The following is a 110,322-nucleotide window of genomic DNA, read 5'->3' on the forward strand; positions in this document are numbered from 1 at the left end:
TAAATTGCTCCCTAATGTCCCCACTTCTCTGCTATGCCAAACAGAAGCTCAAATCTGACCTAAAGTTAGCAGTTATGATAGTAGAGGTATTTTAGCATACAAATGGAGCTGGTTGTTTTTGTGAGGATTCCTTCCAACTGGGAACTGGGCTAATGCCACCCAATTAATTTCAAACAACAGACCCACCACTATAACAACAGGACCTGGCAGCATGGATAGACTCATAAACAGTATTAAGTGAAAATACAGTGCATATTGCTTAGTGACCACATAGCATGTTCTGTATCACAAACAGTGGCACTATGTCTACACTGGCGCATTCTCATGCATCTACACTAGCATGTGCTTTTGTGCAAGAGATGTGCTTTTGCGCAAGAGCATCCATACCAGTGTAGACGCTCTCGTGCAAGAAAGCTCTGACGGCCATTTTAACCACAGGGCTTTCTTGCGCAAGAAATTCATGTTGCCTGTCTACACTGGCCTCTTCCGGAAGAGCTCTTGCGCAAGAGGGCTTATTCCTGAGCAGGAGCATCATAGTTCTTGCGCAAGAAGCCCTGATGACGTACAGTAGAACGTCAGTTTACTTGCGCAAGAACACATGGCCCGTGTAGACAGGCAGCAAGTATTTGCACAAGATCGCGCCAGTGTAGACACAGCCTGGCTGTTGCCCAATTGGGAATCTTATTAACTGTCATGGGTTTTCAGGGTTTTTTGTGACTGCACCAAAGAGATCAATTTCACCACCATGCCCTGCATCCATATGCTCTCCTTGCACCATGTAGTCATGCGATTTGTTGCTTGGGGCCTACACCGCAGGTATGTGACAAAGAGAGTGGGTGGTGCAGACCCAACTCCCCAAATACGAGTGTGTGCAGTGGGCAGCAGGTGCTGGGCTGCCAGTCGCACCTGCCCCATGGACCTACTGGGGATACTCAGTAGCCCGCGATAATGGCTGCGGGTAGCGCCATCCTACTGATAGAAGCGCTTCGCTGGGCGACTCTGGGCTGCTCTCTCACTGGAAAGCCAAACCCGCAGGAGCAAGGCGCTGAGGCGCGGCTCTCCCTCCTCCACACCCACCCGAACGTCCGTCTCTTCCAGAGGCCAATGGGCAATCCACTCAGCGGGCAGCAAGTTGACTAGCCAATCATTGAGGCGAAATGCTGTGGCCAATCAGAGCGCTTCCCGGCCTGGGCCTGCCCTGCCCGCGCGTGTTGGCGGTTGGAAAGCACGCGCTAGGTAGCGCGAGCCCGACTGGGGGACCCTGGTCGCTCACTGGGCCCCGCCGTTGCCATGTCTGACTGGGAAACGGACAGCGACGAGGAGTCCCGCGCCGGGAGCCGGCCGTCAGGCCCTCCGCTGCCGGAGTGGCAGCCGACAATGGCCCCCTCCTGGGGCCGGAGAAGCCCGGCGCCCGCGGTGGGCGGCATAGGGCGAAGCGGAGGCGGCGGGCCGTGGGCCGAGGGCCAGAAGGGGCCGGTTCGGAGGGGCGGCGGCTGCAGGAGGCTGGAGGATTCGCGGCAAGTCCAGCTCCACACACCGCGGGATCCCTGGCTGTCGGGTCCCCTGGAATATCGGCCCCGCGGCCCCCCTAGGGACCGGGGCTCGGGGGTGCCGCTCTGCTTCCACTTGGACAACGCCGTGATCGGGGCCCTCATAGGTAACTGCCGGGCCCTGCCCTAGTGCCTGCCTGTGGCGCTGGTAGCCCGCGCTCTTCCCGCCTTCCGGGCAGGGCGGCTGTGAGGCGTGCCCGGGGGCTGGCCGATGTCTGTATGGGGGGTCAGAGGCAAGGTGGGGGAGTGTGTCGCTCTCATGTTCCCCTCCCCTGATCTCTGCCTTCCATGTAGCATAGAGGCTTTCACACTGGGATGTGCCTCCCACAGGGGCATTGGGTAACATTTTAGAGGGAACCGAGTAGACAATGATGCTGACAGTCAATTTGGGCCAGCTTCATGCAGTAGGGTTTGCAAGAGAGTGTCACTTCCTGACTCAGCTCCCTGAGACCTGCTGTGCTGGCTGGCCCAGTGTACCTGCATACACACACTCACACCAGCATGGTAAATGCAAGGCAGAAATCTGCAGGGGACATATGACTATGCATACCCACCTGTGCGTAGCCTCTGGTTTGGGGGGGGGAGCAACACTCCCCAGGCCCTCCTAATCTCTACCCCTGCCAGAGGATGTCAAGGCACATGATGGGTTGTTGAGGTGGAGCATGTTGATGTGGGCCAGCTGTGGTACCTGCCTGGCCCCTGCTGATGGGGTTATGTACTCTCTGTAGTACCCATCTCCTCAACAAATGCATGCTAACCTAAGGAGACCAGTCTGTGTGCTTGACTGGCTGCTTGCCTAATTTCCCATTTGGTCACCCTGAGGAGGTGATGACTTGGCTGGCTTGCTTGCTTGCTTGCTTGCTTGCTTGCTTGGTGGGCAAGATGGGAGAGATTCATCACAAAATGCTTGCTCAGCCTTTATTGACCAGCCCCAGTGGATGTGTGAACTTTACTTTAAGCTAGAAGAGGGGGAGATAGACAAAGCCCTTGCTGGCCAGAGAAGGAATCTGAAGCATGTCTCTGGGACCATATTTCTCTGTGGGTCCTGCCCCCCACCCCCATTAATTTTTTTCTGTCTGGTTTTTTGTTTTGCATTTTCAAGCTATGATTACTTGTTAAATGATCTGCCCTTTTTGAAGAAAGCAAAGACTCTATTTGGTGACAGTAAATAGTAGCAAAGTAATGTTTGATAGTGGTATATTTCCAACTCTTGGCACAAGTTGGTCTGTGTTCAGTATTTATATAATGTCTACAGTGCATTTCGTAACAGGTCGGGCTGGAACTAAAATAAGAGAACTTGAGGATTCTTCAGGTTCTAAAATACAGGTAAAGTGCACTACATTTTGTCAGAGCTTATTGCTCAGAACTCTCTCCAGGACTTGCCACTTCTACTTCTATACATTCTGTACATTCCAGTGATTGCTGCTCTGTGATATGAGAGATTGTCATATCACAGAGCCAGCCACCCTCCCTGTGTTCTGTGGCTGGGAATGTGCACCTTCCTTCCTCCCCAAGCTCTGAGGCCGCCAGGGAGGCTGGGGCCGCGCACTCTCACTGGGGCCATGTGCAGTCTGGGGATGTTGGGGCCACCCACCTCATGATCTGAGGTGGGGACGTGCACCCTCCTTCCTCCCCATGTTCTGGGGCTGGGGACAGGTGCCCTCCTTCCTCCCTGTGCCCCAGGACCATGAAGTCTGGGGGCATGTGTGTTCCTTCCTCCCCATACTCTGGGACTATGGTGTGGAGCAGGGAGGCAGCTTGGCTCCTGTGGGGGTGGAGGTGGGGGCTTGCCTTCACCAGCTGCCCATACTCACTTGGCACTTATATTTTCAATGGAAAAGTTCTTGGTACCTATATTTTAGGGTTTGAACACGTATACTGCAGCCCCCCTTGAGATGCCTCAATGCCTGTCTCCTACCTAACTCCCAGATAGGCATTCAGGTAGCCTAAAGTGCATGCAAGGCCATATCTGGTAGGTATGAGCAGAGGCTGCCTCAATCTACTGGACCAGTTTCCACTCAAAATCTGTTGGTGAGCTGCCCTCCTTATAACTTTTGCCCACCTCTGCATTAGGCTATAATTTTTGCTAGGGGGCCATTCCAAGATTTTGGAAACTGCTCAAGGGCTGCACATTTCCATGATGTTAAGGTGGAAGAGGGTGGGGTGAAGGAGGCAGATGTGACTCGGGGGCACTGGACTAGAGTGCAGGAGGGGATGCAGGGATTTAGGTTGTGACCTGGGGCAATGAATTGGAGTGCAGGGGGTTGGATTGTGACCTAGGGCAGTGGATTGGGGTGCAGGGATTTAGGTTGTGACCTAGCATAGGAAGGGGTGTTGTCGTGGGGCAGGCAATTGGGGTGCAGGATTTTGGAGGGGGTATGGGTTCAGGAGTAGGGCAGAAGTTGTGGGTTATTTGCGGTATGGGGAGGGAGGGGCTGAGGTGCCAGAGGCAGGCTCTGACTGGGAGACTTACCTGCACAACTCCTAGCAAGCAGCCCAGCATGTTTCTCAGGCATCTTCTCTGCCTGTCCTTCCCCCACACAGGTTGCAGGGGCCATGAGGGTCTGTGAGCAAGAGCCAGAGGGGAGGGGGAAGAGGTGCTTCGCCCGCTGCCTGTTATTCAGACAGGCAGCTTCCATTGGCCAGAAACCAGCCAATGGGATTGTGCTGGGGGCAGGGCCAGACTCATATCTGTGAAAGAAAAATGGCCTGGCAGACGACTTTCTCAGTAGCGTTGGACAGGGGGGCAAGCAGGGAGCTTCCTTGCTGCATCCGTGGGCCAGATCTGGTGGCTTGGTGGTCTGGATTCAGCCCATAGTTTGTATTTTGCCCAACCCTGGCTTAATGGTTAGAGCACTTGCCTGGAATGTGGAAGGCAACCTGTCAGAGGAGTGTTCTAACCACTGAGCTGTGGGATCTTCTGATGTGGGCTTCCTGGAGTTGTTTGACTATGGATAAATAACAAAAGTGGAGCAAGGGGCCTGGAGTCAGGATCCTCTACCTCCCAGGTGTATACTTTAACCATCGGACTACAGAGTCATTCCCTCTTTCTTGCCCAGTAATTGTCCTGCTGTAGATAAAAAGTTAAACAGACCTTGGGTCAGAGATTTACAGTGACTCTGTAGACACATGGTTAGGGAACCAACTTGGGAGAAGGGAGACACTCAGAGGTGAAGGTAAGATAGTGCATCTTGGTGCACCATTTTGACAAGAGTTGCCTGGGGTGTTCTGTTGTAGGCACACACAGAGTGGCTTGCCATACACTCTTTCAGAGGGGCTCCTGGTGCTGGCAGCCCCAAACGTGTAGCCCATGTGAGGCAGGCAGATGTGAAAGGAGCCAGCCAAGGGTGTGCTGTAAGGGAGATGTGCTCAATCCCAGTCAGCGTCAGGTGCATCCTGGTGTGCCCGCGCCTTCCCTGCTGCTCGCCGGATGCCAAGCAGTATACATGCAGTCTAGTGTGCACTGCTGCTGGTGGCCCCTGGGCCAGCCCACAGCTCCCTTGTGGCAGCACAGCAAACAGGAAGGGACCCGTCCACTAGCCAGGTAAGGTGACTCAACAGCAACCAGGACTTCCCTAGTGTGTGCCCCCAACCCCCCATGTATTCTCCCTGCCCCCTGCCTTTACTTCTCACACATCTAACTGCCAAGATTCCTGCCCTGAGCCTCTCCATACCCTTGTCCTGCCCCCACACACACTCTCATCAACCTATCCTGAGTCTCCCCCCCCACACACACACACACTCCCATCGCCCAGCCTGACTCCCGCACCCCCCCAAACATAGCAACCCTCTTCCTTGAACCCCTCCTTACACCCCCAACCCTCAGGTTAGGTCCATAAAAGGCTATTAGCCAGGGGATAGAAATGGTATCCCTGGCCTATGTTTGTCAGAAGCTGGAGATCGATGGCACAAGACAAATTGCTTGATCGCTGTCTTCGGTCCACCCCCGCTGGGGCACCTGGGGCTGGCCACTGTCAGCAGACAAGCTACTGGGTTAGATGGACCTTTGGTCTGACATAGTATTGCCATTCTTATATTAATCCTCCACCCATCCACACACACCTCTGCCCTGAACACTCCCCAACACCCCTCCCCCCCACACACACATTCAAGACCACACGTAAATTTCTTACAGGTATCATCATATTGCAACCTCCTGTCCTGAGTCACTCTTCAAAGGGGGGGGGGGGGGGCGGTGATAGGACAGTACTTGTAAGGAATTTGTTATTCACTCCTGGAGACCCTTAGTCCAGTCACTTGTCCTTGTGTGTGAAGCGAGGCAGGCACCTAGGCTTGGTCTACATACTTCAGCATAATTAGGTTAGTCAGGAGTGTAAAAAATCCACATCCTGAAGGATGTAGATATACCTACTTAATCTCCCTACTCCCTCCCCCCCAGCAGTGTACACAGTAGGGATGTTAGTGTATAGTAGAATAAACAACTGATACGCCTAGGCTTATCGGTTAATCCTGTCAACTACATGCACTCTCTCCCCCTCCCCTTTGCTCCCTCTGTATCAGGCTTTCAATGGGCTCCCCACAAGCACCAGGTCGGCCTGCTCCCCCCCCCCACTCACCCCTGTGCTACTGCCTCTAATAAAGAGACAGCAGTGTGGAGGGTGAGGGGGGAAGGTGGAAGCAAATATGCCTGTGGAGCTCCAACCTTCCCCAGAACATATCTCCCAGGGACCCAACTGTCCCTGCTTGCTGCCTCCTGTAGATTCCCCGCTTAAAATCCAGTTCCCTGCAGCACCAGCTGCATGGTGCTGCCTTCCCTCCCCATGCTGCTGCTGCTATCAGCAGCAGCAGCATGAGGGAAGGAGGGCAGGAGAGGCTGCTGCAAAGCAGCATCCCACAGAGCAGTCTCTATCCCTGTTGAACCTGGGCCCTCCACGTTCAGAGGCTGCTTCACAGTAGCAGCTCCTGTCTGCGGGGGTCTGAGCTTCCTGCAGACAGAGGCTGCTCACCATCCTGTGCTGCTCCACATTCACAGACAAAGGCTGCTGCCTCTGTATACTGGTTTTTAAACTAGCTCCCCTCATGGACCAGCTCCCGCCTGCCACCCTACACTGCTACCTCTGATAGAGAGGCAGCAGTACGAGGTGACAGGACTTCCTGGGAGTGGGGCTGGAGCACACTGGCTGCAGGCCCTGTCTCTGGGGACTATTGAATAGCTGTGTAACTGATGATATTTTATGCAGTTACACGACTATTCAATTATACAATTGCTAATATCCCTGTTAGAGCTATGTTGACAGGAGAATTTGAGTGGAGGCACATACATAATTAGGCCACTGTAAGCTGCCGTCCATTTACCTAACAGTGTATCGCTTCAGGAAGGTTCTACTGACCTATTTCCCAGTGTAGACATATCCTTAAGCATTTAACTACCATTCATTGTGTAGAGAAGGTGATGCACTTAACTCTTGGATTTGTGGATTACACTTTTGTTCTAGTGACTTTTCTAGATTCCCAAATATTAGCCATTATTGTGCCTAAGTCCTTCTGGGTAGCCCACTGTATGTCTTATGTTAGGCAAGGAAATTATGAGACTGCAGAAACTGTAAAAAAATTGAGTGGGATAACAAATTCACCTGGTGTTGCTCGAATCACTAAGGAGAGATTCAGTGCAGCAGGCTATGAGCGTGGAGGGTGCAGGAGTCAAAGCAAAGCCCTACAGCTGGTCTGGGGAGTGGGAGGTGAGGCTCTGGGGACTGGCCCTGGCCTGCAGCACTCCTTCCCCCAGCCTGCAACTGGCCTGCATAGTAGGGGCGTGAGGGTCCGTGAGCTGGCTCTGCCTTCCAGCAGTTCCCCTGCAGGCTCTACATGAGGGGGAGGGCAAGGCTCTGGGGGCTGCCCTGCAGGCCTACAGCCTGTCTGAGGCCAGGCCTAGAGGAAAGGGGGGGCAGGTCTCTTGGGCAGGGGGGCTCCCACCTGGCACTATTTGGGGCAGCAGGGCCACTTACCTGCTCCATTGGCCAGTGACATACTGAGCCCTGTCCGCAGCTATCCCCAGTGATCACCATGAGTATTATCTCCCTCCTCTTTGCTCACACCTTTTCAGTGTTTTGGAAAACAGTTCCATTCTCTGCACTTCCTGTTTTCCTGGCACAACCAAGCTCTGACCTTGCTTTAAGTTAGGGTAAGAGGAAACTGTATGCCAAATATTGTGGCCCTAACTCTTACTATTTAGGAGAAGTTCTTGAACAAGTGGGACTCGGACAGATTGACTCTAAAATGTATGTGGATAAAATATATGTATATGTGGATAAAATATATGTATATATAGGTGTGAAGCTTATGCTATATAAATATTTAATTAGGTCTTCTAAATTTAGATTGTAAGGGGAGCCTCTGAAGCTGAAGTAAAGATTTTTGGCAATAATGATACACAGAACAAAGCCAAAATGTTGATAGATGATCTTGTTAAGAGATGTGGCCAAAATTACCCTGAAGACAGAACTGAGAGAGGTAAGTAATTTACAATAGCGGAATTGTTGCATCTTTGACCCGTGATCTCTTACAACATGTGACTTGTATTTAACTTTTTATACAAAGGCATATTGCAGAGGTTATGTGGTGTGACCACATATAAAGAACTTTATAAAAAACAGTTAAAATTAATTCAGGATAACACCACCCAGGAATCCTCAAAAACAAGGAGATAAGAGGAAGCAATAATAAAACACTTGCATTTACCACTTGTACTGACAGAATCATTGTCCTTCTATAAATACATCGTGTCTGCCTCCAAATGCATCAAAACTATATACATTATATTGCTCACTTTATTGAACTATGACTCTGACCTCAGCATACCCTTACATTATACGTTAGGCAAATTATAATATGTACAGTTATTGGTAAGTTATAGGGATATGTAAGCAATGACTACGTTTTCCATTCTAATATTTTGTTTGTTGCTTGTTGTTATCTGTTTATATTGAAAGCCCTTACGGACAAAGACTATTTATGTCTTCAGATCCAGGTTGAGGCTCTAGAAGGAAAGAAAGGAATTAGTCAGAACTGACAGTTAGGTTCCACATTTCAAATAGAGGAGAAATAGAGTGAGGAGCTGTGTGACAGGGGAACTGTGAAATGCCACTATAGTTAAATCTGCTTTCTGAGAGATCCTAATTTAATTTAATTTAAATATATTATTTATGCATTTAGTATGTGTGACTTAATTATCATCTTGTCCATAGAAATACCTCTTTTTCCTTACAGTTGTTGAAAATAGAAATTTCTGCTTGATCCCTAGGGTTCTGAGAATTTATCTCCCTCCCCTCCCCGTTTTCCCCTAGTTTATACCCAGTCCCCATAGAACCCATATTATAGAAATCCATTCTTCTAGCTGAGAGGGGTGCTTGATGTTCTCTTTAGAACCTGTCAGTACTACTCCTAAGTATCCAGAAATAGCTGAAATTGTCCATTAGGGTGCTAAATTCTATCCTTTTCCTTGCAATGCATCTACACGTTTTTTGCAGATTTTTCTGGTATATAATAAGATTGGATCTGGAGATCAAATCAAGCTTCTAACAATATGCTCCAAGAAAGAATGCTCCATTTAAACATAAAGTCTCCTTATAATTCAAATGGAGAAGGTTTTGTTAAAAATAAAGCTGCTGTTTCCCAACAGGTTTCCTTCAACACCAGGACTTTGGCAAGTGTTATTCCACTGAAAGCTGCCGTGATCTTGTCAAGTCTGGAATTGGCTCACATAAATCAGTGATTAATTGGGCATCTCTTCGAGAAAATAAAGCTAAATATGAAGCTATGAAGTGGGCAGGTTAGTATACAGGCTCTAAGGAGTGTGGTGTGCCAGTATAGAAAATATAAAATCTTGATAGCCAATTATAGATTTTTTTTTTTAACTGTAGTATAGAACATTGATCGTGTATTTATGTTGAAATCAATGTATATTTTTCAGTGTTAACATTAATAATTCCTGATAGACTCTTACACTTTCTTTAGTTTCAATTAAATATAACTATTTAGGCATTGTAATTTTCTAAAATATAGCTTTTGTTAGAGGAATAATTCCTATAAGCTTAGGCTAAAAATTTTGTCAGGTATTTAGAAAATACTTAAAACCCGCAATTTTACATCTGCCTGAGCTTTGAAGTGTTTGCATGTTTCCAATAAGAAATTTTTACACTACTACTAAAAAGTTTTAGTAGAGAATGATTTGATGATTCACACTGTGTGGGTGTTGGGCTCTTGCATCTTAAATCTTAATCATAATTTTGGTACTTCTACTACTAACTGCTTCCTTTTAAACTATGTGTTGTAATTCTGAATGAACATGTCTCCCCAATTTGGAAACCAGATTTTTTCAATGGCTTGCTTTTTTCCCCGTATAAGATTTGTCTCCAGTTGAGAAAAACTTCTACAAAGAATCTCCGGAGGTTTCTTCCATACCAAAAGAAGAAGTGGAGAAATGGCGGTAAGTTTTTTGTATGGGAAGTAACTGCTTGTTTTGGAATTGGAATTGTAAATTTCTTTTGTTACATAGGAGTTGTATAAATGTTACAATTTTCTTTTTATTAACAGTTAGATATATTTTTTTATTTGGGATGGAACCATTGTGGATTAATTTTTAAGTCAAAGTGATCTAAGTCACCAATTTTAATAATTTAAATCAGAGAGCAGGAGTCCTTGATTTAAAAATCAGTTTTCATCGTTTTTTCATTGTGCCACTTACTTTCATAAAGAAAGCTCAGTTCTCATTGGTAAACACTAAAATATATTTTTGCTAAATTTAGATCTCCTTTTTGCTAACCAGAAGGAAACACTATATCCTTCTGCACTTAAATAATTATATAGCTTGTCTTCCATTTATTCAGATTCTTAATTTTCACACTTTTTATTATGTTGGACAATGGTTTTTTTTTTTAATTTACTGGATTAATTTTTTACTTGTGTCAAGCTTTATTTGGCTGGAAACTAATATTCAGCTAGACTGCACAAAACTAATTTTTTATTTTTTATTAAATAAAACTACCTTAAATATTCTAATATATAAGAAACCAGTTTAAGACATGTTCTTTATTTAGTACTTACTTATTAAATAAGTGTCATCTGTAGTTAGTGTATTGAACTGATTGTCTCTAATCATCAGGGCCTTCAAAATTTTTAGAATTAGCAGATTCATTCTCTCACACTTAGCTTTTATTCATAGAATGAAGATGAGAACAAATTTTCCTGTTTTTCAAGAACCCAGTTGGGTGCTTATCTTTGATCTAAATGGGCCTGAAAATAAGAAAACATTCTCTCAGCACATGCATAAGAGCTTACTGCTGCCAAAAGCTGGTCTGGCACTTCAGAGCCTTCAACCAGTAAAGGGGTTAATTTTCTTTAAAACTTGGCAGCAAATGAATTGCTTAATATATTTTATTTAATTTAAACAATTTTAATGCATTATAGTAAGTTTAGGCCTTACCATAGGCTGTCCATTATAATTATAATGTTATTGGTTTATTTTATTTTTTTAAAACCCCTTTACTTCCAGTTTTTTAAAAATCCAGTTTTTTAATTAAATCGAGTGTTTTTATCCACCATGAGTTGAGCACTAGACAAGCAGGCATTGCTTTTTTTTCAAGCTGGTAGCAAACGGGGCTAAAATATCTGTAACAGGCAAATGTCCACAGTCTTTTTTTTCTTAAATGTCAGAATTTCTGCTTTTGTAATACAGAAAGGTGGCATTGACAGTGAAGGTGGTGCATAAAATCCTTCAGTGCATCTACCTACTGGAATTGGGCAAACTGTGAGATAGTGGGTTGGCGTTCATTAACTCCTTCAGGCTGTAATCTTCTGAACAGTATGTCAATCTTAAATGCCTTTTGAACTCCCCTTTTCTTCACTGAAACCTCAAACATCTTCTAAGTGCAGTAAAACTCCGATGGTCCGGCACTTCTGATGGTCCGGCACCATCAGGAACCCGGAAGTGCTCTGGGCAGCCGGACCATTGGAGCTGCTTTGCCCCCAGCTTCCCCGATTCAGCCGCTGCTAAAACTGACCAGCGGCTGAATCAGGGAAGCCGGGGGCAGAGCAGCTGGAGTGCCTCCGGGTAGGTCCCGTAGTGCTGCCCCTCGGGGCTGCGGGACCAACCCGGCAGCACCCCAGCTGTCCCCGATTCAGCCGCTGCTGATACTGATCAGCGGCTGACTCCAGGAAGCCCGAGGCAGAGCTGCTCTGCCCTGGGCTTCCTGGAATCAGCCCCTGATCAGTTTCAGCAGCAGCTGACTTGAGTACACCTGGGGCAGAGCAGCCAAGGAGCGGCGCTGCGGGACCAACCCGGCAGCACCCCAGCTGCTCCGCCCCAGGCGTCCCCAAGAGCAGCTGGTGAAACTGACCAGCAGCGGCTGAATCAGAGACGCCTAGGGCAGAGCCAGACTATTGGAAGGGGGGAGTTATGAGGGGTCTAGGGTGGCATCCACCCCACCCCAGACCCCTCATAGCCCCCCCTTCCGATAGTCCGGCATATCTGATAATCCGGCACCTTTAGGATCCAGGGGGTGCCAGATTATCAGAAGTTTACTGTGGTTAGAACTTTGATTCTCACTGCCATTAGAGATGTAAATAATGTGTAAAAAGAATAACCGTGTAACTGACTAAAATTCTATCACAGTTAAACATTTAACTGGGGATCCCCGCTGCTTTGTTCCCTCGTGTTTACTCTAGTATTCTCTCTCTGCTATTAGTAATGAATTTCGCAGCCCTAACTTGTTGGAATGGAAAAAGGATAGTAGCCATGTGTGCCACTCCAGCACCTTTATCAGTACCACTAACCTCTGTGTCTGTGTTAGGAAATGTAACTTGTAATCTGAACTGGGATTCTAATTGTCTTTTGGAAGTATATGTGTATGCTTCTACTTGTCACTTTTCTATGATATATAGAATTTCTTTTCAAAAAAGGGAGTGTGTGGGACAACAGTCATTGGCAAGTAAAAATATTATATAGTATTTCCTCTTCTCTTTTCCCATCTTTTATATGCTTATCAATAATTACTGTTTCTGTAATTTTGTTTACTCCTTTTAAAATATCTATAAATGAAGGAAAGGGGGAAATTGGAAGTGCTTTTCTTTCCCTGCTCCCTGGCTGAAGCAGAGATGTTGGTTGTTCACAATCATGCTGAGAGGGCATAACAAGTGGGGTTCCTCAGGGGTCTGTTTTGGGACCCGTTCTGTTCAATATCTTCATCAACGATTTAGATATTAACATCGAGAGTATGCTGATTAAGTTTGTAGATGATACCAAGCTGGGAGAGGTTGCAAGTGCTTTGGAGGATAAGGTCATAATTAATCTGGACAAACTGGAGAAATGGTCTCAGGTAAATAGGATGAAATTCAATAAAGCCAAATGCAAGGTACTCCTCTTAGGAAAGAACAATCAGTTCCCACCTACAGAATGGGAAGTGAATGTCTAGGAAGGAGTACTGCAGAGAGGGGCCAGAGAAGAACAAGAAGAATGATTAAAGGTCTAGAGAACATGAGCTATGAGGGAAGACTGAAAGAATTGGACTTGTTTAGTTTGGAAAGGAGAAGACTGAGAAGGGGATATGATAGTGGTTTTCAAGTATCTAAAAGTGTTTCACAAGGAGGAGTGAGAAAACTTGTTCATCTTGGCCTCTGATGATAGAACAAGAAGAAATGGGCTTAAACTGCATCAAGGGAGGTTTAGGATGGACACTAGGAAAATCTTCCTAACTGTCTGGATGGTTAAACATTGGAATAAACTGCCTGGGGGGTTGTGGAATCTCCATCTCTGAAGATATTTAAGAGCAGATTAGACAGACCTCTATCTGGGATGGTGTAGATAGATGGAGCTTGGTCCTGCCATGGTGGCAGGGGACTGGACTCAATGATCTCTTAAGGTTCCTTTCAGTTCTAGTGTTCTATGATTCTATCATTGGATTGCAATAGGACATGAATATTCTCTGAAAAATGTATATTTCATTCAAGAAAGTCAAGGTCACTAGGGTCTAATTAGCCCATCTAATTGTGCAGGGGAATTTCTAAAAGTGAAAGTGAGAACTGAATGATGTGAAAGGGTGTCTTCCAAGAAACATCCTTTGTGAACATAAGAGTGGCCATGGTGTACTTTTTTCCAAGAAACCTATACTTGTTTCTTATAGACCACAAAGTTTCTCAATTTCTAGAATATTTTCCTGTTTGGGGTTTTAAAATTCTTTGATTTTTAAAGCTACTACATTAATATTTTTAAATTCTGTACAGAAAAGAAAATAATAATATAATTTGTGATGACTTGAAAGAAGGTGAGAAGCGCCATATTCCCAATCCTGTTTGTAAATTTGAAGATGCATTTAAATATTATCCTGATGTTATGGCAAATATCAGAAAAGTGGGCTTTGAGAAGCCTACGCCAATTCAGGTATGATGTAGCATTCACTCTGATAAATTTCATATTTTAAGGAGAAATTTGCCATTCCTGTGTTAAGCACTTATATTATTTTATTTTAGTCACAGGCTTGGCCAATCATACTTCAAGGAATTGATCTCATTGGTATTGCACAGACTGGCACTGGGAAGACATTAGCTTATTTAATGCCTGGATTCATTCATTTGGATTCACAACCAATGTAAGGTCTTGATAGAGTGAAACTTTTTGAGTCTTGTATTGCCTATGTTTTGTTTTTTTTAACTCTAAATTGGCATTAAAACACAACTTATAAACGAGTCCAATCAGTGGTTCTAAAATGGTTTAAGAAACTGGTGTTCTGTTTTAAGTAGCAGAATGTGGCAATCTATTGAGAGAGTCTAGAAAAATATTTACATTAGTTAATATTTTAATGTGTGTTTACTCAGTATCAGTTTTTTCTGTGGCTTCATATAACTACTGCATAAAGCATTTTTTAAAATTGTTTAATTCTTTCTTAAAGCCCAAAAGATCAGCGGGGTGGGCCAGGTATGTTGGTCCTTGCTCCCACTCGAGAACTAGCTCTTCAAGTGGAGGCAGAGTGCTCAAAGTATACATACAAAAGCATTAAAAGGTAATCTTTATTCTCACTAGTTTCTTAATATTAAAATATAAATGTTGGCAGAAGTCTTGCATTACAGCAAACCTTGTCACTAAAAAGCAAAAGCCTTACAACATGCAAAAATAAATAAATTATTCTATTGCCTTTAGGATATCTGATATTCTATTCTGGCATTAGGTAGCAGAAAACATGCTGTTTACTTTGTCTGGGCCACAGATGTCTGCCATATTTATTATGAAGTTGCTAAATGGACCCTTTTCCTCTGGGCTCCCTTTCAGTACTTGGTCAGTAGTTGAGCTTCCCCTTGGCCAAACCTCTTCCTCCTGTGTATTCTGAGAGTGGAAATATTTTATTGGTGATGTCAAGTCTAAAAAGGTCCATAATTTGTACCTTTTTATTTACAGCTTTCCTTCTGGTTCAAGTCGTCTTTGAAGCTGTATTTCTTCATCTTTATTAATTTTCCTCCTTTTTCCAGTCTGTGGTTTAAGATTGCTATTGGTTATTCTTTCTTGACCATTTTTGTTCCCCGGAGTAGTTCTGAATTGATAGTTAGGCTGCACTACCTGTCCCTCTAGAGGTGAACCAAATTTACAATAATTTATTCTTCATAAAATTATCTTATAAAATAGGATGTTTTGAATACCCAACATTCCATCAGTTCTTTATTGCAATTTACTTGAGAAGATCTTCTTACATGTTGAAAGATGTGAGATTAGGTGCTATAGTACCTGGAAAATTCTAATTTCCATGTTTGCTGCTAGATTAATTTTTTAAATGTTACCTATTTCCGTCTCTGTTAATTCGGTGTGCTTTATTAGATGGTCATATAATTTGTGCTCATGTCCAAATTCTTTCACAACTACTCTGTGATCTTTTGTCATTAAGTTGGCCTCCTGCTATCTTTTATCTCCTGCTAAAAGTTTTATGTACTTTTAGCAAATCATTGCGTGTTTCTCTCTGCTACATACGGGATGAAAATTTTTAAAACTGCCAAAGGTAGTACAGGCAGTCCCCGGGTTACGTACAAGATAGGGACTGTAGGTTTGTTCTTAAGTTGAAGTTGTATGTAAGTCGGAACTGGTACATACTGTAGGGGAAACTCTAGCCAAACATTTCTCCAGAGCTCAGTTTTATTCTCCCACACCTCACTTCCCTCAGTCCTTTATTCTCAAGCTGAGGTGTCTGCTGAGAAAAGCTGCTCCGCGTCTCCCTGGTCTGCTGGGGAGAGGGGGGGGGGGCGCTAGCTTTGCATCTCCCTGGTCTGCTGGGGGGGAAGCAGCTAGTGCGGGGTTGCCTCACCCCGTTTGTAAGTAGGGATCCGATGTAAGTCGGATCCATGTAACCCGGGGACTGCCTGTATATAGAAACTGAAGCAACACATTCAATGACAAACTGTTAGGAAAATGATTTAATGTAGTTATTTTGTTAAAATGTATGTCTTGCTTAATGTATTTAAACTTAAAAACACATTATTTATGGCATAACGTAAAATAACAAATATTTATATAAAGTAGAAAATATAAATAAATAAATCCTCGTTGCTTTTTGACCTATTCTGTGACTATAATCTTGCCTCTTGATAGCTTAATACAAACGTGTCCTTTAAATATTACGGAACAAAGTACTGTCACTTTTTTTCAATTTTGAAAGATTGATTTTAATTGAATTGTATGACTCAGCTTCTGGAAAACTTTTTTTTTTTTTTTTTTTAGTATTTGCATATATGGCGGTGGGGACCGAAAAGGACAGATAAACGTGGTTACCAAAGGTGTGGATATTGTTATTGCTACTCCTGGTAGACTGAATGACCTTCAAATGAACAACTTCATAAATCTGAAGAGCATAACATATTTGGCAAGTAGTCAACAGGGAAAAGTAATGCACTTACTGGAATGAAGGTGGATTAATTTGAACCAAATCTTTAATTTTTTTAAAGTATGAAATAATTTTAATTGAGACTTTAAGCCTAAAATTTGAAAATCTTATTACTAAACTGAATATCTCTGCTGAAAACACTGAATGCCACCCAGGGAAAACTAGACAATTGATACACACAGTGAGTGGTTTTTTAATGGGGGTGAGGGGAAACATATGGCCCTCCCTTCTAAGGTCACTTGAAAATATTTTTTTTTAGATTGCTTTGTCATGGTAATGGTATAACGTACTGAAAGCCTTAAGTCTTCCTGACCATTTTTGTTAGATTACTTAACTGTAGAATGTCCTCCTTATCCTCTTCAATCATCATCTTTAATACTATAGGTCAGTGGTTCTCAACCTGATCACGATTGTGGGTCACAAATGTAGCTCTCTGTATTTTGTGGGCCCCACACACCACTTGTATGAACCTGAGAATATCACAGGGACTGCAGCTGTTTGGTGATAGGATCACAGGTTGAGAACCACTGATATAGGTACTCTGTTTTCTCATATTTACAAATTATTTGTCAATGGCCTTTTAACCCTAAGGACATGGGTTAATCACTCAGGATAACAGTTTAAACTGGCCCTTTCTCAGATGCATCCTATGACCTACTTCAATGAAAGGTGAAAGTAAAGGGGGTGCATCTTGATGTGCAGCTCCAGTAAGACCTGGCTGAGCAGCAGCAAAAGCCAACAGGGAGCTATTTAAAGAGCTGGCAGGAACCTGAGTTGCAATAGGACAGTAACTGTAAGAAAATTAAGTTCTTTGAGGAGTGTCCCTGTGGGCGCTCCACTGTAGGCATCTTGGCACTCCTATGCTTTTAAGAATTTTTTAGCAGCAGTACTCCTCCCCGGGTGTCAGCGCTCCAAGCTTGGTTGGAACCCAGCAGTGCTCCATGTTTAGTTCTTAGTGTTAGTTGTTAATTTGTAGATAGTGATTAGATAGTATTATATTGTTAGTGTTGTTACAGTTCTCTTCTCTCCCCCCCCCCCTTAATTGTTAGTGTTTCTCCAAAAAAAATTCTTTGTTAGTAATTTACTTAGGAATTAGGGATGTAAAAGAGTTGTCAAATAGTTGACTACCTGATAAGCTGAGGCTGTTTGAGGGAGCAAGTGGGAGGTGGGGGAGGAGCAGGAGCCAGTGCTTGGGGCACATGGCTCAAAAGCTGGTTTCCCTCCACCACTGTCTTTGCAGGGATGGGAAGGCAGACGCACAGTAGGCTGCAGCTCTGCCTTTTAAATGTAGCAAGAGCCACCTGTCTCTTACTACAGTTAAAAGATAGAGGCACAGCGCAGGACCTGCCACAAGTACTCGATTAGCCATTTACTTGATACTTAACATCCTTATTAGGAATAGATTAGTGATGCCAAGCTCCCCAAGATTTGAGAGGTGCCTGACATGCAGAATGTCCGTTTCCATCTCTGATGGGCTTGCCAAATGCATTCATTGCCTGACCAGAATCATTCTCTGAAGAGCTGCCACCACTATAAAAAGCTTTTTTCTAGATCTTTGAAAGCAAGAGAACTGCAGCTAAAACTCCTCATAATGAAGATGACAGAGAGACGACCCTTGGAATTGGTATATCAAGCGTCTCCATCTCGTACCTCACCGGCAGCAGCTTCTGACCAACAGGGCCATCAGCTGAAGGATCCTCCAGCCAAGAAAATGACTAAGAAGAAGTACTAAGTTATCGATTCACTACGGCGATTGCCTGATAGTGCCTTCTATGGAACAAAGGACCATGGACTACACCACAGACAATCTGACTAGTCAATACTGTGGGCCTACAAATAAACATGCAAAAGTCTCACCTTGCTCCATCTTAGGAGCATCTCATAAGTGAAAGATTGGATTGCATACGAGCACAGGCGCAGCTACCAACACAAAGATTCCACTCAATTGCCTTTCCTAGTGTGGCCAATATGGACAGCTCTACAATATTGGCCAGACGGTGCCTACAACTACTCGGACATATGTCTGCGACGATATACGTAGTCCCTCATGCCAGACTACATGTGGTGCCTGCAGGCATGGATGGCTTCACACCTGCTTTTGGCCTCACAAGCACCCTTTGCACAAACTTCTGAGTCCCACAACCAAAGTCAAGGAGACTCTCAGATGGTTAGAGATGTTATAGCTCTCTTCCCCCTCTTCTTCCCCCCCCCCCCCACTTAATTGTTAGTGTTTCTCCAAAAAAAATTCTTTGTTAGTAATTTACTTAGGAATTAGGGATGTAAAAGAGTTGTAAAATAGTTGACTACCCGATAAGCTGAGACTATTAGCAAGTGGGGGGGCAGTGGGAGGAGAGGAGCCGGTGCTGCAGAGTCCCTCTTCAACAAACGTCATTGTCCATACACGTAACTACAAATGCTTCCCTAGAGGCCTGGGGTACACATACCAATGGTTGCAGCACCCTGGGGAGATGGACACCTCCAGAATCAGGCCTGTACATCAGCGTTCTAGAACTCTGTGCAGTACGAGCATGCAAGTACTTTCTTCCCCTAATTCAGGACAAATCAGTGAGAATACTCACAAACAATACCACTTGCATGTTTTATATAAACCAGCAAGGTGGGGCCAGGTCATACCATCTTTGCAAAAAGGCCACAGCCCTCTGGCACTGTAACATTCATCATCAAGTCACCATATCAGCTGTATATCTCCCAGGCAAACAAAATATCACCACAAATCAGTTAAGCTTAATATTTCCTTAGAAATATAAGTAGGAGGTACATCACCAAGCCTTACGTGCCATCTTCCAAAAGTAGGGCTTTGCGGACATAGACTTATTCACTGCGTTTTGCAATGCAAGTGCCCCAAATATTGCTCCAGAACAAGACTGGGCAAAAGTTCCGTGAGAGATGCCAGGATGATCAGTTGGTCTCACAACCTACTATATACCTTCCAGTGTTCCCTCCAAGCTCCACAACAGAACAGCTACACAGGTGAGTGATAAACCCCGCCCAGTCAGAGTTCTGTGCATAGCTTAAAGGGAATACTGTTGCCTTCCCCTCCTCAACAAAGTCATACAAAAAAAAACCCACGACAGGGATGGGTCATTCTGATAGCACCTACATGGTCCAGGCAGAGCTGGTTCTCTTACCTGTGTCAAATGTCAGCTACTCCTCCAATTCCTCTTGTACAGTGGCTGGACATACTGTCTCAGGATCAGGGACACGTTCTTCATCCCAACATCCACAATCTCCATCTCAAATCCTGGCTCTCCAAGGATGATCACCTGTTCGGAAGAAATTTGTACTTTAATTATGAACGGTCATAAAGAAAGTACAGGGAAGACCTATTTGAAGAAATGTTACTATTTCTCTGATTGGGCTGCCCACAGAGCACTTCAGCCTTATACAAAGCAGCTGCTGACACTGCTGGAGTATATTCTTTACTTAGAGAAACAGAACCTTTCAAATTCATCAATAAAGGTCCATTTAGTGGCTGTTTCTAGTGAGCATGATAATGTAGACAATCACTATTTTTTCGCACCTAAAAAATTCTTAAAGGGTTTCAACAACTTCTTTCCCCAATAAGGGTGATAGTGCCATCTTGGGATCTCAACCTTGTCCTTAACACCTTTACCTGCTCTCCTTTTGAGCCGATGGCAATGTGCACATTGTCTCACTTTTCCATGAAGGTTGCTTTTCTACTTGCCATCACAACAGCCAGAAGGGTCACTGAGTTGGCAGTGCTCATGGTGGATCCACCGCTTATGATTTTTCACAAAGAAAAAGTGGTGCTAAAACCATATCTGAAACTTCTTTGAAAGCAAAGGCACAAAATGAGCTCAAACTAGCTACGGGAATAAAGGGAAACAAGAAGACTTTTTATAAATACATTAGAAGCAAGAGGAAGACTGTTACTGTTTCTCCCTCCTCACTGACCAGTGGGTATACCCACTGGTCAGTGAGGAGGGAGAAACAGTAACAGGAAACTTGGAAATGGCAGAGATGCTTAATGACTTCTTTGTTTCGGCCTTCACTGAGAAGTCTGAAGGAATGACTAACATAGTGAATGCTAGTGGGAAGGGGGTAGGTTTAGAAGATAAAATAAAAAAAAGAACAAGTTAAAAATCACCTAGAAACATTAGATGCCTGCAAGTCATCAGAGCCCAATGAAATACATCCTGGAATACTCAAGGAGCTGATAGCTAGAGGCTCAGATACCTCCTCTATCATCTTTGGAAAGTCATGGGAGACAGGGGAGATTCCAGAAGACTGGAAAAGGGCAAATATAGTGCCCATTTATAAAAAGGGAAATAAGAACAACCCAGGAAACTACAGACCAGTTGGTTTAACTTCTGTGCCAGGGAAGATAATGGAGCAAGTAATTAAGGAAATCATCTGTAAACACTTGAAAGGTGGTAAGGTGATAGGAAACAGCCAGCATGGATTTGTAAAGAACAAATCATGTCAAACTAATCTGATAGCTTTCTTTGATAGGATAACGAGTCTTCTGGATAAGGGAGAAGTGGTGGATGTGGTATACCTAGACTTTAGTAAGGCATTTGATACGGTCTTGCATGATATTCTTATCAATAAACTAGGCAAATACAACTTAGATGGGGCTACTAGAAGGTGGGGGCATAACTGGCTGGATAGCCGTACTCAGAGAGTAGTTATTAATGGTTCACAATCCTACTAGAAAGGTATAACTTAGTGGGGTTCCGCAGGGGTCTGTTTTGGAACTGGCTCTCTTCAATATATTCATCAACGATTTAGATATTGGCATTGAAAGAACGCTTATTAAGTTTGCAGATGATACCAACTTGGGAGGGGTTGCGACTGCTCTGGAGGATAGGGTCATAATTCAGAATGATCTGGACAAATTGGAGAAATGGTCTCAGGTACACAGGATGAAGTTTAATAAAGACAAATGTGAAGTGCTCCACTTAGGAAGGAACAATCAGTTTCACACACATAGAATGGGAAGCGACTGTCTAGGAAGGAGTACGGCAGAAAGGGATCTAGGGGTTATAGTGGACCACAAGCTGAATATGAGTCCAGCAGTGTGATGCTGTTGCAAAAAAAAGCAAACATGATTCTGGGATGCATTAACAGGTGTGTTGTGAGCAAGACACGAGAAGTCATTCTTCCGTACTACTCTGTGCTGATTAGGCCTCAGTTGGAGTATTGTGTCCTGTTCTGGGTGCCGCATTTCAAGCAAGATGTGGAAAAATTGGAGAGGGTCCAGAGAAGAGCAATGAGAATGATTAACGGTCTAGAGAACATGACCTGTGAAGGAAGGCTGAAAGATTTGGGTTTGTTTAGTTTAGAAAAGAGAAGACTGAGGAGGGACATGGTAGCAGTTTTCAGGTATCTAAAAGGGTGTCATAAGAAGGAGGGAGGAAACTTGTTCATCTTGGCCTCTAGGGATAGAAGAAGCAGCAATGAGCTTAAACTGCAGCAAGGGAGGTTTAGGTTGGTCATTAGGAAAAAGTTCCTAACTGTCAGGGTGGTCAAACACTGGAATAAATTGCCCAGGGAGGTTGTGGAATCTCCGTCTGTGGAGATATTTAAGAGTAGGTTAGATAAATGTCTATCAGGGATGGTCATGGCAGGACCAAATACTGTCTAGAGGGCAGGGGACTGGACTCGATGACCTCTTGAGGTCCCTTCGAGTCTTAGTATTCTATGATTCTATGATACTTTCACAGTTCCACCTAAACAAACCTATATACTTACCTGTTTTCCACCAAAAGCCTCATTCTGATGCTAATGCGGCTCGACTCCACTCCTTGGATGTTCAACAGGTAATTGCTTTTTACCTAGATAGAGCAAAGCAGTTCAGAGGCTCTTCCAGGTTGTTCATTTCCATAGCAGATTGCTCCAAAGGGCAGGTGATTTTGAAACAGAGGCTTTCGAAATGGCTAACATTGTATTAAAACTTGGTATGACATCAGTAAGTTGTCACTACCAGTTGCGGGAACACTCCACCAGGGCAATGGCCACTTCCACAGCCTTTCTCCATAATGTGCCCCTTACGTCATTTGTAGACCTGCAACATGGGCCTCTACACATCCCTTTATGAAATATTGCGGAATTGATACTTACACTGCACAATATGTTAGGTTTGGGGCAGCGGTCCTCTCTGCCGTCCACCAGTCTGGTCCAAAGCCCCTCTCTCCAGATGCTCAGGGTACTGCTCTGTAGTGGAGCGTCATCTATAGTGGAGCGTCCATAGGAACACTCTTCGAAGAAGAAAAGAGGCTACTCGCCTTGTCCAGTTGAGGTGTTCTTCGAGATAAGTGTCCCTGTAAACCCTCCACGACCCTCCCTCCTCCCCTCTGCTTCTGGATTGTAACATTTCTCCACGGTACATAAGGAACTGAGGGAAGGTTGACAGCACGTCAGCATGTTCACTGCGTCACAGGCACGCCAGCATCTGTGGGGGAATAATGCTGCTAAAACATTATGATAATAACCTCAGGAGTGCCAAGAAACCTATAATGGAGCGCCCACAGGGACACCCATCTCAAAGAACATCAGATTAATAATATCTGCATACGGCGAATAATACTACTTTTCCTTTTACTCCTGCGTTAATGAGTAAACTGGGACTGTTAAAAAGATCCAGTCATGAGCAGCTAATAGTATCATAGCATGCCTCCCCTGGTGCCAGCACGCCAGGTTTAGAAATAATAGCTGACCTGCAGACCCCAAATATGTAGAAATGGTAATAGCAGAGAGACAAGCATCATCAGGAGTTTTATCAGCTGAGAGAGAAAATAGTAGTGGAAGTAAAGTACAACCTTATTTTGGTTGTAAACTAGGAACAAAGGCTCCTGCTTAGAGAAAGGGAAGTTATTCTGGACAAGTGGTCCCTCCCTTTTCTGTGGTAATGAAAATAATTGTTAGTTTTCAGTGCTCGAACAGCCAAATATTGACTTTAGCCTCAGACACTTTTGCTCCCTTTAGAAAATAAAGGTAGTGGTGCTGGCTAGAAATAGAACAAAAAGCTATCCATGCTGAAAATAACTTGATGGCTATGTTTCATGTTAACCAAAGGCTTTGACTGTAATCTTTCTGAATCACATACAAAGCGACAGAATGGTTCTCCTTGAACTTCAGTTGTCAATCCAGACATTTTTCCAGTAGACAGGAGACCTGCACAGAAGACTGAATTTTGAAAGTAATCAATTTTAGGTACCTGTAAACTGACTTTCTAGAAATAATGCACACCCCATACTGCAGTCCATAAGTATCCAAAATTGGACCCACAACTGAGAGTGTTTTTAAAATTTGCACCTTCATATGTTTTTCTCCCTGTCCTCTAGCTATAGGAATAGCTCATTTTGTAGCCAAGGAAATATCTTCCATTCTGTTAGGAAGGACAGTCACAGAGGAGGAGCTCACTGCTCTCTGTAACACACAATAGAGATTGTAGCCTTTATGCTCCATCAAATATATCTATAGTTAGTGAAGAATAATCTTAAGTACTACAGTTCAGTTAGCACACCCCACAAACTTTAGGTAAGCAAGGACAGTTAGCAAAACTACACTATCCTGGGAAAACCTTCTTGGTTATAACCATCTTGCACTAGATGTAGGAGGGCCATTCATGCGGGTCACTCACTAACATAGGTTGCCCATCACTCCTATAACCTGAAAATTAAAAGGAGGAAAGTCCATTGGACATGGTTCTAATTGGCTTAATGTTTTTAAATTTGTATTGAATTCTGCAATTCTCTCTGGTGTGCCTATGTTTTAGAAATGGACTGGATCATGAGTGGATCTCAGATTACAAAACCATTCCATTTAATTGAAATCTATCCAAGGAAGATATTTTAATAGAAAGTTGCTGGGAAGATCGCTTCTCAGTTGGCCAAACTAGTTCCAGTTCTCACAGTATGGGGTGTATCCCTAAAGGTCCATTTAGTAAAGTGCAGCACTTAAAAAGAAACACATCACTATCTCCAGAGCAGATTAGATTATTAAAGGCCAGGAGGTTATAAAAGCTTTCTAAGTCTTTGAAAAGTCCTAGACTTCCAGATAGCACTTACTATATTGCCCTGTATAGAATCATCCGTTTCATTTGTGTGTGGCAGAAGGTCTCTGGGGCTCCAATAAAGGTCAGCTAGCCATGTGTCCAAAGTGTAAAACCAGTCTCCATTTCTGTGCGGAATCACACCTAATTTCAACTTCAGAGTACCATTCTTTCATTGTAGTTAGGCTATTATTTTAGAGTCCTGACTCTTTGCCAGTCACGGTTTAACCAGTGTTTGGCCATTACAAGTTCTGACTCAAAGACTTACGCCTCAAAAACTATTAATTTTTCAGGAGTACTAGGGAAGCTCAAGAAGTGGTCAAGTGCACTTTATTGGTTAAAAGGAGATTGAACTCTGAGAATTGGCGAGCCCCTTACAAATGTTGTGATGAAATAATCTGATTCTTTCTGTTCATAGCAAAGGACAAAATTCATTTTTCTGGAGTGGCATAGAAAAACTAACAAGTAAAACAGTAAACTTCAATTTAAAGTTTCTGAAGCCACTTGATTGAAATAGACCACATCAAAAAACGGCACTATTACACAATCAAACCTTCTATATGAATTTATATGCCAAGCAGATTGTGGGGGGAGAATATAAACAAATGAAAACTCTTTGAAATCTTGATATTCGCTGACTTTTGTTCATGGGGGTATGATTAAAGCATTTTCCTGTCTAGAAATGTGCCGGGTTTGCCTCTTCAAAAAGGAGCAGCACTAACAACAATTTAGATGGTGAAAACTCAAAAAGGGTTGTTAGTTTTTGGAATGGAAATAAGTAGATTCTTAAAATGGGTTTTAAGGATGGGGGGGGTGAGAAATACCTCTAAAGGAAAGCCTGCTACATAGCGTCTTGCTGAAACTTAAGAATCATAGGAATTAACCTTGTTTTGCACAGGTTTTAGATGAGGCTGATAGGATGTTGGATATGGGATTTGAACCTCAGATAATGAAGATCCTACTAGATGTACGTCCTGACAGACAAACAGTAATGACTAGGTATGTAAATGCTTTCAGAAGCTTAGAATTAAGGCTGGTGTCATTGTAAACTTGTGTAGTTATTCAGTTTTAAAGAATAATGTTAGCATTTTTTACATATAAAGTTTCCTAAAGAATTACTGTGCTCATATTTATGGGATAGTGGATAACTGTATATTATAATCTTGATTTATTCTCTTGATGTCATGTTAGGTTCCTTTTGTTGAATTCCGTTTCATGAGAGTTTTCAGGTATTCTTGAATACTGACTAGTTGGATAAGAATTAATAACTACTTGGGTCTTAGACTTCAGACAAAGACAAATAGACTGAAGAACTCCCATAGTCCTGCCTGTCCAACTTAATTGGTGATAAATCTTGAATGGAAAAATGTGAGGGTATCTAGACAGTGTGCACATTTGGAATTTTTAACTAATTAGTATATACTATTTATCTCAAAGTAGGCTGAAAGAGGCATTCAGCACACTAATAACTTGAGGTTTTAATTTTTTATCTGTTTTTGCAAGCTTGTGATGCACATATCCACTGCACATTGCCAGCTGCTGCTCGGTGTGATATTCGAGCATGCACTCTGCTTATATCAGTCTCTCCTATCCTTTAGTTATCCCAGTGGTCTTCAATGGTAAGTCTCATTCTTCTCCAGTATTTGACTTCAGAAAGAAAAATATTTATCATGTCAGGTGTTGATGCAGAATCCTTTCAACATACAGGACTTCACAGTAACCTAACAAGATTACAAGAGCTGTAATCCTGGGAGGGGTTGCAACTGCTTTGAAATGATGATGATTCTATTATTTCCACATCTGGTCCCCATAAGGGAACAGCCGTCTCCACCCAATTCATCTCAAATTGGATATCAAGCTGCTACAGACTTCGCAATAAGTTCCCACCTTGGAAGGTCACTGGTCATTTCATGTGAATGATGGCCACATTGACTGCCTTTTTACATAATGTGCCCCTTGTTGACATCTTTAGGGTGGCTATCTGGTCCTTCCATCATATCTTCGAGCAACATTATGCATTACAGCAGGGACCAGTACCATCAATCATTGTGGGTGAGGCTGTCCTTGCCACTCTGGGGCGTGACTCCAAAGCTCGCCTCTGCCTAATGCGGGTATTGCTCTTTAGTCACCTGAGTGAGCACCCACAGGGACACCACTTGAAGGAGAAGAGGAAGTTACCGTGTGCAGTAATGATGGTTCTTTAAGATGTGTGTCCCTGTGAGTGCTCCACTATCTTTCCTTCCTCCTCACTAAGGATTCTGGTAGAAAAGGAATGGAGGGGATCTGTGCTACGCATGCAACTAATGGACAGAACAGCGCGAGACAGTGACTGCATGTGCATGGCACGGGAAGGCACTGCTATGCTAAAAATCTCCAATTGCCGGCGCAAGGACACACTGACACCTGAATGGAGCATCCACAGTGACACATCTTAAAGAACCATCATTACTACACAAGGCGAGTAACTTCCTCATCTCAGGCTAAAAATGATCTTGATGAAGAAATCTCTCTATCCTGAAACAAACACGAGGACTGCTTCTCTGCACACTCCTCCCAAAGGAACAGGGAAACAGACCCTTCAAAAGATGAAGAGGGCACACATGTCCTCTCAGAGAGCACTGTCTCCTGCCAGGTTGCTACCCCTCTTGTCAGCACATGCTCAGGTGAGCACTATGCTGCGCCAGGAACCTCTAGTACTGCTAAGCCCCAAGCAAAGGAGATGGAGTAGAGGCACAAAGACATGCCTTGTCCATGTCACCCAGACCTGACTTGGCACCAAGTGTCTCCTCAGGCACAAATGCCTCTGCGCCATGGCACTGTCAACACTGGTAGAGAAAACTAAGTTGGCACTAATTGCACCAACCAAACTGATGGGGCATGTGTTGGCATCAACAAGCAAGGGATCTTTGGCACCAACGATACCAATATCAGAACTGCTAGTCTGTGCTACCCAAAGAGACTTCATTGTATCATTGGCACTACTTTCTCCATTACTTAGTATCACAATTCCACCATGAGTTATAGAGGAGATCCCCATATGTCTTGCAAAGTGGTACTCATCTAGTAAATATGATAAGGGGCAGGAACCATGCATTTTCTCACTACACCATCTCTGAAAAAATGACAACTAGCCTGGGGCCTTACAACCAGATTCCTATATGCAGGAATTTCTGTGTAGGGAGGTGTTTTTTGGAAATGTGGAACACAAGGGTGTGAATGCACCCTCATGGTCCCCTAAGTGGGGAAATCAGCCCTAGCCTTGCCCTGGCCGACCAGAGCATGGAGGAGGGAGACTTGGGCAGCGTGCTGCTCCTGCCTTCCCCATGCCAGCTGGAGCATGTTTACTTGGGAGACCATTGAGGGGTGCTGTTGCACCTCCCCTGCATACAGGCCTGCATATGGTTCAAGTATGGTACAGACCACTGTGGATGAATCCACCAATGGCCTTCCAAATTCATTGGGCACACTGGACAACTTATTGGGGCTCATATTCCAAGTCTCCCACAGTCCATAGAGCTAAATTGTGGTCTCATATCACATCTCTCACCCTACAGAGGCTCAGGGAGACGGAGAGAACACTGAAATGAGCACAAGCCAGGCAGCTACATCTCCATCTTGCAATTTTTCTTCTTCTCCAGACGAGGTGATTATTCTATGACCACCTACTGTAGATTACTTCAAGCAGTTCCAGGAAGCGTTTAATCAGGTCACCCCAAGCCAGGACATCCCTCTGGAGAATGTGCAGATAAACCAGTGCAAGAAGCCCCAGTTTAGATTAACCTCTAAGGAACACAAGAGACTGTTCAGGCACAAAGTTTATTTATCAAGCACATTATAATTCAGAGTCGCAAACTAGACTACCTTATTGGCAAAATGAGATTGGTATCTAAGGGAAATATAGCTCGTTTATAGCAGTGCTCTCAGAGGAGAAACTGTCATAATTCAGGTAATTGTGAATGAGGGGATTTAAACCCCATTTGCAAAGAGAAGAAGGTACAAACCTTATTAGAGAACCAGAGACAGTGACTCCAATTGACAACAACAATGGCCTTATGGTAATGTCAACAATCACAGCACTGGAGAACATCTCAATCCCAGGTGCCAATTTTCCAGTTGGTACCTTGCAAATCACAATTTTGAAGCTCTGATTGAAGGTTTGAAAGGCCTCCTTCACCAACCAATGTTTCAGCCCAATCCATTCCCGTGTTTTTGGCTATTGCCTTCCCGTGTTCTACCACATCTGGACATCAAATAATATCAGACTAGTGGCTTTTAGGGTTAGTACGTTTGGAATATACCCCTTCACCTCCCAACCACTTACCCAAATCCCCACCCTGTGTCTCTTCAAGAATGCTTATCATGAAGGAAGTTAACATGGATTTTTGGTTTTCAGCCCTCTAACAAAAGATGCCTATATCCATTTAAAGACACATCCATTATCAGGAAACACCTACATGTTATAAGCCACGATTGTTTCTGATACGTCTCTTCTTCAGCCTGTCTTTAACCCTCAGGGTCTTCTCAAAGGCCTTTAGGATTGCTTCTTGTTGCAGTTATTCTTCTTCTTTGAGAGATTGTTCATGACCATTCCATGTCGGTTTTTCTCTTAGCAGTACCTGTTGAGTCAGCAAGGGTGCCTTCTGGAGTTGCACCGGTATATTGACCAGTATATGGGCCAGTAAATACCTCTGGTGGCCCTGCACCCCCTCAGTTCCTTTTTACCACTTGTGACAGTTGTTGCAATGTGCCTTTGCTCTTGCTCTGCAAGCGCTTCTTAGCAGTTTTCTCGTTGTTCTAATAGTTAAAATTTTTGCAGTTCATTGTTCTTATCTAGGTTTTTAGTACTTGTAAAGTGTTGTGCTTAGTATTAAGCAACCAAGTGCAGGGCTCACTCTGTGTCCCTGGCACATCTGGCGGGGCATGCCCAGGCCCCAAGGCTTCAAGCCCTGCAAGAAGTGCCAGAAGTTTATGCCCTGTAGAGACCCTCACACAGCCTGCTTTAGGTGCCTTGTGTGATGGACCAGGCCTGGTCTGGGCACCTCTGAGGGCATCAGCTCAGGGCGAGTTGCTCAGATCCAGGGCTACTTACAGCACTTGACTGAAGACTTTTCCCAAATAGGCCACAAACCAGTTACACAACTCACATCAACTGCCAATCTGGCCAGCAGAAAGCCTCACAAGCAAAACCTCTCAGACACCCTAGCTTTCTCTGTGCCACAATCAGCCCCGGACCTTACACACAGGTGAGAGATGATAAAACCCGATCTCACCAACTCTGAACAAATCCTCCCGGTCCCAAAGAACCAGCCACAGTCCTGGGCCAATTTACACTTTAGATCTTACTCTCAAAAGCATGCTGGACCAATCCTTTAGAATCTAAGGGTATGTCCACCCAGCAAAGTTATTTAGAAATAACAGCCGTTATTTCGAAATAACTTTACCACTGTCTACACAGCCAAACTGCTATTTTGAAATTAAATCGAAATAGCGAAGGGCTTATTTTGAAATTGGTGCTATTCCTTATGGAATGAGGTTTACCAATTTCGAAATTGCTATTTCAAAATAAGCGCCGTATAGACGCTTATTTTGAAATAGGGGGCCTCCAGCCCTTCCCAGGGTGCCCTGCTGGCCTCTCTGGCCCCAACCAGGAAAACTCCAAACCTCGCCCCCCCTCCCCCCCCCGCCAGTGCCCTTAAAGGGGCAGACTTCACCTGACCCAGTGGCCCTGGCATGAGCCAGGTAGCCTGTGCCAGCCAGTCCTCCACCGCTCCCCAGGACCAGTCTGCCAGCTCCCAGGAGCTTGCCAGGGGCCAGAAAAGACAGGCGCCTTCCTGATCCAGCGGCGATCATGGACCTAATTCAGGTTTGGGGGGATGCTTCCAGCGTCCATGATCTCCGCACTAAACAGAGAAACGCAACCGTCTACAGGCAGATGGCTGCCAGCTTGACCACCAAGGGCCACATGCGAACCCAGGAGCAGGTTCACATGAAAATAAAGGAGCTGTGGCAGGCCTATGCCAGGGCCACAGGGGGCAGCTCCCAACCAGGGGCAGACCCAGACTCCCGCACCTATTTTAATGCCCTGGACCGCATCCTAGGGGGCGGGATGGTCTGTGCCCCCCAGGTGGTCATCGACCCTGGGGCAAAGGGCCCTGACCAGGAAACGGGGGGCAGAGCCAGGAGCCTAGAGGGAGTGTGCTGAACATCCAGGATCCTCCAGCTGTACCAGCAGGCCTGTTGCTGGTGTCATCCGAGGCCAGGGAGGCAACAACATGTGAGTGCCATCACTGTCCCCTTATGCGGGATAGGGGGCGGGGAGAGGAGGACGCGCACACACACACACACACACACACACACACCCTTGCTGACCACGGATCACGCAGCAACCTGTGCAAGTGTCATGCTACTCCTGGACACATGACCCCAGCTGACTGACACATAGGGGCCTTGGCCTGTTACCCACACGCGTGATGTGTGAAGGCACATGACATGCTCCTGACCCTGGGGTGGACACTGTACAATGCCCTCCCTCCAGAAGCCCCCTCTACACAGAGGTAGGGCACATCTGTCCCTACCCCACCCCACCCTCACACTATATACAGCACGGGTATGGGTGCAGTCCCAGCCCAGCTCCCATTCCTGGGGATAGCAGGACATGCTAAACATGGCCTGTGTGCAAGCACATTGGCTCCGATGGTGCAGAGGCCTGTCGTCGCCTTACAGAGGCGGGCTGGGCTTCATCCACTGTGTCCCCAGGGATAACTGACCACTTCTCTTGTTTCTCCACAGCAGCTGCGAGTGCAGGGCGCACCACCCTACCCAGGACATCCTCCTTCACCCAGGCCATCAGGCTGACCTGTAACCAGGAGTACCACCAGCGGCAGCACCTGGGGATACTGCGAGGCTAGCACCACACCCTGGACTACTGGGTTCATGAAGACCTGCAGCTTCAGCGGGAGAGCTGCTAGGAGCTGCTTGCCTAGGGCCATGCCATGTGCAACCACCTGCAGACCCTGGTGCACGGATAGGTGCCTCCTGCTGCTCCAGGCCCTGCTGCTTCCCCAGCTACCGCTCCTCCTGCCACTCCTGCTTCCCCTCCCTCTTTTCCTCCCCCCCTTCTCACTCCTTCCCCGCCCCAGGGATGCTGAGGCCCATGCACTTGCAGTTCTGGGAGACAGGTGGGCCGGCAAGACCCCCAACCCTGAGCTTCTTCTCCCCTTGCCTCCCTCTTCTAGCTGTCTCCTCCCCGGTGTACCCTTCCTCTCTCCCACCCTCTTGTCTCCCTTCTCCCGCTTTCATTCCCCCCCCCCCGTCCCACCCCAGTTCTGTTCAATAAAGAGAGTTTGTTTTCTTCAACATATGTGTCTTTGTTGCACATCAGGAAGGGGGGGTTAGGGAGGGGTAAGTAGAAGGACGTGAGGGAGGAATGAGGCACAAGCCCCCAGTGGGGTGCACACCAAGGAGACTGTTACTGACTGCAGAACGTTCTGCCAGGCTCACAGCAGCACGTCCAGGAGAAGCACCAGAGTGCCCAGGGGCGGCTCCAGCTCCGTGCTGCAGAGTGCTGTGGGGTCCTGAGTGAGGGCAACCAGCGCACGCAGAGAAAAAAATGCTTTGTTATCCCTCAGCAAGGTAGATGTGTTATTTTGAAATAAGGTATTTCGAAATAACTATTTTGATATTCACACCTCCAGATCAGCTGCTAGAAGTGGGCTTCATCCTCCTTGATTGGATCCACCTCGTCATCTCCAGCCTGATCCTGGCCTGCATATTTATTCCTGCCTCTGGAAATTTCCACTACATGCATCTGACGAAGTGGGTCTTTGCCCACGAAAGCTTATGCTCCTACACTTCAGTTAGTCTATAAGGTGCCACAGGACTCCTCGTTGCTTTATTTTGATATCAGATATTTAGAAATAACACTGTAGTGTAGACATACCTTAAAATCTAAAGGTTTATTACGAAAAGGTTGAGAGTAAGATTAAGGAGAATACATTACATACATCAGTCACCAAGTTCTTGATGCAGGCTCTTAGCAGAGATGTTACAAACTGCTAGCTTAGAAGTCTGGTGTACATCCTATATTAGGATGGGTCAGCAGTCTTTCCTGGCTCTTTGACCCTAGCAAGGATGCATCTGGAATCAGGAGCAAGATTAAAGACAAGATGGAGACGCCCTCATGGGATTTTTATATTGCTGGTGTCTCCCAAATTGGAGCTAGTCACATGATCTAGTGACCTGTCTGTTTCACAAGCAAGTAGCCATGAGGCATTGGCTGGTTTGCAGACTTCCAGACGTATTCCTCAGGTGTGCATTGCCATCTCAGAGAGCCGTTGTCCATGAAGCAGTGCTGGTTAGCACAGCCATTTGCTGAATAATCCTTCCACACAATAGGCAGTCCAGGCCTATTGCTCTCTTCCAGAAAGAGAATATTTACAGTACAAGAACAGAACCTATATTCATAACTCCACTTACAAAGATCATGTAAGTACATGAGTATCATGCATAGAATCAGCAGAGCATAAGCTTTCATTTGATACCTCACATGGCCGACTTTGTACAGAATTTGGAGCAAACACCACCCACGGGTGCAACAATGATCTGTCTGCTCACTTTAAAATCCAGTAATGTGACACCTTGTCTGAGGCCTGTAAGATCTGCAAAGCATTCAAGCCATGCACCAACCGAGAATGGTAGTTTCATTTGAAGGTTATCCTAATGGAGGCGGCTTTACGCCCGGCACCAGTGTCCGATCTGGCACCGGCAATCCAGAGCATGCTGGCTTTGGGAGGCACCCAGCCACCCGTGCACCTCCCCAGCACTATGCAGGCCTCTGTGCTGGTTGCAGTTCCTGGTGCCCCAGAAGAAGAGACCTAGGAGCGACGAGCAGGGCAGCTAGACCATCACGATCAGGTCGGCACCACTCTAGTCTGTGCCAAGACACCAGCCCGGCGGTGGTCTTCCTGAAGTCCTCTTATTTTCATGTGTCTCAAGATATGTTTCTCCTAGTTTTTTTACTCCAAACCCCATGCTTCAGGTAAGGAACAGGCATTGCACACTTTAGATGAGTGCTACTCAACTTGCGGACTGCGGTGCAGTTTGGATTTACGTGAGGCTCAACACATTGCCCATAGGTGGGAGCCAAAGCAAAAAAGTAGTCAATATAATGGTCTTCTGTTGATATGAGTTTTAGTAATTAAATTCTTGGACTGTCATTACTCATTGAAAGTGCTGTCATATGGATGGAAATTAGGTAAATATTGCATTTTATTAATATCAGCAGAACTGACTTAAATGGGGCCTGTGTGTTGTCTTGCCTTAATCTTTGTATTTATGCCTGTTAATGTGAAATACACTATTTGCATATATTTTCAATATATTTTCGTGCATATGCAACCACATTTAAGTTGTGGCCCTCAGCATGTGCTGTGAGTATCATTGTGGCCCCCAGGGCTTCCAATGTTGAGTAGCCCTGCTTTGTATGTTAGAAGAGCTCTGGCCTATTATTTGGAAAGAATAAAGCCCTTCCATAAGTCCCCACAGCTCCTTGTAGCAATTGCAGAGGGGCTGAAGGGGCAGCCCGTCTCTGTGCAGAGGATCTCGTTGTGGATTACATCCTGTGTCAAGGAGTGTTATGGCCTAGCCAAGGTGCCAGTTCCTCCCTTCACGGTCCTTTCCACTAGGGCCCAGATGTCCTGTCTTGGACATCTGTAGGGCTGCCACATGGTCTTCAGTCCCCACTTTTGACAAGCATTATGCGTTGACCCATCAGGCAAGGGAGCATGCAGCCCTGGGTAGGGCTATCCTCCACTCAGTTGAAGTTTAGAACTCCAACCCTACCTCCTACGGTTTCTGCTTTGGAGTCCTCTACATGGAATGGACATGAGCAATCTCTCGAATTAAAAATAGTTACTTACCTTTGTAACTGTTGTTCTTTAAGACGTGTTGCTCACATCCATTCCAAATCCCGCCTGCCTCCCCTTCTTCAGAGTAGTCGGATAAGAAGGAACCCAGCAGGAGTATATATTAGCTGATATATTGGCACCACTTGGAAGGGGCTCCCCTGCTGGCCCAACAGATACTGCCAAGGGGAAAAACTGATGATGCGCGCACACAGCACAAACACACCTATGTGGAATGGATATGAGCAACACATCTCGAAGAACAACAGTTATGAAGGTAAGTAACCATTTTTTCCTGTACCTTCACAACTAGTTAATTGAGGAACATTTCTACAAAGTGGTGCTGTCTTCCACATAGACAGCCTCTGTTCTGTTCTAGGAGCTGGATCTTTAGTTGAAGATACAAAAATCTTTTAACCTTCTGTTAAACCTCACAGTTTATAGCGGTGTCTTTGGCCTCATTCATGACTAGGGGCTATGTTACCTTAGAAAGATTGTCAGGTTTTGTACGGGCAATTCAGGAGAGCCTTGGGACTGCAATTAGGAACAGTATTCAGTTCTGGAGACCTATGACAGCTTGCACTTTTGCAGCTGATTGCACAAGGCTATGTATGCCTCCTCTGCAGCCATGATTGGTTCAGAATGATCTGTTCTTTGAGTGATGATCCCTATGTGTATACCATACATGGGTGCACATATGCTGAATCAAAGAGTTTTCTCCAAGCAACAAATGTTGGACTGTATATGCTCGGTATGTCTCCTTGTGCTTTGTCAAGGGTGTAAAAAATGCTACTCCAGTTCCCTGTTTCTGACTGAAGGTTTGAGTCAAAACCCCTCTTCTTCTTTCACTCTTATTTCTGAGAGATGCTGTATACTTAGTTAATAGTTATAAAATGATTGCGACTAATTTAGCTATTACTACTCAAGAGAGAGATCTTTGAGTAATTGTGGATAGTTTTCAATGTGCAGAGGCAGTCAAAAAAAGCAAACAATGTTAGGAATCATTAAAAAAGGGATAGAGAATAGGATGGAGAATATCTTATTGCCTCTAAATAAATCCATGGTACGCCCACATTTTTAATACTACGTACAGGTGTGGTCACCTCATCTCAAAGATATTTTGGCATTGGAAAAGGTTCAGAAAAGGGCAACAAAAATGATTAGGGGTTTGGAATGGGTCCCATATGAAGAGAGATTAAAAAGACTGGGACTTTTCAGTTTAGGAAAGAGGAGAGTAAGCGGTGATATGATAGAGATCTATAAAATCATGATAGATATAGAGAAAGTGAATAAGGGAAAGATATGTACGTGTTCCCATAACTGAAGAATTAGGGTTCACTAAATGAAATTAATAGGTAACAGGTTTAAAACAAACAAAAGGAAGTTTTTCTTCACACTTCAATCTTTGGTGCACCTTGCTGGAGGATGTTGTGAAGTCCAGGACTTTAAGGGGATTCAGAGAACTAGATAAATTCATGAAGGTTAGGTCCATCAATACTTGTTAGCCAGAATGGGTAGGAATGGTGTCCCTAGTCTCTGTCGGGTTGGAAATGGATGACAAGAAAGGGATCACTTGATCATGACCTGATTCTGTTCACTTCCTCTCGGGCATCTGGCATTGGCCGCTGTTAGAATACTGGGCTAGATCGACCTTTGGTCTGATCCACTATGGCCATTCTTATGTTTAGGCTCTGCCTAGCTGAGGTTATGTCCCACTGCCTCCACTGCAGTACTCAGAAACATGCAGATCCCAGTATCATCCTGCTTATAAAAACACATTCTGTCTCTGAGCTGTGCCAGGTTGGTAAGATGTTGCTTTTGGATCCAGTGGACACAGCGCCAAAGGCCCCTGGCTGAAGGGTAAAGCAAAGACGCTTCAGGATCCATCCCTACCACCTGATTACCTTTGTTCCGGGGACATGAACAGCATCCCTCTACAATTGCTGCTCTGGATGCCCCATTGCTACCAACTTACCAATATGCAGACCAGCTAGCTCTGGCTACTTGGGCACCCCACAGACTCCAGGACATACAGAGACATTCCTAACATCGGAGGATGTGTTCTTGCTATACCTGCAGTCTCCTCTCCTCTTGGGCCTGTCTGTTCTCTAGGACATCCCCACACCTGAGGATGAACAACTTCTCCTGTTGCGGAGAGGACTTTTTTTTTTCATCAGATTGGAGCTCACCATTTCTGACAGAACTGTCTTCTGACTCAGGACATTGTCTTTCCAACATCTCTGCAGCTGCACAGGGGCCTGGAGAGACAGATGAGGCACCCTTATCGACCTATTGTCTGTAATGTTAGAAATTCCAAAGATGTTTTTGTTCTGGCAGCATGAGAACTCCAACATATGTCCTCCTTGATCATTGTTTAGTTTTTCTTGCCCATTGTAGATAATTGTGTAAGAATGTAGTCCTTCCTAAAGAAGTTATAAAATTTGATTTTTAACATTTCAGTTATATAAATCATTCCATCAGGCTTTAGTAATACCAACTGGATTGAATTTATGATGATAAATAAGAGATTCCAATTTTTCTTGTTAAGATTAAGTCATATGCATGACAGCTAATGTGGGTGTAAGACACTGCTAGAATGTATTGGGGGTGGGAAGAGAATGAGGGAAGTGTAATAGAGACTTCTTTCACTGTTATTAAAATGTGTTGCTTTCCTCCCACCAGTGCTACTTGGCCAGATGGTGTTCGCCGCCTTGCAAAATCATATTTGAAAGATCCTATGATTGTATATGTGGGCACTCTTGATTTAGCGGTAAGTTTGTTTTTCGTAAAATAACTCAGTGGCGTTATTCCTTGTAGTTTCAGGTATTGTAATATGAGAACATTTTATTCAGATTTTGTTTTTACTCAGAGTAATTTTTTTATATTTCAAAGGCAGTAAATACAGTAGAGCAGAAGGTTGTTATTATCCCAGAAGAAGAAAAGAGAGCTTTCATGCGCTACTTCATCGATACTATGAAGCCTAAAGATAAAGTCCTCATATTTGTCGGAAAGAAACTTACGTATGTAATTTTTTACCAATATTACATTTGTCTGGTTAACTACTAGCTTGTTTTTTTAGAAATTAATTGGTTATTTTCAGATCATAATTATGACACTTATTTATTTTCAACCACAGTGTAGTGTTAACATTGACTTACTATATATCCCCAGCACTATACATGGCCGTTACATTTTACACAAGTTCTCTAGTACTGTCAAACTATTAAAATGCATTGGAATGTGTTTGCCCTACTTTAAACTTAAGCAGGCTTTAAGACTTTCTATACTAAAAAATGTTAGTTAAATTAGATGCATTGAAGTTATTGAAATGAAACATTTTGATTGACCTGAATATTGATTGATTGGGCTATCAGCTCATGAAAATGTGAGTGGCATTCTTTTTGTCCCGTTTTGAATGGGAAAAAGACTTGGCTGGTGCCTTAATGTGAGGGAATCAGAGTGGCTCTGGGAGCATTCATGGCATCTAGCAGCTGTGTGTGGTGTTCCATATGCAGTTATGAGGAGTGGTAACATGACCAGGAGAGATTTGCTGCTTGTCACTAGAAAAGTTTTGTGACAGCCCAGACTGATGAGTTGAGAACAGCAGTCCCTCAGTTCCAGGCTGTGCCCTGGGGATCCTATCATATTGGTGATCATCAGGAGGAATATTCAGTTCCTCATGCATCTATGGTAATTTGACAGATGAATTTGTTCTGTCTGATTATAATGATTTTGAGGCCTTTCTAGATCTCTTGAAACTAGTGACAGACACCTTTTAGAGATCCCTTTAGCAATTGTCCAAGAAAAATCATGGAAACTGACTGTGACTGGTAGCAGACAAGTGATGCCTCTTAATGAGGGAATCTTTAAGATGGATAATGATGTGTGAGAGACACTGGCACCTCTCTGTCACTCCTAAAAAAGCTGACTGCTATTAATAAGTCCCTCCAGTGGAACTTCAGTATAACTGTTTTTTTCACTTATCCCATTCCAGGATCTCTATTAGTGACTGCAATACAGGCAGTCCCTGGGTTACGTACAAGATAGGGACTGTAGGTTTGTTCTTAAGTTGAATCTGTATGTAAGTTGGAACTGGTGTCCAGATTCAGCCGCTGCTGAAACTGACCGCCAGTTCTGACTTACATACAGATTCAACTTAAGAACCCCAAGTCAGCTGCTGCTGAAACTGATCAGCCGCTGATTCCAGGAAGCCCGGGCAGAGCAACTGTGCCTCGGGCTTCCTGTAGTCAGCGCTGGTCAGTTTCAGCAATGGCTGACTTGGGGACGCCTGGGGCAGAGCAGCTGGGGTACTGCTGGGTTGCTCCAGTAGCGCGGCTCCTTGGCGCTACTGGACCAACCCAGCAGCACCCCAGCTGCTCTGCTCCAGGCGTCCTGATTCAGCCGCTGCTGAAACTGACCAGCAGCGGCTGAATCAGGACGCCTGGGGCAGAGGGCTGGGGTGCTGCCGGGTTTGTCCAGTAGTGCCCAGAGCGGCGCTGCGGGACCAACCGGCAGCGCCCCAGCTGCTCTGCCCCAGGGTCCACAACAAAAGCCTGGTCTTCTGGGCGGGGGGGGGGGGCACACTGGCTGCGTCCCTCCCCCCCCCCCCCCCCCAGCAGACCAGGGACACGGGGAGCAAAGCCGCAGCGGCGGGGTGCCTCGCCTCTGAGGCTTTGCTCTGGCGTGGGACCCGCTTTGCTCCCGGTGCCCCTGGTCTGCTGGAGACGGTCCCCAGCAGACCAGGGGCACCGCGAGCAAACCCGCAGCCGTGGCGGGGTCCCGCGCTTCTGAGGCTTTGCTCTAGCAAAGCCTCAGAAGCAGGGGAACCCACCGGGGCTGCTGCTTTGTTCCCGATGCCCCTGGTCTGCTGGAGACGGTCCCCAGCAGACCAGGGGCACCGGGAGCAGCTTTTCTCACCCCAGAGGTCAAGGTGGCTGACCGCTGCCTGTGAGCTCCGGGGCGAGAAAGCCCCGTTCATATGTGCGGATCCGACATATGAGGAAAACATGACATGGATCTCTGACCTAGCTTGATGTCTAAAAGTTGTACAGTGTTGCAAACATCTTTCCATTCCTTAAAACATTAGTGACTATAGAATAGTTACTTATGGACATTTTAGCATGTAAAGATCAAAGGAATGTTGTAGTGAACTGGTAATTTTAAAAAGTGATCAAAGTGCACGCCTCCCCTTTCTGACGCTGTGTGCAGGATGTACATATAACACTGTTAAGTCCAACCACTCAGTTCCTTCTCACCACTGCCTTTACTGGTAGATTCTATCCCAGACCAGAGCCTGCTTCTTATTCCCTCATAGGTAGTACCATACTGGATAGTGGAGTTAGGAGAAAGAAAAGGAGGAAAATACTATCAGTAAATAAATAAATCTTGTTTTAACTAAAGATTTCCATTATCCTGCCCTTCCCAATCAGAAAGCCTTTTCCCTTCACCCTTATCCCTAGCTCTCCCGAGTTTGAGGAGAGCAGCCTTCTCAATAACAGATGACCACTTGCAATGTATTCACTGTCTGGGTGAGGGACCAGGGTTCCCACTGCCTTAGCCAGCAAGGACCGGGACATTAGATTAAAACTTTTTTGTGGCTTTTTTTTAAATGTATACCCCAAATTAAAAAACATAGCAAGAGACCTAAAAAAGAGTCACTGTGGCTTAACCACCATGTAAAAAAAGCAGTGAGGGACAAAAAGGCATCTTTTAAGAAGTGGAAGTCCAATCCTAGTGAGATAAATAGAAAGGAACGTAAACACTGTCAAATCAAGTGTAAAAATGTAATAAGAAAAGCAAAAAAAGATTTTGAGGAACAGCTAGCCAAAAACTCAAAAAGCAATAACAAAATGTTTTTTAAGTACATTAGAAGCAGGAAGCCTGCTAAAAAACCTGTGGGTCCCCTAGATGATTGAGCTATAAAAGGAGCAATCAAGGACGATAAAGCCATTGCGGAGAAACTAAATGATTTCTTTGCTTCAGTCTTCATGGCTGAGGACGTTAGGGAGATTCCCAAATCTGCACCGTCCTTTGTAGGTGATGAATCTGAGGAACTGTCCCGGATTGAAGTGTCATTAGAGGAGGTTTTGGAACAAATAGAAAAACTTAATGTTAACAAATCTCCGGGACCGGATGGCATTCATCCAAGGGTTCTAAAAGAACTCAAATAGGAAGTTGCTGAACTGTTATCTGTGGTTTGTAACCTATCCTTTAAATCGGCTTCCGTACCTAGTGACTGGAAGGTAGCCAACGTGACACCAATATTTAAAAAGGGTTGTAGAGGCGATCCTGGCAATTACAGACCGGTAAGTCTAACTTCAGTACCGGGCAAATTAGTCAAAACAATAGTAAAGAATAAAATTGTGAGGCATGTAGAAGAACATAATTTGTTGGACAAAAGTAAACATGGTTTCTGTAAAGGGAAATCATGTCTTACTAATCTATTAGAGTTCTTAGAAGGGGTTAACAAACATGCAGAGAAGGAGGATCCAGTAGATATAGTATACTTAGATTTTCAGAAAGCTTTTGACAAGGTCCCTCACCAAAGGCTCTTGTGTAAATTACATGGCCATGGGATAAGAGGGAAGGTCCTTTCTTGGATTGAGAACTGGATAAAAGACAGAAAAAAAAGGGTAGGAATAAATGGTAAATTTTCAGATTGGAGAGGGGTAATTAGTGGTGTCCCCCAAGGGTCAGTCCTGGGACCAATCCTTTTCAACTTATTCATAAATGATCTGGAGAAAGGGGTAAGCAGTGAGGTGGTAAAGTTTGCGGATGATACCAAACTGTTTAGGATAGTCAAGACAGAAGCAGACTGTGAGGGACTCCAAGAAGATCTCACCAAACTGAGTGACTGGGCAACAAAATGGCAAATGAAATTTAACGTGGATAAGTGTAAAGTAATGCACATCGGGAAAAATAACCCCAACTATACGTACAGTACGATGGGGGCTAATTTGGCTACGACAAATCAGGAAAGAGATCTTGGAGTTATCGTGGATAGTTCTCTGAAAACTTCCACACAGTGTGCAGCGGTGGTCCGAAAGGCAAATAGGATGCTAGGAATTATTAAGAAAGGGATAGAAAATAAGACACAGAATATCGTTCTGCCCCTGTATAAAACTATGGTACGCCCACATCTTGAATACTGTGTACAGATGTGGTCTCCTCACCTCAAAAAAGATATTTTGGCCTTGGAAAGGGTTCAGAAAAGGGCAACTAAAATGATTAGGGGTTTGGAACGGGTCCCATATGAGGAGAGGTTAAAGCGACTGGGACTTTTCAGTTTAGAAAAGAGGAGACTGAGGGGGGATATGATAGAGGTATATAAAATCATGAGTGGTGTGGAGAGGGCCGATAAAAGTTATTTATTAGTTCCCATAATAGAAGAACTAGAGGACACCATATGAAATGAATGGGTAGCAGGTTTAAAACCAATAAAAGAAAGTTCTTCTTCACAAAGCGTGTAGTCAACCTGTGGAACTCCTTGCCAGAGGAGGCTATAAAGGCTAGGACTATAATAGAGTTTAAAGAGAAGCTAGATAATTTCATGGAGGTTAGGTCCATAAAAGGCTATTAGCCAGGGGATAGAAATGGTGTTCCTGGCCTCTGTTTGTCAGAGGCTGGAGAAGGATTTCAGGAGACAAATCGCTTGATCATTGTCTTCGGTCCACCCTCTTTGGGGCACCTGGTGCTGGCCACTGTCGGCAGACAGGATACTGGGCTAGATGGACCTTTGGTCTGATGCAGTACAGCCGTTCTTATGTTCTTGTGTTCTTGAAATCACTGTGTCCAGCATTAGACTTGTTTCCGGTTTCTTCCCCAGAGATTCACCCATTACCAGGTCATCTGCGGACCTCCACTCTCCAAACCTGTAAAGAGAGTTCTGTAATTGTGTGGATGACAAGAAACTGTCTTTCTCTTCACATTCTGAGGCGTGGCCCATCAGAACACTATCCCTAGCTAAGTCAGTGGCCTCAGCCTCCATTGATAGGGGATATAGCCCCAGAGATTGTCCGAGTACCTTTGGTATTACCTCAAAGAAATTGTCTGGGCATACCTTCACAGCTTGGCACCATTTCCCAGCTCTGGAGACTGAGGCATCCTGCTTGCAGGAGCTATGGCATTGATGCTGTTTCTGGCACCAGTGAAGGCATTGGCACATTAAGCTCTCAGCACCATCAAAATCATTGTCACCAGCCAATGCATTTGCACAGACCAAATCATTGACACAGAAATTTTCAGCGTTGTCCAAGTCTCTGGCGCCATCTTCTGAAATTTCAGGGACATACACCTTCTCTTTGGCACCGGGCTTTGCAATGGCACTGAGATGCTTCTTCCCTGCCACAAGACTTCAGATACCCTAAGGACCTGTTGGTATTTGACAGTCCTAAGTTTCTGCTTCTCCAACAGGGCCTATTCCCACCCTTCCCTCCAGACTTATGACATTCCTCCCTCTCCTCCAGGGATAGCACTTCCCTTCCTCAGTGAGGAGGAGGAGGACTTTCCCTTCACCAGTTCATCTTGTATATGTAAACTGCCTCTGGTCTCTAATCCTGTCAGGGATTAACGTGGTTGCAGCCAAATGTACCATTCCCACCAAATAGCTGTATTCAGACCCGGGGGCCATGTGCAGGGCACAATTCAGGAATTTTCCCAAAGAGCAAAGCCAGGGCATGTCTACACCAGGAAATTATTTTGAAATAATAACTCCTGAAATAACTATTTTGAAATAGTGTGCCCACATTACAGGGAATCCTCAAAATTAGTCTGAGGCAGGTTTCTTTAATGCGGATGCCTCAACTTAGAACTCCAGGAGGCACTGGGGAGTAGTTATTTCGAAATAGCAGCAGTGGAGCATCCACACTACCGCTACTTTGAAATAACTATTTTGCAATAAGTGTTAATAACCAACCTGTTATTTTGAAATAATGGGCTTGGTAGTGTGGACACTCTGCTTGATCCATTGCTGTGTGCTTTCTTACCTTTTGGGCTAACCATCTTGCCAGCCACCATCCTCTGCCCCTGGGCAGCACCGCTAGGAGGTCTCAGCACCATCAATGCCTGGGCAGCGCACACACACAGACTTGCCCGGGTTTGGCTTGGAGGGGTGGAAGCCTCGCACCAGCCCTTATTGGGGAGGAATTGTACAGCCCATCCCTGTTAGCACTCCCCAGGTCCAGTGAGGGTGTTGCCTGTGGATCTGTGGGGTGGAGTGCAGGGCTGCATTTCCCAGCCTTGGAGGGATGGAGGGCATGGTGGTGGGGCCAGCGGGGCTTACACTTCTCTCCCTCCACATTTTACCCAGTGCAGCGCTGGGGCCAAGGGCCAGGCAGGAAAGATAATCACTTTATCCTCTCTTCCTAGTGTGGCTTCAGCCACCGATTACTCTGCAGTACAGCTGTTCCCTGTGCTAGCTGCCTTCAGTTGTGACTTTGCAGTATTGTATCCCTTCAATCAGCCCCATCCCTTTCCATGTTATGGAAAGCAATCGAATTCCTGGCACATCCTGTTTTCCTGCCGCAACCAACCCCGAATCCTGACCTTGCTTTAAGTTAGAATAAGAGGAAACTGCATGCCAAATATGGTGGCCCTAGCTGTTACTTTTTAGGAAGAGTTCTTGAACAGACTGACTTTGACGGACGCCTCTAAAATATAGAGAGAGCTGTTACTATGATAGGGACCCTATAATTATTTGCAAGTACTCTAGTTTAGTTTGTCTCCTGAACTTCCCCTTAAGACTTAGGCAACAACTCTAAGCATTCTGATCTTGACATCCATGAGCATTCGACAAACACATATTTGTCACAATAAGTACCTTTTTAATTAGAACAGGCTTTTGTCTAAAATAGATATGAACATAAGAGTGCTTACTTGCTAGTAGTTCATTCCTCATCTATTTTAAAGTATTCAAAGCTACCGCTATCTAATTCTAGAGCTGATGACTTATCAAGTGATTTTAGTCTCCAAGGAATTCCAGTTCAGTCTCTTCATGGCAACAGAGAACAGTGTGATCGAGAACAAGCTTTGGATGACTTTAAGAAAGGCAAGTATTGCTCTTCAATGCTATTCTGTTGAGCCAAGCAGTTTCAATCTATACTGTATAAAACTTAATATCCATACTATTATTATAATGGCTTTTGTAACACGTAGCAGTGAAAAATAAAGTAACTTCAATGTTAATTGTTTGGGAGTAAGACTTGGACTAATTGTAATTGTATTAACGTACCAAATATCTAAACCCCTGCACAGATACAAAATTGGTATCCACATCTGTATCTGCAAAAATGAGTTGCAGATATTCATATTGACATCTGCAGATGTGGATATCCTTGTATATAAAGCAGATGTCCATGAAAAACAGATAATGAGAAGTCCTGTGGCACCTTAAAGACTAACTGATTTATTTGGCATAAGCTTTCATGGGCAAAATTTTGTGGCCTCCTTGTTGTTTTTGTAGATACAGAGTAACATGACTACTTCTCTGATTCTTGACACAATGTACCAAATACTAGCTGTAGGAAAACATGGTCAGGAAGAGGAAAGAAGTTGTTGCTTTATCCCAGTGGGGTTCTCAAACTGTGGCCCATGTGACATCCTCAGGACCATACGGGGAATGTATATATTGTGTGGATGTGGCCCGTAAACACAGAGCTGCAAATAGGTTCAGAACCAGTGCTTTATCCATTACAAATTGAAATGGCCATTAGTGAAAATGAGATCCCAGTTTAAAGTACGGCTGACTACTTCCTTATTTTGGAAATTTCTTTTAAAAACAGTATTTTATTAAAATAAAGGCTATATGAATATGAAATTTATGTTGGCGGGTGGTGGTTTTTATGTATTGAAACCTACCAGGTCCATGATTATGTCCTGCTTAGGAGAACAACATTAAAATGAAGGCTATTTTACAGTTTTCTTGTGCAGCTTTGGCCAAGTCTTTCTATGCCTCTCATCTCCATCTGCAAAATAGTAGTAATAGCAATTACTTTCATCACATGATGCTGGGAGGCTGATGTTTTGGATTATGTGGTGCTCTTATACAAGGCTAATGGGAGCCATATAAACATTTAAGGTGGATAGATTATGTATTGTACATTAGCTAGATAAAAGACCAATGTATATTTTACATACATGCTTATTGCAGGAAGAGTGCGAATACTGATAGCTACAGATTTAGCATCCCGTGGGCTTGATGTACAAGATATTACTCATGTTTTCAATTTTGATTTCCCTCGGAACATTGAAGAGTATGTTCATAGAGTAGGTCGTACTGGACGAGCGGGGTAAGTGATTTTTCTATATGTAAACTGAATTCTTTTTTTTTTCCATCACTTTAAAATGACAGTAAAACTTGGGTTTACTTTCTTTTATTTAATGTAACTTTTTAATATATGGTCTGTAAGATGTACAGCAACACATAATGTAAATCTTACTGCCGATGCAACATGAGATCAACAGAAAATTATGCTTCCAGAGTATGATGCGTACAGGAAATTATATTTCAAATATAAAGGGTCCATTTCTGGCATTTTTTATTTGAAATCAATTAGGAAAAGGCACTTCAGTGTTCTGGTGTAAGATTGGTAGTTACTTGGGTTATGAACAAAAAATGAAAACAGGTTTGAATCTCAGATGTCATGTTTTTGAGCATGTTCTCGATTTAATATTCTGGTTTCTCTTCAGATTGCATAAGTCTTTTGCCTTTTCCTTGTCTTAAATCTATTCTGCATTATAAACCACTCTATAAAATTCTCAATCCGCTCCCTACGAATTCCATCAAGCATACTTGGAATTTCATGAGTTTCATCTTGCTAGTTTGTTGGTTTCAAAGGGCATGTGTACACTGCAGCATTATTTCAAAATAGCATTATTTCAAAATAACAATATGATCATTTACAGAGCAAGCCCATTATTTCAAAATAATTTTGAAATAACAGGCTTCTTATTCCAGAATAGTAAACCCTCATTTTATGAGGAATAACACCTATTCTGAAATAGTTATTTCGAAATAGAGTTTGTGTGGATAGTACAGCTGTGGTTATTTTGAAATAAGTGGCCTCCAGGGCTTCTCACAGCTGCCTTGGTGGCCACTGTGGCCACACTCATCAGAATTCTATAGTTCCCCTTCCTCTGCAGCCTTTAAAGCTGCAACCGCCGCTTGTGGCATGATGTGAGCCCTGCTAGCACTGTGCCCCACAGCAGTGCCCTGCTCTGCCTTCCCTGTTGCCATGGCAGACCCCAGCACTCCATCTGAGCCCCCCACAGCTGCACAGCTGCAGCCAGCTCTCTAGGCCCCTGGCCATTAGCAAAAGAGAGAGGCCCCATACTGGTCTGGTGCAGAGATCCTGGATTTCATTGAGGTCTGGGGAGAGGAGGGAAACCTCCAGATCTCCATACCAGATGCAGGAATGCAGACATTTATGGCCCATATGGCTGACAGCCTGGGCCGGGAGGTACACATGCGCACCCAGGAACAGGTGTGCATGAAAGTCAAGGAGCTGAGGCAGGCCTACATGAAGGGCAGTGAGCAGAGCTCCCTCTCAGAGCCTATTATGCCCCTATTATGAACAGCTCCACAACATTCTGGGAGGGGGTCAGTACTTTCCCCCACCTTGTTGTGGACTCTGGGCTGGAGATGCCCATCGTCAGCCTCCCAAGGGCAGGGCTGTGGACAAGGAGGAGGTGGAGGAGGCCAACACCAAGCCTGCCAGCCAGGAGGTCCGCCTCTCCCTGGAGCCAGTGCTCCCCTCCCAGGAATGTCATGTAATGCTCAGCTGAGGCCGGGGAAAGCCTATTAGGTGAGTTCCTTAGACACGCGTGGGGGGAGAGGGTGGGTGGCCAGGGGGTTGCGTGCTCCTCGCTTTGCTTTCTCAGCCTGAGGATCGCACAGTGCAGATGGAGCACTAGTCCAGAGCGCACAGCTGAAATGAGGCTGCCACATAGAAATCTTGCACTCCTGCTCACAGGGTTCCTGCACAGGCCTGCCTTACTCCCGACCCTGTGGTGGGACACCTTCCCACCACTAAGGAGGCTGGGGTTATAGATACACATAGCAGTACTGCACATGGCACAGCCTCATGTCCACACTCTCGGGGCAGCATCCGCTCCTGAGCAAGCATAGTGAGGTAGAGGACATCGAGCCTCTGCCAGGGGATCCTGCTGAGGGCAGGAAGAGGAGGGGACCCCAGTGCCACCGTCCAGGACAAGCAGTATCTGCCACTCACACACATCTCCCACACACCACTACTTCCCTCTCCTCCAGAAGGCAGGAATAGACGCCGGCTCCCTGTGGGATGCTGTCACTGCCAGACCCAGCATGTGTGTGGTTCAGAGGGAAGCAGAGCTGCCCTGTCACCCCCCTCACTCACAGGCTCCCGACCTGACCACCTTGTGCCTGCTTGTCCCCCGGGACATGAGGGTAGCAGGTTTCCCCTGGGATGTCCATGCCCCTGCAGGAAAGTGCCCACTGTCTAGGCCACAGATGGCCATGCTCGAAGCACATCGCCTTCATCTAAACCAAGATCTTTTGGTGTCAGCTCACTTGTTAGGGCAAGGCTTCAGGCACCCTGTCTCCTGGGATGACTGCCTGTGTGCCCTGCGGTGGTCTCTCAAGTGACGGGAGTAGAGGTTGGACGTGACCTGGAGGAGCACCATGCTGACAGGGAGCTGCGCCACACCATCAGGCAGGAGCTGTCCTAGGAGACCCAGAGCATGAGCACAGCACACTTTGCCACCTGGTGGCTGCCATTGAGCAATCCAGCAGCTGCCCACCTCCCTGCTCCTGATACCTTTCCTGCCCCTCTGGTTTCTCCCCCTAGTCATCCCTTCCTCCCCCACCCCACCCCCGGCCACCGAGGGCCCTGCACACAGGGTGGTGGGACCACCCAACGGAGGCCACCAGCCCCATCCCTGAGCCTCTCCTTTCCCCCTTCCACTTCCCTCTTTCCCCTTTCAACTCCCTCATTCCCCCTCCCCCCGGGTTCTTTCCCCGGATATATTTTACCCCTCCCCCCAAAAAAGAAACAGTTTATTCTTTCAAAACAGTCTGATTTATTGTATCTGTGGGGGTGGGGCGGAAGAGAGGGCAGAAGAGTAAAGGCACAGAGAGGCAATGCAGAGACCCATTGTGGGAGGCCCAGGGGAAAGCATCACAGGTGTCCTTGTCTGAAATTTTCCCTCAGGGACTCCCAGATGCACACAGCCCTGCTGGATGGTATTGGTACGCAGCTGCTTAAAGGTCCTGGCCAACGGACCTGCCCCCCACCCTGGCAGGAACATCACCACCTATCAGACATTCCATTCACCAAGGTCCAGGCGGGATTAGGAGACATTGGAACCTCTACTTCAAATGACTGAAGGTGCCCTCCACCACTACGTGGGCCCTGCTGAGCCTGGTGTTGAGCTGTTACTTGGTGGGGTCCAGGTGTCCTGTGTAGGGCTTCATTAGCCAGGGAACCAAAGAGAAGGCTGCATCCTCCAGGTCCCTGACCCTGATGGTGTGGTCAGGGGAAAGTGCCGGTGTGCATCTTATGGAACTGGCTGGCGTTCCTGAAGACACAGGCATCGTGCGCCTTCCCCAACCACCCAATGTTAGTATCAGTGAAGCAGCCCCAGTGGTCCATGAGGGCCTGCAGCACCATGGAAAAGTACCCCTTCCAGTTGATGTAATTGGCAGCCCGGTGGTCAGGGTCCCAGATGGGGATATAGGTGCCATCAATGGCCCCCCACAGTTGGGGAAGCCCCGACAGGAAAGCCGGCCACAATGGGGTCGATGTCACCAGGATGATAACTCTGCGCAGCAGACTGGTGTTGATGGCTCTTACCACCTGTAGGAGGATACAAACATAGAATCACAAGGTTGCAAGAGCCCTCAGGAGGTCCCCAAGCCCAAACCCCTTCCCAGAGCAGGAGAAACCCTGACTTACCCAGTCCCCAGCAGGGCTTTGTGAAGGCGGGACTACACAACCTCCAGAGGGGGAGAGTCCACCCCTCCCTTCCCTAGGGAACCCCACTCCAGTGGTTTACCACCCTCCTGGGACAGTAGCACAAGGTCTCCAAACCTGCATAAGCATGGCCCCGGTGGTTGATCTCCCCATGCCAAACTGGTTCCTGACCGAGTGGTAGCTGTCCGGCGTGGTGAATTTCCAAAGTGTGATGGTGACCTGGTTCTTGAGGGGGATGGTGAGTCTCATGAGTGTCCCATTGCCTGAGGGCAGAGGCGAGCCACTCGCACAGCTCCAGAAGGTGTCCTTTCACATGCAAAAGTTCTGGAGCCACTGCTGGTTGTCCCACTTCTCCATGACAATCCTGTCCATCAGTTGAAAAGACTTGAGACATGGCTGTAGAGGGGAGCCCCTTTAGGCATGAGCCTCAGGCAGCAGCTACAGGAAGTGACTTCTGTTTTGATGCCCTGCCCAAAGTGCTTCTGGGAGGCTTTAAGTGCGATTCAACCTTCAATCAATATGGACGTGCTATTTCAATATAGATCTTTGCTATTTTGATGGGCATTTGTAGTGTGGATGCACTATTTCTAAATAGTTTTCAGAGTTTTTATTCCAAAATAGCTTATTTCGAAATAAGTGTGTAGTGTAGACGTACCCGAAGAGAGGTTTGAATGTCAGATTAACTCCTGAAATTTAACATAATAAATCAGATGATGAATAAACACATTTTCTATATAGCCTTCTGTCAGTGTATGTATTATACTTTCAAATTACCACCTCTGAGTTTACTATGGAGACAAATACTTAGTCTGTAATAGAGATATAGCTGTGTTAGTCTGGTCTAGCTGATACAAAAGACAGGACTATGCAGCACTTTAAAGACTAACAAGATGGTTTATTAGGTGATGAGTTTTCATGGGCCAGACCTACTTTCTCAGCTGAAATTGTGGAAGAAAATTGGCATGGGTCTGGCCCATGAAAGCTCATCACCTAATAAACCATCTTGTTAGTCTTTAAAGTGCTGCATAGTCCTGTCTTTTGTTTCAGCTAGACCAGACTAACACGGCTACATCTCTATTACAGATTAAGTATTTGTCTCCATAGTAAACTGAGAGGTGGAATTTGAAAGTATAATTGGTATTTCTGAACTTCTTGCTATAGTTTTAGCCATTGTGCTACAATTTCTTGACTATCACTGACAGTACCGTGGGACTCTAAACTTGTTCCCATTCTACTTTAACCAAATAACAATGAGGGCAGAGGATATTATAACTCAATGATGGGCAACCAAAGGTAGTTAGTGGGCCTTGTGACTGCCCCGTTTATGGGCTGCAAGCTTGTTGTAACTAACGTGGTCTCCCAGGATAGGGAATTTTGCTAACTGTGTTTGCATACCCAGAATGTGTGGGGTGTGCCAATTAAACCATAGCAAGCACATTGATTGGATGCAGAGCAAGCATACAGCTCTCACAATCATTGTATGCAATTGGCATGTGACATGAGTTGCATGCTCTTGCTTTACGTACATGTCATTTTAGTAAGACCAGTAGGGAAAAAAACAACGCAGACTGAAACCAACAGAATCTGGCAACCGTGCATGTGGGCAACAGTAAACAAAATATCTCATTGGCCCCACACACACAAACCTGATGGGCTGCAGTTTTGTCCATGACTGTTAAACTTTATATAATATTGTTCATCCTAAAAAAAAGATCCCTGTGGGATGGTGACCGTTCATATGGCATTCAGTTTGGAGATTCGTTTAATAGGTGCTGTATACAGACAAATGCAAGGAGCCTAAAAAGGCTTAAAAGTCTAGAAGATGGACAAACAATTCCATTATATCAACATGAACTCAGCAGTTCTTGAACATTTTCCCTACATTACCCTCCCCCCCCCCCCCCCCCCCCCCGTTTCACATGTATTGCTTCCCGTAACTCCAGACAATATTGAGGACTCAGTTTTAAAAGTGCCATCGTCTGTGCAGCATGATCTCATGCACACTGTGGTTGTGTCTACACTGGGCCACTTATTCCAGAAAATCAGCCGCTTTTCCGGAATAAGCTGCGAGCTGTCTACACTGGCCCTTGAATTTTCAGAAAAGCAACGACGGTCTACTGTACAAAATCAGCCGCTATTCCGGAAAAGCTATGCTGCTCCCGCTCGGGCATAAGTCCTTATTCCGGAACACTGTTCTGGAAAAGGGCCAGTGTAGACAGCCCAGTAGTCTTTTCCGGAAAAAAGCCCCGATCGCGAAAATGACGCTCGGGGCTCTTTTCCGGAAAAGCGCGTCTACATTGGCCATGGACGCTATTCCGGAAAAAGGGCTTTTCTGGAAAAGCAGCCTGCCAATGTAGACACTCTTTTTCTGGAAATACTTATAACGAAAACTATTCTGTTTTAAGCAGTTTCGGAAATTCATGCCAGTGTAGACACAGCCTGTATGTGTAAGGTCATGCCTTAGAGGATGTTAGCTCCACAAAATATCATTCTTCACACAGCATGACCTCACGCATATACAGTTGCAGAGCTAAATAACATCCTATGTGCGGCGTGACATTTCATATGTGGGGCCATGCTGTGTGGAAGGTGCCATTTTGCAAAACAGCAGCCTTTGCATATTGGGATTTCTGCGACTTTATCTGCTGATGGATCTGTTCCGCTTGGGGATGCGATCCACAGTTTGGAAACTTCTGATTTAACAAAAAGGAACAGCAACTTCTATGAAGGTACTTTAGTGAGGCAAAATAAACACAGGTACAGGTTGTCTTAGAAGGCTATGTTAAGACTATAATGATTTGGAGCTTTGTTGATGGATGTTTTCATAATGCTTCTGTATTAGTATGTTCTTCTTCGAGTGGTCCCGTGGGTGCTCCACTCTAGGTGTCGGGTCCCGTCCCGGCGCCGCGGCTCGGAGACTTTTCATAGTCATGCTCCGCTGGCTCGCGCATGCGTGGTTCAGCAGGGTAGCGTTCGCATCTTTGATCAGCCGCGTGCGAGCCGGCAACCGTCAGTTCCTCTCAACCGCCTCAGGTCACGGTCGGAGCTCCCTGATTTCTCTTTACTGATGGTTTCTTTAGATAGTTCTCTACTGTAAATAGTTAGTCAGTTAAAGTTAGTGTTAGTCGTGTTCCTTTTCTTGTTCTCTCTGTTAAAAAAAAAAAAAAAAAAAAGAAGAAACTTTTCTCTCAAGACTTCAGCGAAAGCCGCCGCACATTGCTGGTGAAATTGACTACCCGGGGGATTACACAGGCATCCCTTACTTTTGGTGACAATGCCTGGCTCAACTGGGTTCAAAAAATGCTTAAAGTGCCGTGAAGCCATGCCAACGGTTGACGGCCATGACACTTGTATCAGGTGCCTGGGGGAAACTCATGTCCTTGACAAGTGCACTCATTGTAGAAAATTAACTTCAAGAGCCCGAAGGGAGCGGGCGATGAAAGTCAGGATGTTAATGTTCGACAAGGCACTGCAGCCTGATCCGATCCCTCCTGCGGCCACAAAAGCCTCGGGGCATAAGAGGAGAGCGGCTTCTCCGGGGTCGGCTCTCTCCAAGTCAACAAAGCCATCCCCGACGCGCTCTCTCCCTGCGGCAGCCACAGCGTCGGCAGGAGCTTCCAAGGTGACCCTCCGGAGGTCTGGTAACCCTGCTGGGGCTGATAGGGGAGAACCCCCAACGCCCAGAGGGAGATCGGCTTCAGCGCCGACATCGGGAGCGGCAGCACAGCTGGCCGACAAGTCTGCACCGGCTTCAGCAGCGCGCTCCCTGAAACTGACAGACACGCCGGGACCGCAACTGACCAGCCTCTCCGCACCGGCTTGAGCGGCGCCTGATGCATCGGTGCCTATCCTGCCTGCCCCGGCGTCAGCACCGCCCCCTCCAGCACCGCTTGAGCCAGAACGGGCTGATGCTTCAGGACCGGCACCGTTGTTAACCACGGCACCGGACGTACCACAACATCTGACTTCTCCAGCACCGCTTCACTTTCATTCGGTGCCTGGCTCCCCCATGCGTCTGGGGATGGATGGGGCTTCTACACCTAGAAAGTCACTATCCAAGACCCATTATAGGGACAGATCCCTTTCTCCAGCTGTTTCATCGGGAATTCATGATCGCTATCGTACTTACGTATCTCCTTCACGAATTCGGCGCAGCCGCCATGACTACAGGGATGCAGTGTACTTAGACACACATCGGTCCCGTTCACGATCCCGTTCACCCTCCTGTTTTTCGAGGTACGGGTCTGTTAGACGTTCTCCATACCGCGTCTACTATATCCACCTTGATAGTGCACGCTCCTCTCGGCACTCCTCCCCGTTGCGCTCCGAGCGCTATTATGACCGCTATCATAGATCATATTACGATCGTCCCCAACGTGACTATACTCCATCATCACGCAGAGGATCTTCCTGCATTCGCCAATCACCAACAGCAAAATACTTACCTCACCAATCACAGCCATTACATTCGCCTTCTCCAGCTAAGAGTCCAACAATCCAGCTGGACCAGTCTGAACCCGAAGAGGGACAGTTGTCTGAAACAGAGGACCCTAAGCCGGGGACTCCTCCAGCAGACTGTTCCTCGTCTTCCCCAGATGAGGCGATATGCCCGATTGACATCTCTCCGCTGGATGATCTGAAACACTTTCAGGATCTCTTCAAACGAGTGGCGGGCACGCAGGCAATACAGCTGGAGGATGTTCCAGTTAAGAAACACCGCCTCTTGAAAAACCTTCGTCCACAACAACGTGCAAAGGTCGCATTACCAATCGATGACGCAATAATGGAAGTGGCGGATGAGATATGGCAAACCCCAACATCGGTTACCCCTACGAGTAAGAAGGCTGACAAGAAGTATTTTGTTCCAGCGAAAGACTTGGACTTTTTATTCAATCATCCCCAACCTAATTCGTTGGTAGTAGACTCGGCTCAACGTAGGAATAAGGCGCCACAATACAGAAGTACCCTTACAGACAGGGAGAATAAAAAATTAGATATTTTTGGCAGGAAAGTCTACTCCTCAGCCACGCTGTTGTTACGAATTGCAAACTACTCAGCCCATCTATCGAATCATAATTTCGATAATTACTCGAAGTTAACAGAGCTGTTACACCATCTTCCAGACAGCAAAAAGCCACTCCTGAAAGCAATAGTTCAAGAAGGCTACGCATCATGTAGTACTGCACTACAGATTGCCATGGATGTGGCTGACACAGCAGCTCGAGCCGCTGCTACAGGTATAGCCATGAGGCGATCATCTTGGCTTTCATCGGCAGGGGCTCCAAAGGAGTTTCAAAATAAGGTCGAGGATCTGCCGTTTGACAAACTAAAACTCTTTGCGGCAAATACTGATGAGGTTCTCCATTCGGGGAAAGATTCCCGTACAACTCTACGTACGCTTGGGATGTACACTCCCTCCTTCAAACACAGACGTTATTTCCCTTATCAACGGAGATATGATTTCAATTTTGCTAGACAACAGACACGTCCCTTCGACAACCAGCATCCTAGACAGCGCCCTCAGCGCAAGCGGCCACAGCAGAATCGTCCGGCTAATCAGTCGTCGACTAAGCAGCAAATTTGACTTCATTGTCGAGGACGCAAGCCAACTACCTTTAATCAACACGGAAAATCATCATCTTTTTCACCATCGCCTACGCTCATTCTATCACCGGTGGTCTGCAATCACCACGGACAGATGGGTGCTAGAAGTAGTTCGGTCCGGCCTCTCCATCCCTTTTCTCTCTATTCCCCCTACCACTCCCCCTCCCCAGTCCCTTTTCAGGGACCCCTCTCACGAGAAACTGTTGAAGCAGGCAGTTCAACGCTTGCTCGCCATCGGAGCGATAGAGGGCGTCCCCAAACAGTTCTGGGGAAAGGGGTTTTACTCCCGATATTTTCTCACACCAAAGAAGTCGGGAGGTTGGAGACCCTTTCTAGACCTTCGAAAGCTAAACCGGTACCTTCGAAGGCTCCGTTTCAAGATGGTAACCTTATCAACCATCATTCCGTCGTTGAACAAAAAGGATTGGTTTGCAGTCCTCGATTTGCAGGACGCCTACTTCCACGTAGAGATTCACGTGGCACACAGACGTTTTCTTCGTTTCCAGTTGGGGAGCGAGCATTATCAGTACAGGGTCCTACCATTTGGTCTAGCATGTGCTCCGAGAGTTTTCACCAAGACATTAGCGGTGGTCGCGGCCCATTTACGCAGACTGGGGGTGACAATATTTCCTTACTTAGACGATTGTCTCCTCAGGGGTGCAACGTATATGGAAACATGTCACATGGTCCAGACAGTATCCAACGAATTTGCAGCTCTGGGCCTCCTCATAAACTCAAAGAAGTCATCGTTAATTCCCTCCCAGAGCCTTATGTTCATAGGTGCGCGACTCGATTCAACTGCAGCGCGAGCATACTTACCACTAGACGTTTTACGGCAATCAAAGAGCTGGTACACACCGTGGTGCATGCTCCAACAATTCCCACACGTGTTTGTCTGCAGCTGTTGGGACACATGGTCGCCACAACCATTGTAGTGCGCAACGCAAGGTTACGTTTTCGTTGCCTCCAGCATTGGTTAGCCACGGTTTACATTCCGTCAAAGCACACTGTCCACAGGCCAGTAGTGGTGCCACGGTATGTCCGGGATTCCCTCCAGTGGTGGATCAACCCGGCCAATCTTCTCACGGGCGTTCCATTTCATCGACCACAACCCACAACACAAATCACGACAGATGCCTCCCTTACAGGTTGGGGAGCTCACATGGGCAACCTCATGGTTCAGAGACGTTGGTCGACACAAGAGATGCTACTGCATATCAAGGCGCTCGAATTAAGAGCGGTACGACATGCTTGCAAACATTTCCAAGCCCACATTCAGAATACAACGACCAGGATTTTAACGGACAATATGGCGACTATGTTTTATATCAACAAACAAGGAGGTGCCCGATCCCGTTCTCTTTGCGCAGAGAGCACTCGTCTATGGAATTGGTGTATCGCCAACAACACCGTTCTCACAGCATCCTACCTTCCAGGCATCGACAATTTAATAGCAGACTCTCTCAGCAGACGTTTTCCTCGTGACCACGAATGGGAGGTACGCACGGACGTACTGACTCGTGTCTTCGATCGATGGGGATTTCCAACAATAGATTTGTTCGCGACAGAACTCAATTCGAAATGTCCCGCTTATTGCTCGAGAGCCGGAATAGGACGCCACTCCCTGGGAGATGCCTTTCTTCTCCACTGGGGCACATCGCTACTATACGCCTTTCCCCCGGTAGTGTTAATTCCCAGTGTTCTGGAAAAGATCAACATGGACAAAGCCCGGGTGATCCTCCTAGCACCGTCATGGGCTCGTCAGCCCTGGTTCTCAGTGCTCCACCAGATGTCAGTGAGAGCGCCGTCTGCTCTGCCTCCTCTTCCGAATCTGTTGACCCAGGACAATGGAGCCCTCAGACACCCGAGACCCGAAGTTCTACACCTCACCGCATGGATGCTTGCTGGTTCACCGACTTCGAACAATCATGTTCTCAGCGAGTCAAGGAGGTGCTGATGCATAGTCGAAAGGAGTCCACACGAACCACTTATGCGGCTAAGTGGTCGAAGTTCCAAGCATGGTGTACGGACAACAATATGGACTCTCGTTTTGCAACCCTACCCTGTATATTAGAATACCTCCTGCAGTTACATGACAAGGGCCTGGCTCTTGCATCTCTACGAGTGCACTTGGCAGCAATTAATGCCTTCCACCACAGGGATGGCGATTTTTCCTTGTTCGCGCACCCTACTACAAAAAGATTTCTGAAGAGGCTCTCGAACCTTCACCCCCCGCGAAGGCCTCCTCCTCCCTTATGGAATTTGGATTTAGTCCTTCAAACTCTGACTCGTCCCCCTTTCGAGCCCCTAGCTACAGTGTCATTGCACCTACTTACTATCAAACTAGTATTCCTCCTAGCCATTACGTCGGCTCGCAGGGTGAGTGAGATAGCAGCTTTTATGGCCTCACCGCCCTATACAGTCTTTTCGAAGGAATCGGTGACACTGAGGGCCCATCCGGCGTTTATTCCAAAGGTTTCCTCTGACTTCCACATAAACGAACCGGTGGTTTTACCATGTTTCTTCCCGAAACCCCACTCCTCATCACAAGCGGCACAGCTGCATACGCTGGATGTGAGAAGATCCTTAGCGTTTTACATTGACAGAACACGGGATTTTAGGAAAACAGACCGTTTACTACTATCATTAGCGCGTCAGTCAAAAGGGCAACCACTAACTTCTCAGCGTATCTCGAAACTAATAGTTTCATGTATATCCATGTGCCATTCATTACGGGGGAAGCCTCTCCCTTCTCTTCCAAAAGCTCATTCAACTAGGGCAGTTGCTACTACTACAGCCTTCCTCAGTGGAGTGTCCTTTCGTGACATTTGCAGAGCGGCAACATGGTCGTCTAATGTGACTTTTATGAAGCACTACGCTATAGTCGATCAGTTTGCTTCAGATGTTTCTGTGGCTACGACAGTTCTACACCGTGCTGGTAGTCTTGATTCCGGAGCGCCTTGATTCTGTTCCGTGTACTGCTCCGGAGTCACCTAGAGTGGAGCACCCACTGGGCCACTCGAAGAAGAAAAAGTTAGTCACCCTGTGAAGTAACGATTGTTCTTCGAGATGTGCCCCGTGGGTGCTCCACGACCCGCCCATCCTCCCCGCTCCGGAGTTTTTCTCTCTTAATTTGTCTTTCAGATGAGCGGGTGAGAGGAACTGACGGTTGCCGGCTCGCGCGCGGCTGATCAAAGGCGCGAATGCTACCCTGCTGAACCACGCATGCGCGAGCCGGCGGAGCACGGCTATGAAAAGTCTCCGAGCCGCGGCGCCGGGACGGGGCCCGACACCTAGAGTGGAGCACCCACGGGGCACATCTCGAAGAACAATCGTTACTTCACAGGGTGAGTAACTTCTTTTTTCTTGGATTTCATTCTGGGGGGTTCATTTTAATGTACAGGTTTGTTCTTACAGATATGGAATATACATTTATTTTGTATCTCTTTATATGTGGAAATTGCATTGCTTTAAAGCTATTGATGCATATGCCTATAGTACTTCGGTGTCAGAAAAGTCATTTTACTATGTAAACTTTATTCTTTTAACGTAGTATTAAGCAGATTGAAAACTGACTGTTCAGACTTGAATATTAGATGTTCATACTACAAATTTCAGAAATGAAGTTCTCCAACAATAAGAGGAGGTAAAAAAAAGTTTGAAAGTGATCAATGTGTCTTGCAGCACAGTCCAGTAGATGAGACATGGGCTAGGACCAGACTTCTGATTTCAGTTTTGCCATTCAGTTGCTCTTCAACTGAAGTTGCACTTAACCTCTGTGCCTCCATTTTCCCATTTGTAAAATGGGAATGATCTACCCCATTATGTAGAGTACTGTGAGATCTATAGATGAAACTCTTAAGTGGTTAGTAAAAGAGTGTTTAGGGAACATTTAATGCAGAACTATTGCTATTAAGTCATAGAAGTATGATCTTATTGCAAATTTTACTTATGGACAAGGCATAAGAATGTAAAACATCTGCCTAATGTGGATGGGATGCAAGAGTCAGCTCTTTGAATGTATATATGTTTCTGATGCTATCTGAAGATATTTAAAAATCTAAAAGATAGAAAAATTGTTCAGCAGCAGATTGCCAGATCTTATGCATAGCTGCAGACTTTTTAAAAAAAACTATACCAATCTATTGCAGTTGCTATGAAGCTACAAAACATTTTCCAGAGTCTATAGATGAAACAAAGGGAAACCCAGTCTCTTCCTAGCCCAGACAGTGTGACAGTAAATGTTTCCCTTGAAAACTTATGCACAAAAAATCCATTCTGTGGGGAAAAGCCATACTGGAAAGACACACAAACATTGGGCCAAATTCTGAAAACCAATAATTAGCTACACAAGAAGGCACCAATCACTGGTTGTGCCTTAGAGCTATTGTAAATTGCTCAGACATTGTCTGTTATCTGTTTTGGCTTCAGGGCCAGTAGAAAGGATACACCATAAAATATAAAAGTACAGGAAACTCTCTCCATTCATGGTGGATGCATCCTGGCACCACCATGAATGGCAAAATTCATGAATACTGGGATCTGCAGCTCACAGCCCCTGTGGTGAGCTTCCCACAGCTTCCAAACTCACCGTGGGAGAGGGCCAGAGCCGCAGAGAACTTACCAAGGGGCTGGGCCCTCCAGGCCAGGATACACCCACATATATGCGGAACCACAAATAGCGATTCTACAAGTTGCGAGATTCTCATATAATAGCTCTGACTAGGGCAGGAAAGAGGCAGGATTGTTGTACTACTGTTTATGGATTCATTACCATGTTTTCCCCCTGTGATTGTTTCCCCGGTAGATTATTCCTGCTTCTGACTGGAGTAATTTGTTAGGAGAAGGGAATAGATCATTTCAGACCAGACAGAATAAAAATACATAGGCAGCTGTTGCAATGTATGAAGTTACTTAACTTGTGGAACCATTATGTGCTTTTCTGAGTTTGGTTTATCGTGTTCGGTGTTCAGTTTTCCTAGAAGGCTTCAAATTAGTGTTAATTAGTGATGTACTAATTGCTAACTTGTTTCAAAGTGGTTGATTAATTTCCATATTTAGAAATTAATTTATTTTTTTATAAAACTAATTTAATGACCAAGTCTAAAGATGTTAACAGAGTAGCAATAAATCAGTTTACATAAAGGCCATATCACTGAGGAGGAGTCTAGCCTTTTCCACTAGTTCTGTTAATAAGAACTTAATTTACAAATTGCAAAGTTATGTCTGAAATCTCAATACTTCGAGCTTCTGACTTTCTCCTGTCCTTGCATACATTTAGCTTCTTATGCCCTTTTTTCTAAGTTAGCTGAAGTTCTGCACTTTGTTTCTAAACAGACATTTAATCTCCTTCAAAATAGGTTGGCATCAGATACCCTTTTTTTCTTCTGCTATAGGTACAGCAGTATCTTCTAAAGTCAGTTCTGTTGCCATTCAAGTATATACAGGTAGGAAATGTCCAGCATCATGTTTTTTTCCTCTTAAGGAGTAACAATGTATTTTTCTCTCAGACGCACAGGGGAGGCAGTAACACTTGTCACTAGGAATGACTGGAGGATTGCTTCTGAACTGATCAACATTCTGGAAAGAGCAAATCAAGTAAGTGTATATACCTTAGCAGGGAAAGATGAATGTACCTTTCAATTGTTTAAATGTGACTAAATCCATTGTTGAAGTTCTTGTCCATACATAATCCACTCTTGTTATACATGTGCTTGTCTTTTGGCCAGCAGAATCTACTGGTACCGTTTATTATACACATTCAATGTACCTCTGCCCAGTCCACAGGCTTAAAGTTGAAGTAGGTTCAGCCTCCTCTAATTTCTTTCTTATTCCTTGCAACTGTGAAATGAAACTTTGGCAATATCCACATCTCAATGCTATTTTCCTTGTAGATACTTCTGTGTGTGCAAGGATTCGGACTGAAGTACATTGAGGAGTGATAGATATAGTTATTTTTCTTATTCAAGGGGAAATATTTTCCAGTGGTATGGACTAATTCTCTACCATCTTAAAGTACTCAAACTGTATTACAATACACTAAGCACAGCTGGGGTATTTAAAAAAAAAACATCCTTCCATGGGAATTCGGTCCTTCTGTGGCTGCTGCTTCTTCATTACCAAGTAAGACCATGGATTCTTCAGCTCCCTCTCAACCAATTACCAAATTGTCAGGACTTGATCCACCATACACAAAGTTGAATAGAAACTCCTGTGAAGGTGGGACAAGAGCGCTTCAGCAAGCTGTTAGATCTACTCCCATGTCTAGTCCGCAGGGGTGGTCTATATGTGAAGCCTGGTTGGAACTGCCAGAGGATATCTGGGAGACTCAAGCATCCGTTTCACTGACATCTGAGAAGTCAAATAAACTGTATTAGGTATTTGTAGGTGGAAGATAGTACCCATAATACTTGACGTATTGGGTTCAGTTTGTGGTCATGGTGGCCAATGAGGAAAATAAGAAAGTAGAAACCAAAAATTACATGAAAAGACAGGAGGCCAAAGTGTCTCAAATTACTGATCAGTTAGCCTGCAATTAAAAAAATGCTATTAGCCCTTTGTTAGTAAGATAGAATTACTTGAACTGATGCACTGTCTTAGACTTTGCTAATAACTCTCTTCAGGAGAACAAGAAAGAGGGACATTTGATTGTCATCTTTCCAGGCCCCTTTTGATGCATCCAGTACCACAGCTAGATACATGGCAACTTCTGTCTAGGTCTTCAAAATTGTGTGGTTGGAGATGTGCAGACAACCATTTGAAGATCTCTTCAGAGACTCTGAATTCATCATCACAAATGCAGATGGTGCTCTGCATTGTAAAATCCCAGCATGGTTTCCTAGCAGCAGGTGTGTATACTCCTATCAGCTGAAGAAAACAGTGAAGGAGGCAGCCTTATACCACACATAGGCCAGGGCAGGATTTCGTTTTCAAGCAGAAATTCTTGGAACCTTGAAGGAATACAGGCAGTCCCCGGGTTACGTACAAGATAGGGACTGTAGGTTTGTTCTTAAGTTGAATCTGTATGTAAGTCAGAACTGGCGTCCAGATTCAGCCCGCTGCTGAAACTGACCGCCAGTTCTGACTTACATACAGATTCAACTTAAGAACCCCAAGCTTCCCCAAGTCAGCTGCTGCTGAAACTGATCAGCAGCTGATTCCAGGAAGCCTGGGGCAGAGCAACTCTGCCTCGGGCTTCCTGTAGTCAGCGCTGATCAGTTTCAGCAGCAGCTGACTTGGGGACGCCTGGGGCAGAGCAGCTGGGGTGCTGCTGGGTTGCTCCAGTAGCACCGCTCCTCGGCGCTACTGGACCAACCCAGCAGCACACCAGCTGCTCTGCCCCAGGCGTCCTGATTCAGCCACTGCTGAAACTGACCAGCAGCGGCTGAATCAGGACCTGGGGCAGAGCAGCTGGGGTGTTGCCGGGTTGGTCCAGTAGTGCCCAGAGGGCGCTGCAGGACCAATCGGCAGCGCCCCAGCTGCTCTGCTCCAGGGTCCAAAACAAAAGCCTGGTCTGCTGGGGGGGGGGGGGCACACTAGCCGCGCCCACCCCCCCCACCCCCCAGCAGACCAGGGATACGGGAGCAGAGCCGCAGTGGCAGCGGGGTGCCGCGCCTCTGAGGCTTTGCTCTGGCAAAGCCTCAGAGGCGCGGGACCCTCCCGCGGCTGCGGCTTCAGTCCCGGTGCCTGTGGTCTGCTGGGGACGGTCCCCAGCAGACCACAGGCACCGCGACTGAAGCCGCAGCCGCGGGGGGGTCCCGCGCCTCTGAGGCTTTGCCAGAGCAAAGTCTCAGAAGCGCGGGGAACCGCAGCTGCTGCCGCTTCAGTCCCCGTGCCTGTGGTCTGCTGGGGACCGTCCCCAGCAGACCACAGGCACCGCGATTGAAGCGGCAGCAGCGGGTTCCCGCGCTTCTGAGACTTTGCTTTGGCAAAGCCTCAGAAGCGGGGGAACCCGCCCGGTGCCCCTGGTCTGCTGGAGACGGTCTCCAGCAGACCAGGGGCACCGGAGCAGCTTACGAACGGGGCTTTCTCGCCCCGGAGTTCGCAGGTAGCAATCCGCTACCTCGACCTCCGGGGCGAGAAAGCCCCGTTCGTAAGTGCGGATCCGACATAAGTCGGATCCGTGTAAGTCGGGGACTTCCTGTATTCCAGAAAAGGAGTCTTTCAGCCTCTTTATATCCTGAACCTGATCTTTGTCCTTCATATGAAGATAGAGGGCATTACAGTTCAGCCATAATCTTGGACAGACCATCATCTGACTGAGGCCATAGTTAGAGACTACGAGACAGCATCCAGGCAAGAAAGACAAATGATCCTGATTTGACCACAAAGCCTTATGGACTCCAAATTCTAAAGCAGTGATCCTCCATCTTCTCACTATTGTGCCCCCAGTAAACCCTTATCCATACCCTTCTCGGGAGCTGGGAGCAAGGCCTTGGCGTCTATAGGAAGCACAGACAGGGGTCAGGGACTGAGGTTGCTGCTGACTGAGCCATGGCTGGAAGGGATAGACCGAGGCTGAGTGGGACTGTAGATGGAGAGCAGAAATGGGGCCTAGGGTTATGATTGGGAGGCTAAAGCCAGGGCTGGGAGTGAAGCCATGACTGGGGCCAATGCAGAATTGAGTGGGTTGGCCTGGGCCCCATCATGCACCTTCCAAATAGTCTTTCTCTCCCTTGGGGGCACACTCCACATTTTTGGGACCTCTGTTCTAAAACTTGGTGAGGGGCAACAGCACCCCACCCATAGGATGAGGAACTGAGGATTTGATTAATCATTACTAAGTCTGTGATTTAGTCTCAACAGTCATGGAGTCTGTGACTTTATAGCAGGGGTTTTCAAACTTTGGGTCACAGCTTGTAAAGGTAAGCTGCTAGCGGGCCACAAGACACTTGGTTTACATGAACATCCACAGGTACAGTCACTGGTAGCTCCCAGTGGCTGAGATTGACCTTTCCTGGCCAATGGGAGCTGCAGGAAGTGGTGGCCTACCTACACCACTTTTCACAGCTCCCATTGGTGGGGAATGGTATACTGTGGTCACTGGGAGCTGCGAGCAGCCATCTGCAGATGCTCAGATTAAAAAAAAAAGTCTCTTGTCCAGCTAGCAGCTTGCCCATACAAGCCCTTCTTTATAGGACCTTAGGAACTGAAGTCAGGGCTGGAAGCAGGACGGTGGTGTTCCCTGTCCTTTGGCTTGCATTGTGAGTTGCAGTTGGGTTGTGTGCCTTTGCCCCACAGCTGGTAGTGAGGGCTGCAGTCAGACATCTACTGATATGGTCCTCAGACTGCACTCCTTGCTGTTGGCCAATGGAACCAAGGATTTACCCCTGTCAGCTGTCAATTTCCCCCATGGAACTTTAGGTTTCATTCCTGCCCCTTACTTAACCTCTACCCCCTACCTCTCTTCTCTTCCCCTCCCCCCCCCCCTCCCCCGGCCCAGTTATTTTCTGTAAAGTCACAAATAGGTCACAGGTTCTCTTGAATTTTGTTTATTACCTGTGACTGTCCATGACTTTTATTAAAAATAACCGTGAAACATTCTGAGCCTTAATTGTTACTATTCTGGTCTCAGCCATTAACACACTGATCCACGCAGCTGTTCATAGGTTTTCAAACACCTTGCACAGGATAAAAAGAAAGGGGCAGAAGCTTGGTGCAAAAGCAAAGGCTGTTTCCAGCAGAGTCAAAAATAACAAATTCTTAAAGCTCGTGTTGAAGCAGTATTACAGACTAAAATAACTTTCCTATTCTCTTCCATTGAGGTTGCCAAACCCTACCCTAACCTGGTAGGTTGCTTCATCAATTCTAAATGCCCACAATCTGTCAGAACCAAGCAACAAGTGTTGCAAAGAATTATCATCTGAATTTCCAAAAAAGCTCTCACACTTAGGAAGCCTTTTCAAACAGCATGGGTCTGTTCTGCCTGTACCCACCAACAGCCCAGACACATTCCCATAGTTCTTCTTCAAGTGGTCCCCGTGGGTGCTCCACTTTAGGGCTATGTCTACACTTGCAGCTTCTTGCACTAATAATATGCAAATGAGGCTAAGCGTGGAATATTGCCGAGCCTCATTTGCATACCTAATGAGCCACCATTTTTTTTCAGAAGAGGCTCTTACACAAGAAGGAGCGTCTACACTGCCTCTTCTTGCACATGAAAAACCCTCTTGCGCAATGCCGTTCTTCCTGAAAAGTAATAGGTGTAACGGCATTGCGCAAGAGGGTTTTTCTTGAGCAAGAAGGGGCAGTGTAGACGCTCCTTCTTGCACAAGAGCCTCTTCTGAAAAAAAAAAAAAAAAAAAGGTGGCTCATTAGGTATGCAAATGAGGCTCGGCGATATTCCACGCTTAGTCTCATTTGCATATTACTAGCGCAAGAAACTGCGAGTGTAGACATAGCCTAGGTGTCAGGCTCGTCCCGGCGCTGCTGATCAGAGGCTTTTCGTAGCTGTAGTCAGCCGAACCGTGCATGCGCAGCAGCTGCCACGCACCGTTTCTCCCGTCGCGCAGTCCGGCCCCTCAGCCAGTTCCTCTCAGCCGTCCTGGGTTGCTGACTGAGCTCCGTTGTCTCTCCTCAGAGGCAGCTCCTTTCAACTGAAAAGTTCAGAATTTCATTAGTTTTCTTCAGATTATTGTTAGTTAGTTATTCATTAGTTAAAACAAAAAAAAGTTAAAGTTAAACTTTAGTTAAGTTTACTAACTTAACTGTTACTGTTACTGTTGCTAATTCTAGTTTCTTATTATGTTTTAATCTGGTTGAACCACGTCAAAATGCCTGGTTCACCGGGGTATAAGAAATGCTCCCAGCGTAAGGACTCCATGCCAGCGTCTGATGGACACGACGCATGCATATGCTGTTTGGGGGAGTCCCATATACCGAACAAGTGTGCCCACTGTTCGAAATTAACGGCCAGGGCACGTAGGGACAGAGACATGAGGCTCAAGCTCATTCTCTTTGACAAGGCTTTACAGCCTTCTGAAACAGCTCAAGAGGACTTCTCTGGAGCACAAGCGGAGGGAGTCACCGCTGAGAGAGTCGACCGTGAAGAAAGGGAAGAAAACCTCCCTGGCATGATCCCTGGACGCGGCCCCTCTGACTAAGATCAGTTAGGGTGACCAACTGGGCTTCTCTATAACGACCCGTCAGTCCATGAAAGAAAAATCTGAAAGGCATAAGCCTTTGGTGCACTCCTCTTTGGTGCACACGCCTTCGAGTGCTTTTACGGCTGTGGGGAAGAAAGCTGCTCCTCCAATTCACAAGCCGCCGTCTACACAGGTGCCGGATCTAAGGACCTCGGCACCGACGGTACAACGGCATGGGATGCATGATACGGCACCGAGGCCAGCACCATTCCAATCGACGGCACCGACAGCTCAGTCAGCACTGGGCCACCGAATGCCCACAGCGCTGGATACAGTGCCGAGTGAAAGGCACACTACAGTGCCGAGTGAAAGGCACACTACAGTGCCGGGGGCGGCACCACAAGTTCTTACGAAGCTGAGTGCAGCACCGACAGATCACCGCAATTCGGTTCTACGTAAGACACCGGCAGGAGAGTTAGCCTCCCCGGTTTCATCGGTACGGCACTCTCCAATACTGGTTTTGGACGATGAAGATCAAGCCTCAAAACATTCCTCTGTTGATGAGGCCCGCACCATGCCTTCAGATGTTCCTACAAAGGCTCAGAGGAAATCGGTTCCAAGAAGGGTGTCCCTGTCTCCCTCACCGATGTTTTCCCCGGCACCATCTCCGTCCCCTCCACGGTACCACTCTCCACATGAGCCTCGTTATCAGCGCAGCCCGCGTTCTCCGCACCGGCATTCGGGGCCTCGCTATACTTACGTGTACATGCACCCTCTGCCACATTATGGGATGCCTACTAGTAGATCTCATTCACCAACTCATTCGCCTTTGAGGTCTTACTGCAGTAGATACAGCATTGCCGATTCATCCAGGAGGCCGTCTCCCGACTACTCCTATCGTCATGGGGGGAGAGATTACTTTTCTCTTGATTATACAAGATCTCGCTCTCCTTCCCATTCTTGTTGTTGCCGTGCATCTCTGGATAGACGCCAGTCCCCGCTGGGCTCGCTCTAACAGACAGCCCCATTGCCCAAGATTCCTGTGGCCGCCCCTCCACCTCTTCAGATGTCCGAACCGGAGGAGGGTCAGATTTCGGCCGATAATGCCCCTCCGCACACCATGTCTCCAGCTGACATTTTGTCATCCTCCTCAGACGAGGCTGTCTTTCAAGGGGACACTTCATTCCCGGATGACGGTCGAGAGTTCCAAGATCTCTTTAAATGGGTAGCGCAGACACAGAATGTCCAGCTGGCAGATGTGCAGACCAAGCAATACAGGTTGCTGAAAAATTTACACCCGAGACAGCAGTCAAGAGCAGCACTCCCGATTGATGAGGCCATTCTCGAACCAGCCTCGGAAATCTGGCACACCCTGGATTCCACTCCACCTACATCACAGCGGGCGGAAAAGAGATATTTCGTCCCTTCCAAGGGTTTGGAGTTTCTTTTTACCCACCGCCAGCCAAATTCTTTTGTAGTGGATGCAGCCCTTAACCGTGCTAAGAATCCACAGGTGAAAAACGCAGCAGTAGAGAAAGAGGCCAAAAAATTAGACATTTTTGGTCGAAAAGTTTATTCTTTGTCCACCCTCCTTCTTCAGATTGCCAATTACGCGGCACTTCTGTCCAACCAGGGGTTCGATAACATCACCAAGTTGGCAGGGCTTTCCCAGAACGTTTCCGAAGTGGACAAGGCCATACGCCGCACCGTAGTACAGGAGGAGTATGCTTGCTCTAGAGCAAGTCTACAGATAGCCATGGATGTTGCGGATATTGCCACAGATCAATAGCTACCGCAATATCCATGCGCAGAGCATCATGGTTGGCTGCTGCGGGCGCCCCTAGGCATTTGCTTGTGTGAATCGAAGACCTTCCTTTTGACAAATTGAAGCTATTCGCGGACAAAACCGATGAAGTGTTACACACTGGCAGGAACTCGCGTACGACCCTACGTACGCTCGGCATGTACATACCACCGTCCCATCGCCGAAGGTACTTCCCATATCAGAGGCGATATGACTTTCAATTCCAAAGACGACAACCTCGTCCTTTTGATCAGACTCGATCTAAACAAAGGCCACAGCGTAGGCGTCCGCAACCATCTAGGGCGACTAACGTACCGGACACAAAACAGCAGGTTTGACTCGCCTGTCGAGGGTGCAGCTTCACCAGTCGTCGTTGCCATCACTGCCGATACCATACCCATCTTTCATCATCACCTTCGGCCTTATTACAATCGTTGGGCCAAAGTAACCACCGACAAATGGGTATGGAAAATATCAGGCTTCACCATCCCCTTTGCGTCTGTACCCCCTACCCATCCACCAACCCCGTCCCTTTTCAGAGATGCTTTTTTGAGACAGGAAGCTCTACGCCTACTTACCATCGGAGCTATAGAGAGGGTCCCAAACGAGTTCAAAGGGAAAGGGTTTTATTCGCGCTACTTCCTGATGCAAAAGAAGACAGGAGGGTGGAGACGGATCCTTGATCTGCATCGGCTCAATCATTATCTGCAGAAAAGACGTTTCAAAATGGTGACTCTTGCCACAATAATCCCATCTCTGAATCACGACGACTGGTTTGCGGCCCTTGACTTGCAGGACGCATATTTTCACATTATGATTCAACCAGCGCACAGACGCTTCCTGTGCTTCGTGATAAACAACGAACATTTCCAGTACAGGGTCCTCCCCTTTCGCCTGGCATCGGCTCCCAGAGTTTTCTCAAAGACTCTAGCAGTCGTCGCTGCATATCTCTGCCGCCAACACGTTCTCATATTCCCTTATCTGAACGATTGTCTCATAAAGGCGCCAATGCATCAGGAGACCATGCGAATGATCTCGTTGACCAGAAACACGTTTGATTCTCTGAGCCTCGTAATAAATGAACAGAAGTCGACCATTTCCCCATACAAAATATAAAGTTCATAGGGGCGGTCCTAGATTCTATCACAACAAGGGCATACTTAGCTATAGACAGGTTTCACTCGATACAAGAACCAGTGAAAGTCCTCAAGACCGCTGTGACTGTATCCGTCCATACCTGCCTTCGTCTTCTGGGCCACATGGCATCCACCACCTTTGTCGTCCCTCATGCCAGGCTTCACTTCAGGGATCTTCAACACTGGTTAGCAAGGGTATACATACCACAAAACCACAGCATTCACAAGACGGTCACTGCAGCCACATGTCTACGATTCCCTGCGTTGGTGGAAGCATACAGGAAACCTCCTCTCAGGAGTCCTGTTCCGTCGTCCTCAGCCCTCCGTGCTCATAACAGCAGATGCCTCTCTCATAGGCTGGGGCACACATATGGACAATGACCGCATTCAGGGCAGGTGGTCCTCCACAGAGAAGACTTATCACATCAATCTCTTGGAGTTACGTGCCACTTTTCTGGCACGCAAGCATTTTCTTTCACGCATACGGCACACCACAATCAGGATATTCACAGACAACATGGCAGCGATGTACTACATGAACAGACATGGAGGTGCCAGATCCTGTTCCCTCTGTGCTGAAGCAGTGCGGTTCTGGAATTGGTGCATAAGGAACGACGTAACCATCACAGCGTCTTACTTACCTGGCATCAGCAATATCGTTGCAGATTCGTTGAGCAGACGATTCCCTGTGGATCATGAGTGGGAGATAAGATCAGACGCGCTACATTACATCTTTTGCAGGTGGGGTATGCCGATGGTAGACCTCTTTGCCACGACACACAATGCCAAGTGTCCCCAGTTCTGTTCCTGAGCGAGGGTGGGAAGAGGTTCTCTGAGTGACGCCCTTCTGACCACTTGGCACAGACCGCTCCTTTACACATTTCCCCCAACAGTCCTAGTCGCAAGGACTCTCAAGAAAATAATGCTCAAGGAGGTGACAGTCATCCTGATAGCCCCGGCATGGACGAGACATGCGTGGTACCCACTCTTGCACAGGATGTCAATATACCCACCATGGACACTCCCTCTTCACACAGACCTGTTATCACAGGAGGAAGGGGCTCTCCTGCATCCCAGACTCGATTCACTCCGCCTCACAGCATGGCTGATAACTGGCTCAAAAATGACGAGCACCTTTGTTCACAACAAGTCAAGACAATTTTGATGAGCAGTAGGAAAGCTTCTACTCGGAAAACTTACCTGGCAAAGTGGCGCAGACTTGCTTTAATGGTGTCGTACTCAAAACGCGCAACCCCTTGTCTCTCCTTTGCGTCAGGTCCTGGATTACGTCCTCCAACTTCACGACTGGCCTCTCCATGTCAACCCTGAAGGTTTGCATAGCAGCTATCAGTGCTTTCCCTGAACCAGTGCAAGGTTCCTCGATTTTTTTTTTTTTTCCCCATCAAACCATGAAAAGATTTTTGAAGGAATTGACGAACATGCACCCACCTCGCAGACTGCCTCCACCAATCTGGAGCCTGGATTTGGTGCTGTGCACAGTTGTTCACCCTCCTTTTGAGCCCTTGGCGTCGATATCGCTGCAAATGTTAACAATGAAAGTCGTATTCCTACTAGCGATTACCTCTGCACACAGTCAGCGAGCTGGGGGCGTTAATGGCAAGTCCTCCCTACACATCTTTTTCAAAGGACACAGTGACATTGCACCTACATCCGGCGTTTATCCCTGAAGTTAATTCGTCTTTTCATATCAACAAGTCTATAGTTTAACCTCCTTTTATCCTAAGCCACACACTTCTCCCTCAGAGACCTTGTTACACATGCTTGACGAGCAATGAGCTCTCTCTTTTTACATAGAGAGAACCCGCTCATGGAGACGTACGGACAGGCTGCTCGTGTCGCTAACGCAGCGTTCCAAAGGGAACCCTCTTTCAAGTCAAATGTGTAGCTAGACTTATCACTACTTGCATCACGACATGTCATTCACTCAGGGGAAGGCCACTCGCTTCTCAGCCTATTGCTCATTCCACTAGAGCGGTTGCCACCCCCACCGCTTTTGCCCGAGGCGTCCCTCTCAGCGACGTTTGCCGGGCATCCACCTGGTCCTCTAGCACCTCTTTTGTGCACCGTTACGCTATAGTGCGGTGTTGGGCCTCAGACACGGCGGTAGCATCTGCGGTTCTAGCCTCTGCAGAAAATCATTGACCCAGTGCGCATCTTGACTACTGCTTTGTAGTCACCTAAAGTGGAGCACCCATAGGGGTCTCTCGAAGAAGAAGGGGAAATTACTCACCTTGTGTAGTAACAATCATTCTTCGAGATGTGTCCCCGTGGGTGCTCCACGTCCTTCCCTCCTTCCTGCTCCGGGTCTATTGTTCCTGTCTCGTTACAGATTCTGGATGGCGAGAGGAACTGGCGGAGGGGCCGGACCACACGACGGGAGAAACTGCGCGAATGGCGCGCGGCGGCTGCTGCACATGCGCAGTCCAGCCGACTACAGCTATAAAAAGCCTCCCATCAACGGCGCCGGGACAAGCCCGACACCTAGAGTGGAGCACCCGCAGGGCCACATCTCAAAGAATGATCGTTACTGCACAAGGTGAGTAACTTCCCTTTCAGGAAATGCATTCTTCAAGAAGTTCTAAGAATCCTAGAGAAGTTCACATCCAAGATTTGTGAATTCAACCTCTGCCCTTGAGAGAGTATTTTGAATAGCTGGTACCTCTCTTGACTAAGAGGTAACACATTCAGAGAGAGACTCATTCATTTTTCAAATACACAGTAATCAGACCAACACTGAAAAAACCCCACCCTGGATACTTTAGTCCTTGCCAGCTATTGCCCAGGGTCAGACCTCCCATTCCTGAGCAAGCTCATAGAGAAGCTAACAATGGACCCGGACAAGCTTATTTAACTAAAGCTACTGTTCTAGACACAGCTGTGTGGATTAACGCCGGGTTATGAAACTGAAAATGTTCTTATTGGCACTGGTGGATGATATGCTGCCAGTGGATTGCATTCTCATGTTCCTGGACCTCTCTACAGCATTTGACACTTTTGACAATGAGATACTGCTGTCTCACCTGAGAATCATAGCAGAAGTTCAGGATAATACACTAAAATGGTATGATTCTCATTCAAAACTAGTGATGCACCTCCACAACTAGACTCCTCACTTAAGGGGTTTCACAAGGATCAACTCTCCTGTCTTTTTTAGCATTTGCGTTTTTTTACTAGGTGAACTGGTCATTTGACCTGACTACTAAAGTGCCAGCAATATTCTGTTCTACTTACTTTTTTACAATACAACTATACCACTACAACTAAGATGGCTCAGTGCTTGAATGAAGAATACCTGAATGAAGCTGAACCTGAGCAGAACAGAGAGAATACCGGTGAACAGAAGAAAGTATTTTGAGGAGTTCGTAGTCACTGTGCAGTTATGGTAGTAGGTTCACATTTATAATTGGTCAATTGAGGCTATCCGCCTCCATTTGAGGCTGCCAAATCCTGTTCCAATATTGTAAGTTACTTCATCAATCCTAAATGCCACAGTCTGTCAGAACCAAGCAACAACTGTTGCAAAGAATTATATGAATGTCCAGAAAAGCGCTCACACACTTAGGAAGCCTTCTCAAACAGCATGGATCTGCTCTGCCTGCACCTACCAACCAACAGCCCAGATGGATTCATCCACCAATAACTGAAATCATCCAAAAGAACTGGGAAAATACAGGCAGTTATACAGGCCCTCATTATGTAGTATTCCATAAAAATAAAATTACCTTTAGCTCCCAGCCCATATTTTTGCATGAAGTAATCTTAGATTTTCATTTGAAATAAATGATTCATTTGTTGGTGAGTTTCCCAACATCATATTCTAACCAGGGAGAAGGTAGAGAAATGACTTTGGATGGCCTCAGTCTTGCTTTGCCTTCATAGAACCAAGTCAGAGTCTCAAAGAGACTCTGTATTTGCATACAGATCAAAAGGCAGGCTGAGATCTCTGGAAACTGATTAGGGCACATTCCAATAAGTTTCAAGCAGCTTCTCTGGCTTCATTGAGAAGTGTACACATTTCAGTAATATGCAGGATGGCTATGTGGAATTGAATCCATACGTAAAAGACATTATTCCCTGGTAGAAAATATCTAGATTGGATGCTACTTCTAGTAGACCGTGCTATAATGATTTTTTATGTAAACTCCCAAGTGCCTGTCTTTCATCAGCTCACTGTTTTGAGCCAAGAGTGGAATATATATGGAAGAGTACTCAAGAGTCACCTTATAGAAACTTGAGTTCTTTGAGGCATGGTGGGGTGTCTCGTGTATTTCACTAGCTGCTCTCCTTCCCCTCTACAATGATGTCTTCTATATCTTATATCACATTTGAAAAGGAAAAATCAACCATTTTATATTTTGAAGGCGTTGGCATGGGATACTTTGATATTAGAACTTTTCCCTTTTTTCTCCCAAAACATTTTTAGTGAAATTGACATGATTTTACAAAGCATTTGCCAGACCTGCATTTTTCTGACAAACTTCCATCAACTATGTGACCATTTTCATTAGTCTAGGACAAAATGTAGAGCTAAGATATTTCTCTATTCTGTAGTTGCATAGAATGAGGCTAATAATGTTCATAAACAACAATATTAAACTGTAGTGGGGGGGGGGGTTAAGAACTTGAATTTTTGATCTTTTCATAACCAAAGTTCAGTTATCTGAAGGTCTGGTACTAAGACTTATTTGGATGAAAAATCCTAAGAGAATTTGTCACCTTAAAAACATTTTAAGAACTAAAAATATATAGGTAAGGAACTTGGCTAGTCAAATTGTAGGTGTAAAACTGTGGCTGCAGAAATGGAGTATATCACATACAATTCAAGTGGATTATCAAGGGCCCAATTTTAACCTACTTTAATTTTGTCATTTTCTCAAAACTTTTTCTCAGTTTAACTCAAAAGGCAGAAGTCTTTGAAATACACTCTAGGATTTTTTTTTAGCTGCAAAGATGTTGTTTTTTCATCTATCTACACTGGAAATACAGTGCCATAACACCAACGAATTTATCGTTTAAGGTACAAAAGACTTTTCTAAATTTTTAGGTGGAAAGATATCTTCCCTTACCTTTGTTTTTCTTGATGTGCTGATCTAGTATTCAGTTGCAAAGTAACAAGTCACAGAATAATAGAAAACATTCTGAATAAATACTTGTTGTTGACTTCACAGGCATATAACTGTATAACGTAAAGAATCACTTAGAATCAACATTCTCCATAACATAGCTTTCTAATTTTCAGCCAGTTCCTGAAGAGCTTATTTCAATGGCAGAAAGATTCAAGCAATTTCAGCTGAAAAAAGAAATCGAAAAGGATTTAGGAAGACCTCGTGGAAAGTTCCGGAAAGGTTTTTAATCCATTTGGAGCTTTTTAAAGTAAGTTAACTTTTATAGGAGTAGTGGGATAGTAGTGGAATGGATTTGAATTTAGGGACTGATTTTTAAGTAGGTGTACATTTGTGCATGTGTGTCGTGTATGAATTAATTAGGGACTATTAACTTCTTCTCTGAGTGGCCCTGTGGGTGCTCCACTCTTGGTGTCGGGTCCCGTCCCGGCGCCGCGGTTCAGAGACTTCTCATAGCCGTGCTCCGCCGGACCGCGCATGTGCGGCTTCTCTGAAGTGCAGTTCGTTCCTTTGATCAGCCGCACACGGACTGGCAATCGTCAGTTCCTCTCAACCGCCTCAGGTCGCAGTCAGAGCTTCCTGTGTTCTTCTATGTTTCTTCTCTCAGAAATGATCCTAGTAGATTTTTCATCTGTAAATAGTTAGAAGTTTGACTGTTAGTCGTGTTCCTGTTCTTCTGTTTAAAGAAAAAAAAATTCTCTTCAGAATCCCTGTTATTTTGAAAGCGCTACGGCTAAGTGCTAAAGAACTGAAATTGACAAAGCACAAAGCAGCAAAAGCGGGGATCAAGCAGACATTCAGCCACCCTTACCAGCCCTAACAATGCCTCTTCATGGCTTTCATTTGCAGGAGCACCAAGACAGCTACAAAGCAAAGTTGAGGATCTGCCTTTTGATAAGCTTAAGCTTTTGCGAAAAACACCGCTGAAGTCCTTCACTAGGGCAGAGATTCCCGCATTGCCCTACGTACACTGGGGATGTACACACCTCCCTTCAGATGTAGGCACTATTATCCTTATCAGCGGAGATATGATTTTAATTTCCCGAGACAACAAATGTGTACTATGGAGAACCAACGCCTTAGGCAACGTCCTCAATGAAAACAACCCCAACAAAACCGTTCGTCCAATCAATCTTCAGCCAAACAGCAGATTTGACTCCTCCATTGAGGATGCAGGCATGCCTTCCACAGTCAACGCGGAAAACAATGATCTCCACCTCTTCCACCATCGGCTGAGACCATACCACCATTATTGGTCCAGCATCACCACAGACAAATGGATACTAGAGGTGATACAGTCCGGTCTCTCCATCCCCTTTCTCTCCATTCCCCCTACCTCACCCCCTACCCCGTCCCTTTTCAGGGACCCCTCTCACGAGCAACTGCTTAGACAAGAAGTTCAGCGTTTGCTCGCAATCGAAGCAATAGAGAGAGTACCCAAACAATTTTGGGGAAAAGGATTTTACTCCCGATATTTTCTCTCACCAAAGAAATTGGGAGGATGGAGACCCATCTTAGATCTTGGAAAGTTAAATCGCCACCTTCGAAAACTTTGATTCAAGATCGTGACTTTAACAACTATTATTCCGTTGTTGAACAATGGAGACTGGCTTGCAGTCCTCCACTTGCAGGACGCTTACTTCCATGTCACTATTCACATGGCACACAAACATTTTCTTCCACTCCAGCTGGGAGACAAACATTTTCAATACCGGGTTTTACCGTTCGGACTAGCGTGTGCCCCCAGGGTTTTCACCAAAACCTTAGCGGTAGTGGCGGCCCGCTTATGCAGGATGGGAGTGACAATATTCCCCTATTTAAACGATTGTCTTGTCAGGAGCTCAACATATATGGAGCCATGTCAAATGGTGCAAACAGTGTCCAATGAGTTTGCATCGCTGGGCCTTCTCATAAATGTAAAAAAATCATCACTGGTTCCGTCTCAAGATCTGATTTTTATAGGTGCACGGCTTGACTCAACCATGGCACGTGCTTACCTACCGACGGAACATTTTGCGGCAATCCAAGACCTTGTGCATACTGTGATGCATGCTCCAACAACTCCCACACGCGTCTGCTTACAACTATTGGGCCACATGGCTGCCTCTACCATCGTAGTGCAGAACGCAAGGTTACATTTTCGTTGCCTCTAGCATTGGTTAGCCACGGTTTACATCCCAGCGAAGCACAGTGTCCACAAACCAGTAGTGGTACCACAGCATATACTATAGTCCCTCTAGTGGTGGACCAAACCGAGCAATCGTCTTACCGGCATCCCCTTTCATCACCCACAACCTACAAGGCAAATAACGACAGATGCTTCCCTTATGGGTCGGGGAGCACACATGAACAATCTGATGATCCAAGGACGCTGGTCGACACAAGAAATGCTATTGGATATCAATGTGCTCAAGTTACAGGCGGTGCGGCATGCTTGCAAGCATTTTCAGTCCCAGATACGGAATACAACTACCAGAATCCTGACGGACAACATTGCAACCATGCTTTATATCAACAGGCAGGGAGGCGCCAGATCCCATTCTCTCTGTGCGGAAAGCGTCCGATTATGGAACTGGTGTATCCACAACAGTACTGTTTTAACAGCATCCTACCTACCGGGTGTCGACAATTCAATAGCAGACTCACTCAGCAGGTGCTCTCCCCATGACCACGAGTGGGAAATCTGCATGGACGTTTTGGGTCAGATATTTGCTCGGTGGGGGTTTCCGACAATAGACTTGTTTGCGACGGAAAGCAATATGAGGTGTCCCGCCTATTGTTCCAGAGGCGGCATAGGATGTCATTCACTAAGAGATGCCTTTCTTCTCCATTGGGGAAGGATGCTGTTGTATGCCTTTCCCCCAGTGGCTCTAATACCCAGGGTTCTTGGGGAAAATCAACATCGAAGGCGCTCGAGTGATTCTTATAGCCAAGGCGTGGGCTCGCCAACCCTGGTACTCGATGCTCCACCAGATGTCGATAAGGGTACCACACCCCCTACCTCTTTTCTCGAATCGCTTGACCCAGGACAATGGATCCCTGAGCCTCTGAGACCCAAGATTCTTCACCTCACGGCATGGGTGCTCGCTGGTTTAGGGATTCTGAACAACTCTGTTTTCAACGGGTCAAACAGGTGTTAATGCACAGTAAGAAGGAATCTACACAAGCGACATATACAGCTAAATGGTCCAGATTCCAGACATGGTGTGCGAACAATAATCTGGATCCTCGCTCTGCAACCTTACCTTGTATATTAGAGTACTTTTACAGCTCTATGACAATGGGCTGGCAATAGCTTCTCTACGGGTGCATTTGGCAGCATTTAATGCTTTCCATCATCCTCTTTATTCGCACATCCTACCACAGAGAGATTCCTGAAGGGGCTCACAAACCTTGGTCCACCTCGGAGACCCCCTCCACCTCCGTGGAATCTGGATCTAGTATTGGAAACTTTGACTCGCCCTCCGTTTGAGCCTCTAGCCACCATTCCATTACACATACTTAGCATCAAACTTTTGTTTCTCCTAGCCCTTACCTCAGCTCGTAGAGTGAGATAGCAGCCTTCATGGCTTCGCCTTCTTATACGTTTTTTCTAAAGGCTCAGTGATGCTGAGATCTCACCCAGCCTTTATTCCAAAGGTCTTCTCCGATTTTCACATCAATGAACCGGAGGTCCTACCATGCTTCTTTCCTAACCCCATGCCTCAGTACAAGAAGCGACATCACACACACTGGATATAAGGAGAGCCTTGGTGTTCTACATTGACAGAACGAAGGACTTTAGGAAAACAGACCGTTTAATATCATTAGCGGACCGTTCAAAAGGGCAACCACTGGCTTAGTGCATTTCGAGACTGATAGTTTCATGCATATCTATGTGTTCTTCTATACATGGAAAACCTCTGCTGTGCCCTCCTAAGGCCCATTCTACCAGAGCGGTATCTATTACTACGGCCTTTCTTAGAGGAGTTCTATTTTGTGACATTTGCAGGGCAGCAACGTGGTCCTCTAATGTTACCTTTATGAAACATTATGCCATAATTAAGCATTTTGCTTCAGACTCCTCGGTGGCTATGGCAGTACTCAATCGTGGTCATAAACTTTAATTCCTGAGCCCTTGGGCAATTTGGGTACTGCTCCAAAGTCACCAAGAGTGGAGTACCCATGGGGCCACTCGAAGAAGAAGAAGAAAAAGTTACTCACTCTATGAAGTAACGATTGTTCTTCGAGATGTGCCCCGTGGGTGCTCCATGACCCACCCTTCCTCCCCGCTCCGGGATTGTTTCTTTTTCTTTCAGATGAGTGGGTGAGAGGAACTAACGGTTGCTGGTCCACGCATGGCTGATCAAAGGCGCAAACGGCACTTCAGAGAAGCCGCACGTGCGCGGTCCGGCAGAGCACGGCTATGAGAATTCTCTGAACCGCGGCACCGGGATGGGACGGGACCTGACACCAAGAGTGGAGCTCCCCCGGGGCATATCTCAAAGAACAATCGATACTTCACAGGTAACTTCTTCTTTTTGAAAATCTGTTTCTCCTTACATTGTATATTAAGACCCCACCATCAATTTTTCTTTATTCCACACTTGGGCGGGGGAGGGGGGGGAAACAGTATAGGTCAAAGTTAGTAATTGTGGTGGCAATTTTTAAAAATTGTAAAGATGCTGGAGAAATTAAGATTTTGCTTTTAATTTGACAAACTGCAGACATTTTTTATATACAAATAATTTAAAACTTAACTTCTCCCTTATATTTTCAGGGAATCAGATTGGTGCATACAACCAATACTTCTCAACTTTGTTTCAAAATAACTTACATGCTCTTGACGTGTTGTGCCACCATATATGCTAGTGGAGTGCAATATATCTCTGGTTGGGACAGATAAAGCATGGTATACTGATGGATATCTTCTTTCATTCTTGTAAAATTAAACATATTCCTACAATAACAGCTGAACACATCTCTGAACTATTATTTCATTGAGTGTCCTACTGAGTGGATGGACACCTAACAAAATAACAGTTTGCAAATTTTTATAGGGCCTGAATCTTTTTTTTTTCTAATAAAGTTATATGCTTTCTATTTTGATTCTTGTGGGCCTCTTACTTTCCTTTACATTAAGTGTATATACTTTGGATAAAAACCTGATTCCTCTAAAGTCAATGGCAAAACTTCCAAACTCAAAACAAAATTTCAATTTTCCTATTTATTTTGATGTCTATGAAAAGAAAATAAAGGAACATAGTTATGCACACCACTGAAATTTTCAAGTGCTGTAAAATATTTGCATTTGCTAAATAAAAAATTCAAAATGTAATAGCTTTTCAACTGGCTGTATCTTTCCTATGTTCTCTTGTTTCATGAAGTATCTTCAGGAAAAAAGGATCAAGTTCAATCGTCAGTACTCGAGTATTCAACAAAATACCTCAAGATGAACAAAAGTAACAAATGAAAGAAAATCAGGACTATGATTTTAGTTTTTGCAAGTTACTATGAAGTATTGCCTCTTCAGAATAAATATAGAGGCCACTTATGATTATCTGTAAATACATATGGAGATACTCAGCAGTGAGGGAGAAGAGCAATTTAAGCTAAAGGACAAAGTTGGCACAAGAACAGATGGGTACATAAGAACATCCTGGTTCAGACCAAAGGTCCATCTAGCCCAGTATTCTGTCAATGCCAGATGTCCCAGAGGGAGTGCAGGGAATCTTCAAACAATTCCTCTCCCATCACCCATTCCCAGCCTCTGACAGAGCTAGGGACACCATTCCTACCCATCCTGGCTAATAGCCATTGATGGACCTAATCTCCATGCAATTATCTAGTTTTTTCTTGAACCTTGCTAAAGTCTTGCTCTTCACAAACTCCTCTGGCAAGGAGTTCCACAGGCCACCATATGCTGCGTGGTTTTGTTTGTTTTAAACCTGCTACCTATTAATTTCATTTGGTGACTCCTAGTTCTTACATTATGGGAATAAGTAAATAACTTTTCCTTATTCACTTTTCTATACTAGTCATGATTTTATTGACCTCTATCATATCCCCCCTTAGTCTCCTCTTTTTTTAAGATGAAAAGTACCAGTCTTTTAATCTCTTCATATAGGATCCATTCCAAACCCCTAATCATTTTCATTGCCTTTTTCTGAACCTTTTCCAATGCCAATATATCTTTTTTTGAGATCAGACAACCACATCTGCATGCAATAATCAAGATGTGGGCATACCATGTTTTTATATAGAGGCAATAAGATATTTTCTGTCTTATTCTCTATCCCTTTTTTAATGATTCCTAATATTGTTTGCTTTTTTGATTGCTGCTGCACATTAAGTGGCTGTTTTCAGAGAACTGTCCACAATGACTCCAAGATCTCTCTTCTGAGTAGTTGTAGCTAAACTAGTCCCCGTCATATTGTATGTATAGTTGGGATTATTTTTTTCAATGTGCATTACTTTACATTTACCATGTGATGAAGTGGGTTGCCCCTACAAAAGCTTATGATACCATCTACATGTCTTGTTAGTCTTTAAGGTGCTACTAGACTATTTGTTGTTTTTTAACTTTTTCCCATCAGAGACTCACTCAGATACCCCTCTGATGCTTTTTTACCTTTACCAACATTACATTTAATTTGCCATTTTGTTGCCCAATCACTTACTTTGGTGAGATCTTTTTGAAGCTCTTCAGTTTGCTTTGGTCTTAACTATCTTGTACAGTTTAGTATCATCTGCAAATGTTTCCACCTCACTGTTTACTCCTTTCTCCAGATCATTGAGTACAAACTGGTCATGGATAAAAATAGGTTGGAAATTAGGTTTCCAACCATCAAAGGAATGAGGTATAGAAACAGTTTTCTAATAAGAGTAGAAGGAAAACAACCTAGCTAGTTTTAAGAAAGAGTGTAGTGGTGAGGGGGTTGGACTCAGTGATCCACAAGGACCTTTAAATTCTTGTGTCCTATAATCCCTGTGTATGTGGCTATAAAATATGTATACCTCCTTCGTATAGCCCTGTTTGTGGGTTGCAAATGCAGAAGCCACATGGATACATACAGCGTGCAATGAAACTGTATTCCAAATATATAAAGTAGCTATAATGACTGTAGTACTGTGATAACACTGGCATTGCTAACTGCTTTTTGTCACTAACTTGCTGTTACTTGTGTAGGGTGGGGCTGAATTTCTGCTTGCTATCAGCCAGCTAAAAGGAGAGCGCTGCACTGGGAGTGGGTGTGCTCACTCCAATTGTTTAGTTAATTATCTTGCAGAGCTGTTAATTGTTGCTATGTAAATACAGCTCATGCCAGGAGGGTGAAGGAATCCGAGGTGTGGCTATGTAAATCCAATTCAGCCAGCCCTGATGGAGGATCAGTGTTGGAATGGAATGTGGTGTATTGTAACTAATTTGGGGCTGTTGTGGGAGTCTTAAGTCATGCTACCCCTAAATGTGGGAACTGTAAAATATGACACCAGTGCTTACAGGAGAGACCCCATCATTGTAAGAGGTCTCAGAGGAACAAACCTCCCCCCTGCCAGAGTTTAGTGAACTGAGTTGGGGGGGGGGGAGGGCTTGAGTCAGCTTGCTTCATGCCTGCCAGATGTGAGCTGTAAGACTGGCTCAACCTGCCCCTTTCCCCCTGGTTTTAAGGACAAACCTAAAGCATACTTCATGAGGAGTCTTTTTGCTAGTCCAGTGGAAGCTGGAATCTTTGGCCATCCTAGATGGTGGATAGAGTTGAAATCATTAAGAGCTGAAATCAATGGTTTGGCCGGAAGCCGGAGCCATTGCAGCCAGTGGAGCAGCTGGTGGGAATGACTGGCAGGAGCGGCGGCAGGTGGCCAGCAGGAGCGGCGGCCGGTAGGAGCAGCACAAAGGTGGCATAGCCTCAGGCTCAAGGAGTAGAGTCGTCAGGGTCTGCACTGACTAGACAGAGCCGTAAGTGGGGCGTTTGATGTGGGGTACAGAGAAAGTTTGGGTAATTGAACAGAATACTTACCTTGTTGAACTGGGGAGCCTGAGAGGCAAAAGACATTGCTCAATCCTTTTGAGCTGGGAAAGTTACTCATAGGGGAGGGGGCTATGAACTCTGTTTGTGGTATTTTCCCAAGATCATGCCATGTGACCCCCCCCCCCCCCCCCCCTCTCTCTCTCTCTCATTAAAAGTTTCTTTTTGACACACAGACTCTGTGCTTGCGAGTGGGGAAGCATTGCCTCTCGGAGGCACCCGGGGTGTGTGAATTTCCCAGGCTACTGGGTGCGGGCTCGAGCTCGTTCTGTGAAAGATGGACCCCTAGATATTGAACCCGGCCCTGGTTGCTGCCAGGCCTACCCAGTGGAAGGGTTACATTTGTATTCATCAGTTCTATCAGAATTGACATGCATTCTTCCATTTTCTGACTTCAAACCAAAGATGTTAAAATATGGTTATCAATTCATATAGATTAGTCAATAGGACCACTCTGCAGAGCCTCAGTGGGGGTATCTCCAGGAGCCGGCTCAAGCTGGGACTAAACAGTCCCAGCTTGTGCCAGCTCCAGGAGCCACCCGCACTACAGCTCTGCATTTTAAATGTATTAAGAGCTGCCAAGCTCTTGCTACCTTTAAAATGCAGAGGCGCAGTGATCAGCACGAGCCAGGACGGCTTGGTCCTGGCTTGCACTGAGTCCAGCAGTCCCTGTTCGTAGTGGACAGGGCTGGCCGTGGGCAGAGGCTGCTCTGGCAGCAGTCCATGTCCACAGCCAGCTCTGGCTGCCATGAACAGGGGCTGCTTGGCGGCAGCAGACCCTGTCTGCAGTGGGGCCCAGCTCCCCACTGGGACCCCTGCAAACAGGGGCTGCTTCGCAGCTCTCTCTCCTATTCCACCAACTGCCTCTGATAGAGGAACCGGGGTGGGGAGGAACAGATGGCACCCTTGTCATGGTGCTACAGGGATCCAGCTTTTAAGCTGGCTCCCCACAGCACTGGCTCCTGTTCCCTTCCCCTTGCTGCCTTTTCAAAGGGTCCGTGGGGGGAGGGCACCACAGGGAGCACAGGACCAGTGGGGACTGAAGCAGTCGCCGCTGGCCCCATGTTCCCATTGCAGCGCTTCAGCCTTTGAAATATACAAGAGCCCCACAAGGGCATCGTTTCCCCACTGCGCCCCTGCCCCCTCACCGAAAGGCAGTTCTGGGGGGAGCTGGCTCCCCCCAGCAAGGGCTCCTGCTCCACCCCCACTTACTGTCTCTTTCTGATGGAGGTAGCAAGGCGGGGTGTGGGGAACTAGTTGGGTTACTTCTTGACTATCCAATAAGCATAAGCGACTGGTCGCTTATATCCCTTCCTCAAACAGTATTTCCACCAACTCCATATATATTTATACTTAATATTTATAATTGTTCTTGCAAATTGCTGTGGAAACACAAATCCGTGGAGCATCTCTGAAAATACATAGAAAAAGGCTGTTAGTTGGGGGGTCTAAGTCAGTAACTGCTTCTGTCAGCCACTGATGATTGTCCTTCACATGAAGGCTGTCTTAGTAATCTCTTCTGTTTATACTGGTGCAGCTTAATTGACTTCAGGACTGCACCAGTGTAGCCAGGAGCATAATATGGCCATTTGTCTGTAAATGTTTGTCATTTTTCTACATCAAATCCTTATTTTGTTTTTATTACTGAATCACTGCTGCCTTAGAATCAGAGAGCTTATTTACACTATGTGGCACTGTCTACTACAGTTGTGTGAGAGTTGTAAGGCACACTCTTTTGCACACTAATTGGTCCATGTAAACCGTGTTAGTGAACACTGAGTTTCCTAGCATTGTAGTATGCATCTGTATTGTGTTAAAGTGCATGAAGGAGCAGTTAGTGCACACCCACAGGGACTATGCAGGCCAGTTAATGTGTAATGGTAGTTCACTTGAGGAATCGCTTCCTCATAATTTACATTGCTGCACTGTGTAGACAATCCCATCGAAGTAAGAGCAGGAAAGTATTGATAGTTCTTGCCCCTTTGCCAGTATATCATTATATCTGGAGAGATCTCATGAAAATGGTTTGGCATCAGATTTTAAAACTGAAAAGCTTGTCCTGTTGTTCCTTTGCCTGTATCACTAAGTAACAATTACCACCATTATTCATAGCACCAGAAACTCCCGAGGAATAACTTCAAAACCTGATTCATTTACATTCTGTAAATCAGAATATTTAATAAAGAAAAATTTGAAAATATAATAGAATATTTCTTTAATTCTGCAGTTCAAATATTGGGAATCTATTATTTATTTCATATTTAATTTCCTTTGAAAGGAAGTCACTGCTTGCCTTATCAATCAGGTCTCGGCTAAAAAGGTTGTATGTAGGAATAAAAAAGTGTGTAAGGTATGCATTGTTTAGGCAATCCAGAAAGTAATCCAAAAATTTCTGAAAACAGGTCTCAAGGTCTGTAAGCAGCCATTGCTTGTCATCTGGCCAAAGGACACATGCTTGGAAAAAAGCAGTTTTGGCATGGTAGGAACAGAATTTGTCTAGCCCCCTTCTGTTTCCATGTTTTGCTTTAAGCAGCTCCAGAAGATGCTTCAGAAGTTTCAGACAACTTTTCCTGTTGAAGGATAAGACATTATTACTGGGAAATGCCTAATGTATGTTACATCAGTGTTTCTGGGAATTTTGTCAAAGAACAGAACATTTTGCTTTTTGTGAGGTATCTGATGCTCTGACCCCTAACCGCTGAGATCAAGAATCTTGCCAATAATATTTGCCTATAAAGTATGGAAACTCAATGCATTTTTATTGGCCAGATATAATCCTGGGATGTATTAGCTTTCCCACGGGGCTCCCCAAGTTGAAGGTCCGTGTCCAAGGGAAGCTTCAGTGATTCATTATAGAAGAAACTTCATTCCATTGGGAGTCATTGTAACTGAGAAACTAGAATCTGATAGTGTCGGGCAGCCATATGCTTCCTTTTTGCACTCCCTAAAGCAGGTGCCACCAGTAGGCAGTTTTGGAGACTTCTGCGAATTAAAGCTGTCCTTTTCGAACACACTGCTTTCCCTTGGACAGGAGACAATTGCACCTTCCCATACCAATGTACATGTGTTTACATCAACTTCAGTGAACCCCAGTTTATAAAACACTTTTAAATTACTGTTGTAGCCAAAAATAAAATGATTCTCCTAAAAATTTGATATCTTGTGTATCAGTTCTCAAAATCTGATACATAATGTAAACTACTTGATGACGACTGTAGTCTCTCTTCCTATGCTAAAAATTGTTAATGAAATTCAGGAGAGTTTATGATTTGTAAAACTACAGCATGAAAAATGGATTCTGTCAATCAGTTCCTTAAACTATAGTGTTTAAAACGCAACAGGTGATTCTTCACTTAATTCCTCCTCCTTCTCTCCCCCCCCCCCCCACAAACTTATTAATGAATTGCCTCAAATAGGTAATTTGTTTAGTGCCCAAAATCTAGTACATGCAGTGGCTAAGTTCTTAAAGTCTGAGTCCATAGAATTCTCAAGCTAACAAATTGGGGCTAGCTTTTTTTTATCAGACTTAAGTAGTATAGGAAATTGCTTTGTTTTTTCATAGATTTCATCTATTTGCTTTATAATGCAAAAATAGAATCTGAATCTGTGATGTAATCTGCCCCCATCTTAATTAGATTTCAACGGAAGCCAGGCACACACAGCACTGCACAAGATTGTGTTTATTTGCCTACAACAGAAGGGTTTCGTGAGGATTAGATGATATGCATGAAATGTTTTGCAAATTAAAAGAAACCTTCATAAAGGTAATTAATTATTCCTTAAGGGGATAAACCACAAATTAAATTATAAATTTAGAAAGAAAACACTAAATTGATATAGTGGTTAAAAGACTTTAAAAAATACTAGACAAACTACTAACCTACAACACTTTACTCCGTTAGATTCACAACATGTCTTTGTGTTGCCATGGTTCTTAATCATGTCCTTTTCAATGTGTGAAAAAGAGATTCTCCAGGTGTCTTCTATATATGTAATAAAAAATACAAACATTTTTTATTGATATTTTACCCATTTACAATATCATTCTTACAGAGTTTTGGAAGCTAAGGAAAAGTCATCCTTAAATTAACTTTTTGGAAATGCAAATTTTTCTGACTTTAAATACCAGTTTAATCTAATCCACAAAATGCTAAAATCCCCTAATAGTATGTTTTTGTATGATGTCCGTGCAAGACAGTCAAGGTTGACTGGATGCCTTAACTGCATATCCATACCAAAATATGTTTACACTTCAAAGAGGTCCAAATGTAATTCTTAATTTCCTAGGTTTGGGAATAATTGCAATACACTAGGAAGCCTTCCATCTTTAAAGTTATTTGTATATACTTTCAATCTTAACAATTTTTTATTTTGGGATAAGCTAATTATGGTAGTGTTTAGCATAACTTTTTCTTAAGACTCTTTCATTGATCTTGTTTTAGGGTACAATTGCAAGAGTAGTCTTGTCCACACAAGGCAAGGCATTCGATTTGAGTAAATTATTAACAGCCCTAACAAAAATAATAGGTTTAAACGACATTATTTTTATAGCACTGGGGCTACGTCTACACTACAGGGTTTTTGTTTTTGCACAAAAACCCGCAGAGCATCCATACCTCAAGCGCGTTTTAGCACAAGTAAATTTACAGTAAATCAAAAAAACAGAAGAGTTTTTGTGGTGTAAGTATTTCTCTTTTTACAAGGAATAACTCCTTCTTGCGCAAGAAGGTGTGTGGGGACAGGCAAATGAGGTTTTCGTGCAAAAAGAGCCAATCGACAAAAGCACAAGTGCTCTGGTGACTATTCTGTGATAGCAATCACAGCTTTATTTCAAGAGAGCGTACATGCAGTCTGGATGCTCTTGCGCAAAAGCGCATTGCTTTTGCATTGCACTTTTGTAGTGTGGAGGCACTCTTGCGAAAGAAGCCTGTAGTGTAGACTTACCCTGAGAGAGAACTATAGATCAGCTTTCCACTCCAAAAAGCTGATAGTCACTGTTTTAAATTTAATTTTCTAATGACAAGAGATCAACAATTTAAGGTCATACTACTCAAATAGCAATAGGTGAAATCTGCGGTGAGCTTTTAAAAAAAAAAAAAAAAAAGCCTTTAGCATAATGCTTTCTATTGCTGAAATAGAAAAGTCAATATTCTCCTAGATGTATTCTGCTACCACAGATCAGATCAGACAAGTTAAATAAAATGATGACAGTGGTGCACTTACAAAAAAAAAAAAAAACTGAACTTGATAGAGGAGGATCCAGTAAATTACCCTCACAGTGCAAAACATAGAGGTTTTGCATGCATTTTTGTTCAGACTAAATCATTCAACTTCACATACAGAAACTCATTTTGATGTTCTATGTGTGAAAAAGCATCCTTTCTTTCATTCTCATAGGTTTCTATTGTAGAACAGAAAAAGGTGATAAATACTTCAGAGAGGCTCTATCTCAAATTAATTCAGTGTAGCCACCTTTATGTAAGATCTTGAGGGTAGGAGATTTCTTTATACAGCGTCTCCACAACATGAAAAGTAGGACAAATTTAGTAATTCAAATACGGGATTTTCTTAGATGAGAGTACTGATCCAGAGGTAGTCAGGGCCAAGACAGACTATGAAGAATACTGCATGCCTGGCTTACTAACAAAAACAATAGTAATATGTAGTTTTCCCCTTACAGCTGTCAGGTAATTACTAATTAAGCAGAAGACCTCTCATAAAAAAAAAAATTAGTTTGTATTCAAAATAAAAACAGTACCTTTTAGCACCCTTCCATCCTTAGCATGTTTGGGTACTAGATATATTGGCTTCCATTTATAGTCTTGTTTGACTTTGCTTCCTAGCCATTTTTCAATTTTTAGGCCATCCTGGGTACTTGCAGGCCAGCTGGAACGCCTAACTTCCAAAGCCAAGATTATATCCACTGATATCTCCATTGGAGAAGTTCCAATGCTAAGTGTTATTGCAGGACTTCCAGACTTTTTTTTATCCACACTCACTTTCATTTCTGTTCCTATTAAAAAAAAATGAATTTTTTTCAATCACCTTAGCTTTTTAATATTTAAACTTTTTAATGGAGGAAATCATTGAAAGTGATTTTTGGTTTTTATTTAACTAGAATTTGCAGTTGTATTAAATGTCCAACTAAAATACTAAGCTTTAATTACTAACTATTAAAGAACAAGTGAAGATATTAGGTATTTTTAAATCAGTATGTATAATGCAAATTGTTCATCTTTGAAAGTATGTGCAGAAAACTGACCAAGTGAACAAAGGAAAATGCATGAAATTGCCTGTAACTCCATTAGGAACAAGGAATTGCCAGTAGCCCCCATCTAGAACAAAGAAGCCATTTTTGTAAGGAGCTTATGTACAATCTTATCAGATTTTAGTACTTGACTAGTTTCATTAACATATCTCTGAAGATATTTAAGAGCAGGTAAGATAGACATCTATCCTGGGATGGGCTAGATAGTACTGGGTCCTGCCGTGAGGGCAGGGGACTAGACTCGATGACCTCTCGAGGTCCCTTCCAGTTCTAGTGTTCTATGATTCTAAGCTACAATGTAATGAAAAGAATGCCTTTATTGGTAACACAATTGAAATTAAGTTTATTTGACAAGAACTTATATTTGCAGTGACTACTGATTTCAAAAGTAGAATGTTCTTGTCTTGTTTAGTAATATTTTTGTGCGTGAATACATTAGACCCTAGAACCAATGTATTTATTTTTAATATATTGTACATGTTAGTTATGGCCACAATTTTCAACATATATGGCTGTCAGTTAATGGAGACTCTATTTTCTCACTTAGTCGTATTTAACAGTAACAATATATTCTTTTTCCTAAACACATAACAAACCATTTAATTAATGAAGGTCATATTCTCCCCTAATCCCTGTATAACCACATCCCCTACTGCCATCAATGGGCATTCCATTATATTTGTTGCTGTATACTTTTGTCTACAGACTATAATTATACATAGATTTGCCCCTCTTTTCCTGTGGATATCACCCATGATTATAGCACTATATTCATGAAAAGAAAAGAACACTGAAATGCAAGACAGAGAATTTGTTTTCATAAAATCCACATTCACTGAACTGGTCCACGATGGGCAAGGTAATTTGACGAGTTTATAATGTTGAAGTAAAAGAAACTCAGTTGTCAAAAACCATATCAGTCATTTGTCTATGTCAGTGTTACAACAAGCAGTTTGAGTTACTTTACAAACTTATAAGCGTGAATGTTTCTACCACCCATCTTGCTGGAAGAAAATATTGCTTTGTTTTACAGGAGTGGGTTGTGTTTTTAGAAAGTACAAAAAGCTTACTTCCAGTAAAAAATCAACACTTGGAATTAAACAGAAGAAATTTAATCAGTATATGGGCTAACATTTTTTTTCCAGATACCACAAACTTGTTTTAGTCATCTCTCTAGTTTTCATAATGTGACTGACCTGAGTTAAACCCTAATTTGCTTTATCCTCAAGGGAGTGACTGTATCTTAGGGGAATATGCGATCCGAAACACTGTCTCCATTTTTCCAGAGAACTTTATTTTTGTATAGTACAACTTCTCAATATAGTCTTCTTGAGGGAATGCAATTGTTACAGTCCAAGTTATCGCTAGAAACAGTATTTTCTGTACAGATAGTTAAGACAAATACTCTTTTTAAAAGCAAAATACAGGTCTATGTAGCACTTTAAAGACTAACAAGATGGTTTATTAGATGATGAGCTTTCGTGGGCCAGACCCATTTCCTCAGAACAAATAGTGGAAGAAAATAGTCACAACCATATATACCAAAGGATACAATTTTAAAAAATGAACACACATGAAAAGGACAAATCAAATTTCAGAACAGAGGGGTCATGGGGGGGGGGGAGGGAAGGTGAATGTCTGTGGGCTAATGATATTAGAGGTGATAATTGGGGAAGCTATCTTTGTAATGATAGCTTCCCCAATTATCACCTCTAATATCACTAGCCCACAGACATTCACCTTCCCCCTCCCCCATCCCTCTTCTATTCTGAAATTTGATTTGTCCTTTTCATAGGTGTTCATTTTTTAAAATTGTATCCTTTGGTATATATGGCTGTGACTATTTTCTTCCACTATTTGATCTGAGGAAATGGGTCTGGTCCACAAAAGCTCATAAGAACGGCTGTACTGAGTCAGACCAAAGGTCCATCTAGCCCAGTATCCTGTCTACCGACAGTGGCCAGCACCAGGTGCCCCAGAGAGGGTGGACTGAAGACAATGATCAAGCGATTTGTCTCCTGCCATCCCTCCAGCCTCTGACAAACAGAGGCCAAGGACACCATTTTATCCCCTGGCTAATAGCCTTTTATGGACCTAACCTCCATGAATTTATCCAGCTTCTCTTCAAACTCTATTACAGTCCTAGCCTTCACCGCCTCCTCTGGCAAGGAGTTCCACAGGTTGACAACACGCTGTGTGAAGAAGAACTTCCTTTTATTAGTTTTAAACCTGCTACCCATTAATTTCATTTGGTGTCCTCTAGTTCTTCTATTATGGGAACTAATAAATAACTTTTATCGGCCCTCTCCACACCACTCATGATTTTATATACCTCTATCATATCCCCCCTCAGTCTCCTCTTTTCTAAACTGAAAAGTCCCAGTCGCTTTAACCTCTCCTCATATGGGACCCGTTCCAAACCCCTAATCATTTTAGTTGCCCTTTTCTGAACCCTTTCCAAGGCCAAAATATCTTTTTTGAGGTGAGGAGACCACATCTGTACACAGTATTCAAGATGTGGGCTTACCATAGTTTTATACAGGGGCAGTAAGATATTCTGGGTCTTATTTTCTATCCCTTTCTTAATAATTCCTAGCATCCTATTTGCCTTTTTGACCGCCGCTGCACACTGTGTGGAAGTTTTCAGAGAACTGTCCACGATAATTCCAAGATCTCTTTCCTGATTTGTCGTAGCCAAATTAGCCCCCATCATACTGTACGTATAGTTGGGGTTATTTTTCCCGATGTGCATTACTTTACACTTATCCACATTAAATTTCATTTGCCATTTTGTTGCCCAATCACTCAGTTTGGTGAGATCTTCTTGGAGTCCCTCACAGTCTGCTTCTGTCTTGACTATCCTAAACAGTTTGGTATCATCTGCAAACTTTACTACCTCACTGCTTACCCCTTTCTCCAGATCATTTATGAATAAGTTGAAAAGGATTGGTCCCAGGACTGACCTTTGGAGTACACCACTAGTTACCCCTCTCCAGTCTGAAAATTTACCATTTATTCCTACCCTTTGTTTCCTGTCTTTTAACCAGTTCTCAATCCAAGAAAGGACCTTCCCTCTTATCCCATGGCCACGTAATTTACACAAGAGACTTTGGTGAGGGACCTTGTCAAAGGCTTTCTGAAAATCCAAGTATACTATATCTACTAGATCACCCTTGTCCGCATGTTTAACCCCTTCAAAGAACTAACAGGTTAGTAAGACAGGATTTCCCTTTACAGAAACCATGTTGACTTTTGTCCAATAAATTATGTTCTTCTACATGCTTCACAATTTTATTCTTTACTATTGTTTCGACTAATTTGCCCGGTACTGAAGTTAGACTTACCGGTCTGTAATTGCCAGGATCGCCTTTACAGCCCTTTTTAAATATTGGTGTCACATTGGCTACCTTCCAGTCACTAGGTACGGAAGCCGATTTAAAGGATAGGTTACAAACCACAGATAACAGTTCAGCAATTTCCCATTTGAGTTCTTTTAGAACCCTTGGATGAATGCCATCCGGTCCCGGAGATTTGTTAACATTTAGTTTTTCTATTTGTTCCAAAACCTCCTCTAATGACACTTCAATCCGGGACAGTTCCTCAGATTCATCACCCACAAAGGACGGTGCAGATTCAGGAATCTCCCCAACGTCCTCAGCCGTGAATACTGAAGCAAAGAAATCATTTAGTTTCTCCGCAATGGCTTTATCGTCCTTAATTGCTCCTTTTATAGCTCGATCATCTAGGGGACCCACAGGTTTTTTAGCAGGCTTCCTGCTTCTAATGTACTTAAAAAATATTATTTCTTTTTGAGTTTTTGGCTAGCTGTTCCTCAAAATCTTTTTTTCCTTATTACATTTTTACACTTGATTTGACAGTGTTTATGTTCCTTTCTATTTATCTCACTAGGATTGGACTTCCACTTCTTAAAAGATACCTTTTTGTCCCTCACTGCTTTTTTTACATGGTGGGTAAGCCACGGTGACTTTTTTTTAAGTCTCTTGCTATGTTTTTTAATTTGGGGTATACATTTAAGTTGGGCCTCTATTATGGTGTCTTTAAAAAGTTTCCATGTAACTTTCAGGGATTTGGCTCTAGTCACTGTGCCTTTTAATTTCTGTTTAACTAACCTCCTCATTTTTGTGTAATTCCCCTTTTTGCAATTAAATGCCAGGGTGCTGGACTGCTGAGGTGTTCTTCCCACCACAGGAATGTTGAATGTTATTATATTATGGTCACTATTCCCAAGCGGTCCGGTAACGGTTATATCCTGGACCTGATCCTGCACTCCACTCAGGACTAAATCGAGAATTGCCTCTCCCCTTGTGGGTTCCTGCACTAGCTGCTCCAGAAGCAGTCATTTAAGCCATTGAGAAATTTTATCTCCTCTTCTCTTCCTGAGGTGACATGTATCCAGTCAATATGGGGGTAATTAAAATCCTCCATTATTATAGAGTTCTTTATTTTGGTAGCCTCTCTAATCTCCCTCAGCATTTCAATGTCAGTATCGCTGTCCTGGTCAGGTGGTCGGTAATATATCCCTACTGCTAATTTCTTATTCTTGGAGCATGGAATTACTATCCATAGCGATTCTATTGAACATGTTGATTCATTTACTATTTTTATTTCATTTGATTCTACATTATCTTTCACATACAGTGCCACTCCGCCACCCACCCGGCCTGCTCTATCCTTTCTATATATTTTATATCCCGGTATGATTGTGTCCCACAGATTTTCCTCATTCCACCAGGTTTCAGTGATGCCTATTATGTTAATCTCCTCATTTAATACGAGGTACTCTAGTTCACCCATTTTATTAGTCAGACTCCTAGCATTTGTGTACAAGCACTTTAGAAATTTGCCACTGGTTATTTGTCTGCCCTTCCCTGATGCATTGGATTCCTTTGTATGCGGTTGTTTGTCTGCTCTGGCCCATGGTTTGCCCTCTTCCCTCCTCTCTTTCTGACTACAGCTTAGAGAATCTCTATCAATGGATTCTCCTCTAAGAGAAGTCTCCCTCCGATTTACGTGCATCTCCGCACCAATTGGCTTTCCCCCATTTCTTAGTTTAAAAACTGCTCTACGGCCTTTTTAATGTTTAGTGCCAGCAGTCTGGTTCCACCCTGGTTTAGGTGGAGCCCATCCTTCCTGTATAGGCTCCCCCTCTCCCAAAAGTGTCCCCAGTTCCTAATAAATCTAAACCCCTCTTCCCTACACCATCGTCTCATCCACACATTGAGACTCTGAAGCTCCGCCTGCCTACCTGGCCCTGCGTGTGGAACTGGAAAAATTTCCAAGAATGCCACCATAGAGGTCCTGGATTTCAGTCTCTTTCCTAGCAGCCTAAATTTGGCCTCCAGGACATCTCTCCTACCCTTCCCTATGTCATTGGTACCTACATGTACCACGACCACCAGCTCCTCTCCAGCACTACACATAAGTCTGTCTAGATGCCTCGAGAGATCCGCAACCTTCGCACCAGGCAGGCAAGTGACCATACGGTTCTCCCGGTCATCACAAACCCAACTATCTATGTTTCTAACGATCGAATCAACCAATACTAACACCTGCCTCTTCCTAACTGGCATTCCCTCCCCCTCAGAAGTATCCTCAGTGCAAGAGGATACCGCAACATCCTCTGAGAGGAGGGTCTCAACTATGGGATGGTTTCCCTCTGCTCCCATTGAATGCTCTGTTCCCTTGAGACTCTCAGCCTCCTTAACACTGGGGCTCTCAGACTGGAGGTGGGACAGTATTATAGTGTCCCGGAAAGTCTCATCAACATAGCTCTCTACCTCCCTTAGCTCCTCCAGTTCAGCCACCCTGGCCTCCAAAGCCCGAACTCGGTCTCTGAGGGTCAGGAGCTCCTTGCAACGGGTGCACACACACGCCACCCGCCCACAGGGCAGGTAATCATACATGTTACACTCGACGCAATAAACAGGATAGCCCTCACTCTGCTGCTGGGCTTCTGTCTCCATTTTTCTAATGAATAAGTTTAAGTATAAACTGGGATTCTTTTTAAACCTCTGGAGTATAGATTATTTTAACAGTTATGTTTTAAAGAAGGTCAGAAGTCACTAGTGCCCTCTAAACTCCCCCTCCAAACTCCCTCTCCAAACTCTCCTGTTAGCTGTTCCTGGTCACGCTCTCCCTGGCCGCTGAGTCACAGGCTTATATAGCTCTGGTAGCCCCTCCCCCTGACTGAGGCTCAGCCAATTAACAGAGGCTTCTAGATTTCAAACCTTTTAGAAGCTCCTTCAAACAAAGCAAACAAACAAACCAAACAGACAAACACAAGCTCAGCACACTGCAAATAACTCCCCCACACACAAACACACACTCCAGACAGCCACTTACCACAAGGGTCCCGTTTTTACTCCTCTTTTACCTGGAGAACTCCCTCTCCAAACTCTCCTGTTAGCTGTTCCTGGTCGCGCTGTTCCTCATCATCTAATAAACCATCTTGTTAGTCTTTAAAGTGCTACATAGTCCTGTATTTTCCTTCAGCTACACCAGACTAACACAGCTACATTTCTATTACTTTTTAAAAGCACTATTTCACTGAGACAAGATGAAGAATGAGTGATCTACAGCACAAGCAGTGATTTAAAATTCTTATTAAACTATTGAAGCTGGGAAGGACTAGCAAAAAGGAATTTTAAAAAGCTACTTTTTTAGTATTCTTTTTTGCTACCAGACTATCACCAAAACCTTTGCAGAAGGCCATGTTGAGTGAGCCTGCTGGGCAAGCATAGGTGTGGCCCTAGATCAGACCCTGACTGTCCTTCCTGTCAACTTGCAAAGAGCAGCCTATTGCATAGGAACAGAATCATAATTCAACAGAACCCGTCCATTTTACACGCTGGAGTGAATCAGGCCCGGTATGTCTGTGGTTCCTCTTCTTGCAAAAAAGCTCAGACATTTATAGATTTTTCTTGCATTTTGTCCACACATCTATGGAAGGCACTGCTGACAGGAACGCAAGTTGTATATAGAACATTATTTTCAGTGATTTATGTATGCAGACATTAATTTGGACAGTAACATCTGTAAGTTAAAATATTGTCTACTAAATACTTACTGGTCATGCTCTTTACACTTTCTTTAATAATGTTTCTGAGTGCCAAAAGCATCTTACAGGCTGCTAATTTTCCATCTTTCTGTAAAAATTTGTCCAGACTGTTTCCTTGAGGATTTCTTTTAAATTTCACATCATAAAAGGCACCAGAATCATCACAGTTTTTCAGTTCCACTCTAGGAGCTGGCATGGTAAACATGATATCGAACTCATTTGGTGCAGAAATCTGTGAATCACAGAAATACAATGCTTACTGTGTTATTCAGGTAAAGTTTTAGCCTGTATTTCCATTATAAATGCCTCTGTGAACATAAGAACAGATGGATTTTATTCCCCCATCTACTTCCATGTGCAGTGAAGAGGGGAACAACATTTACTGCAATTTAAAATATATTAGACCAGCAAACTCACCAACAGGAGAAAGACCATACAACGCTGTCACAGACACTCTTCTCAACTCCTTCAGAAAGTTTTATTTTTGAATGGCTGTAGATTAGGAGTGATTTAATCATCCTGTTAAAGCAGGGGAGTAAACTACACATTGCATAAAGTGAAACTAGCAAAATTTATAGATTATGAATATACAAGTGGAACTGCAGCAAAAAAAAAAATCTACATTATGCTGTTCAATTCTCCCACCACTGTCAGGGCCTACTTTTACTGAAGTTAGTAACTTTAATTACAGGTGCAAAGATGATGGAGCCATGTGCTTTATTTTATATCCACACGTTTGAATGATTTTCTATACAGATTCTATTCTTGTGCATACTCATGCATATGAAGTCAGATTATATTTATAGAGTAGCACGCTTTGTGGCTGTAGCAGAGGATTCAGAGTTGGGTGGCTGCAACCCATCTTCAGTTCTTTTTTGTTGCCCATCGTACAAGGTAGAATTTGTGGTGTCCATTTTCCTTAATCACAATCTATTTCTCAGTTTTTCAATTAAAGTTTATTCTAGTTAGTTCTGATAGGTTTCCTTCAGTGTTTTATACTGTAAACAAAAGTAGTGTAGGCATTTTATTCTCCCTGGGGTGGTCTTTCTCTCTTCAGTCCCCATATACGCTCCCTATTCAAGAGCATACCCCCAGATATGTATATTCCTGCAAGATTGTGTACCCGAATCTCAGGGCTTCAAATCTTGACCATTCTATGAAGACCATTAGCAACAGCAACTCCTTCTGCTGCTTTTAAGGCAAACAATCTCTGACCCAGGAAGCCCATCAGAGACAAATCCAGTACCAATCCATGCACACAAGGCAGGGTGGCTAATCAAAGCACTGCCCAAGTTCCTGTACTGCCTTTCACTAACCTTCTGCATTAGCTACAGCAGTGATGGCACCAGGATGGCACTCCAAGAATGAAGCTGGCACTAATTTCTATCTAGGAGGCAGGGATGGAAGGCTTCCCCTACTACCCTGGCACTGAGGACTCTTACAATTAAAAGCTATGCCAAGCCCTTGGTGGTGATAGCTCAGTCACTAGCTTAAAGCCTGTGCTTACACTGACACAGAAGAACAATATTGCACCTATTTTTGCCCTCTTCCCCAATACCATGCATTACAGGTCTAACTTAGCTGACCGTGTACACTTTGCCCCCCCTGCCTCTGCCAGTATCTACCCTAGGATCAGTGGAAATCCTGGTGGAGATTTACCATTCTCTCTCACTGCACAGTCACCATGTACTGCACCAAGAGATTGATCATTACCAAAATTGCCCCTCTGACAAATTACAGGAGTGCTACTATGCTACCTCCATTATAAGTGCAAAGATAAAGCAAAATAGAAAGATCACCTTCATTCGCTGTAGAATATCCTGCTATTCCACCATGGAGTCTGATAGCAGTGTCATGACTACACCAGGGTATCTGGGAAACCCCTGGATCATACAAGGAGTACCCCTTCCAATACCCACTTGTCTGTCCTCCATAATTCCTATGCCAACTATAGCCATTCTGAGGACCTGTGGCTTCCTGAGCCAGATCCACCTCACTGCCAAAGCATTTATCATTAATTCTAACCCCAGACTGAGGGGGAGAAGGAATGCAGAGATGAGAAATCCCCTGAACTGGTCCCACCTCCAGCCATTATATTTTCCTTTGCAGACAAAGTGGTCACCCTGCCCTTATTTATCTCATTGCATGAATTGAAAGTGTTTCAGGACCTGCTCAACCAGGAAAGCAAATATCTTTCCCCTCCCCCCCCCCATTCCTGACACTCATACAGGAAAATTAGCATAAACTGCTCCACACTCTGCAGCTTTCCATCTGAGGGTAGCTTGCCATGCTAGATAATGAGGGCCTTCTCAAACCTGATCCTTCCCCTTCTTTGGTCTTTGATGTTTCCAGCAGGCATCTTGAGTAGGAAGTGGAGGTCTCCAAGTGCCTGGCAACAGCCCCTATTGTTTGGTTTCCCACCTTTATATCCAAGGGGGGAATTCTTTGTATTCAGTTCAAACTTCTCTTACCTTGAGTGGAAAAGTACAAGATCCAAAATGAGTTTCAGCATCAGGTGACCTGGGCACATGCAGAAACAACCAATATCCAGGCTTTTAGGAAAAATTAGACTATTCACAGGTCGTTGGTTTGAGTATGTTTGCACAGTATCATAAATGGCCCTCATTAGCACATCTAGATTTATACACAGATTCATATTTCTAACTTTCCATACAAGAATGATACATGCACAGAAATAGAATATATCCATTCAGGAGAGACTAACTTTAAACATTATCTAGCATATGATACATTTTGCCTAAAGCATTTTGAGTTATGAATATTCATAGTTATAAGCCAATTTTCATGAGGCATGAAGGGGTATGACACCTATCATGCACAATTTTTCAAAAGCACAGGCACATTCAGGCCTCATCCCAAGATCCTGCTGAAACTGATCTCTGACTTCCATGTAATCTGTTCATCTCATGGTCTTCTGTAACTGCACTCCCCCCAAGGCAAGTGAGACTCCATACACTGGGGCTATGTCTACACTGCAGGTGCGTCGTGCGCAAGTAAATTTACAGTAAAGTGTCAGAAAAGAGGGCTTCTTGCACAAGCGTTATTCCTCCCCCCATGAGGAATAAGCCTTCTTGCACAAGAGCTCCTTGCATAAGAAGACAGTGTGGACAGGCAACAGGGGTTTCTTGCGCAAGAAACCCGTATGGCTAAAATGGCCATCAGAGCTTTCTTGCACAAGAGAGCATCCACACTGCCATGGACACTCTTGCACAAAAGCACATGGCAGTGTGGATGTGCTCTTGCACAAGAACTTTTATGCAAGAACTCTGGTGCAAAACAGTTCTTGTGCAAGAAGCCTGCAGTGTAGACATAACCAGGAAGTTGTGGGAACATGCTTTTTATTTAGATACACTAAACCATTTGGATGCATGCCCACGCTTTATGTGGTTTGTGCTGGACAGAATAAGAGATAACTAGTGTTAGCTCAGACTGTGGGTACGTCTAGACTGCAGAGTTTTCCCAGGAAAACTCTGCCACATCCAAATAATGCATCTGCTCTCCCTCTAAGATTTTCTACCCATGAGCGGAGTGCTTTTTGTCTTGTGTACCAGTATTGAGTTCATGTCCACTTGTTCAGATGTGTGCCACCGTGCCATCCAGATTATTAATAAATATGAACCTTTCCCTCATCCCATCTGCTGCCATGTCTCCCACCGTCCCCTCATCCCATCTGCTCCCCTGGTGCCTGCTGTCCCCCATCTCTTACTCTCCTCTGCTGTTCTGGTTCTTGCCCTTCTCAATCCCCTCAGTCCTTTGGGACTCCCCATCCTCCTCTACCCCTGTACCCACCATTCTCTTCCCCCTGTGCCCACTCCTCCTCTAGTACCACTCTGATCATCTGTAGCTACCTCCCCCCCTTCATAACACCTCCCTCTACCCACCTGCCCTGCCTCTCTCCTCTTTTTCTCTGATGCCTGTCCCTCCCCTCCATGTGTCTTCCCTTCTGCTTTACCCCCAGAACACCCCTGACACCTGCACCTTCCCTTACCTCTTCCCCTTCCTGGTGCCTCCCCACTTCCCTCATTGCCCCTGCCTTCCTTGCCCTCTTTCTCCTTAGTGCCCACCCCCTCACCACTCTCTGCCCTCATTCTCCTCACTCCCCTCTGTGTCCTCACACAGGAGTTGCTCCATCCCCTGCCTTCCTCATGCCCACCCCTCCTTTAAACCCCTCTTCTCCTGGCACCCTCTTCCTCCCTCTTGCCCCCATTGTCCTTCCCCTCTCCTCCCCCAGCATCACCCTGTCCCCTCCTTTCCGCCACCCCCACTGACACCTTCCCTCCCCTCCTCCCTCCTACCCTTTTCCTCATTGTCTCCTCTTGGCCCCCTGGCATTTGTCTCTTCTCCACTCTGCTCCGTGGTGCCTGATTAACTGGAATCCTTTCTTCTGCCTAGGCCACCTCCTCTCCCCTCAGCACACGCCCCTTCCTCTTTCACCCCATCTTCCCTTCAGTTCTCCCCCTGCCCCTTTGCTAGCTTTCTGCCTTAAATGTGGAAAGCAGTTGCGGGGGCTGGCGCCAAGGCTGTGGGGCTATTTTTAGTATTGGGGTCCTGGCCCCACAAGCCTCCACAGCCCCAGCTGCTCCTAGGGTGGGAATGTGTGCTGGGACTGGAGCAGAGGCTGCCCACGGTGCTAATTTTAGTATCACGGTCCTGGTCCCCACAGGTGGCCCCCAGCTCCAGCTGGAGTAAAGCAGCAACTGCATGAAGCCTATTCTAGCTGGGGCAGCCTCACTGGAATAGCCTCACCTCATATGCCCCGGCTCCAGGAGGAGCAAAAGGGCAGCCTCCCACTGCCAGGAACCACCAGCCGCTGCCGCCGCCACCACTCACCTTCCATTCCAGCAGGAAGGCGAGTGATGAGTGCTGCTGCATGGCTCTTAAAATGACATGGGCAGACCTAAAATGTTTAGTGTGCTGCTGCTTAGAGGGACCACTGCTGCCAAACAATCAGTAGAACCACTGGATGATCAAAGTGCTAAAGGAGCACTGAAAAAAGACAAAGCTATTAGGGAGAAGTTAAATGAGCTCTTTTCATCAGTCTTCACAGCAGGTGTGAGGGAGCAGCGAGTGGGGAGCTGCTCCAGCCCCCACTGATTAACTGGAACTGGTAAGCATCACTAGAGAAAGTTAACCTTTCACATCCCTAATGCAAACAACAGCTATCTCCTGCCTTTGTGTTTTAGGTCACCAATCGCAAATCAAGCCTGCCTCCAGTCCACATCGATTTATGGAGCAGATCTCAACTACATTTTTTTAATATGATGAGCCTGATTCTTGATTTTTCAACATTGGGATTGGCAATACAGTACTATGAAAGTGACTTGACAGTGTCAGTTTCGCTCTTATGTAAAGTCAATTTCTACCTAGTCTTATTACTTATAGTGAGGTAGCACCCCTTGAGCCACATGCAGGTGTAGTATTAACTCATGAGCCCTTGCAATGGTAAATTATTTATTCCGACCTTGATGAATTGAAAAAAAAGTGACAGAATATAATCTAGATTTTTCTACAATTGTTTCAATTGTATTAAAGAATTAGTAACAAAGTAAGACTACATCTTAAAATGTTAATTCTGACCAGCATCCCTTAAATGAACTGACAGAAGTTGTCAGAACATATTAATATTAGAGCTCATTTAATCTTTCTTGATACAGGAGCTATAAGACCCAGCCTTCCGCAACCTGGGGCCAGTCCAGGGCAGAGGCAGGCTGCGCAGGCCTCCAGCTGGCTTCTTCCCCCAGCAGCTGTTCCCCACTGGGGTGCTTGCTGCCCTCTTGTGGTCATTCGTGGTGTCCCTGCTATCACACCCCTCCCTTTCCATTTGATGCGTTCCATGCAAATCCCATTGTGTGGCACAACCAAGCCCTGACCGAGGTACCTTAGACTGAGTTCTTGAACAAAGGGACTCACAGATGGTCAGACAGACACACAGACAGGCCACAAACGCTCTACAATATCGAGATTGGACATTCTTATGACAGACGCACAGTAAGTTTTCTGACACAAGAGTTTTCAGGTACCCAAGCACCTGCTAGACCCACAAAGTCACCCCCACAAAAGCGAGTCACCCCTGAGTCCAACGAAGTGCTGAAGCGAAGCCCCGCCCCTTCTCCTCACCTTCACATGCTCATAGTAGCTCCCCGTGCCCAGGACATCAATGGAGCTGAAGCTGCTCTCCCGGGCTCTGATGTCTGACACCAATGTGCGAATGAGCGAGTTCACACGCTCTGCCGCCTCCGACGTATCCTGTCGGCCCAGCCTCAGCGTCTTCAGCACATCCCTGAGCCTCCGGGCTCCCACGCCGCTTGCCTGGCCAGCGCTGCCGCTCTCTGCCCCCGCGCAGCAGAGCTCTCCGGGGGCAGCGGCTTTCGCTTTAGGGACCGCTCCCTTCTCTCTACGGGCAGAGTCTTTCTTGCTGGGCTCTGCTCCCGTCCTAGCGGGGACCGCATGGCTCTGTGCCGGGGCCGCGCCTTTCCCAGCGTGGTCGGCTCCCCTCTGGCCGGGAGCAGGGCCCTTCTCTGGGCGGGATCTGGCCGGCCTGGCTCCTTGCGGGGCCGTGGGAGAAGGGGCATCTCCGGCGTTAATGGGTCGCTCTCGCTCGCCAGCGGCTGCCCCAGCTCGCCTCCGGCCCCGCGCAGGGGGCTTGGCGCGATGGCTGCCCGGGGACTCGGGGGCGCTACTCGGGCTCAGCACCTGTCTCGCCCCTTTCGCCCTCCTGGCTGCAGCGCACTGGTCCCCCATGGCTCGGCTCTCGCTTCCCGCGCGCTCTGGCCCGGGACACCGGGGAGCCAAGGGCGAGGCCAGGCTCAGGCTGCCGGGCTCCCCCTCCAAGGCGGGCAACTTCCCTTCCGCGCCCAGAGCCCGCCACTGGAGAAACGAAACTCAGGGAGGGGCATGGCCGCGTTCCCAGGCTCATCCCGCGCCCCTGAGGCAAAACCGGCCAGATCCGCCGCGCGCTGCGCCCGGCCCCCTGGCCTGAGACGAGCGCACCGGCGAGGAGGGGACACCGACAGCCAGGGGGCGGAACAGGTGGCTGCAGGCGAAGGGCGGGTCTTGGGGGAGCTCGCTCAGCTGCCCTGCAGGAGAGCCGGCGGCGCTGGGAGCCCCTCAAGTGGCAGGTGTGAGCCACCCGCAGTGACGGCCAAAGAGGGTGACTGATGGGCGCAGAGTTTCGTCTCCTTCCACTCGGCGCCAGTTTCCCAGGGCTGCGTGGTTAGAGACCCCTCCCCCCCCCCCAGCCCAGAACCCTCTTTCCCCTGGGTTGTAATGAGATGCCAAAGGAGATATTTAAGAACAGGTTAGATAGACATCTGTCAGGGATGGTGTAGACGGAGCTTGGTCCTGCCTTGAGGGGGGGGGGCTGCACTCATGACCTCTTGAGGTCCCTTCCAGTCCTATTATTCTATGATTCTATGTGTTTTAAAGTGAAAAACTTCCTTCTCCGTGTATGCCTCTGCATAAAGCCTTTGTCTTGGCTGCTCATTGCCTGAACTGGACCACATTTTTCTTCCCATCCACTGTTCATAGAGTTTCACGCCTTTATTTACTTTTTAAAATATCGTTTTTATTACTTCTAGCACTTCATCATTTACCTGTGTTTGCACAAGGATTCCAGACACTGTTTGCTTTATAATAGCAAATGTTATTGAAAACATTAAGGCTGTGTCTAGACTGGCAAGTTTTTCCACAAAATCATGTGATTTTGCGGAAAAACTTGACAGCTGTCTATACTGGCCGCTTGAATTTCCAGAAAAGCACTGACGATCTCCTGTAAAATCATCAGTGCTTTTCCGGAAATACTATGCTGCTCCCGTTCGGGCAAAAGTCTTTTTCCAAAAGACTTTTGCGCAAAAGGGCCAGTGTAGACCCTTTCGGGGCTTTTTTGTGGAAAACTGCATCTAGATTGGCCACCTACGCTTTTCCGCAAAAAGTGCTTTTGCGGAAAAGCATCCTGCCAATCTAGACGTGCTTTTCCGAAAAGGCTTTTAATGGAAAACTTTTCCGTTAAAAGCATTTTCGGAAATTCATGCCAGTGTAGATGTAGCCTAATAGTTGCAACTATCATCAGCAGGCACATCTCAAAGACTTTCTAATAGAATACTTCATGTTTGTATGGAGGCAGTTTTCATTCTAATTTTTTGTTGATTTTTTTAAAAAATTTAATACACAAATTTACTCTTTGGTCTGGAGTCTTTAAGAGTGAATCAGCTAGTGTCAAAACTTCTTCAGTTGCTTTTGCTCCACCAATGGGGATTACCACCTCTCTATCTAGAACCTTAGTGCTTAGTCACATATCACAACTTGACTACGTCTAGACTGGCATGATTTTCTGGAAATGATTTTAACAGAAAAGTTTTCCGTTAAAAGCATTTTGGGAACAGAGCGTCTAGATTGGCACGGAGGCTTTTCCGCAAAAGCACTTTTTGCGGAAAAGCATCCGTTCCAATCTAGACGCGCTTTTCCGCAAAAAAAGCCCCGATCGCCATTTTCGCGCTTGGAGCTTTTTTGTGGAAAACAAATCTGAGCTGTCTACACTGGCCCTTTTGCGCAAAAGTTTTGCACAAAAGGACTTTTGCCCGAACAGGAGGAGCATAGTATTTCCGCAAGAACACTGACAAACTTACAAGCGGCCAGTGTAGACAGCTGGCAAGTTTTTCCGGAAAAGTGGCTGATTTTCCGGAAAAACTGGCCAGTCTAGACACAGCTCTTGAGTGCAGACTCCAAATATTCATCACAATCCAGATTTTTAAAGGATAAAAGCACCTAAATGCTTTTGAAAGTACCATTACTTGCCTAAACACCTTTATAAAACAGGCCCAAAGGACAATGTGTTATCTTCTCAAATACAAACATCTCCTTAATATAGGCTATACATTAGTGATGGTAGTGTGTAACTGAATAGTTGTGTAACTGCATCAAATTTTAGCAGCTACACAACAATAGTCCCCAGAAGGGGGACCAGCAGCCACTGCACTCCCAACCCCATTCCTGGGGAGCCCTCTGCCAACCCATGCTACTTCCTATCTTCCCCACGCATACCAGCTCCCACCTACCACCCCGCATGCTGCTGCCTTTGATGCAGAGGCAGCAGCGGGGTGGCAGCAGCCCCTGTCTACGGTGGGCCAACGGACATTGGGCAAGGGATGTGGCCTCAGGGATTACTACTTCAAGGCAACAGCAGTGGTTACCCCCTCCCCCCTGCAGCAGGGAAGTGGAGCACACTCAATGCACACTTGCTTCACTTCCCAGCAGATCCTGGAGTGTGGGAGCCTGACAATTGCTGCTGCCCCACACCAGGCCACCCTGGTAATCCCCAAAGCTGCATCCCTCAGAGGATGGGTTGCAATGGGGGATGGAGAGGGCAGAGCAGTGGTGGTAAGAGGCAGGGCTTTCTCCTGTGCCAGAATGTGAATATGCTCCGGTCTCTAGGGCTACGTCTACACAACTTCCCTCTTCTGCTTATTGGATAGTAGACTAGTCTTTAACATCCTTACCCAGAACACAAGAACTAGGGGTCTGTGAAAGCAAGGGATTTGTATGCAGCCATCTTAGTCTTGTTAGCAAGAGAGCAAGAGTCAGACTAGTTCTGACTCTTGACAACGTGAGAGCTGTAATAAGATGCTGCCTTCGCCTCTCACCTCCATATGGAGATAAGCAGGGCTCGATAAATTAGTCAATCTACTCGCCTGAGGAGAGTAGATTTTAAGCCAGCATGGCACCGCAGCGCGATCAGCGCGTGTCCAGCATGGTCTGCAAATGCGCAGCGTGCCAAACTGCACGGCTGACGAGTGGGGCTCGCCACTGCTTGTCAAGCCCTGGAGATAAGGATAGAATGCTGACTCTGGCAGGGACCTTGAGATAAGGAGCATCTGGGTGGAACTAAAATAACCGTTAGCCATTGGTGTTTGTAATGGGAAGGATTCTAATTGTTTATTGTTATTATATGTAATGGACAGTATATAAACTACTTCATAATTGCTTGTATTGGAAGATCTGCCTGTTGGGGGGCTCCGCCCCCTCCCCCGTTCAAACCAGTTTTTCCCTTGCTGTAGCTTGTAATAAAACTGCCTCTGGCTAGTTGTTGCTTACAAACGCAGAGTGAAGGCTTGTTTTCTTCCACAATTTGGTGCCGTGACTCGGATGGCAACGCCTGATTGACACAGCAGAGGGCTGAGGACAGTTCCCCTTTCAACCCCCAAGGCACCAAACAAGAGGTAAGAGACCTTTTGAAATCTCTACTGGGGGTCAAGGGAGGACTGACTGTGGAGCCGGCTGTCTCTTGTGGGCTAACGCCATCCGAACTTATTGAATCTGCAACAAGGTCAGACGCAAAGCGGTGCTGGGGAAATTTCTTTTCTGCCCCCAATAAGCTTAGTGAACGCGGTGCTGGGGAAATTGTAGTTGCCACCCCCAATATGGTTAAGTTATAGTGGTGCTGGGGAATTTGTTTTTGCTGTCCCCAAATAAGGTAAAAGTTGTATTGAGTCCGGACATAAGGAACTAAGGTTCACACGGTGCTGGGAAAATTGTTGTTTGTCGCCCCCAATATGGTTATGGTTAGAGAGAGATGCATCTAGACATGAGAAATGAATGAGTATGAATGTAATGAGTGGAGTATGAATGCCGCTGCCCAGGTCTGAGACTTACGCTGATTCTAGCTGCACCAGAGCTTTCTCACGAGGGAGTTCTGAAAGCAAGGGGGGGGGGGGGGTCAGCCGAACTTCGAGACCCAGTGAATATGTGAGGGAGTGACGACTCTCATTTTATGAGCTGTTGATAAGGTCTGACTCTCTAGACCCAGCAGACCCCTTCTTTGGAGTGTGTGGAGTTAGTTTCCTATGAACCACTGAATGGGCAGGGATGAACTGCAGAAGCGGGTAGGGAGTAGACAGGATACTCCCCTGAGTGACTAAACTGGGTGGGGATCAGTCTAAGCATACCCCCACACCACCAAAAGGCACTCCTGCATACTACATGTATGTGCATCATGCTCCAAGGACCTGTAAGCATTTAACAGATTGGCAGAGAAGGATTTAATCAAGTGGGGAACTGAAAAGGAGAGTGGAAACACCAAGAAAGTAGTAATAACATTGTTAAAAAAAACCTCACACTTAAAGAGAAAGAAATTAAAGCCCTGAAGGATGATGAGATTGAAGCTCAGAAAAGCAAAAGTCCTCCCTACAGTGAGAAATGTAATTCACAAGCAGTAGCGCCTCTGGGCCAATAGAATGCACTAGGAGTGAGAGGAAAGGATTTCTCAGCTAGCGCACCCGTACTAACTGTGCTGCCTCTCCTAAGCTTAGGGCGGAATTTGGCACAACATCACCCCCTCTACTCCTCTCTATGCCCAGCCCCATATGGGCCATTGCTATACATCATTACAGATAGAGAGGAGGCATAAAAGATAACTGAAAGGAATCAGCTCTTCCCTCTGGAAAAATGGGCTCTAGTAACAAATCTGCCCAATCCAAAGCAAAACACCAAGTTTTGGAATAGACTTACCAGCTTGTGAGAAGTGTTCCTCCAAATTCCGAAGGAAGGAATGCCTGCTGACCATCAAGCCATATTGGCCCTAAGCATTTTGTTTGGAAACACACACATACAGAGCAGCACGCAGGAGCAGGAAAGGGCTGCCAAGCAACTTCAGGTGATTCTCAAGCCCCAAGGAAATATTTTCTCAAGGAAAAAATATTAATAAACAGTTAAAACCTTCCCCTCACACACGATTATATTTGGCTTGAGGGCATGGGAGGAGGTAAATTAAAAGTCACCCTAAGCCAACCGGTAGAAATTGAATTTGAAGATGTAATCACTGGAACCTAAATCTGCCCTAACAAGGAAACACATTTGCGGCATAAATCTCCTTACAGAGCCACCCCAGAGCCAGCAGCATAGAACACCCCTGCTGCAGTGTGGCTGTTATGAAAAACCCTGTACTAAGAAGTTTAAAATTTACAATTAGGTGACTTCAATAATAAATATTTGAATAAGGCCATTTAGCAGGAATCAAGAAAGACCATATGAAGGAAAAAGCAAGTGATTAAGGGTATGCGAAGGTGAGAAGTGATTCCGTGGGAGTATGGAAGGGATTAAGCAATTGTAATATGTGAGGAGGAAACCTGCTTTAAAAAATGATTCTTTGTTTCTTGCAGCTTCTTTCAATAAGGTAGGCAAAGAAACAATCAAACTCAAACATTTGGCTACAGACACTTTGTTAAATCTACTAAAGAGGAAATAAGGAATTCTATTGACACTTTAATTGGTTAAATGCATAAAAGAATGCATTGTAAATTTGTATATCTACTTTGTAGGGTTCAAATGAATGTGTTTTATTTTTGTTTTCGATAATGCCCTCTCATTTAAAATTGCAAACAGACAAGGCACAAATTGACTTGTCTCAGGGCATACAACCCTCAAGGTTAAATTTGCTCTCTAAGATAACAAATCATTGTTTTAAGAATCCAAGCTTGGGAATGTCACAGTGTCTCTCTTCCAGGCTTAGTTGATAACACTTTTGGCTTGCTTTCAGATCCAAAGTTGCATGTGAATACAGACTGCCTGACTATTTCACAGAAATATAAAATCCACTGTCCCCTGAAGTAAATTGTCCAAATACAAACAAGATATTCATAAGCACCTATTTGAAAATGTAATGCTAATATTATTATTATTAACATAGTGCTAATAAGTAAACCTGTAAAGTTGAATATGATACTTTTCAGGAAAAGAAAAGCTTTTTGCTTGCTGGAACAGTAACTGGCCAACACCTTGTGCTAAAGAAAAGTTTCTATAGCAGTAAAGCCTCACAGTTACCACCGTGAATAATTTGAAGCTTCACACGTTAACCCTGATCCGCGGTACAAGAGGGAAATTGAGGCATGCCACCTTTAACTTAATAATTGAACAATGAAGTAATCCACTCAAACTCTCTGAAGCTGGTGTGCAAAATAAAAGCATACCATTGGGTAACAGCAGGCTGTTCAAAAAATTAGTAAGGAACATCTATATAAGAAAAGTATTCTAAAGTATAATGTGCCACCCCGACTGTGGTAGAAATGTTTTCTTTGTCTTTCAGAACGTCAGAAAGTGCTGGTACCAGCTGAAAAGTAACTGAAAAAAACAACAACCTTGGTTCCCTATCTGTCATGACATAATGCTGTTTGTGTTCTGTTTGTTGTTGTTTTGTGTTTTAATTAATAGGTATTGCAAACGTTGTTGTGTGTAGAATATTGTTATTTTAATGAAAGAATATTTTAAGTAAAGCAGAAGAGTGAGTTTAAACAAAACAAAATTAATAATTGGACCCAATCAATTGGCAGCTCTAAACTTAATCAATTGGGAACTCTAAAATGTAGTGAAAGGATAATAGTTTGGTAATTGTTTAAGCTAGGAGAATGTTAACAATGTCTCCACAGGTAAACAAAAAGAAGATAGCCATAAGGCTATTCCTGCTGCAGCTCCTGCTACTCCTATAGCTGAAGGAAAGGAGCAAAGAGTGCACCACATGAAAAGGAGGACTGGGGGTACCAACCTCCACTGGGTTCACTTTGCTTTAATTGCCAGACTAAAGAAATATTTAGCTTTGCAACTTGCACATTAACCATGAGAATGGTTTGGCCAGAAATAACAAAAAATCTGTGAGTAAAACAACACGGGTAAGTGGGACATCAGAATATTTAAGTAAAAATGCCCACAACATCGATGTCCACAACGATTAGAAACTAGTAACCTCACCATTGCAATAATAGCCACTTGACCTGCTACTCATTGGAGCCTGATGCCTTAAAAGGCCTCAAGAATTATGAAATTGCATGGGGTCCCATTAATAATTTAAACATTCTGGAACCATGCTGTGGTCTCATAGGAGAAACAGTAACTCCAATCAATGTAACCAGCCTTCAAGTCACATACATAGAACAAATACACACTAATAGTGATGGGGAATACACGGCTTTGGGCCGCCCCTCATTCACACATAATTATTTTGCTTATTGTAATAACATGGACACTACAAGGACAAAAAAATACACAGTCCTCTGTGTTAAAGTTTGTATGGAATATTGTGGGAAAGAAACTAAACACTAACATCAGGCCATTGAAGTTGGACCTACTGACTCCCACTGGGGCTTACCACTTAAAGCCCAGACAAGGTAACCCCTGAGGCATAGCAATTATTTGTTAACCAATAGCCATCACTGACTTGCTCTCATTTGGATATTATTAATCAGGTCCACAAGGACAAAATAGAGCCTCCTGATTGTGCATCATGCCCCGAACAGACCCCTGTCCCAGAACCAAGGCTGGTAATAACAGACCAGTGGTCCACATTGCCCTAGAGGGGATAGACCACCTGTGCGCTAGATTGGCTAATCAAATTGGCAAGCGCCTGATTCAGCAACAATGGGGCTTAGCAGATACCATCGTAGATTGGTTTGGGCCTGGAAACTCTGTCAGCAACACTTATGTCATAGCCCAGAAATTGTATAGAATCCAGGCTAGTAGATGCAGTAATATCTAGTGCCCGTGGAGGCCTAGACACCAGCCAAGCCAACCACTTGATCCTGAATAGTTTGAAGGATCTGTCCAGCTCTGTGTCAACTTCACTAGACCTAACGAGATATTTGGACCAGAGACTGATTGGATTGCTAATTAATGAAACTAAATTAAAAGTATTAGAAGAGCAATGTTGGAGGATAGGGCAAGCTTTGACCACCAGCCCTTATGGAGGTGGTGAGTCCCCATCTCTCCCATACCTACCCATGGGAGTGAGGAAGTAGAGAATCCATGAGGGCCCAAAGGCCCACCTGGACAGGCCATAGTATAACCTTTAGCTTTTTGGCCCCTCTGGGGATTCCTCACTCACAGT

At 45.1% G+C, this 110,322-nt stretch overlaps 3 protein-coding genes and 1 long non-coding RNA gene across 5 annotated transcripts; 1 reads left to right on the plus strand and 3 right to left on the minus strand.

Annotated features, from left to right (window-relative positions):
- Positions 1–679: 679 nt before the first annotated feature.
- On the plus strand, positions 680–79,368 carry DDX43 (DEAD-box helicase 43). 2 transcript variants are annotated; one of them, XM_075923770.1, is made up of 17 exons: positions 680–1,657; positions 2,806–2,876; positions 7,889–8,021; positions 9,190–9,339; positions 9,915–9,996; positions 13,788–13,944; positions 14,034–14,152; positions 14,453–14,563; positions 16,264–16,405; positions 25,363–25,463; positions 37,049–37,136; positions 37,259–37,386; positions 44,302–44,415; positions 45,517–45,651; positions 60,426–60,513; positions 74,200–74,333; positions 78,843–79,368. In XM_075923770.1, the coding sequence occupies exons 1-16, from the start codon at positions 1,291–1,293 to the stop codon at positions 74,311–74,313; spliced, it is 2,100 nt and encodes a 699-aa protein (XP_075779885.1). In that variant the 5' UTR covers positions 680–1,290; the 3' UTR covers positions 74,314–74,333; positions 78,843–79,368. The 2 variants fall into 2 exon arrangements, with proteins under 2 accessions (XP_075779885.1, XP_075779886.1); XM_075923771.1 differs by having other exon boundaries at positions 682–1,657; positions 2,821–2,876.
- On the minus strand, positions 65,288–70,520 carry LOC142827812 (uncharacterized). The gene is made up of 3 exons (XR_012902567.1): positions 70,389–70,520; positions 70,140–70,264; positions 65,288–65,510 (listed from the first exon to the last, which is right to left on the minus strand). It is a non-coding gene; the product is annotated as an uncharacterized LOC142827812 (long non-coding RNA).
- Positions 79,369–84,247: 4,879 nt separating the features above from the next.
- Positions 84,248–102,468, minus strand: CGAS (cyclic GMP-AMP synthase). The gene is made up of 5 exons (XM_006129891.4): positions 101,574–102,468; positions 95,445–95,667; positions 87,848–88,102; positions 85,970–86,072; positions 84,248–84,659 (listed from the first exon to the last, which is right to left on the minus strand). The coding sequence occupies exons 1-5, from the start codon at positions 102,195–102,197 to the stop codon at positions 84,305–84,307; spliced, it is 1,560 nt and encodes a 519-aa protein (XP_006129953.2). The 5' UTR covers positions 102,198–102,468; the 3' UTR covers positions 84,248–84,304.
- LOC142827813 (uncharacterized) lies at positions 90,178–95,435 on the minus strand. Its single transcript, XM_075923772.1, has 2 exons — positions 94,721–95,435; positions 90,178–94,618 (listed from the first exon to the last, which is right to left on the minus strand). Exon 2 carries the CDS (start codon positions 94,339–94,341, stop codon positions 93,424–93,426), a length of 918 nt encoding a protein of 305 aa, XP_075779887.1. The 5' UTR covers positions 94,342–94,618; positions 94,721–95,435; the 3' UTR covers positions 90,178–93,423.
- Positions 102,469–110,322: the final 7,854 nt, after the last annotated feature.

This window comes from Pelodiscus sinensis, chromosome 3, assembly GCF_049634645.1.
Source record: "Pelodiscus sinensis isolate JC-2024 chromosome 3, ASM4963464v1, whole genome shotgun sequence".
Lineage (NCBI taxonomy): Eukaryota > Metazoa > Chordata > Testudines > Trionychidae > Pelodiscus > Pelodiscus sinensis.

Excerpts from the sequence above, each read along its gene's own strand:
- DDX43 (XM_075923770.1), top strand. The coding sequence starts at position 1,291 with ATGTCTGACTGGGAAACGGACAGCGACGAGGAGTCCCGCGCCGGGAGC. Across the intron at positions 14,153-14,452 it reads CATTTGGATTCACAACCAAT|CCCAAAAGATCAGCGGGGTG; the intron begins GTAAGGTCTTGA and ends TCTTTCTTAAAG. Across the intron at positions 37,137-37,258 it reads TGGGCACTCTTGATTTAGCG|GCAGTAAATACAGTAGAGCA; the intron begins GTAAGTTTGTTT and ends TATATTTCAAAG.
- LOC142827813 (XM_075923772.1), bottom strand. The coding sequence starts at position 94,341 with ATGGAGACAGAAGCCCAGCAGCAGAGTGAGGGCTATCCTGTTTATTGC.
- CGAS (XM_006129891.4), bottom strand. The coding sequence starts at position 102,197 with ATGGGGGACCAGTGCGCTGCAGCCAGGAGGGCGAAAGGGGCGAGACAG. Across the intron at positions 88,103-95,444 it reads AAGTGTAAAGAGCATGACCA|GAACAGAAATGAAAGTGAGT; the intron begins GTAAGTATTTAG and ends TTTTTTTAATAG. Across the intron at positions 86,073-87,847 it reads GGATGGAAGGGTGCTAAAAG|AAGACACCTGGAGAATCTCT; the intron begins GTACTGTTTTTA and ends TTACATATATAG.